The sequence below is a fragment of the Cherax quadricarinatus genome, chromosome 67 (assembly GCF_038502225.1).
Source record: "Cherax quadricarinatus isolate ZL_2023a chromosome 67, ASM3850222v1, whole genome shotgun sequence".
Lineage (NCBI taxonomy): Eukaryota > Metazoa > Arthropoda > Malacostraca > Decapoda > Parastacidae > Cherax > Cherax quadricarinatus.
Window position 1 is genome coordinate 12,379,820 of NC_091358.1, and position 144,179 is coordinate 12,523,998.

The following is a 144,179-nucleotide window of genomic DNA, read 5'->3' on the forward strand; positions in this document are numbered from 1 at the left end:
GTCACTGTTACTCTCCTCACTGTAGGTCACTGTTACTCTCCTCACTGTAGGTCACTTATTCTTCTTACTGTAGGTCACTAATTTTCACTGTAGGTCACTGTTATTCTCCTCAATGTAGGTCACTGTTACTCTCCTCACTGTAGGTCACTTATTCTCCTCAATGTAGGTCACTGTTACTCTCCTCACTGTAGGTCACTGTTACTCTCCTCACTATAGGTTGCTATGTTACTCTCCTCACTGTAAGTCACTGTTAGTCTCCTCACTGTAGGTCACTGTTACTCTCCTCACTGTAGGTCACTGTTACTCACTGTAGGTCACTGCTACTCTCACTGTAGGTTACTGTTATTCTCCTCACTGTAGGTCACTGTCACTCACCGTAGGTCCGTGTTACCTTCCTCACTGTAGGTCACTTATTCTCCTCACTGTAGGTCACTGTTATTCTCCTCACTGTAGGTCACTATGTTACTCTCCTCACTGTAGGTCACCGTTACTCTCCTCATTGTATTATTATTATAATCAAGGGGGAAGCGCTAAACCCGGAGGATTATACAGCCTCCTCATTGTAGGTCACTTATTCCACTCACTGTAGGTCACTGTTACTCTCCTCACTGTAGGTCACTGTTACTCTCCTCATTGTAGGTCACTTATTCTCCTCACTGTAGGTCACTGTTACTCTCCTCACTGTAGGTCGCTATGTTACTCTCCTCACTGTAGGTCACTGTTACTCTCCTCACTGTAGGTCACTGTTACTCTCCTCACTGTAAGTCACTGTTACTCTCCTCACTGTATGTCATTGTTACTCTCCTCACTGTAAGTCACTGTTACTCTCCTCACTGATAGTCACTGTTACTCTCACTGTAAGTCACTGTTACTCTCCTCACTGTAAGTCACTGTTACTCTCCTCACTGTAAGTCACTGTTACTCTCCTCACTGTATCACTGTTACTCTTCTCACTGTAAGTCACTGTTACTCTCCTCACTGTAAGTCACTGTTACTCTCCTCATTGTTACTCTCCTCACTGTAAGTCACTGTTACTCTCCTCACTGATAGTCACTGTTACTCTCCTCACTGATAGTCACTGTTACTCTCACTGTTACTCTCCTCATTGTAAGTCATTGTTACTCTCCTCACTGTAAGTCACTGTTACTCTCCTCATTGTAAGTCACTGTTACTCTCCTCATTGTAAGTCATTGTTACTCTAATCACTGTAAGTCACTGTTACTCTCCTCACTGTAAGTCACTGTTACTCTCCTCATTGTAAGTCATTGTTACTCTCCTCACTGTAAGTCACTTACTCTCACTGTAAATCACTGTTACTCTCCTCATTGTAAGTCATTGTTACTCTCCTCACTGTAGGTCGCAATGTTACTCTCTTCACTGTAGGTCACTGTTACTCTCCTCACTGTAAGTCGTTATGCTACTCTCCTCATTGTAGGTCACTGTTATTCTCACTGTAGGTCGCTGTTACTCTCCTCACTGTAGGTCACTGTTACTCTCCTCCCTGTAGGTCACTGTTACTCTCCTCATTGTAGGTCGCCATGGTGCTCTCCTCATTGTAAGTCACTGTTACTTTCCTCCTGTAGGTCACTGTTACTCTCCTCACTGTAGGTCATTGTTACTCTCCTCACTGTAAGTCGTTATGTTACTCTCCTCATTGTAGGTCGCCATGGTGCTCTCCTCACTGTAAGTTACTGTTACTCTCCTCACTGTAGGTCACTGTTACTCTCCTCACTGTAGGTCACCGTTATTCTCCTCACTGTAGGTCACTGTTACTCTCATTGTTACTCTCCTCACTGTAAGTCACTGTTACTCTCCTCACTGATAGTCACTGTTACTCTCACTGTAAGTCACTGTTACTCTCCTCACTGTAAGTCACTGTTACTCTCCTCACTGTAGGTCACTGTTACTCTCCTCACTGTAAGTCACTGTTACTTTCCTCACTGATAGTCACTGTTACTCTCACTAATTCACTGTTACTCTCCTCACTGTAAGTCACTGTTACTCTCCTCACTGTATCACTGTTACTCTTCTCACTGTAAGTCACTGTTACTCTCCTCACTGTAAGTCACTGTTACTCTCCTCACTGATAGTCACTGTTACTCTTTTCACTGTAAGTCACTGTTACTCTCCTCATTGTAAGTCATTGTTACTCTCCTCACTGTAAGTCACTTACTCTCACTGTAAGTCACTGTTACTCTCCTCATTGTAAGTCATTGTTACTCTCCTCACTGTAGGTCGCAATGTTACTCTCTTCACTGTAGGTCACTGTTACTCTCCTCACTGTAGGTCACTGTTACTCTCCTCATTGTAGGTCGCCATGGTGCTCTCCTCATTGTAAGTCACTGTTACTTTCCTCCTGTAGGTCACTGTTACTCTCCTCACTGTAGGTCACTGTTATTCTCCTCACTGTAGGTCACTGTTACTCTCCTCATTGTAAGTCGTTATGTTACTCTCCTCACTGAAGGTCACTGTTGCTCTCCTCACTGAAAGTTCCTGTTACTCTCCTCACTGTAGGTCACTGTTACTCTCCTCACTGAAAGTTCCTGTTACTCTCCTCACTGTAGGTCACTATTACTCTCCTCACTGTAGGTAACTATGTTACTCTCCTCACTGTAGGTCACTGTTACTCTCCTCACTGAAGGTCACTGTTACTCTGCCTCACTGAAAGTTCCTGTTACTCTCCTCACTGTAGGTCACTGTTACTCTCCTCACTGTAGGTCATTGTTACTCTCCTCACTGTAGGTCACTGTTACTCTCCTCACTGTAGGTAACTATGTTACTCTCCTCACTGTAGGTCACTGTTACTCTCCTCACAGTAGGTAACTATGTTACTCTCCTCACTGTAGGTCACTATTACTCTCCTCACTGTAGGTCAATGTTACTCTCCTCACTGTAGGTAACTATGTTACTCTCCTCACTGTAGGTCACTATTACTCTCCTCACTGTAGGTCACTATTACTCTCCTCACTGTAGGTCACTATTACTCTCCTCACTGTAGATCACTATTACTCTCCTCACTGTAGGTCACTATTACTCTCCTCACTGTAGGTCACTATTACTCTCCTCACTGTAGGTCACTGTTACTCTCCTCACTGTAGGTCACTATTACTCTCCTCACTGTAGGTCACTATTACTCTCCTCACTGTAGGTCACTGTTACTCTCCTCACTGTAGGTCACTATTACTCTCCTCACTGTAGGTCACTATTACTCTCCTCACTGTAGGTCACTATTACTCTCCTCACTGTAGGTCCCTGGATATATAATATCAAGCACGTCCTGTAGTACATTATATCAAGCACGTCCTGTAGTACATTATATCAAGCACGTCCTGTAGTACATTATATCAAGCACGTCCTGTAGTACATTATATCAAACACGTCCTGTAGTACATTATATCAAGCACGTCCTGTAGTACATTATATCAAGCACGTCCTGTAGTACATTATATCAAGCACGTCCTGTAGTACATTATATCAAGCACGTCCTGTAGTACATTATATCAAGCACGTCCTGTAGTACATTATATCAAGCACGTCCTGTAGTACATTATATCAAACACGTCCTGTAGTACACTATATCAAACACGTCCTGTAGTACATTATATCCAACACGTCCTGGGGTATATTATATCCAACACGTCCTGGGGTACATTATAGCACGTCCTCGGGTACATTATATCCAACACGTCCTGTAGTACATTATATCCAACACGTCCTGGGGTACATTATAGCACGTCCTCGGGTACATTATATCCAACACGTCCTGGGGTACATTATATCCAACACGTCCTGGGGTACATTATAACCAACACGTCCTGGATAAACTCTATGATGTTAGGTAATTTTTTTCATTGCTATGACCAATTTATTTTGTTGGTACTCACCTGCCCATTCATACATAAGTTACTAATCAATTTTCCTACCTTTACCAACAGTGGCTCGAACACTGGAAGACTTCCTGGTTTACTCCCTCCACTGCCTTGGAAGGTCAGAAAGTATTCTTATGGTAAATTCTGCCTCTGATGATGACACAGAAATGTCTCGAAAAGTTTAAATATATATATATATATATATATATATATATATATATATATATATATATATATATATATATATGTATATAAATATATATATATAAATATATATATATAATTATATATATATGATATATACTTATACAATATAATATATATATATCTTAACATTATATAAAATATCCATTATATATTATATCTATCAACATACCGGCTGTATATATATAGGAAAATATATATATATACTCATTTGTAATTATACATGTATATGATGATTTTTACTTACACAAAATAATCATACAATAAATTCTTAACATTCCCTTCCATAAAATATCCATTATATAGTATATATATATATATATATATATATATATATATATATATATATATATATATATATATATATATATATATATAATATATATATATATGTCGTGCCGAATAGGTAAAACTGGTCAATTAGCAAGAACTCATTTAAAATTAAGTTCTTTCTAAAATTTTCTCTTATACGTTTAAAGATATATTTTTTTCATTAGTGTTAATGTAAAAATTTTTAATTTTGCATCAAAAGAATCTTACAAAACTTACCTAACCTTATAATAACAAGAAAAATTTATTTTAGCCTAACCCAACTAAATATATTTTAGATTTGTTTACAGTAATTTAACACTAAACAAACAGTGAAATATTTTTTTTTTCATTAGGTTCAGAATAATTTTGGCGAAATTTTCGCATACACAAATTTTCGCTTGTCTTATATGGCAAGATGAGCGTTGCTATTTAAGCCAAGATCGCAAGTTCTGCCTATTCGGCACGACATATATATATATATATATATATATATATATATATATATATATATATATATATATATATATATATATATATATATATATATATATGTATATATGTTTATATATGTGCTTTATAAATCCACTATACGGAGAAACATTCAGAAAGACAAAATTGAATATTTCAGTCTGTAATGGAGGCTCTAGGACAGGAAGAGTGAAAAAAATAAGAGAGCTGCTTGTATCATGAGGCGATCATGTCACCTTGACACCTGTCAGATAGTGAGGTGACTGCCACTGTGTTACTGGTCAACGCAAAATAAAACTGCCTGTGTTATTCACTCTCTTGTAGTGTTGAAATCTGTAACACTATTTTAGGCAAGTAGATTCGATTATTCCTTTATTATGTATAGTTTTGAGGATAAATAATAATGGAAGTCTCCCGGAGAACTGATTGGTTATTTTCTGTGCATTTACGCAGTGCTTATCTGTGTATATATTTTGTAACGCTGGTTGCACAATTCTGATTATATTGTGACTAGAAATATCCGTCAAACTAGCAGTGTAAAACTCTACTATTTTGTTTTAGCTCGTCCTAACTAGCACTCTGTCAACCTTAAACGCTGCTCAATAAAAAATAAAAAGGCACAATACTGTGTTTGGAGCAATACACACATAATCCGTATATGAGAGAATATTAGTGCAACGTCTGGGTCTAACTTGAACCATCGACTACTTAGTGGTCCAAGTCAGACCGGTAAGTCATCACAACATTCTAAGTGCGGGTTATTTGTGTATATTCGATAAAGCCTTTAAAGCTTGAAGCATCAAGCAATAAAAATACTCTCGCCCTGATATGAATATTTTACATTCACATTACTATCCTAGTTTCGTCTTCCATATGTTAGGGAACCGCCAAGTTTATTCTAGAATTAAGTTCCTGGTTATAGGTGAATTTACCAGAAAAATTCTGCTTATAGCAGCATTTATGCACTTAGTACAAACAAACGCACAGAGAAAATCAAACAGAAGGCATGAGAGTATGTTTGGGCGTACAACTGAGGTCCTCATCAGTGGACAAGTCTGCTAAGAAACAGTCACAATGGTAGGGCAAAATATATCATGAACTTCACACCTGTTTCACTTTCTTTATGTTCGCTTTACTTAAAGCCAAAGTGAGGGACGAAAGAAGAAAAAATACAAATGTACTCCTGTACTGACAACATTTCGCCCACACAGTTAGCTTCATCATGGCACAAAGAGATAAACTCGGAGAGGGAGGTGATTATATATGGAGTGCAGAGACAGGTTAGATGCGAGACGAGTTCTGGGTGAGGACTGTCAAGTTTGGGTCGGCAGGTTTGTGACACTAACTCACAAAATCGTGATAACACGATTGCAAACAAATCATGAAACGTGTGGGGCTTGAACCCGCGCCGAGTCTTAAAACTCAGAGGCCAGGGCATTAACCAATCGACCTAGTGGTTAACACACTGGCCTGTGAGTTTTAGAACTCGGTATGGGTACGAGTCCCACCCGTTCCTTTATTTATTGTAGTGCTGCAATGAGCTGTTGCTACATGGCAAGACCATCAAGAAACTGCCTGACAAGAGGATCTGCTGTGTTGTATATATTGTTATTCTGGTTGAAATTGTTGTATATGCTGATGATGTTGAATGTGTGTGTGTGTGTGTGTGTGTGTGTGTGTGTGTGTGTGTGTGTGTGTGTGTGTGTGTGTGTGTGTGTGTGTGTGTGTGTGTGTGTGTGTGTGTCTTCCCTCTAATTAATCAAAGCGTTGTGTGGATTTTTTGTTAAGCTGTCAGTTCTACTGTTGCATTGTATTGAGAAGTGTTCATAAGAAGGTCTCTTGGATGTTTCACGCATATATATTTTGTCATAATCGTTGTACTGAAGATTAAGACACATGTACAACGGTTGGGTATCTTTGTTGTTGAAACGCTTCGCCTACACGGTAGGCTTCTTCAGTCAAATACAAAGGCAGCAATAGTAATGAAAATAGATGATATAATCAGTCCATCAACCTTGGAGAAATATTATTTGGGGTGGTCAGTCCCTCAGCCTTGGAGGAGAGTTCAGCTTCATGGGCTGGAACAGTATTGTTCCAGACCATGGGATTGAACTCTTCTCCAGGCTGAGGGACTGACCACCCTAAATAATATTTCTCCGTTGTTGATAGACTGCATCATCTTTACTTCGCTACTCAATCTGCTACCTTCACACTTGACTAAAGAAGCTTACTGTATAAGCAAAACGTTTCAACAACTGTTGCAGATGTTTTACTCATCAGCACCTCACTTGTTTCTGCACTTCACTGACCTTCCTTATATACACTCACTTCACCTCTCCATCTTTATTTGTGACTTAATAAAGGCCACACTGGCGAAACATCACAATAAAAAATTGTATTATATTGAATTTCTCTCTCTTTTAAAAGTGTCGGTGTTGTACACTACTCGATAACAACTTAAAAAAACCTACAGGTCAACGGTGTGGGTTCGAACCAATGAACTTGGACAAGAGAAACAAAGGTGACTGTACTCGGTCATATGGCCGGGTTATACACCATTTTCACTCCAGTGAGAAACCGACTGAGATATCCTGCCTTATTCAGTTAATTACTTGTATCATCAACACGTCTAACTACTGGTGACTACATACATGTCGCAGCTTTAACAATAGACCAGAAGCAACACTTGTCACTAACTCCATACATCTGATACAATACTGAAGGTAACGTGTCAGTGGTATACTGCGAACAATAGTGAAAAAACGCCATAATAAGAATTTAATGGGACATTCAAAGTTTTATTCAGAATAAAACTACAAAGTGAAACTCTGTCCCAATAAAACTTTTTCTAATGTTCCTTTTCTTCAGATGGTGATAAATTACCTGTTCGTTTTTTTTTTGTTTCCATAAACATACGTGATGTAAATGGCTTAGAAAACTCCTGATGTTGAAGACACACTCGTGCAATATTTAGCAATCTTCACTGTGGAAAGTTGTCGTTAATATAAGGTTTCCAAATATTGCACAAGTGTCTTATTCTATAAACATAATGTATGAGCTGATACATCTTAACTCTCAATACATCCAAAATTGGTAATTTATTTTCATCCTATTTTGCTATTAAATTCCTAATAGGGATTAAGGAGATGAAGTTGTCAGAAGTTGAAAGATGTGACCCCATGTAAGATCATCTTTTCATACAGGTGTGTAACAGACGCCTATTAAACCGACGTTTTACACTCTGACAGGTTTATTGTCTTGTCAACATGTAAGAGGTAGGTAAATCTTGCAATCTTCTACTTGCTTTCAGTATACAGATATCTATATTTTCTTCCATGTTTTCAAAGAATTATTCACGTAATATTTCCCTCCTACTATAGGAGGCATTTAATTAAATAATAATAATAATAATAATAATAATAATAATAATAATAATAATAATAATTTCGCATTTCGTAGTTCTTGAGTGTCTGTTCTTTCGAAAAATTCGAATACTGACACATCAAATCATAAATACAACTACAATAGTAAGAATAACATTTACATTCAAGAAGATACATAATATAAACATCACATTCTAATGTTGAATGTAGAGGAGGAGGATGAGCGTTACAAAAATAGAAACTAGAAAAAAAAAAAGTGCTGCCAATATTTTCCTTTTCTTACAGTAAACTTGGATATATTACGCGCATTTTTACCCATTTTCCATAATTTGTAACTTGAATGTAGCATCATGAGTAAGACATGTGCAAAAATTTTGTTTTTTTATTGTCAATAAAGACACCTAAATCCTGCAAGTGCGGCTTACTCATCAACTTGTCGTCGGTATTATATATCATTTGAATATAATCAAAATTCTTTTTCAAACTTATGACAGGTGGTTTACATAGTGTTTAGTCAGGTTAAATTCACATTCACATGTTCACAAGAAAATCCTTCATATCAACATTTATGGCCGATGTTTGGTGTTATTATCACTTTTTCAGAACAAGATCTCATTCTTTGTATCAAGATTTTTACAACACTTGGTTAATTTATTCTGATATCGTCTTCACCTACTAGAAATATGATTGATGATTCTCTCTTAATTTAAAGATAAATTAAACACTTAGTCAAGAGTATTAGGAAGTACATGTGAAAGACGGATAACAGGAATATCAAGACAAGCTAACTCTAACTCTAATTCTGCATAGATAGTTGAGATTATGGCTGTATAGCAGAAGGTGACATTACATTAATGATACACAATACTGACAAGTTGATAAACAAGATACATGTGCAACATCTGGCTATTTTTATTAATGAGACATTTTTCCAATAAGTGACTTTTCCAGTACAGTACACAGAATATATACTGGAGACAGTGGAAGTGCAGAGAATTTTGCGGTGTTCGGTTCCTCAGACTTGACAGAAAATGTAAATCTAAAGTAAATTCATGAGAATGGAGACTTACATACTGAGGCCAGAGGAAAGGTGCAGCAGTTGAAGACATCATTATAGGGGGGTGGGAATCACTAGTGGAACAGGTTATGTCAGAGTGTTGGATTAGAGGTTAGCAATAGATTTGTATAAGATATCCTGTATACCAGTATTCCTTGGTGTTGCTGTGTGAGATAAGTATCATTACATTAATAATATACAACACTGACTAGGTACCCAGGTGTTGCAAGTGTCTTATTCAATAACTTAACACTACTGTATATCATCAGTGTAACAGTACATGTCTGATGCTGCAACACCATAAAATACTGGTATCGAGATATTAACAACTCTGTTGCTAACCTCTGGTCCAACACTTGACCATGACTTCCTTCCATTAGCGAGTCTCGTGCACTTATCATACCTATTGTTGCGACATCATTTCTCTGGCTCCATGATACAAGACGTCCATCAAGGCTGCGGGATTGAACTCAAAACTCTCCACATTTTTGTACTGCCTCCAGTATATAATTTCTGCATTGCATAAAAAACTACCGATTAGCAAAATGTCTTTTATCAATTAAGACAGGCAGGTATTGCATATGTTTTTATTCGCCACAAGGTTATACTTCAAGGCCGTACTAGATATAGATCAAGATATTATTTTTGAATGTACTGACAAGAAAAAAAACCACATATTTTTGCCTCAATACCCACCTCCCATCAAGGCAGGTGACCCAAGAAAGGGAAGCTTATTCACCATCATTCGCTCAGTCTCCGTCTTGCCACAACTGTGCTGAGATCACAATTCACAGAAACAATTATACGTAAAAGTGAAACTCACACAGGTAATTTTATGTTATTTCAGTAACTCTTCTGATCAAATAAAGGTAATTATAGGGTCCAAGTGTCGTAATGCTAACAATAGAGTAGTAAAGACAAGCTGCAGGACAAGCTTTTATTGACAAAACTTTGTCCCAATAGAAATAATAATAATAAAATAAGTACATTTTTTTTTTCAAGAAATTCAGAAACACTCACACACCAAATTATATATTGTAACAATGATAAAAGCAATACTTAAGTTTACAATCAAGAGAGAGAGCATGATTGTGATGATCACATTCTCACTCTCGTATTTTCATCTGAAACTTTATTACAAGCTTAAACAAAAGCTTATTCTGCAGTGTGACTTCAAAACAAATGCTGCCTATGTTCTGTTTTTGAGGGTACATCATGTATATAATAAAACATAGCTAGATAATGATACTAATAGAAGGATTCCAATGGAAATAAGTCACCTTGACTTTTTTTGGGGTTATCCTGGGTATTTTACACTATGTATGATAATTGTATTTAAGTGTACCTGTGCCTAAATAAACTTAGAATGTATAATCAGGTAAACAAGGTAGGACAACCTAGCTGTTCCTCACTGTAGTCTTTAATATCAACAAAAGTAACATATCATGTAAACACCTTAAACAATAGATTAACTCTGAAATTAACTCAATACTTCCTCACAATGATGACTTTAATAAAGGTAGAATGATAAATAACACTAGGAAAACAAAGTTTTTTTGAATCACTCCATCAAAAATAAGTAAAATTTTCGGAAATGTTTAGCAAAGAAAAACTAGGAATATAATGGACGGGAGAGTATACTGCTTAGTGAGGTCTGAGAGGTAGTTTACACTAGACAGCCGGGAAGAACTTGTATACCACCAGTATACCACATGACAGATAGACAAAAAAAAATTTTATTTTGATATATGAAGGAAAAAAAGATCCTCAATTTAACTGGGAGAAATGTACATCATAAAATAAAAAAAAAATATTCGTTACAGAAGGAAGAGAGTCGAACCGAGTTATATAGATAATCTTGCAAAGTTGAACACCTTCCTAGGATAAATGATACCAGATGGAGTCATTGATTAGGTGGAGATTGATACCTCAAGTTTACCCAGAGGAGGTCACCTGACTGGGTATTTCTGACAGGTGACACCATGACGTCATCCTCTCACCATATAAGCAACCATCTTCTCTCCACTTCACTGAAGAAGGTCTAACATCAAGAACGAAATTATCATTTTTGTTTTTCTATTTATTTTACAAAATACTTTATATCACATTGACTAGTATACTATTGCACTTTTCACCATTATATATATATATATATATATATATATATATATATATATATATATATATATATATATATATATATAATCTACTTTATAAAATAATTTATTTTTTTTTGTAATTTTCTACGCTGTTATGCATGGAGTGCCTTGGCCTTACGTCAGCCTATTGTGTCCGTGTTACTGAAGTGATCAGTCAACTGTTACTGTAACTGAAGTGATCCGTCAACTGTTACTGAAGTGATCCGTCAACTGTTACTGTTACTGAACCACAACTAACTTCAGTAACGCTCATAATTATTCTCGTGTCTTTCGGTAAACATCATTTTCATCACAATATTTTGCTTCAAATTACTTGTGTTAAAGTTCGTTTTAGAAAGTAATGAAAGTACCTTTGTTATTTTTTATGTACTTACCTGAAATACACATGTATCATATGTAACTGTAATACGCAAGTGTATCATGTAAGTGTCAAATACGCTTTTACTGCGTAACTGCAGTAAACAGGTTGGGTAAGTTGCAGGCCAGTTAGGGCTGCCTGAGACATTGACCTCTAAGGGTCAGAGAGTGCCAGAAACATCACTAAATTAAAGGCTGAAGAAATTTTTTGTAGCAGGGCAAGAAATGTCTGAATTCGAGGAGGTATGACTATGTTATCATTGACTCTCAAGAGACTCAACATTAATGTCTATAACATCATTTTGGATAACATCACATCAGCTGTCCAGCCAAGAAAGACTGACAATCCTGGGGATTCCTATTTGATATTTAAAAGTTATAATGTTAATGGTCTTATATACTTTACCAGTATGTTAATCAGACACAATATATGCTCTGTATACTAAGGAACTTTTGTGCCTGCACACCTAAATATCACTCATCTCTGTACATTGTATCATGCTGAAATAATCTTTCCTATGCGATTTATGGTCTTTCAGTGACGAGACGCTTTATCCACTGTGGACTTTAATATTAAACTCTAATAATGTCCCTGGTGGACGAAATGTTTTCTCAACAAAATGCTACGAAAATCATAAAAAAAAAAAACTTAGATGTAAGCCTGACGGATGGAGATGAATCAGAGATGAGTAGAAGTGAAGTGTGACGAAACAGACTCCATCAAAGCTTCATTTCCAAATCATATAAATTCTACACTAAAGCTTTTGTAGTGCTTTAAGAGAAATGATCTTCAGAATACATTGTTTAACGTAAGAATATCGCTGAGAACATTAACGATACCAGTAACTACTGCTAGACGTGAGGATATACTGAGTAACTTCAAGACTGTTAAAACATCTGCAGTAAGGAGAGAACAAGCTAGACAGCAATGTTGGTCTTATATCTTGACCACCGTCTTGATATAATCAACAGACACCAATATCATCAACACGTGATTATCACCATTAAATGTCCCTTTAAACAAAACCATCAATGTTAACAAGCCATGTCAGCATTCAGTGCTGGTGTCCTCTCTCAACTAGTCTTTCATTATCAATAACAAGTCATTATCACCAACAAACATCTCCATCACCAACATATGCTGTATAAACATTATACATGACTGAAATCAACACATTATACTCTTAACAAACACATGTTGGCTATCAATAATTTAAAGTTATCAACGTATATTACTCGGACAAACACATGGTATTTTCACTATTACAAACACAACAATGACTGGCTGCTTAGCCATGCTTTACTGGGCCAATAGGAGAGCCCAGTTTCAATAAGAAATGCTGCTTGGATGTTTGAGCATAACTTAACCAATGAAAGAGCTAGGATTGCATGCAAGTGACTTGAGTGCATGACAATGACGGGCTCGTGGACAGGGTTTACTCAGCCAAGAGGATGCCTGAAAGCAGTAGCAAGTTAACTGATTGATTATTTTGGCCTTGAGGAATCGGCACTACTGTGATTAGCTGTTTAGGACTAGCCAATCACAGAGCTAGAGTGAAACTTTCCACCTTTTATAAAGCAATGAAAGGTGGCCAGACAACACATTCCTCGGCGAGCAGCAGATAAGATGACACAGGAGGATCTCCCAAGCTTCCCCAGTGCACGGACTGTGACCTAAAGCTGGGGTGTGGCTCTCATAGGGACCTGTAATTTTTGTGTTGGGCTGAGAATACCAACGCCCCTGGACGATCTGAGAGATTTCAGACACCAGAGCTCCACCATTAGGTGTACTTCAAATCCCGATGGGGTGGGTTAGCTGGGCGGTTCGCCTTTAGCCCAAATTCCAAGCCCAAGCACTGATTTTGACTGCCTGGACCCTGCCATAGAGCTCCCTACACCAGAACTTCAATGACACACTAACATTCCTGCAGACGTCCCTCCTTCCCGACTACGAGATGGCAGGGACCCCACCACAGTGCTGCCTCTGTCAGGGTTTCAATCAGCGCCCGAGAGTAGTACTGAAATTGTTCACCCCATTATTCCCTGCTACAGAGACGGGTCACAACATGGAAAAGACCTGTCTCAGGGGTACGCTCCTGGCGACTCCCTTACAGGACAGCCAGACAACAAGGAACAATTAACAACGGGCAGAAGGATAGCATATATAACAACCAATATGCATGTATTCACATATATCTTAGCCTCATCCTGTTACCTTAACGCTTATCAAATTAACTCCCTCTTAGCTTCATAGGCCCTAATATACCTGCTCTTAAAACTATGTATGGATCCTGCCTCCACTACTTCAAGATCATTCCACTTCTCGACCACTACAAGGATTAAAGCTGCATCAGTGATACTGTGACAATTAGTGATGGGAAGTTTGAAATTGTAACACTGGTAACTAGTATGTAGTGTGAAGTTGTGGCAGTGATGTGTCATGTGCGATTCTGACACTGATAACTGGAAATGTTCTTTGTGAATTAGCGTCACTGGCACCATACCGACGAGCAATGTGTCGTGTGGAAGTAAACAGTGGTAATTAGAGGTGTGTTGTACAAAGCTAACATACATACCCTGCCACTCAGTATTGTCCCATCTGGCACTGCTACAGTGGCAGTCACGACTTGTGATAGAGTTGTATAAAGTTGTACCATTTTATACAGTGATATTCAGTCGTACAATTGGGATACCAACTACAGAATGACAACTCCTATTTCTCAATTTTGTGTGATTAATTTCAAGACAGTGGTGTGTGCTCTTTTGCCCACCCAATAAATCATTGCCTCTTTTATTTGTGCGTTTGTTTCAATCTGTCAATCATTACACATACATAAACACACACGCGGGGCCAGGAGCCGAGTCTCGACCCATGCAACCAAAATAGGTAAGTATACCCTCTCAATTTCAGGATGTTTGCTGGAGCCTGCCATCTCTCATACACACATACACCTATTCGCAGGGTCTTCAAATCTGTAATCCCTAACACACACACCTCACTCCCAGGGTATGTTCAAACCTGCCATCCCTCACGCACACCTCACTCCCAGGGTAATGTTCAAGCCTGCCATCCCTCACGAACACTTCACTCCCAGGGTAATGTTCAAGCCTGCCATCCCACACCTCACTCCCAGGGTAATGTTCAAGCCTGCCATCCCTCACGAACACTTCACTCCCAGGGTAATGTTCAAGCCTGCCATCCTTCACATACACCTCGCTCCCAGGGTAATGTTCAAGCCTGCCGTGCCTCACGAACACCTCACTCCCAGGGTAATGTTCAAGCCTGCCATCCCTCACACCTCACTCCCAGAGTATTGTTCAAGCCTGACATCCCTCACACACACCTCACTCCCAGAGTAATGTTCAAGCCTGCCATCCCTCACACACACACCTCACTCCCAGGGTAATGTTCAAGCCTGCCATCCCTCACACACACCTCACTCCCAGAGTAATGTTCAAGCCTGCCATTCCTCACACACACCTCACTCCCAGAGTAATGTCCAAGCCTGCCATCCCTCACACCTCACTCCCAGAGTAATGTTCAAGCCTGCAATCCCTCACACACACCTTACTCCCAGAGTAATATTCAAGCCTGCCATCCCTCACACACACCTCACTCCCAGAGTAATGTCCAAGCCTGCCATCCCTCACACACACCTCACTCCCAGGGTAATGTTCAAGCCTGCCATACCTCACACACACCTCACTTCCAGAGTAATATTCAAGCCTGTCATCACTCACACACACCTCACTCCCAGGGTAATGTTCGAGCCTGCCATCCTTCACACACACCTCACTCCCAAAGTAATGTTCAAGCCTGCCATCCCTCACACACACCTCACTCCCAGAGTAATATTCAAGCCTGCCATCCCTCACACACACCTCACTCCCAGGGTAATGTTCAAGCCTGCCATCCTTCACACACACCTCACTCCCAGGGTAATGTTCAAGCCTGCCATCCCTCACACACACCTCACTCCCAGGGTAATGTTCAAGCCTGCCATCCTTCACACACACCTCACTCCCAAAGTAATGTTCAAGCCTGCCATCCCTCACACACACCTCACTCCCAGGGTAATGTTCAAGCCTGCCATCCCTCACACACCTCACTCCCAGGGTAATGTTCAAGCCTGCCATCCCTCACACACTCCTCACTCCCAAAGTAATCTTCAAGCCTGCCATCCCTCACACACCCCTCACTCCAAGGGTAATGTTCAAGCCTGCCATCCCTCACACACACCTCACTCCCAGGGTAATGTTCAAGCCTGCCATCCCTCACTCCCAGGGTAATGTTCAAGCCTGCCATCCCTCACACACCTCACTCCCAGGGTAATGTTCAAGCCTGCCATCCCTCACACACTCCTCACTCCCAGAGTAATCTTCAAGCCAGCCATCCCTCACACACACCTCACTCCCAGGGTAATGTTCAAGCCTGCCATCCCTCACACACACCTCACTCCCAGAGTAATGTTCAAGCCTGCCATCCCTCACACACACACCTCACTCCCAGGGTAATGTTCAAGCCTGCCATCCCTCACACACACCTCACTCCCAGAGTAATGTTCAAGCCTACCATCCCTCACACACACCTCACTCCCAGGGTAATGTTCAAGCCTGCCATACCTCACACACACCTCACTCCCAGAGTAATATTCAAGCCTGTCATCACTCACACACACCTCAGTCCCAGGGTAATGTTCGAGCCTGCCATCCTTCACACACACCTCACTCCCAAAGTAATGTTCAAGCCTGCCATCCCTCACCCACACCTCACTCCCAGGGTAATGTTCAAGCCTGCCATCCCTCACACACACCTCACTCCCAGGGTAATGTTCAAGCCTGCCATCCCTCACACACCCCTCACTCCAAGGGTAATGTTCAAGCCTGCCATCCCTCACACACACCTCACTCCCAGGGGAATGTTCAAGCCTGCCATCCCTCACTCCCAGGGTAATGTTCAAGCCTGCCATCCCTCACACACCTCACTCCCAGGGTAATGTTCAAGCCTGCCATCCCTCACACACTCCTCACTCCCAGAGTAATGTTCAAGCCTGCCATCCCTCACACACACCTCACTCCCAGGGTAATGTTCAAGCCTGCCATCCCTCACACACACCTCACTCCCAGAGTAATGTTCAAGCCTGCCATCCCTCACACACACACCTCACACCCAGGGTAATGTTCAAGCCTGCCATCTCTCACACACACCTCACTCCCAGGATAATGTTCAAGCCTGCCATCCCTCACACACACCTCACTCCCAGAGTAATGTTCAAGCCTGCCATCCCTCACACACACACCTCACACCCAGGGTAATGTTCAAGCCTGCCATCCCTCACACACACCTCACTCCCAGGGTAATGTTCAAGCCTGCCATCCCTCACACGCACCTCACTCCCAGGGTAATGTTCAAGCCTGCTATCCCTCACTCCCAGAGTAATGTTCAAGCCTGCCATCCATCACACACACCTCACTCCTAGAGTAATGTTCAAGCATGCCATCCCTTACACACACCTCACTCCCAGGGTAATGTTCAAGCCTGCCATCCCTCACACACACCTCACTCCCAGAGTAATGTTCAAGCCTGCCATCCCTCACACACACCTCACTCCAAGGGTAATGTTCAAGCCTGCCATCCCTCACACACACCTCACTCCCAGAGTAATGTTCATGCCTGCCATCCCTCACACCTCACTCCCAGAGTAACGTTCAAGCCTGCCATCCCTCACACACACACCTCACTCCCAGAGTAATGTTCAAGCCTGCCATCCCTCACACACACACCTCACTCCCAGGGTAATGTTCAAGCCTGCCATCCCTCACACACACCTCACTCCCAGAGTAATATTCAAGCCTGCCATCCCTCACACACACCTCACTCCCAGAGTAATGTTCAAGCCTGCCATCCCTCACACACACCTCACTACCAGAGTAATGTTCAAGCCTGCCATCCCTCACACACACCTTACTCCCAGAGTAATATTCAAGCCTGCCATCCCTCACACACACCTCACTCCCAGAGTATTGTTCAAGCCTGCCATCCCTCACACCTCACTCCCAGAGTAATGTTCAAGCCTGCCATCCCTCACACACTCACTCCCAGGGTAATGTTCAAGCCTGCCATCCCTCACACACACCTCACTCCCAGAGTAATGTTCAAGCCTGCCATCCCTCACACACACACCTCACTCCCAGAGTAATGTTCAAGCCTGCCATCCCTCACACACACCTCACTCCCAGAGTAATGTTCAAGCCTGCCATCCCTCACACACACCTCACTCCCAGGGTAATGTTCAAGCCTGCCATCCCTCACACACACCTCACTCCCAGAGTAATGTTCAAGCCTGCCATCCCTCACACACACCTCACTCCCAGAGTAATGTTCAAGCCTGCCATCCCTCACACACACCTCACTCCCAGAGTAATGTTCAAGCCTGCCATCCCTCACACACACCTCACTCCCAGAGTAATGTTCAAGCCTGCCATCCCTCACACACACCTCACTCCCAGAGTAATGTTCAAGCCTGCCATCCCTCACACACACCTCACTCCCAGGGTAATGTTCAAGCCTGCCATCCCTCACACACACCTCACTCCCAGAGTAATGTTCAAGCCTGCCATCCCTCACACACACCTCACTCCCAGAGTAATGTTCAAGCCTGCCATCCCTCACACACACCTCACTCCCAGAGTAATGTTCAAGCCTGCCATCCCTCACACACACCTCACTCCCAGGGTAATGTTCAAGCCTGCCATCCCTCACACACACCTCACTCCCAGAGTAATGTTCAAGCCTGCCATCCCTCACACACACCTCACTCCCAGAGTAATGTTCAAGCCTGCCATCCCTCACACACACCTCACTCCCAGGGTAATGTTCAAGCCTGCCATCCCTCACACACACCTCACTCCCAGAGTAATGTTCAAGCCTGCCATCCCTCACACACACCTCACTCCCAGAGTAATGTTCAAGCCTGCCATCCCTCACACACACCTCACTCCCAGGGTAATGTTCAAGCCTGCCATCCCTCACACACACCTCACTCCCAGAGTAATGTTCAAGCCTGCCATCCCTCACACACACCTCACTCCCAGAGTAATGTTCAAGCCTGCCATCCCTCACACACACCTCACTCCCAGGGTAATGTTCAAGCCTGCCATCCCTCACACACACCTCACTCCCAGGGTAATGTTCAAGCCTGCCATCCCTCACACACACCTCACTCCCAGAGTAATGTTCAAGCCTGCCATCCCTCACACACACCTCACTCCCAGAGTAATGTTCAAGCCTGCCATCCCTCACACACACCTCACTCCCAGAGTAATGTTCAAGCCTGCCATCCCTCACACACACCTCACTCCCAGAGTAATGTTCAAGCCTGCCATCCCTCACACACACCTCACTCCCAGAGTAATGTTCAAGCCTGCCATCCCTCACACACACCTCACTCCCAGAGTAATGTTCAAGCCTGCCATCCCTCACACACACCTCACTCCCAGGGTAATGTTCAAGCCTGCCATCCCTCACACACACCTCACTCCCAGAGTAATGTTCAAGCCTGCCATCCCTCACACACACCTCACTCCCAGAGTAATGTTCAAGCCTGCCATCCCTCACACACACCTCACTCCCAGAGTAATGTTCAAGCCTGCCATCCCTCACACACACCTCACTCCCAGAGTAATGTTCAAGCCTGCCATCCCTCACACACACCTCACTCCCAGGGTAATGTTCAAGCCTGCCATCCCTCACACACACCTCACTCCCAGAGTAATGTTCAAGCCTGCCATCCCTCACACACACCTCACTCCCAGAGTAATGTTCAAGCCTGCCATCCCTCACACACACCTCACTCCCAGAGTAATGTTCAAGCCTGCCATCCCTCACACACACCTCACTCCCAGAGTAATGTTCAAGCCTGCCATCCCTCACACACACCTCACTCCCAGGGTAATGTTCAAGCCTGCCATCCCTCACACACACCTCACTCCCAGAGTAATGTTCAAGCCTGCCATCCCTCACACACACCTCACTCCCAGAGTAATGTTCAAGCCTGCCATCCCTCACACACACCTCACTCCCAGAGTAATGTTCAAGCCTGCCATCCCTCACACACACCTCACTCCCAGAGTAATGTTCAAGCCTGCCATCCCTCACACACACCTCACTCCCAGAGTAATGTTCAAGCCTGCCATCCCTCACACACACCTCACTCCCAGGGTAATGTTCAAGCCTGCCATCCCTCACACACACCTCACTCCCAGAGTAATGTTCAAGCCTGCCATCCCTCACACACACCTCACTCCCAGAGTAATGTTCAAGCCTGCCATCCCTCACACGCACCTCACTCCCAGAGTAATGTTCAAGCCTGCCATCCCTCACACACACCTCACTCCCAGAGTAATGTTCAAGCCTGCCATCCCTCACACACACCTCACTCCCAGAGTAATGTTCAAGCCTGCCATCCCTCACACACACCTCACTCCCAGAGTAATGTTCAAGCCTGCCATCCCTCACACACACCTCACTCCCAGAGTAATGTTCAAGCCTGCCATCCCTCACACACACCTCACTCCCAGAGTAATGTTCAAGCCTGCCATCCCTCACACACACCACACTCCCAGGGTAATGTACAAGCCTGCCATCCCTCACACACACCACACTCCCAGAGTAATGTTCAAGCCTGCCATCCCTCACACACACCACACTCCCAGAGTAATGTTCAAGCCTGCCATCCCTCACACACACCACACTCCCAGGGTAATGTTCAAGCCTGCCATCCCTCACACACACCACACTCCCAGGGTAATGTTCAAGCCTGCCATCCCTCACACACACCTCACTCCCAGAGTAATGTTCAAGCCTGCCATCCCTCACACACACCTCACTCCCAGAGTAATGTTCAAGCCTGCCATCCCTCACACACACCTCACTCCCAGAGTAATGTTCAAGCCTGCCATCCCTCACACACACCTCACTCCCAGAGTAATGTTCAAGCCTGCCATCCCTCACACACACCTCACTCCCAGAGTAATGTTCAAGCCTGCCATCCCTCACACACACCTCACTCCCAGAGTAATGTTCAAGCCTGCCATCCCTCACACACACCTCACTCCCAGAGTAATGTTCAAGCCTGCCATCCCTCACACACACCTCACTCCCAGAGTAATGTTCAAGCCTGCCATCCCTCACACACACCTCACTCCCAGGGTAATGTTCAAGCCTGCCATCCCTCACACACACCTCACTCCCAGAGTAATGTTCAAGCCTGCCATCCCTCACACACACCTCACTCCCAGAGTAATGTTCAAGCCTGCCATCCCTCACACACACCTCACTCCCAGAGTAATGTTCAAGCCTGCCATCCCTCACACACACCTCACTCCCAGAGTAATGTTCAAGCCTGCCATCCCTCACACACACCTCACTCCCAGAGTAATGTTCAAGCCTGCCATCCCTCACACACACCTCACTCCCAGAGTAATGTTCAAGCCTGCCATCCCTCACACACACCTCACTCCCAGAGTAATGTTCAAGCCTGCCATCCCTCACACACACCTCACTCCCAGAGTAATGTTCAAGCCTGCCATCCCTCACACACACCTCACTCCCAGAGTAATGTTCAAGCCTGCCATCCCTCACACACACCTCACTCCCAGGGTAATGTTCAAGCCTGCCATCCCTCACACACACCTCACTCCCAGAGTAATGTTCAAGCCTGCCATCCCTCACCTCACACACCTCACTCCCAGAGTAATGTTCAAGCCTGCCATCCCTCACACACACCTCACTCCCAGGGTAATGTTCAAGCCTGCCATCCCTCACACACACCTCACTCCCAGGGTAATGTTCAAGCCTGCCATCCCTCACACACACCTCACTCCCAGAGTAATGTTCAAGCCTGCCATCCCTCACACACACCTCACTCCCAGAGTAATGTTTAAGCCTGCCATCCCTCACACACACCTCACTCCCAGAGTAATGTTCAAGCCTGCCATCCCTCACACACACCTCACTCCCAGGGTAATGTTCAAGCCTGCCGTCCCTCACACACACCTCACTCCCAGAGTAATGTTCAAGCCTGCCATCCCTCACACACACCTCACTCCCAGGGTAATGTTCAAGCCTGCCATCCCTCACACACACCTCACTCTCAGGGTAATGTTCAAGCCTGCCATCCCTCACACACACCTCACTCCCAGGGTAATGTTCAAGCCTGCCATCCCTCACACACACCTCACTCCCAGGGTAATGTTCAAGCCTGCCATCCCTCACACACACCTCACTCCCAGGGTAATGTTCAAGCCTGCCATCCCTCACACACACCACACTCCCAGAGTTATGTTCAAGCCTCCCATCCCTCACACACACCTCACTCCCAGAGTAATGTTCAAGCCTGCCATCCCTCACACACACCTCACTCCCAGAGTAATGTTCAAGCCTGCCATCTCTCACACACACCTCACTCCCAGAGTAATGTTCAAGCCTGCCATCCCTCACACACACCACACTCCCAGAGTTATGTTCAAGCCTGCCATCCCTCACACACACCTCACTCCCAGGGTAATGTTTTACAATAGCACATTACGCAATATAACTGTAGTATTTGGGCTGATTTTGACGTCTTTATCTGATTTAAGAGAGAAAACTGAAAAGAGTTTTTGTACGTATGGTGAGAAAAACACAACCGGCTCTTTACCTCCTCTCCTTCGAGGCCTTGCAGCATTACCTTACAACATTTTCCTTTAGCTCTTCCCTTTAATGCAAAGGGGTTTTTTTTTTACTCTTTTACCTTAAGGTCAGGTGATCTGCTCTTTTATCCCTTGAAGCAAGGCATTCCTCCCTTTATCCATCCCTTGAAGCAAGGCAGCCCTCCCTTTATCTATCCCTTTAAAGCAAGGCAGCCCTCCCTTAGTAAAGAATTTTACTAATTGAATGAATATTTGTATTTACAAGTATGCAAATGTACCATGAAAACAGTTAAAAAATGCGTTTTGGATAGCCTGACTTTAGTAAATGTGTACCTGGTGATTTAAAGTCAAATGTGTACCTGGTGATTTAAAGTCAAATGTGTACCTGGTGATTTAAAGTCAAATGTGTACCTGGTGATTTAAACGTCAATGAATCTAGAGCCGAGGACGATGATCTGTGGTTAAGTACATACTAGGTAGGGTAAATCACCCTGGAGCTGAGAACACTTTTCTGACAATTATGTAGCTACCTGCTGGTCAGAGCTAAGCATGTTGCTCTGACAGCTGACTTTCCAGAGTGAACCACCTTTGTGCAGTGACCATTGATCTGACAAGTGTAGTTAGACTGTAAAGTGTTGAGAGCAGTGAGAGAATTAAATCCCATGCTTGTTATTTTATTTATATTTGATCGTGTACATGTTGTGTGTCAATTGTTTTACGATCTGAGGGACTTCAGGAGAGTACACTGTTGTTAGTTTGTCTTTCATTACCCTCTACAACCATAACACTGACCCATCTTAGAGCTGACAACGCTGATCTGACAGTAACAGTGTACCTTCAGTATTTAATACTTTCATTCCGAATTTCTTTCTTAATATTTTTCAGACGATTCTGCTGATGTTGGTTCGGAAACCCTGACCTTCTGACAAAGATTATCCTCAATACCATGGCGGACGTCGGCAATTATGAAGACAAAGACACAAGATACAGAAAAAAACTTATTTGGTCAACGTTTCACTCTATGTAGATCTTTATCAAATAATATTAAAGCTCTACATAAATATAAATATTGTCCCTAGAAAAGCTAATCTGTAACTTAGCCTTTCAGCTTTTGTTTTGCCAGAAATCAACTCATTTGTTATGTTATAGTTACCCATTACAGAAAGTGAGGTTGTACATGGTATTCTCTAATAAACATTATTTCTTGTGTGATTTATGGTACTTGGAAACACGAAATATGATGAAGAATTCAAAATGAGCGTTACTGAAGTAGTACATAGAGTTGGGTGTTGTGACTACTGTTTTGGGCTTACCTCTGTGACCTAGTTTGTGTTTTGACTCGTCAGTGTGACCTCTGAACCCTTCACTGTAACGTGGACACAGTGACCGAGCTACTGCCACATGTCCAAGGAGACATGGCCCTTATGACATAGCTACAAGGACTTGACGACTGTGTCCTTACCACTTTGACCTTTGCACTGTGACCTGACCACCCTGACTTCTGTATAGTGATCTCAACACTGTGACCTAAACATTGTGGCCTGATCACTGTGACCTCTGCACTATGACCTGGCTACAGTGATCTCTACACTGAGCCTTACTCTGGCCAGTCCACTGAGAGGTGTCCATTATAACCTTGTTAGAGTAACCTGGCCACTATGGCTTGGTCACTGTGACATTGAGAGGAATGACCTTACAGCATACCACCCTTCTTGGCCGCCACTGGTAGCTTCTCACCCTTCAGGTAGGGATTAATGTTCTGAAAAAAGGAAGAAAAATATTAGATTCAATATTTTAGGATGAAAAGAAGAGAAAAGTATTGGATTCAATATTTAGGATGAAAGAAAAATATCTGATTCAATATTTAGGATGAAAAGAAGAGAAAAGTATTGGATTCAAGATTTAGCATGAAAGAAATATATCTGATTCAATATTTAGGATATTTGTGAAAAAGTTACAGATGTAAGACTTCAACATTGCACACGTGATACTCAAAGTAACATTTCACAAGTTATGCTTAAATATGTGGAAGGTTCTAGGCGTCACTACAAGGTTCTAGGTGGCTACGTTCTACATGGTCACTACAGGATTCTAGGTGGCCACTACAAGGTTCTAAGTGACCACAAGGTTTTAGGTTGCCATAAAGTTCTATATGGCCACTACAAGGTTCTAGGTGGACACTATAAGGTTTAAGGTGGCCACTACAAGGTTCTAGGTGGCCACTACAAGGTTCTACATGACCACTACAATCTTCTAGGTGGGCACTATAAAGTTTTAAATGGCCACTATAAGGTTCTAGGTGACTACTACCAGGAATGTTCTAGGTGAACACTGCCAGGAAGGTTCTATGTAGCCATTACTAAGAAGGTTCTGGGTGACCACTACTAGAAAGGTTCTAGGTGACCAATACTAGGAAGGTTCTAGGTGACCACTACTAGGAAGGTTCTAGGTGACCACTACTAGGAAGGTTCTAGGTGACTACTACTGGGAAGGTTCTAGGTGACCACTACTAGGAAGGTTCTAGGTGACCACTACTAGGAAGGTTCTAGGTGACTACTACTGGGAAGGTTCTAGGTGACCACTACTGGGAAGGTTCTAGGTGACCACTACTGGGAAGGTTCTAGATGACCACTACTAGGAAGGTTCTAGGTAACTATTACTAGGTGACCACTACTAGGAAGGTACTAGGTGATCACTACTAGGAAGGCTTTAGGTGACTTACTAGGGAGGTTCTAGGTGACCACTACTAGGGAGGTTCTAGGTGACCACTACTAGGAAGACTCAAGGTGACCACTACTAGGAAGGTTCTAGGTGACTACTACTAGGAAGGTTCTAGGTGACCACTACTAGGAAGGTTCTAGGTGACCAATACTAGGAACGTTCTAGGTGACCACTACTAGGAAGGTTCTAGGTGACCACTACTAGGAAGGTTCTAGGCGACCACTACTAGGGAGGTTTTAGGTGACCACTATTAAGAAGGTTCTAGGTGACCACTACTAGGAAGGTTCTAGGTTACCACTACTAGGAAGGTTCTAGGTTACCACTATTAGGAAAGTTCTAGGTTACCACTACTAGGAAGGTTCTAGGTTACCACTACTAGGAAGGTTCTAGGTGACCACTACTAGGAAGGTTCTAGGTGACCACTACTAGGAAGGTTCTAGGTGACCACTATTAGGAAGGTTCTAGGTGACCACTAGGAAGGTTCTAGGTGACCACTACTAGGAAGGTTCTAGGTGACCACTACTAGAAAGGTTCTAGGTGACCACTACTAGAAAGGTTCTAGGTGACCACTACTAGAAAGGTTCTAGGTGACCACTACTAGGAAGGTTCTAGGTGACCACTACTAGGAAGGTTCTAGGTGACCACTACTAGAAAGGTTCTAGGTGACCACTACTAGAAAGGTTCTAGGTGACCACTACTAGAAAGGTTCTAGGTGACCACTACTAGAAAGGTTCTAGGTGACCACTACTAGAAAGGTTCTAGGTGACCACTACTAGAAAGGTTCTAGGTGACCACTACTAGAAAGGTTCTAGGTGACCACTACTAGGAAGGTTCTAGGTTACCACTACTAGGAAGGTTCTAGGTGACCACTACTAGGAAGGTTCTAGGTGACCACTATTAGGAAGGTTCTAGGTGACCACTAGGAAGGTTCTAGGTGACCACTACTAGGAAGGTTCTAGGTGACCACTAGGAAGGTTCTAGGTGACCACTACTAGAAAGGTTCTAGGTGACCACTACTAGAAAGGTTCTAGGTGACCACTATTAGGAAGGTTCTAGGTGACCACTACTAGGAAGGTTCTAGGTGACCACTACTAGGAAGGTTCTAGGTGACCACTACTAGGAAGGTTCTAGGTGACCACTACTAGGAAGGTTCTAGGTGACCACTACTAGGAAGGTTCTAGGTGACCACTACTAGGAAGGTTCTAGGTGACCACTACTAGGAAGGTTCTAGGTGACCACTACTAGGAAGGTTCTAGGTGACCACTACTAGGAAGGTTCTAGGTGACCACTACTAGGAAGGTTCTAGGTAACCACTACTAGGAAGGTTCTAGGTGACCACTACTAGGAAGGTTCTAGGTGACCACTACTAGGAAGGTTCTAGGTGACCACTACTAGGAAGGTTCTAGGTGACCACTACTAGGAAGGTTCTAGGTGACCACTATTAGGAAGGTTCTAGGTGACCACTACTAGGAAGGTTCTAGGTGACCACTACTAGGAAGGTTCTAGGTGACCACTACTAGGAAGGTTCTAGGTGACCACTATTAGGAAGGTTCTAGGTGACCACTACTAGGAAGGTTCTAGGTGACCACTATGAAGGTTCTAGGTGACCACTATTAGGAAGGTTCTAGGTGTCCACTACTAGGAAGGTTCTAGGTGACTACTATTAGGAAGGTTCTAGGTGACCACTATGAAGGTGCTAGGTGACCACTATTAGGAAGGTTCTAGGTGTCCACTACTAGGAAGGTTCTAGGTGACTACTATTAGGAAGGTTCTAGGTGACCACTATGAAGGTGCTAGGTGACCACTATTAGGAAGGTTCTAGGTGTCCACTATTAGGAAGGTTCTAGGTGTCCACTATTAGGAAGGTTCTAGGTAACCAATACTAGGAAGGCTCTAGGTGACCACTATTAGGAAGGTTCTAGGTGTCCACTACCAGGAAGGTTCTAGGTAACCAATACTAGGAAGGCTCTAGGTGACCACTATTAGGAAGGTTCTAGGTGTCCACTACCAGGAAGGTTCTAGGTAACCAATACTAGGAAGGCTCTAGGTGACCACTATTAGGAAGGTTCTAGGTGTCCACTACCAGGAAGGTTCTAGGTGACCACTACTATGAAGGTTCTAGGTGATCACTACTAGGAAGGTTCTAGGTGACCACTACTAGGAAGGTTCTAGGTGACCACTACTAGGAAGGTTCTAGGTGACCACTACTAGGAAGGTTCTAGGTGACCACTACTAGGAAGGTTCTAGGTGACCACTACTAGGAAGGTTCTAGGTGACCACTACTAGGAAGGTTCTAGGTGACCACTACTAGGAAGGTTCTAGGTGACCACTACTAGGAAGGTTCTAGGTGACCACTACTAGGAAGGTTCTAGGTGAACACTACTAGGAAGGTTCTAGGTAACCAATACTAGGAAGGTTCTAGGTGACCACTACTAGGAAGGTTCTAGGTGACTACTATTAGAAAGGTTCTAGGTAACCAATACTAGGAAGGTTCTAGGTGACCACTATTAGGAAGGTTCTAGGTGAACACTACTAGGAAGGTTCTAGGTGAACACTACTATGAAGGCTCTAGGTGACCACTATGAAGGTTCTAGGTGATCACTACTAGGAAGGTTCTAGGTGACCACTACTAGGAAGGTTCTAGGTGACCATTACTAGGAAGGTTCTAGGTGACCATTACTAGGAAGGTTCTAGGTGACCACTACTAGGAAGGTTCTTGGTGACCACTAGGAAGGTTCTAGGTGACCACTACTAGGAAGGTTCTAGGTGACCACTACTAGGAAGGTTCTAGGTGACCACTACTAGGAAGGTTCTAGGTGACCACTACTAGGAAGGTTCTAGGTGACCACTACTAGGAAGGTTCTAGGTGACCATTACTAGGAAGGTTCTAGGTGACCACTAGGAAGTTCTAGGTGACCACTACTAGGAAGGTTCTAGGTGACCACTACTAGGAAGGTTCTAGGTGACCACTACTAGGAAGGTTCTAGGTGACCACTACTAGGAAGGTTCTAGGTGACCACTACTAGGAAGGTTCTAGGTGACCACTACTAGGAAGGTTCTAGGTGACCACTAGGAAGGTTCTAGGTGACCACTACTAGGAAGGTTCTAGGTGACCACTAGGAAGGTTCTAGGTGACCACTAGGAAGGTTCTAGGTGACCACTACTAGGAAGGTTCTAGGTGACCACTACTAGGAAGGTTCTAGGTGACCACTACTAGGAAGGTTCTAGGTGACCACTAGGAAGGTTCTAGGTGACCACTACTAGGAAGGTTCTAGGTGACCACTACTAGGAAGGTTCTAGGTGACCACTACTAGGAAGGTTCTAGGTGACCACTACTAGGAAGGTTCTAGGTGACCACTACTAGGAAGGTTCTAGGTGACCACTACTAGGAAGGTTCTAGGTGACTATGAATATATTAAACTGATTAACGAATATCAAAAAATTAATTATTAATGAATATAAAAAATTGTTAATATAAAAAAATGATAAATATCCAAAATTGATTAACGAACATCAAAAATTAATTAATATAAAAACTGACAGAAGAATGACAAAAACTGACTGACAAATATGAAAAAAAAAATTAACGATGAATGTCTAAAACTGAGATACCAATGTCCAAAATTGGCAGACTAATGCCTAAAATTGTTAAACCAATGTCTAAAATTGTTAGATCAATGCCTAAAATTGTTAGACCAATGTCTAAAATTGGCAGACCAATGTCTAAAATTATTAGACCAATGTCTAAAATTGTTAGACCAATGTCTAAAATTATTAGACCAATGTCTAAAATTGTTAGACCAATGTCTAAAATTGTTAGACCTATGTCTAAAATTGTTAGACCAATGTCTAAAATTGTTAGAACGTCTAAAATTGTTATACCAATGTCTAAAACTGTTAGACCAATGTCTAAAATTGTTAGACCAATGTCTAAAATTGTTAGACCAATGTCTAAAACTGTTAGACCAATGTCTAAAATTGTTAGACCAATGTCTAAAATTGTTAGACCAATGTCTAAAATTGTTAGACCAATGTCTAAAATTATTACACCAATGTCTAAAATTGTTAGACCAATGTCTAATATTGCTAGACCAATGTCTAAAATTGTTAGAACGTCTAAAATTTTTATACCAATGTCTAAAATTGTTATTGGTATAACAATTTTAGACATTGGTCTAACAATTTTAGACATTGGTATGTCTAAAATTGTTAGACCAATGTCTAAAATTGTTAGACCAATGTCTAAAATTGTTAGACCAATGTCTAAAATTGTTAGACCAATGTCTAAAATTGTTAGACCAATGTCTAAAATTGTTAGACCAATGTCTAAAATTGTTAGACCAATGTCTAAAACTGTTAAACCAATGTCCAAAATTGTTAACCAATGTCTAAAATTATTAGACCAATATCTAAAATTATTAGACCAATATCTAAAATTGTTATACCAATGCCTAAAATTGTTAGACCAGTGTCTAAAATTGTTAGACCAATGTGATTAATTTCCTTGGGAACATACCTTCTTGGCATGGAACTTTTTTGCAACCAGCTGGTGACCGCCCTCCTGCTGAAAAATAATATATATTGCAACAAGTATTTTCCACTTAAAAGATATTCGAAAAAGACAAATTTATACAATATTTTTAACAAGTAATTTTTTTTTTACAAAAATATTTTCAATTAAGATTTTTTTTTAATTTACAAATAATATTTACAAAGAACATTAAATAAGATATATACTGATAATAAAGAATATTAAATAAGACATATACTGATAATAAAGAATATTAATAAGACATATACTGATAATAAAGAATATTAATAAGACATATACTCATAATAAAGAATATTAATAAGACATATACTCATAATAAAGAATATTAATAAGACATATACTGATAATAAAGAATATTAAATAAGACATATACTGATAATAAAGAATATTTAATAAGACATATACTGATAATAAAGAATATTAAATAAGACATATACTGATAATAAAGAATATTAAATAAGACACATACTGATAATAAAGAATATTAAATAAGACATATACTGATAATAAAGAATATTAATAAGACATATACTGACAATAAAGAATATTAATAAGACATATACTGTTAAGAATCTAAAAGGTCAACCATTATAGTTATCCACTCTCACTGGAACCTGGTGAGGTATCCCCTGGTGGGATACCTGAGGTAGGTCTTACAGGATATCTGACACGATATCCCCTCATGGGGATATATTCTCCAGCAAGATACCTGATGAGGTATCACATTTTAGGATATCTGACGAAGTATCTTTTAAAGGATATCTGATGAAGTGTCTCTGATGAAGTATACCTGATGGGGTATCCCCTTGTGAGATGCTTGATTGCTTTTGTAGGACACCTGATGGGGTATCCCCCCATGGGATACCTGATGAGGTATCCTCTCCAGGTATACCTGACTAGGTATCCTCTCATGGGACACCTGACGAGGTATCCCCTTTTGGGATACCTGATTATTAAACAAATGTAAAATAGCCAAGAAATTTAATTTGTAAAAGGAAAAATAGGCAGAACCTTATAAACATTATTAACCTGCTAAAAAATTATCTTTTTAAAATAAGGACAAAAAAATGAGTAAGAGTGGAGAAAAATCTGCACTTAAAAGAAATTATTTATCAAACAACAATATGGCCGCTGGCCACAGGGAGCTATGACCCCTCCCCCCTCGATTCAATAAATTCCAAAGTTTGAATCTGCATGAGGCTACATTTCCATTCTATATAAGTCTTATGTGGCGAGAGAGATTTCCATAATTCTATAGAGAAATTTTCAATTTTTTTTCAGCACCATGCAATGCTGACATTTATTGATGCATGGAGAGCATTCCTGGCAAACTTAAGATTAATAAGGCCCGAATAAGTCCGGTTTTCTAACTCACCAGTCCACGCATGATCTTGTCGAGTGTGGAGTCTAGCACACCCTCGTTCTGGATGGATCGCGCCAGGGCGGTGATCTCAGAGTCCCTGGTGGAGTCTGAACACTCAAACATGTGTTCAGTGTCACACATACAGTCCTGCAGTGACTGGTAGTCACGTGAGAACCCTGCTGTGTTCTCGAAGTCTTCTAAACAACCGTCACTAGCTGTAATGATATGAGGGTGTTAACTCGGGTACTAGTAATGGTTACTAGTTAATAGTACTAATAGTGGTAGCAGTGGTGGTAGTGGTAGCTGTAGTAGTAGTGGTGGTAGTAACTAAGAAACACTTGATGTCTGAACAACATTTTACTACATTCCTCAATAAACATTTTAAGATATACCCTGAGAAACATTTAAAACATTCCCTGAGAAACAATTCATTATGAATGAGAAACATTTAAGACTCCGAGAAACATTCTATATCATCTCGGAAACATTTCAACACATTCTGTGAGAAACGTCACACTTTTACTGAGAAAGAAATGAGATGTATGCTGACCTGTATAACCCATGGGACAAGGGTTGGGTGGGTTGCAGTAAGCTGGAAGAACACCATCACTACTGCTGCTGCCGCCGCCGCTGCTACTGCCACCTTTCACACCACTGGTGTTAGGTTTGGGACGATGCTGTGACTTGTCCTCTGTCGAACATTACCATAGTTAGTGTGTTGAACAGGATGAACAAGGGGTGAGAGAGGGAGCTTGAGAGGGAAGAACAAGGGAGAGTGAAAGTGAAGAACACGGGAGAATGCTTGAGAGTGAAAAATAAGGGCGAGTGGGTGGCACCACACTATTGACGAATCTAATTTTACTAAATAAACAAACTTCAAGTTCCAGTAGAGTACCTGAGTGCTTGTTCTGAGTGTGACTCTTACCATAGTTGCCGAGGATAGTGCTGAGGAGGGAGGAGTGAGAGAGGTACTCCTGGTCCCTGAGGGAGGGACTCAGGGAGAGGTCATCGTAATCTAGGGGTAACTGTGGTCCTGATATGTCCTTCATGGCCCGGGGAGACATTCCTTCAGCCATTGGTGCCTCTAACCTGCGGTAATAACACTCTGTAAATTGCTAATTATGAGGATCAGTCAAAGCGAGATCCAGTGAAGGCTCGAGTACATTCACTACGTAAATTTATTTACGTACAGGTACACATAAGCACAATTATCACACCTAGTAAGGAGAATTACCAATAGACCCCTGGTTGTCTTCAAGAGGGAGTTGGACAGATACCTAGAGTCAGTGCCGGATCAGCCGGGCTGTGGTTCGTACGTTGAACTACGTGCGATCACCAGTAATAGCCTCGTTGATCAGGCCTTGATGCACCAGGCGGCCTGATCATGGACCGGGCCGCGGGGGCGTTGATCCCCGGAATACCCTCCAGGTAGACTCCACGTAGCTAGAACCCCCAAAAAGTCAGTGACTTATTTCTAATAGAGTCCTTGTAATATCTTATTATTCAAAGCCTGGGATAAATAGCATCATTTATTCGTCTTGTGACATATAACTGAGTTATCAAACGATTAAGAGGTTATCCTCCTAAAAAAATAATATAACAATAACTCGCAAAGAGGAATGATAACTGGGCGGAGTTTCAGTGCCAACTGAGAGAAGCCACACTGGCTTACTGGGTTACCCTGTCAACCATCCTCCAAACTAGATGGGAGTTTTTACGTGCATTACTTCTAGCAGATTTAAGCCCACCTGAAGCCTCTACAACACTTAAGTATTATTCTGATAAGCTAACTTAACGTGTATTAACGAATAGTAACAACATAACATCAATGGATGGCTTAGGTCTGGCAGCACTAGATATATGGCAGTTAACTAGAGCGTTGGTACTGTTACGCACTCTTAGATGGGTTGCATCCTGGGTAACACTCAAGGAACCAAAAAATATTCTACACCATTACAAAATTTAGAGTGGAACCAAAAATTGTCCAGAAAGGGAGGTGCATTGATGCTGGTGATGGGCTCTTGATCTAAGGAAATGGAGTTATCTTCTTCAGTGGATCGGATCAAGCCAGATTACCTGCCTTTCCCCAGACTCAGTATGCCCCTACAGATTTAGTGTTTTTCCAAGACGAAATGAAATATTGTTCAGTTTTTATTTCGAATTCACAGACAAGTTGTGAATTATGGCAGCCAGTGTTGACATTGTTACTGATGTTGCAGGTTAGGTAAGATTCGTCAGGAAACAGGACAAGTGTTTCCTGACGCAGGTCTTAGATGACGACCCTCCATTGGACCGTTTGGTCATCTGACCGAAGCCTTCCGCTGGCTTACCGGTCCACCATTTAAAGTTTTTGTTTTTAATTTTTCTATATTGATGTTGGAGTTAATTTTAATGTCTAAGTGGCAGGTATTGTACCTTAAGTTGATGTTAACTATATATTTGTATGAGTGAGATACAGACTGACCCTTGTGGTGATAGTGTGACACACAGCCTGACCCTTGTGGTGATAGTGTGACAAACAGCCTGACCCTTGTGGTGATAGTGTGACACACAGCCTGACCCTTGTGGTGATAGTGTGACACACAGCCTGACCCTTGTGGTGATAGTGTGACAAACAGCCTGACCCTTGTGGTGATAGTGTGACACACAGCCTGACCCTTGTGGTGATAGTGTGACACACAGCCTGACCCTTGTGGTGATAGTGTGACACACAGCCTGACCCTAGTGGTGATAGTGTGACACACAGCCTGACCCTTGTGGTGATAGTGTGACACACAGCCTGACCCTTGTGGTGATAGTGTGACACACAGCCTGACCCTTGTGGTGATAGTGTGACACACAGCCTGACCCTTGTGGTGATAGTGTGACACACAGCCTGACCCTTGTGGTGATAGTGTGACACACAGCCTGACCCTTGTGGTGATAGTGTGACACACAGCCTGACCCTTGTGGTGATAGTGTGACACACAGCCTGACCCTTGTGGTGATAGTGTGACACACAGCCTGACCCTTGTGGTGATAGTGTGACACACAGACTTAGCCTTGTGGTAAGTGTGACACACAGCCTGACCCTTGTGGTGATAGTGTGACACACAGCCTGACCCTTGTGGTGATAGTGTGACACACAGCCTGACCCTTGTGGTGATAGTGTGACACACAGACTTAGCCTTGTGGTAAGTGTGACACACAGCCTGACCCTTGTGGTGATAGTGTGACACAGCCTGACCCTTGTGGTGATAGTGTGACACACAGCCTGACCCTTGTGGTGATAGTGTGACACAGCCTGACCCTTGTGGTGATAGTGTGACACACAGCCTGATCCTTGTGGTGATAGTGTGACACACAGCCTGACCCTTGTGGTGGTAGTGTGACACACAGACTTAGCCTTGTGGTGGTAGTGTGACACACAGACTTAGCCTTGTGGTGGTAGTGTGACACAGACTTAGCCTTGTGGTAATAGTGTGACACACAGACTTAGCCTTGTGGTGGTAGTGTGACACACAGACTTAGCCTTGTGGTGGTAGTGTGACACACAGACTTAGCCTTGTGGTGGTAGTGTGACACACAGACTTAGTCTTGTGGTAATAGTGTGACACACAGACTTAGCCTTGCGGTGGTAGTGTGACACACAGACTTAGCCTTGCGGTGGTAGTGTGACACAGACTTAGCCTTGTGGTGGTAGTGTGACACAGACTTAGCCTTGTGGTGGTAGTGTGACACACAGACTTAGCCTTGTGGTGGTAGTGTGACACACAGACTTAGCCTTGTGGTGGTAGTGTGACACACAGACTTAGCCTTGTGGTGGTAGTGTGACACACAGACTTAGCCTTGTGGTGGTAGTGTGACACACATACTTAGCCTTGTGGTGGTAGTGTGACACACAGACTTAGCCTTGTGGTGGTAGTGTGACACACAGACTCAGCCTTTTGGTGGTAGTGTGACACACAGACTTAGCCTTGTGGTGGTAGTGTGACACACAGACTTAGCCTTGTGGTAATAGTGTGACACACAGACTTAGCCTTGTGGTGGTAGTGTGACACACAGACTTAGCCTTGTGGTGGTAGTGTGACACACAGACTTAGCCTTGTGGTGGTAGTGTGACACACAGACTTAGCCTTGTGGTGGCAGTGTGACACACATACTTAGCCTTGTGGTGGTAGTGTGACACACAGATTTAGCCTTGTGGTGGTAGTGTGACACACAGACTTAGCCTTGTGGTGGTAGTGTGACACACAGACTCAGCCTTGTGGTGGTAGTGTGACACACAGACTTAGCCTTGTGGTGGTAGTGTGACACACGTACTTACCCTTGTTGTTGTAGTGGTGGTAGTGTCAGACAAAGACTTACCCTTGTGATGGTAGATCGAGGTAGTCCCTGCCAGGGTCAGCCAGACCATTACCCATCCTGGCCACCATCTCTCTCAGGAAAACATCAGACAGACCCATAGAAGCTCCCTGAGAGACAAAACCTTCACTCAGTCTTCCAATAGAGGCAACATATAATTCTAGAAATTAAAAAGAAAACTGCAATATACAGATCATCTATATACCACGATTTTTTTTTTTGCAAATGCAATTAAAAAGTTTTTCCGGAATTGAATACCACATGGTATTAAGGCATTTAGTGTGATTTTGAGTGAGCCAATCACTAGAGAAATTAGAATTAATTTCTATAGACGTCTAGTGGAATTACAATTTAACCATAAGTTTAAAGTCTACTTTAAGTGCATATATTGAGTTATATTGACTCTCCTGCGCAAGTATTCTGCTTAGTTTCTCAAGTGTTAAGTATCAGGTATTACTACACTCACACCAAACATCACTTATATCCTTTTATTTAAGATGAAAGTAAACTGTGTATATACACTGGCATACACACCTTTCAGGGTATATACACTGATACACACCCTTTAAGTGTATATGATCTTATATACACACCTCTCAGTATATGTACACTGATACTCACACCTCTCAGTGTATAAGCATTGATACATACAGTTATGTCAATGTATATACATTGATATACATTTCTCACGGTGTATTTACACATGTACATCTCAAGTGTATATACACACTGATGCTCCTCGCAGTGTATATATACTAAGACCACTTTTATTGCACTCACTGATGCACACCTCTCATTGATACACCTCTCAGTGTACACGCAATCATACATACACATCTCGATGTATATACATTTCTCTCAGTATATACACTAATACGCACGTCTCAATGCAATCACTTGTTTCGTGATTTCATTGATATATATATATATATATATATATATATATATATATATATATATATATATATATATATATATATATATATATATATATATATATATATATATATATATATCGTGCCGAATAGGCAGAACTTGCGATCTTGGCTTAAATAGCAACGCTCATCTTGCCATATAGGACAAGTGAAAATTTGTGTATACAATAATTTCGCCAAAATCATTCTGAACCTAACGAAAAAAATATATTTCACTGTGTTAGTTTAGTATTAAATTACTGTAAACAAATCTAAAATATATTTAGTTGGGTTAGGCTAAAATAAATTGATCTTGTTATAATAAGGTTAGGTAAGTCTTCTAAGATTCTTTTGGTGCAAAATTATAAATTTTTACATTAACATTAATGAAAAAATATATCTTTAAACGTATAAGAGAAAATTTTAGAAAGGACTTAATTTTAAAGGAGTTCTTGCTAACTGACCAGTTTTACATATTCGGCACGACATTATATATATATATATATATATATATATATATATATATATATATATATATATATATATATATATATATATATATATATATATATATATATATATATATATATATAATGCATACATGCAAATACACGATATATATACATATATAGACTGTATAGGCACAAACACTATACACATATACTCTTAACAAAAACATATACCTCATACACAGGCACATTATATATACATAGACTATAACACGTATACAATGTTTACATACATACACACCCTTGTATCCACATACATGTTATGCTGTATACCCCCATACATACTCAATACTCTCGTATCTTCTACACATGTTCTTACATGTATATACATTACTGTATACAGAGAGAGACTTACCCCAGAGACAGGGAGATAGGATGCAGCACAGCAGGAGATCACAGCACCCACCACCACCACCAGCAGAGACACAGCAGACATCATCTGCAGGTAGACAACAAGCCAACGTTAATGGAGGCTTCAAGTCTATCAATTACACGAGGGTCATTTAGGCTACCTAAGAATACTTTAGTGTCTAACATAGCGATTAAATTAAACTCTCGAAGATAATATTAAACTATCTATTGTAATATGATGTTGTCATATATCAGGGAGGGAGAGAAGTAGGTCGCTTCCTAACCGGGTACTGAGGTGCGCTGGTGACTACATCTCACTTCCCATCACTACACACTACTGTCCACTTTAAACACCTTCGCTTTACTTATACCTTATTGTTTCCTTAAGTTAAGCGCTAAACCCATATGGGCCATTCAGTGTAAGACGTGGTGGAGGTTTGATCCTCCGTCTGCTAGCGCCAGACAAGACGCGCTTCCTATTTGGCAAGGGTGTTTTCTGCCGATTAAGCAGTTAAAATGTTTTTTTTGCCATAAATCTGCAAAAATCAATGTCAACGTAACGAAAAACATGTCTTTGATTTTAAGTAATATTAATTTTTACCTTATTAAGAATACCAAAATACATTATTCCACTCAGTTACAATTTATTAATATCTTTATAACAATGTACTTGGTCAGAGTGAAAGGTATGAGATAATAAGACAGCCGGGATGGTACAAGAATATTGAGACTGGGGAATACATTTAACGAACGAGATTGAATTTACACTTACCGAATACAGACCTTGGAACAGCTCACTCCTAGTACAGCCAACATCTAGCCACAGGTCCTAAGACGCCACACTGTCTTCAGCTGTTTCCTCGCCAGGCCACAGCTCTGCCCAAAGTCTTCCAGCAGAGCCTGCAGCTCTCACCCAGCAAGAGCTCTCTCTCTTTCCAAAGTCCCTTAACAGAGCCTCCAGCTCTGCCATCAAGAGCTCTGCCCAAAGTCCTCTGACAGAGCCTCCAGCTCTGCACCCAGCAAGAGCTCTGCCCAAAATCCCCCAACAGAGCTTCCAGCTCTGCACCCATCAAGAGCTCTCCCCGAAGTCCCCCAACAGAGCCTCCAGCTTCGCACCCGGCAAGAACTCTTCCCGAAGTCTTCTTAGCTGTTTCTCCGAGTTTAAACAGGCCTTCACACCTCCCTAACTTCTTCTACGAGGGTACTCCTGTGTGAGCATGCCACATGCGGCTTCCATAAAGGCTAGAATCCTCTAACAAGACTTGAGCTTATAGGATTACCAACCACCACTTTCTTCTCAAACAGAAAGATGTGAGAGACAGTGAGAGGAGTTCTCCCTTGGAATTACAAAGGCCTCCACTTCTGGCTAGGTCACCTCCCGTGCGCCTTCATCACCTGGCCTAATGAGGCAGATAAGCACTAACTACTGTGGTCCCAAGTAGAAACAGGGCACCTGGTATAACCTGATATTGGTAAGGCAGTCTGCAAATATCATAATACTCTCTCTTGCAAAATGCCCCTTCAGGGGAGCCAAGTTTATATATGTATAAATACACATAAGTACAGTGATTAGGTGATTACAATTATCATACATAGTAACATATTATGCAAAAGCTAACGAGCTATAAATCATGCAAAATAACCACAGGGGAGCTATCATTAAACTCCCCCTGCGGTTATTTTGCATACAACGTATGTGTAAATTGCCTAGGATAGCCCCCCCCCCCCAAAAAAAAAAGTCAAAGTGACGCATCTCCACTTGGGTCCTTAGAAGTGGTGAAGGACTCTTGATTAGAGGAATCAGACTTTTTGTTTACTTCCTCGAATAGAATCTGATTACCCCATTCCTCCCTTCTCCATACCTCTAGATCGAGGGGGAAAAGCGGTCGTTGCCCGTTTCATTCCGTTGAAACCCTCAGTGGTGTTGTTTACCGTGGGAAGTTGAGTATCTATGATATGCTGAACTGCCCTTCTGAGTTCTGGAGGGCTGCTTCGTGTTGTATCCTTGGGGGACACGAGTATCCCTGAAGGCTGCCTGCTGCTTCCCGGTATGAACACAGGTAGCCTTAGTATTCCTGACGATGCCCTCCTGATAGAACGAAAAATCCGTTGCCTCAGGGAAAAGGAAGGCCTCTCCTACGTTATGCCAGTGACTCAACTACGTTCGAGGAAGACTTCCACGGCTCTCCTACTCCAGAGTGGCTCGGCACCCTCAGGTCCGTCCTGTACACTCTTCCAGTCACTCCTGTGTTCAACCCTTATGCAGTCCTCACCTCTCACCTTCCCACCTATTCACCTTCACCCATTCTTCCTACTTCGTCTTCCTCCACCTTTCTTGTTTCTCCTCCAACATCCTTTCCCGGTTGAGCCTTTATCTCTTCCTCCGAAAACTTAAGGGCTCAAAACTCCTCCAGTCACCCAAACTCCCTAACACCCTCTTGCTCCTCCACGCTTACATTCCCTCCCTCTGTGTTTCCCTTACCTCCTACGTCTGTCACAGTCGTGAACATCCAGCCACCTTCATTTACGGCCCCTACTTTCCCCTCTTCTCTACCCAGATTCCTTCGTCACAGGGCACCCCTCATGTATGCCAATGTTTTAGATTATTATTATTATTATAATCAAAAAGAAGCGCTAAGCCACAAGGACTATACAGCGCTGCAGGGCAGGAAGGAAGCGAGGGCATCAGGTGGCAAAAGGGAGATGGATGAGTAATAGGTTACGGATAACAGCGGGGCAGTGGATGGTGAAAGGGTAAAGGGCAGCAAGAGACTGAACTAGAAAGGGCTGAGGGACCAACGTTTTAGAAGCACCAGATACCTAACAACACAGAAGTCACTTGATCACATTTGTGTACCTGTCCTCATCCCTATATAACAGTTTTTTCAGGTCACCATGCGCCTATACATACTGTCTCTAACCTCTAAATGTCAGAAGTGATCAAGGTCCCAGGACAGAAACGTTTTCTAATATGTCCTAGTGTTTGCTTAAGTGTCTTTTTAAAGATTTCTGATACAAGAGATCAACTTTGTCATCCTCCTTTGTACGCTTTCCAGCTTATTTATATCCAGAACTGTGCAGCATAATTTAACTGAGACCTAACCAACGATATTATATAGAGTTGAAGAATAACCTGAGGAGTCCTGTTATTTATACTTCTTGAATTCTACTCACTTTATTGCGAATTCTTAAGCACTGCTGTCTTGGTTTTAGATTACTGCTAACCAGAACTTCTAGATCTTTTTCACAATCATTGATATTAAGGTCTACATTATTTAGTTTATAAGTGTCATGGTTATATATCTTTCCAACACTAAAAACTTTGAATTTGTCTATATTAAACTTCATCTGGCAGTTCTCCGACCACTGCATCAGTTCATTCAGATCTTCTTGCAGCGCTCTCGTGTCCTCGTAGAATTAATTCAACGGTCTATTTTGGTGCCATCGGCAAACTTGCTTAATGTCACTATTTATTCCTTCATCAATGTCGTTAATGTAAATTGTGAACAATGTGTCCAACACTGACCCATGTGGAACACTCCTTGTGATGCTTTCTCACTCTGACTTCTCTCCATTTTGCCGACTCTCTCTTGTCTGTCAACCACGCCTCTATCCAGGGAAAAAAACCCTTCCTATTCCGTGCCTCTACTTTCCTCAATAACCTCTGATGTTGAAATCCATATACACTATCATATTCATTACTATGATGTGCCTCTTCAAATACCTTTTGTGAAAAAAGTAAATTCGTAAGGCAGGAACGCCCCTTTGTAAAATTGTTCTGAGATTCATAAATCAATTTGTTTCCCAAGGTGACTTCATATACCCTCGGCAATTTGATTCCATCAATTTTATCAGTGGAGGTTAGGCTTATTGGTCTATAGTTCGAAGCTAGGAACCCGTCTCCTACTTTGTAGATAGGTGTCACATTTCCCATTTTCCACTTGTCAGGCAATATGCCAGTTTGTAGTGATATGTTGAATAGACTATCCAAATTATTATAATCAAGGGGGAAGCGCTAAACCCGGAGGATTATACAGCGCCTGGGGGGGGATGTGGAAGGCATTCAGGCTTAATTCGGGGAACTGGAGCACAGATCCAATTCCCTAAATCAAGAGCCCCTCACCAACATCAAGGAACCTTCTTCGAGGGGTGACTATCCAAAGGTTTGCTAAGTTCCTTCTTACGTTCCTTTAGAACCGTTGCGGACAGCTCATTAGGCCCCGAGGATTTGTTAGGTTTTAATTTGTCTGAGAACCATGTCACTAGTGACTCTGATCCTTCATAACTTATTTTCGTCCTGTTCGACATAATCTATTATTTCTGGAATTTCACTAGTGTCTTCCTGTATAAAAACTGATGAGGAAATAAGTGTTAAAAATTCTGCACATTTCTTTATTAGTGTCAATGAGCTAACCCAAGTAGTTTCTGAGTGGGCAAGTCTTGTCTCTAATCTTACCTCTATATACTGAAAGAAACCTTTCGGGTTAATCTTCGATTCTCTTGCAACTTTAACTTCATAATCTCGTTTTGCTTTTCTCATTCCCTTTATTTACTATTTCTCAATTAATTAAATATATTGATTTCTTAACTGCCATCTGTCCTTTTTATTTGCCTGTAAATGCCTCTCTTCTGACGTATGAGATGATTTAATCTATTGTTCATCCATTTAGGGTCATTTTTGTTTGACCTAATTTCCTTATCTGGAACATAAGTAGTTTGGACAGCTAGAACTATGCTTTGAAAAATGTCATATCAGCAGCCATCGCTACCTACCTGACCCATATTCAGGTCATTCCAGCTCAACTCATCCAGGTAATTTATCATTCCTATGAAATCGGCCAAGAGGAAGTCAGGGACACTGACTTGATCGTATTAGGGTAATTCCAAGATATACTGAAATTGAGTGATTTTGTGATCGCTTTCCCCAAGCTCATCATTAACTTCAAGATTATTAATTAGTGATTCCTTGTTGGCATGAACCAAGTCAAGCAGGTTGTTTCGTCTAGTTGGTTCTGTCACAAACTGTTTTAAAAAGTAATCCTGGATCATATCAAGAAAGTTGCTAGACTCAATATCTCCTGTCAAATTGCTCCGGTCAATTTATCTTTAGTTGAAATATCCCATTAACACAACATTTTCTTATCTAGATGCCTTATGAGTTTAGTCCCATAGAAGTTTACTGTATTCCTTATCAAGGTTCGGGGCATGTAAATCGCACTCAAGATTAGTTTTTCACGACCCTCGAGAAACTGTAGCCAAACAGATTCAGTGTCTGATGCTTCTAATTTTATATCATGTCTAATGCAACAATTTAAATTATCTCTGACATATATCACCACTCTACCACCCTTCCTGTTGACCCTATCAGTGTGGAATAGTTTATAATCCTGTATGTTGCATTCAGAAGGCATTTCTCTATCTTTCAGGTTGAACCAGGTCTCTTATAGCAATAATATCTGTACTTCCTGCACATTCAATTAATCTTAGCTCATCTATCTTATTTCTAACGCTCCTACTATTGGTATAATAAATCTAATGGGAGCTAGTCTCTCACTGCCCTCTGCTGTCTCTATTTGTATGTTGACCAGTTCCAATATATTTATTTGTAAATTTATAATGACTTGTGCCTTTTAAACATATCCCTGAGGTATCCTGGTAATATCCACTGTTCTCATCCCTCATGCCACAACCTGTTTATTTCCCCCACACACCCATACCTCTATCTTCTGTGAGTTTAAAGTCATAGACAATTCAGCAACCCCGTTTCTTGAGTTGGCTAACGCTACCACTCCTGCCCCAGAAAGATGTACCCCATCCCTTGCATACATGTTTGCCATAGAACTTGTTCTAGTTATCAATGAATGGGATTGAAAGTCTAGCCAGCAATTTACACAATTGCCCTAGACATCCATTCATGCCCATTCCCCTACGTATCTTGCCTGACATATTATCTAAAATATTGACTGCGTCACCAATGCCGACTCCAGGTAAACACCTTGTCTCACCTTCCTATCTCTGTTACAGAAAGCTTGGTCCATATATCTTATCCTGTGAATCACCGACCACAAGGATATTTTACATTTATTGGCAGGGGAGTTGGTGGTACCTTGAACCTCAATGACCACTAAGTACATTCGTCCTGGAGAACAGAGAAGCGATTTCTTACCTTCAAAACTTCTCTTTTAACCTTCCTTATTTTGATGTTGCTTCCTTTACTGCTGCTCATTGCTGGTAACCTGTTTCTCTTCACTAACACATTAACAACTTCACATTCATTTCTATATTTAACCAGGTGAGCTTTTAACTTCCTATTTTCATCCTTAAGAAGAACCTCCTGCAGCACTTTGACCCCAGATTCTAAAACCCTACAGATGCAAGCCATGGTGCACTATAACACTCCACACTAATTCCCTAGACAGCATAGGTCAGAATGACCACTCGTGATCCCTGACCTCTTCCAGCTACTTGTCTTCAGAGGCTGTATTGGCTTCTATTGAGGAAACAAAGCCTGCGTTGGACAACGACTTACTTCCTTTATCGTCACACACACCTTCCACCACGATCTCCTACACCCGTTAATCAAGATATTTCTTTTATTATTATTATTATAATCAAAAAGAAGCGCTAAGCCACAAGGGCGGTATTTCTTTTAGAATTACCCACATGTCACCTATTTCTACCTTCCCAGTACCACGACACAATTACTTTATTTACCACTCCAGCCCATAGCCACAGCCTGCCTTCTATTGCCTGTAACCTGTTTCCCTTCACTAGTACACCTTATAATGTCTACATGGAAAAACGGGGGGAATGCGAAGTGTTGCTTTCCCAGATTGTATTTATCTATGAGACCGGAAATTACGTTCCACTGTTGGCCTTCCTATTCTATGTTTTATTGCAATCATATGATACTTTTAGGGATGAGACATATGATGATTATTATTATAATCAAGGGGAAGCGCTAAACCCGGAGGATTATATAGCGCCTAGGGGGGATGATGTGGAAGGCATTCAGGCTTAATTCGGGGAACTGAAGCACAGATCCAACTTCCTAAAGAGACATATAATTAATGCACGTTTCTTTTACACAGATATTGCTTACTCTTGTCTTTCCGTTCATACTTCGCTTCATTATACTGCGGCCTGTGTATATTTGGTTAGTGGTACACAGTCTGTTCTTTGCAACTTTCCCTTTCTCGTCCATTACCTATTCCCGATATCCGTTTTCAGATTTCTTCCTTACCTCCGCCACTTCTTTTATATGGTGACCAATGATCATCATTTCCTCTGAGGAAAGTCTCACTGACTTTCGCACGGACCAGTTAATAATAATAATAATAATAATATCTATTTACTACAAGTACATGTAAAGGTATATAGACCTAGCTGACATCAATGATATACTACTATACAGAAAGCCTCTTATGCTGAAAATTTCGGGCAAATCAGGTCAGTGTCCCAGGATGCGACCCGCACCAGTCGACTAACACCCAGGTAGCCATTTTACTGATGGTGAACATAGACAACAGGTGTAAATTATTATTATTATAATCAAAAAGAAGCGCTAAGCCACAAGGGCTATACAGCGCTGCAGGGTAGGGAAGGAAGCAAGGGAATTGGATGGCAGAAGGGAGGGGGGATGATCAGCAGGTTACAGAAAACAGCGGGGCAGGGGTTAGTACGGGGGTAGAGGGTAGCAAGAGATACAAGTAGAAAGGGCTGAAAGTATCAGAATTTGTGAAGTAAGTCAGTCGTTGTCAAAAAGTCAATGAGAGAGTCCGGATGAAAGGTGGGTCCATCAGCGAGAAGGGAAGGTAAAGAGAGAGCAGCGGGGCGAAGACGACGACAGAGGTAAATTCTGCGTGCTCGTTGATAAAGTGGGCAGTCCAACAGAATGTGGCTGACTGATAATGGAGCTTGGCAATTCTCACAGAGAGGAGCAAGACGCCTCTCCATGAGATATCCATGAGTAAGACGAGTATGGCCAATGCGAAGACGGGAGAGAGTAGTCTCCCAACCTCGACACTGGTGATAAGAAGACGGCCAGTAACCTATACTCGGTTTAATAGACTGAAGTTTGTTGCCGAGCATAGTAGACCAACGTTGTTGCCAACGGGTGTGAAGGTGGGAAGATATTACAGCAAAATAGTCCGTACATGGAATACCTCTATAAGAAACTGGTAGGTCATGTACTGCTGACCGCGCAGCAGTGTCTGCCTGTTCATTGCCCTGCACGTCAACATGACCAGGGACCCAACAAAAAACAATATCTTTATGCTTAGTAAAGATGCGGCGTAGCCAAAGTTGGATACGGAGGACTAAGGGGTGAGGTGTATCAAATTTTTGTATAGCCTGTAAAGCACTAAGGGAGTCTGAGACAACCACAAATGATGACACAGGTATAGATGCAATACGGATAAGTGCTGTAAGGATGGCATATAATTCAGCAGTAAAAATACTAGCTGAAGATAGTAAATGCCCTTGTACGACGCTGTCCGGAAACACTGCTGCGAATCCTACGCCGTCAGAAGACTTAGAGCCATCTGTGTACACAGCAATGGCATGAGAATGAGAGTGAAAGTGGTCAAGAAAAAGAGAGCGGGAAGCGACCGTAGACAGTTGGGCTTTCGAGCAAGGGAGGGAGAAAGAACAGACTCGAACAGCTGGAACTTCCCAGGGGGGTAGGGAAAAGTGAGATGCTACATGTACATAGAAAGGTGGTAGTTGAAGAGAAGACAAGAGCGAATGAAGGCGAAGAGAGAAGGGACGGAGTAAGCAGGGGCGGCGAACAAATAAAGAATGTCTACTAATATCAGTGACCATTCTATAAATGGAAGGATTGCGGAGATCATGAGAGCGTACATAGTAGCGCAGGCAATGGGCATCACGGCGATCGGATAAGGATGGAACGTTCGCTTCTGCATAGAGGCTTTCGACAGGGGAAGAGCGAAAAGCACCAAGGCATAAACGTAATCCTTGGTGATGAATGGGGTTAAGGCTAGAGAGAGTAGCAGGAGATGCCGCTGAATAGATCTGGTCACCATAATCAAGTTTCGATAAAATAAGGGTGGAATGTAGGTGAAGGAGGGTTCGACGATCAGCTCCCCACGAAAGATGAGCAAGGGTTTTAAGAAGGTTCAGCCGGCTGTGACAAGTTGCCTTCAGAGAGGTAATGTGAGGTTTCCAGGATAACCTACGATCAAAGAGGAGGCCCAGAAACTTGACTGTATCACGTTCAGGGATACGTGAGCCATAGAGGTACAAAGGATGATCAGAGATGACAGAGCGTCTAGTGAAAGTGATTTGGTGGGTTTTAGTGCTGGAAAATTTAAACCCATGTGTGGTGGCCCAATTGGAAACACGGTCGACTGCATGCTGGAGAGAAACTGTAAGGAGGTGACAGTCAGCGCCTGCACAGGCAATAGCGAAGTCATCAACATAGAGTGATGACCAAATATTTGATGGAAGACTAGAGGCCAAATCATTAATAGCAAGGAGAAAAAGTGTTGTGCTCAGAACACATCCCTGGGGGACACCTTCAGCTTGGACAAAGTCCGGGGAGAGCACATTATTAACCCGAACACGGAAATGCCTGTCAGTTAAAAAGTTCTTAAGGAAGGATGGTAGATTGCCTCGAAGGCCTAAGGAGTGGGCTTGGGCTAAAATATTATACCTCCAAGTTGTGTCATATGCCTTCTCAAGGTCAAAAAATATGGCAATAACTGAGTGGTTATTCGCAAAGGCATTACGAACATACGTATCCAAGCGCAGTAAGGGGTCTATGGTAGAACGTCCCTTACGAAAGCCATATTGACGAGTGGAGAGACTGTTGTGTGTCTCTAAATACCACACTAAACGTCTATTTACTAGACGTTCCATTACTTTGCAAACTGCACTGGTAAGAGCAATGGGACGATAGTGGGAGGTTTCATGTCCCGTAGTGCCTGGTTTGCGGAAAGGGAGAACAATGGCGGATTTCCACAGCTGTGGAAGAACTCCTTGTGACCAAATAAGATTGTAAAGGCGTAATAGGACTGCAAGGGCTGACTGATGTAAATGTTGTAGCATACGAATATGAATGTCGTCGGGCCCAGCTGCCGATGGTCGACAAGCTGAGAGTGTTGCCTCCAGTTCTTGAAGTGTAAAAGGCACATTATACTGTTCTTCTCTGAGAGAAGAAAAGTCCAAGGGTGCTAACTCTCTGGCAGACTTTGAGGAAAGAAATGAGGGGCATAGATGGAGTCCCTGAGAAATACGGACCAGATGATTGCCAATTTCATTGGCAACATCTAGTGGGTTTGCTATATCAACACCGGCAACCCGCAGAACAGGAGCCGGGTCAGGAGAATATTTACCACTCAGTTTTCGTACTTTTTTCCAGACTGCACTCATAGAGGAAGCAGAGGTGATGGTGGAGACATAATCTCGCCAGCAAGTGCGTTTAGCGTCACGGATGACACGGCGAGCGATCGCACGCTTCTGTTTAAAATCAAGGAGTCGCTCTGTGGTTCTATTGTACCGGTACCTGCCCCATGCAGCGCGCTTCAAACGTACTGCACGAGCACAAGCAGGAGACCACCAAGGCACGCATTTCTGAGAATGCCTGCCCGAAGTTTGGGGTATAGAATGAGAAGCTGCGGTGAAAACGGAGGACGAGAAGAGGTGTAAAAGCTCATCGATGGAGGACGAAGAAGGAACCTCTTTAAAAACAGTCAGGTGTGAGTAAAGGTTCCAATTTGCCCGATTAAATTGCCAGCGTGGGGTGCGAAGAGGTGGCGAATATGAAGGGGAAGTAAGAATGATTGGGAAATGATCACTGTCATGTAAGTCCGGGAGAACAGACCAAGTAAAGTCTAATGCGGCGGAGGAAGAGCAAACTGAGAGATCGATGCAAGAGAGAGTATGAGTCCGAGGATCAAAATGGGTGTGAGTACCTGTATTTAAAACATGGAGGGGGTGGGTGGCAAGAAAAGCCTCTAACTGAATTCCACGGGAATCACAGCGAGACCCTCCCCAGAGGAAATGGTGGGCATTAAAATCACCAAGTAACAGAATCGGTGGCGGTAATGACGAAACAAGGAAGGCAAAATCCGGAATAGATAATGCCCGAGAAGGAGAGAGATATAAAGAACAGAGTGTATACCACCTATGTAAGTGGATACGGGCTGCTGTGTAATGCAGCGAAGTATGAATAAATAGCTGATGGTACGGAATATCAGTGCGGAGAAGAAGGGCACTTTCATTAAAGGTCCCATCAGGAAAAGGATCTGAAGAATACAATAAATTATAGCCTGAGATGTGAGAAATAACAGCAGAGTGTAATTTTGGTTCCTGTAAGCAAACACCAACAGGGGCAAACTGGGAGAGTAACATCTGAAGCTCACCCTGATTACCCCTGAGGCCGCGTATATTCCACTGTAAAAAGGCCATGATTGGCAATGATAAAGATACTTGAAATCCGCAGGTAAGGGTTCCTACGGACTAGAAGGGTTAGAAAAGTCCACATGCGGAGGCAGTGGAAAATGTTCAAGCAGCGAAGGAACGGTGCGCTGTGAAGAAAGGAGTTGCGCAGATGGAGCAGAGGAGAGAGAAAGAGCGGAAGGTGGATCAGTGTCCATTGATGGTTTGGTCTCTGCAATATATTCAGAGATTGCTTCAAGTGTTTCGGAATTCAGAGATGTCGTATGGGAGACAATATTGGGAATGGTAGGGGGAGGATGAGTAAAGATTGGAACTGTATTGGACTGTACCAAGGTAGGGGGGGGCGAAAGGGTGGAGGGAACTGGAGAAGCGTGTCAGGGGACAGAAGAGACAGGAACCTGGGAGGTGGCAGAAGAGGAAGAAACTTGGGAGGGAACAGGGGAGGAAGGTACATTACGAGGAGGAGGGTGAACCTCTGCACTTGTAACTGAGCCAGTGAGAGGGGAAGAACTAGGGACAGAGACAGGGAGGGTAAAATGAGGAGGTGGAAGATGGGTAGGAGGTGTTACCGGACCTTTTTTTGACTTTTGAGAAGTAGAGGGACGATTGGGAAGAGGTGTCGTACGAGGTCTCGTCGATACTGAGGCTTGTAAGAGAGAACTCGAAGAAGCGAGATTAGACTGAGGCGTTGAAGTACTGACGTCTGAGCCGAGGACAGCAAAAGGATTAGATACAGGAGTGATTATGGGAGAGGTAACCACAGAGGTGGGTGTAGAAGATGGGATACCAGAAGTGGGGGGACGTTTTGAAACACGGGAATAAGAAACACGTGGGAGTCTCCCTTGGAGGCGGAGATGAGAAACTGCCATGGCATAAGGGAGACCTTCTGTCTCTTTGAGGTAACGGATTTCCCGCTCGTTTAAATAGACCTGACAACGGCGAGAGTACGAAGGGTGAGCCTCATGACAGTTAAGGCAAGAGGGAGATCGATTGCAAGACGTATTAGAATGGTCATCGGCACCACAGACTGGGCATTCGGCGATAGATCTGCAATATTTCGCTGGATGGCCAAATCGCCAGCAATTTCTACACTGTTGTGGTGTAGGGATCACCTTTCGAACTTGTAACCGATGTCCTGCTATATAAACGGAGGATGGGAGTTCTCGGCTGTCAAAAGTTAAACGAGCCACATTGCTAGGGTATCGTCTCCGCCCACGGGCAGGAAGAACGTAAGTGTCTACCTTGAGGATTGGGAGATCTTGGAGTTCCAGCTGTTCTAGAATGTCGGTGCCACATGTCTGGAAATTTTGTTGAACTATGGTATGGGGCAGAATAACGGTACCACTACAAGAATTGAGGGAATGATGTTTTTCAAGGGTGACAGGAACAGTATCTATATGGGAAAGACGAGAGAGCTCACGAGCCTGGGTAGCATTCTGTACGGTAATGATGCGCGTACCGCTCTTAAGAGCATGAAAAGAAATATCTTTACCAACATGGCGTAGGAGTGCCTTGCCAATACTATGGTCAGAAAGATAGGCAGTAGAGGAAGTTGGTCATAAAGTGAAGAATTTAGTCCACTGTTCAGTCTGAAACTGAGCGTGGAAAGGTAGTGAAGGACGTGTCGATCGTTTCTGAGAAGAACGAGAAGGTGAAGGTGGAGAAGTATCATCAGCAGGTAATTGTCGTTGACGTTTAGGTGTGGGACCAGAGTTGGTCCGACGTGGAACGGGTCGGCGATTTGAAAATTGCCGCACCGTAGAGGGAGAGGCCGGAAGCATAGTCAGAGGAGAGCGAAGGTCTGATAAATCGAAGGAGTCAGTCGAGGCCTCAGTACCTGAAGCGGGTGAGGAAACAGCACCGGCAATAGGTACAGAGGCATGAGGAATGTCTGAAGAGTGGTCCAAAGACGAGGCGGGGTCAGAACGGGGTGCGGTATCAAGAAGGGGCCCGGGGGTACCAGGTTCATGGACTAGGGCTGCCATGGTTAGGTTACTTCTTTCTTTTTGTTTTTAAGAAAAAAAAAGAAAGAAGAAAAGAAAATAAAAATAAAAAAAAGAAAAAAAAAGGGGGGACCGGGGAGGGATAGTTCCTAGGAGGAATGAAAGGGCCAGAAATCTCCCTCCGCGCCCAAGAGGACTCGACACCGCTAGTAGCGCAGATGCAGCATGGAACCCGTGCCATACCCTACCCTTCATGCCAGTAAACCAGCAATCTGGGATAGCAACCTCACATCTGCCGAGCTACCTCGGTGGACAAAAGAGAGGGCGGCCGGATATCCGCCACAAAGCATACCTCCTTCAGCCACCACCCCCGGAATCCGAAAGGTGGCTTCCAGAGATACACCCGTCGCCCAAAAGACACCCAAAGCTACTCCGGGATACCGGAGAGGGATCGGGACATCCCTAGGCAATCCAGATTCCACGGCAAACTACGCCACCGCCAAGAAACCTCAACGGAATGGGATGGACCCCGGTGTCCTTTCCCCTACCTAGGAACTAGCGCGCCTGTGGAAGAAATCACGAAGGCTAAAAAGAGGAAGGGCAAAAGGGAGGGGTGAGGAGGAGGAGGAGGAATGGAAAAAGGGGAGGATGGGGAGGATGGGATAGGGGAGGGGAGAATGGGGGGTAATTAGGTTCGGTCTGAGGAAGAAGACCGACAGGGCTAATTCCTCAGACCAAGAGCCTCTTCACCACGCCAAGGAGCCCCCCTTGAAGAGGCAACAGGTGTAAAGAAACACACCCAATGTTTCTACTCTGGCTGGGAATCGAACCCAGACCCTCGCCGTGTGAAGTGAGATTTTCTTTCTTCTCTGCCTCGTCGTGTTTAAATACTGACGTCCTTTTAGATTCTATTATTTATTATAATCAAGGGGGAAGCGCTAAACCCGTAGGATTAAACAGAGCCTGTGGGGGGATGGAAGGTATTCAGGGAATTGGAGCATGGAGCCAGTCTCCTAGATCAAGAGCCCCTCACCAGCATCAAGGAACCTTCCTTGAGGGGTTTTAGATTCTAGCCCCACCTTCTCTTTCTGTATAAAAATCTATACGTATATATACCCTTCTATAGCAATGGACTTAGGTCTATGATACCTGATCTTCATGACAGCAATCATTTCCCTCTTCTTCTCATTCTTCTGCCCGACCCCCCTTCTTTGCTTTGTCGGCAGTTTGAGAGGGCAGATCGGTTTTTTTTTTTGTCTCATGGCTTTCCGTTCTTTCCCAGTTGAGTCTCTCTAGGCAGAGGCAGTGCCTGACGCCCACCGTCTCCGTTATTTTGACTCTTCTCATGACCTTCACGAATCTTCCACGTACATGACTGTAATGATGTTATTAAGGCTTCTTTGTTTTATTGTTGACCTCATTAATAAAGCCCCTTTCCTCTTCGTATTTGCTCTCTCTCTCTCTTGGCTTCCGATAATATATCTTCCTTCAATGTTTTCTCTCTCTCCTTGGGAAGTCCTGACGATTCATGTTTCCTCTGCTCCACTTCCTTGTATGAAAGCTCATTAGTCTCCCAAAACTTCATGCTAATTCTTTCTTTATCACTTTTATACTCATTTTGATGCTATTGTAGTTCACTGATGGTTAAAGTCCCGTGATGGTTCTGGATATGCAGCAGTTTCTCTTCGCAACATCGTCCGATTTTATTTAGTAGACTCAGCCAGTGTTTTCACAGCAGTTACAAGCAATTCTGATGGTTATCATGCACATGGCGTCAATGTCTCCTTCGTCACTGTAGTGTCAGATCTTAAGAGTGCATTACAGGCTATCCAGAAATTTGACCCTACATCCTGCTATCCGTCACATGTTCCACTTTAGTTATACCGCATTTCTAATCAACACAAAGACTTCAGTTATTGCTGGGTCCCTAGATACATCAGGGTAACAAGCAGATTCAGCAGCTCGGTCAGTTGTTCATGACCTCCCAATTTCTCACAGGGGTATTCCTTACTCAGATTATTTTCGGTAATCTCTCGACAACTCTACAGCCGCTGGTAACAACAGTGGTCAGAGTTGGTCCACAACAAATTGTTTTCCCTCAAACCAAGTTTAGGTTTCTGCCCATCATCCCGCCACTGTCGTGTTCGGGAGACGGCACTCTCCCATCTACATATTGGCCGCACACGCCTCACTCAAGGATACCTCACTGAAAAACGGCCGGCAATGCTCTTGGAGAACTGTCGGGTTGCGCTATCAGTTCACTATATCTTATAGATTGTTCAGCCTATCAGCAGGCACACAGAATTCCTCTCAGTCATCTCCTTCACCCCACACGCTAACTCTCACTGACCTCCTCGCTGAGTTCCACCTCTGATGCAGACTGACATTTTAACAGAAACTAACTTGCCCTTCATTGCTCCATCACCCTTGCCCGTTCCTCCTCTCCCACACCCTTCCACAATGCTCTTTGACCCTCTCACGTTCAGTGTTTAAACTGAGTTATCTAATTTTAATATGCAACTATCTATTGTAACATGAAACTACAATAACAAACTATCTATTGCAACAGACTAGTGTAACATTAAGCGATCTATTGTAGTGATAAACTATCTATTGTTATGACACCACCTACAACAAGTGTTGTATACTGCATGACTATACACCACCTACAACATGGTGCTGTATACTGCATGATTATACACCACCTACAACATGGTGCTGTATACTGCATGACTATACACCACCTACAACATGGTGCTGTATACTGCATGACTATACACCACCTGCAACATGGTGCTGTATACTGCATGACTATACACCACCTACAACATGGTGCTGTATACTGCATGACTATACACCACCTACAACATGGTGCTGTATACTGCATGACTATACACCACCTACAACATGGTGCTGTATACTGCATGACTATACACCACCTACAACATGGTGCTGTATACTGCATGACTATACACCACCTACAACATGGTGCTGTATACTGCATGACTATACACCACCTACAACATGGTGCTGTATACTGCATGACTATACACCACCTACAACATGGTGCTGTATACTGCATGACTATACACCACCTACAACATGGTGCTGTATACTGCATGACTATACACCACCTGCAACATGGTGCTGTATACTGCATGACTATACACCACCTGCAACATGGTGCTGTATACTGCATGACTATACACCACCTACAACATGGTGCTGTATACTGCATGACTATACACCACCTGCAACATGGTGCTGTATACTGCATGACTATACACCACCTACAACATGGTGCTGTATACTGCATGACTATACACCACCTACAACATGGTGCTGTATACTGCATGACTATACACCTACAACATGGTGCTGTATACTGCATGACTATACACCACCTACAACATGGTGCTGTATACTGCATGACTATACACCACCTACAACATGGTGCTGTATACTGCATGACTATACACCACCTACAACATGGTGCTGTATACTGCATGACTATACACCACCTACAACATGGTGCTGTATACTGCATGACTATACACCACCTACAACATGGTGCTGTATACTGCATGACTATACACCACCTACAACAAGTGTTGTACACTGCATGACTATACACCACCTACAACAAGTGTTGTACACTGCATGACTATACACCACCTACAACATGGTGCTGTATACTGCATGACTATACACCACCTACAACATGGTTCTGTATACTGCATGACTATACACCACCTACAACATGGTGCTGTATACTGCATGACTATACACCACCTACAACATGGTGCTGTATACTGCATGACTATACACCACCTACAACAAGTGTTGTATACTGCATGACTATACACCACCTACAACATGGTGCTGTATACTGCATGACTATACACCACCTACAACATGGTGCTGTATACTGCATGACTATACACCACCTGCAGCATGGTGCTGTATACTGCATGACTATACACCACCTACAACATGGTGCTGTATACTGCATGACTATACACCACCTACAACAAGTGTTGTATACTGCATGACTATACACCACTTACAACAAGTGTTGTATACTGCATGACTATACACCACCTACAACATGGTGCTGTATACTGCATGACTATACACCACCTACAACTTGGTGCTGTATACATGACTATACACCACCTGCAGCATGGTGCTGTATACTGCATGACTATACACCACCTACAACATGGTGCTGTATACTGCATGACTATACACCACCTACAACATGGTGCTGCATACATGACTATACACCAACTACAACATGGTGCTGTATACTGCATGACTATACACCACCTACAACATGGTTCTGTATACTGCATGACTATACACCACTTACAACAAGTGTTGTATACTGCATGACTATACACCACCTACAACATGGTGCTGTATACTGCATGACTATACACCACCTACAACATGGTTCTGTATACTGCATGACTATACACCACTTACAACATGGTTCTGTATACTGCATGACTATACACCACCTACAACAAGTGTTGTATACTGCATGACTATATACCACCTACAACATGGTGCTGTATACTGCATGACTATACACCACCTACAACATGGTGCTGTATACATGACTATACACCACCTGCAGCATGGTGCTGTATACTGCATGACTATACACCACCTGCAACATGGTACTGTATACTGCATGACTATACACCACCTGCAACATAATGCTATATACTGCATGACTATACACCACCTGCAGCATGGTGCTGTATACTGCATGACTATACACCACCTGCAACATGGTGCTGTACACTGCATGACTATACACCACCTGCAGTGTGGCGTTGCATGACTGTAAACGGTTTAGAAAAACCGACATGTTGAAGAATTAGACACTGTTGCAACATTTGGGAATATATATTATTGTAACGTTTCGCCAACCAGCGGCTTCCTCAGTCTGGTACAGTGATGAATGGTGGAAAATTTTACAGCAGTACACGTCATAATTCAGCCAGGTGTTCCACGGTCAGATACAGGGAGCTCAAAGCAGGCGACTATGAAGTACCTTCTCTCTCAATAACAAATGCATACATACATACACTGTATGTATGTATGCATTTGTTTTGTATGCACTGTATACAAAACTCAAAAGAATCCTCAAATGGAAAGAAAGGAGCATATGAAAGACTCTGACTTTTTTGGGTTATCCCAGGTTCTCTACACATATGCTGCTATGTATGATAATTCTATGTAACTGTATTTGTGTATACCTGAATAAACTTACTTACTTACTTACTAGGAGTAATTGTGTCAGGTGACCTTACAAAGAACACAATAAGGCAAATACCACGACAGCCAAGAAGTTGACAGGGTGGATAATGAGAACTTTCAAAGCATGGGTAACAGTGCAAGTGGTTAAATTTTTCAAATTGCTTTTGCTTTGTCGTGAAGAATATTGTTTAGTGTTAACGGCCTCGTTTAGGACAGGAGAGATATCAGAGCTAGAACAAATACAGAGATCATTTACGGCGAACATACAGCTGATAAAGCATTTAAATTACTGGGTACGTCTTACTAAAGTCCTAAATATATACTCAATAGAGCAGAGATACATGATAATATACGAGTGGAAAATACTGGAGGGTCTTGTCCCAAATCTGCACACTGACATAACATACTGGAGTGAGAGATATGGGAGGAAGTGTAAAATAAACCCAATGAAAAGCAGGGGCGCCGTGGGCACAATTAGAGAATACTATCAATATCCGTTGGCCCAGACTAACATCTTACCAGAAGATACCAGAATCATTGCTGGGACAAGTGTATATGTATTCAAGAGGAAACTGGGCAAGTATCTCCCCCAGGTGCCAGATCAACCAGGCTGTGATGGATGTGAGCAAGCAGGAAACTAGCAGCATCGGTCTAGTTAACCAGGCAAGCACCGGATGAGCCTGGAACAAGGCCGGGCTCCGGGACTAGAAAAACTCGAGTCTCGTCAAAGGAATGCACACACAATAATCGTCATCTACTTTATTGTTCAGAAAGACTTTGTTGAGATTATTAACCCGGAGGGTTAATAATCCAGTGATACCTCAATACGGTAAGGATGTTATTAGTGTTTTATTTTCACTAAGGTCCTTTTCATCCTCTCTCCCAGATGCGACTAATACTAACCGCCTAACACCCGGTACCTACTTGCTGCTAAGTGATCAGGGGCAGCAGGGGTTAAGAAAGCTCCTCAACATTTCCGCTCGTCCGAGGATCGAACCCGGCCCCTCAAATGTGCGAGCTGAGGCACCTACCAAGTGAACCACAAACTCTGTGGCTCTTTAGTCACACACCCCTCATGGAAGGTTCCTTGATGTTGGTGAGGGGCTCTTTATTTAGAGAATTGGATCTGTGCTCCAGTTCCCCGAATTAAGCCTGAATGCCTTCCACATCCCCCCCCCCCGGGCGCTGTATAATCCTATGGGTTTAGCGCTTCCCCCTTGATTATAATAATAATAGTTTAGTCACACACTATCAAGTCCGTACACAGCTGTAGGCTAATTTACAAGTCATATAAATATAAGATTAAAAAAAGCACAATATCATGACTGGAACAATACACAAGTAGCCCGCACATAGGAGAGAGAAACTTACGACGACGTTTCGGTCCTTCTTGAACCATTAACTAGTCACAAAGAACAAAAAAGCACAGTACCGTGTAGTTAACTAGTCACATATAACTCTAGCACTGATCCCCTGTATTCCTTACCGATCACAATACAATCCACACCCCATGATGTTACAATAACTGTAACACCCCATGATGTTACAATAACAATGTAACACACCCCATGATGTTACAATAACTGTAACACACCATGATGTTACAATAACTGTAACACCCCATGATGTTACAATAACAATGTAACACCCCATGATGTTACAATAACAATGTAACACACCATGATGTTACAATAACAATGTAACACCCAATGATGTTACAATAACAATGTAACACCCCCATGTTACAATAACAATGTAACACCCAATGATGTTACAATAACAATGTAACACCCCCATGTTACAATAACAATGTAACACCCAATGATGTTACAATAACAATGTAACACCCCCATGTTACAATAACAATGTAACACCCCCATGATGTTACAATAACAATGTAACACCCCATGATGTTACAATAACAATGTAACACCCAATGATGTTACAATAACAATGTAACACCCCCATGATGTTACAATAACAATGTAACACACCATGATGTTACAATAACAATGTAACACCCCCCATGATGTTACAATAACAATGTAACACACCATGATGTTACAATAACAATGTAACACACCATGATGTTACAATAACAATGTAACACACCATGATGTTACAATAACAATGTAACACACACCATGATGTTACAATAACAATGTAACACCCCCCATGATGTTACAATAACAATGTAACACCCCATGATGTTACAATAACAATGTAACACCCCCCATGATGTTACAATAACAATGTAACACCCCCCATGATGGTACAATAACAATGTAACACACCCCATGATGTTACAATAACAATGTAACACACCCCATGATGTTACAATAACAATGTAACACCCCATGATGTTACAATAACAATGTAACACACCATGATGTTACAATAACAATGTAACACACCCCATGTTACAATAACAATGTAACACACCCCATGTTACAATAACAATGTAACACACCATGATGTTACAATAACAATGTAACACACCCCATGTTACAATAACAATGTAACACACCATGATGTTACAATAACAATGTAACACCCCCATGATGGTACAATAACAATGTAACACACCCCATGATGTTACAATAACAATGTAACACACCCCATGATGGTACAATAACAATGTAACACCCCATGATGTTACAATAACAATGTAACACCCCCCATGATGGTACAATAACAATGTAACACCCCCATGATGTTACAATAACAATGTAACACCCCATGATGTTACAATAACAATGTAACACCCCCATGATGTTACAATAACAATGTAACACCCCCATGATGTTACAATAACAATGTAACACACCATGATGTTACAATAACAATGTAACACCCCCCATGATGTTACAATAACAATGTAACACACCATGATGTTACAATAACAATGTAACACACCATGATGTTACAATAACAATGTAACACCCCATGATGTTACAATAACAATGTAACACACCATGATGTTACAATAACAATGTAACACACCATGATGTTACAATAACAATGTAACACACCATGATGTTACAATAACAATGTAACACCCCATGATGTTACAATAACAATGTAACACCCCATGATGTTACAATAACAATGTAACACACTATGATGTTACAATAACAATGTAACACCCCCCATGATGTTACAATAACAATGTAACACCCCATGATGTTACAATAACAATGTAACACACCCCATGATGTTACAATAACAATGTAACACACCCCATGATGTTACAATAACAATGTAACACACCCCATGATGTTACAATAACAATGTAACACACCCCATGATGTTACAATAACAATGTAACACACCCCATGTTACAATAACAATGTAACACCCCCCATGATGGTACAATAACAATGTAACACACCATGATGTTACAATAACAATGTAACACACACCATGATGTTACAATAACAATGTAACACACCATGATGTTACAATAACAATGTAACACCCCCATGATGTTACAATAACAATGTAACACCCCCATGATGTTACAATAACAATGTAACACCCCCATGATGTTACAATAACAATGTAACACCCCCATGATGTTACAATAACAATGTAACACCCCATGATGTTACAATAACAATGAAACACCCCATGATGTTACAATAACAATGTAACACAACATGATGTTACAATAACAATGTAACACCCCATGATGTTACAATAACAATGTAACACCCCATGATGTTACAATAACAATGTAACACCCCCATGATGTTACAATAACAATGTAACACACCATGATGTTACAATAACAATGTAACACCCCCATGATGTTACAATAACAATGTAACACCCCATGATGTTACAATAACAATGTAACACCCCCATGATGGTACAATAACAATGTAACACACCCCATGATGTTACAATAACAATGTAACACCCCCCATGATGGTACAATAACAATGTAACACCCCATGATGTTACAATAACAATGTAACACCCCCCATGATGGTACAATAACAATGTAACACCCCCATGATGTTACAATAACAATGTAACACCCCATGATGTTACAATAACAATGTAACACCCCCATGATGTTACAATAACAATGTAACACCCCCATGATGTTACAATAACAATGTAACACACCATGATGTTACAATAACAATGTAACACCCCCCATGATGTTACAATAACAATGTAACACACCATGATGTTACAATAACAATGTAACACACCATGATGTTACAATAACAATGTAACACCCCATGATGTTACAATAACAATGTAACACACCATGATGTTACAATAACAATGTAACACACCATGATGTTACAATAACAATGTAACACACCATGATGTTACAATAACAATGTAACACCCCATGATGTTACAATAACAATGTAACACCCCATGATGTTACAATAACAATGTAACACACCATGATGTTACAATAACAATGTAACCCCCCCCCATGATGTTACAATAACAATGTAACACCCCATGATGTTACAATAACAATGTAACACACCCCATGATGTTACAATAACAATGTAACACCCCCCATGATGTTACAATAACAATGTAACACCCCATGATGTTACAATAACAATGTAACACACCCCATGATGTTACAATAACAATGTAACACCCCCCATGTTACAATAACAATGTAACACCCCCATGATGTTACAATAACAATGTAACACCCCATGATGTTACAATAACAATGTAACACCCCCCATGATGTTACAATAACAATGTAACACACCATGATGTTACAATAACAATGTAACACCCCCATGATGTTACAATAACAATGTAACACCCCCATGATGTTACAATAACAATGTAACACCCCCATGATGTTACAATAACAATGTAACACCCCCATGATGTTACAATAACAATGTAACACCCCATGATGTTACAATAACAATGTAACACCCCATGATGTTACAATAACAATGTAACACAACATGATGTTACAATAACAATGTAACACCCCATGATGTTACAATAACAATGTAACACCCCATGATGTTACAATAACAATGTAACACCCCCATGATGTTACAATAACAATGTAACACACCATGATGTTACAATAACAATGTAACACCCCATGATGTTACAATAACAATGTAACACCCCCATGATGTTACAATAACAATGTAACACACCATGATGTTACAATAACAATGTAACACCCCATGATGTTACAATAACAATGTAACACCCCCATGATGTTACAATAACAATGTAACACCCCATGATGTTACAATAACAATGTAACACCCCATGATGTTACAATAACAATGTAACACCCCCATGTTACAATAACAATGTAACACACCATGATGTTACAATAACAATGTAACACCCCCCATGATGTTACAATAACAATGTAACACCCCCCATGATGTTACAATAACAATGTAACACCCCATGATGTTACAATAACAATGTAACACCCCATGATGTTACAATAACAATGTAACACACCATGATGTTACAATAACAATGTAACACACCATGATGTTACAATAACAATGTAACACCCCATGATGTTACAATAACAATGTAACACCCCCCATGATGTTACAATAACAATGTAACACCCCATGATGTTACAATAACAATGTAACACCCCATGATGTTACAATAACAATGTAACACACCATGTTACAATAACAATGTAACACCCCCATGTTACAATAACAATGTAACACCCCATGATGTTACAATAACAATGTAACACACCATGATGTTACAATAACAATGTAACACACCATGATGTTACAATAACAATGTAACACCCCATGATGTTACAATAACAATGTAACACCCCATGATGTTACAATAACAATGTAACACACCATGATGTTACCTTAACAATGTAACACACCATGATGTTACAATAACAATGTAACACACCATGATGTTACAATAACAATGTAACACACCATGATGTTACAATAACAATGTAACACCCCATGATATTACAATAACAATGTAACACCCCCCATGATGTTACAATAACAATGTAACACCCCATGATGTTACAATAACAATGTAACACCCCATGATGTTACAATAACAATGTAACACACCATGATGTTACAATAACAATGTAACACACCATGATGTTACAATAACAATGTAACACCCCATGATGTTACAATAACAATGTAACACCCCCCATGATGTTACAATAACAATGTAACACCCCATGATGTTACAATAACAATGTAACACCCCATGATGTTACAATAACAATGTAACACCCCCATGATGTTACAATAACAATGTAACACCCCCATGTTACAATAACAATGTAACACCCCATGTTACAATAACAATGTAACACACCATGATGTTACAATAACAATGTAACACCCCATGATGTTACAATAACAATGTAACACCCCATGATGTTACAATAACAATGTAACACCCCATGATGTTACAATAACAATGTAACACACCATGATGTTACAATAACAATGTAACACCCCATGATGTTACAATAACAATGTAACACCCCATGATGTTACAATAACAATGTAACACACCATGATGTTACAATAACAATGTAACACCCCCATGATGTTACAATAACAATGTAACACACCATGATGTTACAATAACAATGTAACACCCCCATGTTACAATAACAATGTAACACCCCATGATGTTACAATAACAATGTAACACCCCATGATGTTACAATAACAATGTAACACACCATGATGTTACAATAACAATGTAACACCCCATGATGTTACAATAACAATGTAACACCCCATGATGTTACAATAACAATGTAACACACCATGATGTTACAATAACAATGTAACACACCATGATGTTACAATAACAATGTAACACACCATGATGTTACAATAACAATGTAACACCCCATGATGTTACAATAACAATGTAACACACCATGATACAATAACAATGTAACACACCATGATACAATAACAATGTAACACACCATGATGTTACAATAACAATGTAACACACCATGATGTTACAATAACAATGTAACACACCATGATGTTACAATAACAATGTAATAATACAATACTATACAAAAATATTTCAAGTTCGTTAAAATATTAGTAGTATTCTATATGGTTTACAGATGTTCAGCGAAGGTGCAGCTGTAGTGTAGGAAGCAGCTGTAACACTCACCTGAATTATTATTATTATTATAATCAAAAAGAAGCGCTAAGCCACAAGGACTATACAGCAACACTCACCTGAAGATTTCAGAATGGGTTGGTGGACAGGAACTACCCAGGGAGCTACTATCTTTCTGTCATATGTGTGAAACATAACTAGTATTTGGTAGATAGAACTATCCAGGGAGGTGGAAATAAATGGTATAAAATACCGACACAATGGAAATATAAACACATATGCAGTATAATGTGATCCTGTATTGACAACGTTTCGCCTACATAGTGGGCTTTTTCAAATCACAAACAGATCTACCCCAGGTAGATCTGTTTGTGACTTGAAAAAGCCCACTGTATGGGCGAAACGTTGTCAATAAAGGATCACATTATACTGCATGTGTGTTTATATTTCTATCCAGGGAGGTACTAACCTTCAGTCATACGAGTGCGAAACACAGCTAGTAGATCAGTAGATACCTATTTAGGAATATACTATCTTGTTTAATGTGTGATAGATAGTAGTGGTAGAAAACTATCCATTTCCTCTATGAGTGTGAAACATTGGTAATAGACTGGTAGATAGCAACTATCCAAGAGATACTATCCTTCTGTCCTAGGAGTTAAGACCCCAACAAGCAGCAGGATGAAGACTCGTCTACCAGCGTCACTGTTCTCACATAAGTACCATTTCGAAAGTGATTAATTTACAATCTGACAAGTGTGGCTTATGGCTGAGTTCCTGACAACTCGTGTCTAACAAAGTTAGTCAACACTACCGTAGTTTAGTATTTTGGAAATACGTTTTGTTAAGTGTGTTTCTTAAATCAAGGATCTATCATAGTTCAACTCCTGCAGTGTGTACATGAATGGTATAGAATACCGACAAGATGAAGAATTAGACATGTGCAACATCTGGGTATCTTTAATCTGTAGACGAAACGTCATCTTGCAGTGTGTGTTGTTATTTGATCATCAGGATAAAAACCTTGATGTGGGTCTTTCTCATAAGACCTGTTCGTTTTTTGTTGTTTTTAAGGAAAACTGGATACATCAGCAGTGTGCTGCTACCCTAGTCTTTATGATAATTGCAGTGGCAAGAAAAGCTATTTCACTGTCATATTCAATCACACAAGGTGTTGAAGTGTGTCAGCCTGAGCTGGGAGACTTTACGATACCCTCATTGACCTACTAAAGTGTTCCAGTTAGTATTCATCAGTCCGGCTCAAGAGCGCCAGTACCTGAGCGAGGGCACAGCAAGACTGTATCTTAAGACACGTAAAGGTAGGGTAGCCGATGGCACTTTGGCTGACCACAGCAGCAATGGTTCCTGGCTTAATTTACCTTAATGTCCTATTGTAACCGACACCAGAACATTGTATCTCACTTCACAATCGTAGAATAACAATTATGTTTATGATATCGAACAATAAAATAACGTGTTTAAGTATTATTTCCATGTGAAATATACCGAAGTTATGTTCTGAATATTTTTACAGGTTGAATCACTGTGTTGTGGAACAAGCAACAGTAAATACGAAGCAAAGACAACTGAAACAGGAAAATGAACACAAAAGATAGGAATCAATAAGGAAAAGAATAGAAGCAGAGCGGGAATTACAGAATGACAGCATCGAGGGTCACACACAAAACTCGAGGAATACTAATACACAGCTACCAATCAAGGAAGGTAACTATAAAATGTCAAGTTTCCAGGATGAAGGAGGAGAGAGGAGCAATCACAGGCGACGACATGGAAATATGCAAGGAACTGAGCAGACAACTTAATGAGGAGCAAAAATGGTGCCAGAAAGCAGGACGAAAGGGTTAGCCAACAGAAACTGGACAACATCCACATATATAAAATTTTGGAGAAAGTAATGAAGCTTAAAAAAAAACTGGATAAAACAAAGTCAAGGGGCCTAACGCATTGATCTACGGTTAAGTGAGTCAGGATGTTAGGTAAGACATATATGCAACAGTTAGGTATCTTTATTTCGAAACGTTTCGCCTACACAGAAAAGTTGAGAGAAGCAGAAGAGACTTGAAGACGATGTAATCAGTCCATCACCCTTGAAGTTTTGAGGTGGTCAGTCCCTCAGTCTGGAGAAGAGTATTGTTCCATAGTCCGGAACAATATGGAGTTGAAGTGACTATGGAACAATACTCTTCTCCAAACTGAGGGATTGACCACCTCAAAACTTCAAGGGTGATGGACTGATTACATCGTCTTCAAGTCTCTTCTGCTTCTATCAACTTTTCTGTACTCGACTGAAGAAGCTTACTGTGTAGGCGAAACGTTTCGAAATAAAGATACCTAACTGTTGCATATGTGTCTTACCTAACAACCTGTCGGTATTTCATACCATTTTAATGTTTCAAGTGAGTCAGGATCTACGTTACAAGAAACGGGACAACTACCAGACAGCAAGAAACTGTAAATGACCTTCCAGACAAGTGACTCAAGTACAAGCCATCACTGGCTTCTTCTGGAAATATAATTTTTGGCCTAAGTTTTGGAAATATAACCAGCAAGTTTGACTCAGCACCTAGAAAGGGAACATAATTACAAAAACCAGCATGAAATTAAGGAAGGTAAATCCTGTCTGACAAAGCCACAAGAGATTTATGGTCGAACAACAGAGATGAAACAAGAAAGACAATAATTTGAGTCAATTGCACATTTGACATAATACTCCATTATATACTGATTCATAAATTTGAAAAGGAAGCAGAAGTACAAGGCAAAGATAAACGGTGGATGAAGGTATACTTAGTGAACACAAGACAGTTGTTGATGGCATGGTTGGAAGACTGAGGATGGGAAGACCAACAAGTGAGGTTACCCAAGGATCAGTACTAGGATTATTAATATTTTAAATGTAATCAAATAATCTGACAGAGAAAACCGAATGCAAAATATTGTTTATGATAACGTAAAGCTAATAAATGAAAAAAAAAACGAAAGATTAATTACACTTGGAGAAGCTGAGAGAGTGGTCAAAGAAGTGAGAATTGAAACTCATCCCCCCAAAAAATGTGAAAACATACATATAGGGAGAGAAGACCAGAAACAAAGTACAGTCTTGGAGATGAAACGCTACAATACAGCTTCAAGAGTAAGATTTTGGAGTAAACATCACAGATGTATACATAAACCACATAACATCTGCAACATATGCTAGGTTAGCAAGTATCATATTGCCCCCCCCCCCCACAACACAAGGTCTATTCTAAAGTATGTAGCACAACTAGGAAGCCCCATATGGTCAAATTTATTCCGAAACGCGAGAAGTTCCAGAGATTTACAACAAATTTTGTCATGGGGTTGAAAGAACTGAATTAAAAACAGAAACGGAACCTGACCAGAGGAGACAAGCTTATAACGTACAAGATACTCGAGATATAACAGCGGAGAATACTGTTTGAAATGCAAGACAGAAGACCAAGGATGTATAAACAGCAGCGAAGTACACAGACAAGCCATTAGGCAAACTCCACACAGTTTCAAGAGTAGGTATGATACGGGCCAAGGAGGCTAGGAGCCGATATTAATGCTGGGGATTGTGGTTTAAGAGACCGGGCCAGATGAAGAGACCCGACCCCCCCCCCTCCCGTCCCTACACAACTCAGTACACACAGGAACTGGAACAACCTAGAAATTCAAATGGTAGAGGCAGAGTCCATACACAGCTTTAAGAATAGATATGATGGGGCTCATGCAGCTAGGAGTGAAACCAATAGCAGCCAGCAGTGGCGGGTGCCAAGAGCTGAGACTCGACTCCTGCAACCAGTTAGGTTAGTACATACAAATACACACACATGTATACACATACACATCCAAGCAATAATATTATTACTATATTCACAGGGGAGAGATAAACTCGTAGGGGTCACACAGGGCCTGGCGAAATGGAAGGTAATCAGGTTCGATCCAAGAAACTGGAGGGCAGGTCCAATTTCTCGAATCAAGAGCCCCTCACCAGCATCAAGGAACCTCCCATGAGGGATCTAGCAACACTGGAGGTGAGGATCAGGCGGAAACATGATTACGACATACAAGATACTTCCAACATTTATATAGGAGATAGAGAGAGCGCGAAGGGCAACTGGTGACAAACACATAGATGACGTAAGGGATGTTAGGAACTACTTTTGCAGTATGAAAAACTAGAAGAGGTGTTATACCTTTGATGAGTTTCGAGACTTTTCCTACTTCCAAATCCCGTCCTGGACCAGGCTTGTCTGGTGCTTGCCTAGTCAACCAGGCTATTGCTGCCCACATATCCATCACACCCTGGTTGAATTGACACCTAGCAGAGATACTTGTCCAGTTTCCTCTAAGACATCTGCACTTTTTTCAGCAGTTTCCAATACCTTCTAGTGGAGACAAACACTATACACAGCTTTAAGAGCAGATATGGTAGACGAGTAGACGAGTTCTCAAGAGTAGGGATGGGATGATATCAAACTTTTTACCGATACTCAATTTTAGGTCGATACTGATACCATCAAAATTAATTGATACTCACTGATACCTATAGCATCAAAGGTCGACGCTGATACTGATAACTTTGACACATCCCTAGTTAAGAGGCAGGGCCAAGAGCTATGAACAGATGTGTACACACAAGGTAAGTACACACACGTGACCCCAACACTGCCATCTGGCAGACTTTCCACTCAGACTACTCAGCTGAAGGAAAAATACATGTTGGAGACAAGTTTAAAGTGCGACACTGCCATTGATGGAGCTTTATAAAGTCATCCATCGCGTTCTTATTAGCTTCAATAGCGCGAAACATTGTCCCAATACAAACTTTTTCTGCGACGTACCTTCAATATTGTGGAGTGTGTCTCGTTCAGATCCAGGTGCTCACTTGTTCAAATTATACAGCAATATTTACCGTTCCTCCCTTAAACTGCAGTGCTTAACAAATACACTGTTTGACATAGCAAATTACTGTGAGCTGAAAAGACCTGTCTGACCTTACTAAATGTACACCGAGGGATGTGTAGAAGAGAGCGTGATCCTTGACTGTGTTGGATACACTAGTGCTGGTACACCAATTGAAGTCTCAGTACACGGGTGTCAATCACAGACCAACACCCGCCTCAGCGAACATTATTACTGACGATCAAAGCAGCAGTTGTAATTTACAGGGTCGTCCACACCCTGGATGATCTTCACTCAAGATTCGTTCATTTAACTCCCTTTTTCGAAGCTTAGCATCACTACGTTTACGTACAGATACACTGAAGGACCTATTTTGTAAAGAAAAACTGCACGAGAGCAAAATGTGCCAAAATACTGCTAACTAACCTTGATATCAGCTGCGTGGCACTGGCTGGAACTGTCTCCTCTCTCTGGTAGTCAATAATGTGCCAACTCTACGGGCCGCTGGTACCAAGTATCAACTACACGTCACCTTGTCACGAAACAGTGCAGGTGAAAATCTACTTAATAAATAACATTGTAAAAAAACTTAATTTCCATTTTTTTCATGTAATATGAAAAATAAGTTTAGCGTTGAAGCTAAAAAAGTGTATTAGTGACGTTATGGTGCGCAGATATGAATGTGCGTGGGCAGGCTCAGCTGGGTTGCTATAGCAACAGTTGTATTGATCATGAGGGTGTGCCATCTACCCCTCCCCACAAGGGGTGGGGAATGTCTGGATATCACTGAAGGGCTCTTGATCCTAGGTGTTGCAGCTATCATCCTCTTCCATCAAATCTTAACACTATACCATTCCCCAGGGTAATGTAAGGTTTGTCAGGAAACGGGACAAGGGTTTCTTAACCCACCACTGGAGCTTTTGATCATCTGACCGAGACCTTGTGCTGGCTTACTGGTCCACCCCTTTAAAAATTATGCTTATGATTATAACCATTTTATAATTAATTCCCCAGGAACTATGACCCCTTGGGATTTAGCGCTTTCCCGAGAGTAGCGGTAATGGGGTCATCCTCTCTCCCTCCCACCTCTGGTCACTGGCTCTCAAATCTATCCACTACACGAGTCATTAAGAATGTATACCACCAGTCATGAATATTTTAATAGTTAAATAGAGATTAAAGTAAATTTTCATATATATATATATATATATATATATATATATATATATATATATATATATATATATATATATATATATATAATGGTAGTAGGTTGGTAGACAGCAACCACCCAGGGAGGTACTACCGTCCTGCCAAGTGAGTGTAAAACGAAATCCTGTAATTGTTTTACATGATGGTAGGATTGCTGGTGTCCTTTTTTTCTGTCTCATAAACATGCAAGATTTCAGGTACGTCTTGCTACTTCTACTTACACTTAGGTCACACTACACATACATGTACAAATATATATACACACCCCTCTGGGTTTTCTGCTGTTTTCTTTCTAGTTCTTGTTCTTGTTTACTTCCTCTTATCTCCATGGGGAAGTAGAACAGAATTCTTCCTCCGTAAGCTATGCGTGTTGTAAGAGGCGACTAAAATGCCGGGAGCAAGGGGCTAGTAACCCCTTCTGTATAAATTACTAAATTTAAAAAGAAACTTTTGTTTTTCTTTTTGGGCCACCCTGCCTCGGTGGGATACGGCTGGTTTGCTGAAAAAAAATATATATATGTATATATATAATACATACATACATATATATATACTCTGTATCACCGCCTGCCAGAGCGCAGGAAGAGAGTAAACACAAGGGGGCATTCCACGTACCAGCTGGTGCTCATACCACCACCTGGTGAGGTCTACACCAGCTGGTGATCATACAACTACCACCTGGCTAGGTCAGCACCAATTAGTGCTCAAAGCATTAGTACCTGGGGAGGTCTACACCAGCTGGTGCTCATACACTCATCACCTGGGTGTAGACAGTATACCTATCCCATATCTGTTTCCCATAACTACTGCTAGGGTAGCTGTCTCTATAGACCTGGGCTGCCACCTGGTGAGCGGCCATAGACCTACCTTCAGTTCACCCAGTAGACAGCCTGCAAGTGTAAACCTCGTCTTTCTCTCTGATGCTGTAATGGCCAGGCTTAGGTTGGTTACCAGTACTCTTGGCAGTTTGGCTGACACTCAGACGATGATCAAACCAAACTCAAAATATGTGGCCAGCCCTATGGTCACTATCTTGAACACTATGTGCTTAATTATCCACTTACTGAGGAATAAAAAGATAAGACAGTATTTTAACCTATGTGATATTTCAAAATATCTAATTAATTAAAATATCAGATATATTAAGCAAATTTCCTAAATTTCTTGTAACAGATAAGTGAACTGTGGATATATAAATCCAGATGTACTCCTGTTAACCTTTTTGTGGTCTAGTTCCTGGGCCTTTTGTGTATCCATATTCTCTCCTGCTACCCTCCACAGGATGGATATGGGGTGCACAATAAACTAGCCAGTTCAATGGCAAAAATTTAAAAATCTAATATATATCTAGGGCAGCCAAGTAAGGTTAGGTTATTGTAGACAGTTGACCGAGTGGTTCACTCACTGTCCTGGAAGTTTTGAAAAAAAACCCACCCGTTCCGGTTTTTTTTTTAAAACACACTGTTTGTATAAGAACCAAAATAAACCCAAGGCTTGTCTCCGAAGAGTATTAATCAACCCATTATTTCATTTTTCACTCATATTAACATTATCAGATAAAACTCAGCGCTGTACGATCATGGTGGTTTAACGTTTCGATATTATAATAATAATAATAATAATAATAATAATAATAATAATAAACTGACAATAAGTTTCCATATTTTTATCTATTAAAAATTTACATTACCTAATATTGATTGTGTTAATTAATGGGGTTTCAAGCCTATCGACTACACGATGCCATTAAGGCTGCACGTGACCTGTTCACCACCAGTTAAGAATACAGTAACACACAGATTAAAGCAACGTTTTAATGTATATACACCGAGAAGTATACACCTGTGTGTATGTTCTGGTATATCTGATGTTCAATGTTTCTTCTTACTTGATGTTCAATGTTCCTTCTTACCTGATGTTCAATGTTTCTTCTTATTAGTGCTCAAATAATTTATGCGCTAAATTCGTAGGGGTTAGGCGTAACTAAGTTTGGAAATTGAATTTTTATGAAATTCTTTTATTATAATCACTATTTCTAGCTTATATACACTTAGTATTATATTTCAAATTACTTTTTTGTGCCTATACAACCGCTGACCCTCAACTTAACCTCCTCCGCTGGTGGGTCAAGCACTGACCTTACCTCAGTTTTTAAAGGCGTGGACTGGTAAGCCAACGAAAAGTCTCAGTCACCTGTCTAAGACCCGCGTCAGGAAACAATTGTCCAGTTTCCCGATAAACATTACGTAATCTAACCTTTCCTGATTTTTGCTTCACTTCCTCGCTCACCCACAGGGATCTTACCAGAGTATAATCTAACAAGCAACAACATACTAACTAAACTAGGTACTATATACAAAAAAAAAAACCTGCACATAGACAAACTTATGACGATGTTTCGGTTCGACTGGAACCATTAACTAGCCACAGTGAAGCGAGAAAGAAGGGTGTTGAGCCCACCTAGGCAGTAGGCACTCGTGACAAAGTGGTCTTTACCTCTCCTTGCTCCTTCTCCTTTCCTATATTTTCTTCATTCTTCTGTGTGACTAGTTAATGGTCAAAGTCGGACCGAAACGTCGTCGTAAGTTTCAGTCTCCTGATATGCGGGTTATTTGTGTATTGTTCCAGTCACGGTATTGTGCATTTTTTGACTCACGAAATCGTAATGACAAGATTGCAAACAAACCATACCACGGGCGAGGACAGAACCCTCGATCAGAGTCTCAAAACTCCAGACCGTCGCGTTAGCCACTGGACCAGCTAGCCATAATAAGATTCGTCCAACTAGGTATATTTCTACACCATAGGAAGGTTAGCATAGGCACCACTGACCACAAATGCAAGTTTTTACAAACGAATCTCCAGCTAGCGTGGCCGTGACGAACTCTACCTCAAGTCCCCTCAAAGCCGTTAACATGACTTACGAAATCGTAATGACACGATTGCAAACAAACCATACCACGGGCGGGGATATAACCCTCGATCAGAGTCTCAAAACTCCAGACTGTCGCAGTGGCTAACGCGACGGTCTGGAGTTTTGAGACACTCTAATCGCGGGTTCTATCCCCACCCGTGGTATGGTTTGTGCATTTTTATTCTTTCTGTAAGTACTATACAGCAGACATTGCTTAAAGTGTCACTGGTAAAAATATATTTATTTTTAAGTAACGTCGATCCTCACGCTGGGTCTTATAAGCAAACAATAACTCTCAGGCCAGTGCGGTAACGCACTGGCCTGCGAGTTTTAGGACGCACTTGCCATCGGTTCAAACCCCACCCGTTCCCTGATTTGGTTTCAACCGTGTTATTTTGATATCAGGAGTGTAATAACTCTGGAGGAGGGGTGTTAATGTTGCAGTTCTATAACTGTAGTGTAAGCGCGCGCCTGGCAGGACAGTGATGGAGTGAATGATGATGAAAGCTTTTCTTTTTCTGGCCACCCCACCTTGGTGGGAGACGGCCAATGTGTTAATAAAAAAAATAACTCTGGCAGCATCGCCTGGTACCTACACTATGTCCCAGACTCGATACATGCAAGATATCTATCAACATTGTACATCTACGTTAGCTACACCAAGATATTTGTGTGAAGCCTCACTTGGGCTTCTCCATCGTTGGCACTCGGGGAAGCCTCTCCATGGTTGGCACTCGGGGAAGCCTCTCCATGGTTGGCACTCAGGGAAGCCTCTCCTTCCATACCTACACTCTCGAAATATCTTCTTCAATACTAATCAAACAAGTGTGTAAAATTAAATAGAAAATGTATCTCCAAAGTTTTAATTGAAAATATACAAATTTTGTAAAATATGAGAACAATAACTATATAACAATCTGTAATGGAATGACAGGAGAATCACAAATTAATAACAATAACTATATAACAATCTGTAATGGAATGACAGGAGAATCACAAATTAATAACAATAACTATATAACAATCTATAATGGAATTACAGGAGAATCACAAATTAATAACAATAACTATATAACAATCTATAATGGAATGACAGGAGAATCACAAATTAATAACAATAACTATATAACAATCTATAATGGAATGACAGGAGAATCACAAATTAATAACAATCTATAATGGAATGACAGGATAATCACACAGTAATAACAAGAACAGTACATGTATATATAAAAATTTCAAATAAGAGTAAATCTTACAATAGTTCTAATAATCACTGTAAATCTTTAAAGTTTTAATGATCACTGGACAAGTTTACATGTAATCTTTAAGACAATAGTGAAAATAATTATACAATACAGTACATGTAACGTTCGTTTCTCCAATGAATAAGTTTGTAAGTAGCGACCTCTGTTATATATGTCGTTGTACATGAATGGTATATAATACCGACAAGATGAAAATTAGACACATGTGCAACATCTGGGTATCTTTATTGTAGACGTTTCGCCATCCAGTGACTATCAATACAAAATCTAGGACATAATTGGAAGACAGAAGTATATACAAACGATGAGGTAAACAGTCCCTCAGTCTTGGAGTTGGTGTTAACAACACCGTAGAATCTTCGCCACTACAGTCTTCTTCACACCAACTCCAAGGCTGAGGGACTGGTTACCTCGTCTTTTGTATATACTTCTTCTGTCTTCTAATTTTTGTCCTTGAATTTGTATTGATAAAAGACACTGGTTGGCGAAACGTCTACAATAAAGATTTGTCTATTTTTTTATATGTCGTGCCGAATAAGTAAAGCCAGCCAATTAGCAAGAACTCATTTAAAATTAAGTCCTTTCTAAAATTTATCTTATACATTTAGATATATATTTTTTAATTTTGTTAATGTAAAAATTAATTCTGTACCAAAAGAACCTTAGAAAACTTACTTAATATTATAACAAGCGGAATTGAATTTCGCTTAATCCAATTAAATATATTTTTTGTTAGGTTCAGAATAATTTTTGCGAAATTGTATACACAAATTTTCGTTTGCCTTATTCGGCAAGAAGAGCGTTGCTATTTAAGCCAAAATAGCAAGCTTTACCTATTCGGAGCGACACATATACATTGAAAAACAATCTCAAACAGGCGATAGAAATCTTTACCTCAAGATCTTTCGCACTCTCGTGCGTCGTCAGCAGCTAAGCAATGTTGCTATACAACAGGTAGCTCTCTTGCAATATTGCACAGCTCCTGACGATGCGCGAGCGTGCGAAAGATCTTGACCTAAAGATTTCCATCCACATATGGCTTGTTCTGAATATATATATATATATATATATAATATATATAGTGACCACGAACAAGTGGCACTGATCAATAACAATACGACTAACCAAGGATTCGAACCCATGCTGCTTTGGCCCGCCTCATGGTGAGCGAAAACCGATGACGCTCTAACCCACAGGACCATGCAATCCTACAAGAACCAAGCACCTAATGTTGTTATTGATAAATACCACTTGTTCGTGGTCACAATAATTTGTGACCAGGTGTCTACAACAGTAAATCGCCTAAGTTTTAGCCAATAGCAACTCAACAAAAGGCTGCTGTTTGTATTTTCACTCAATAAGCTTCCAGACAACAAAACCCTCATTCTTCAACTTAATACACAAGACATCTGTTTCTAGTACTGTGTATACCAATGCACAGATCAACACAAATGTAAGCCAACTCAGAAGCTTTTTCTAGAAAGCTGCAGCAAAACTCATTGGCATAATACAAGAAATGAATATCTCTTTGATATCACCTAGTAAGAATTTACGCATGTAAACTGAGGTTTTCTTAATTGCAATGAAGGAGAGCATGGTAGTTGTGTTGTATACTGTTTATTTTTCCTAAATGACAGTTTATTTAACCTTACTTGTGGGTCAAACCTAGGTTTATCAATCACGGTACTGACACCACTGTTGGCTATTTCGTCTCGTATCCCTTCGGTCTTTTCCACTACTTTGGTGAAGTTGGCTGCTCTTTAAGAACTCGAAGAACCAGCAAGGGTTGGCCTTTCTGACACAATGCTCTTTTCTTTTATGTCAGAGATCCCAGCCAGAGTCAACTAGTCCTCTGATAGATCTACCTTTTTTCTACCTCTCACAGATGCTGTCGTGTCAAGTCAGACTTTATTCACAACATTCTCACATGTTTTCTAAGTCCTATTTTTATTTAGTTAGATGCCCGCCTTTCTCAATACATTGACAAACTCTTTAAGAGGAACGTAATTTCCCCAGTCTTCTAATAACATGTTCACTTTTCCACTATAATCTACCTTGTCAATATTTACTATCGCATTTGCTTTGTCTGTTTCCTAAGGTGATGTCCAGGATCTTTCCTTAATTCATGGTATAACTTAACAAATCTTTGAGGACAATTGTCCTCCAAGATTTGACATTAGCCCAGGACGAGCCGTAACACCGCCCTAGGTTTCCAATTCTAAGTGATAAGTGACTATGCTGCTATGTATGATAATCTATGCAACTATTTATGTATACCTGAATAAACTTAGATTTATTTCAGGACAGTGTCATCCATGATACACCTATAAGGTGGAACAGCACATTACACATTCTGAAAAGAACACTGGACATAAAGGAGTCACTGTGTGTATGCTGCTACCAACTCCAAAATAAAACAATTCAGTAACACTGAATGGTTAATAATGTCCAAATGTGTGGAATCTCTAAAACCTTATGAAGACATCACCAAAAGAATGAGTGACTCAACAGTCCAAGCTCCTGTGTGTGTGTGTGTGTGTGTGTGTGTGTGTGTGTGTGTGTGTGTGTGTGTGTGTGTGTGTGTGTGTGTGTGTGTGTGTGTGTGTGTGTGTGTCACAACAATCAATATTTGCACCAATAACTCATTACAGTTGTGACCGGGTGTGGAAGTGTGAATTGCTCATTACTCTATAATTTGTACATGATTGTAGCCATGTATAAACGTAAGTAACCATTCTTACAGGATTCATTACTTTTGTAACTTGAGTTCATTACCCTTGTACCTAGTTCAGCTATCAAAACTTTGGGGGCCCAGTCCCTGGACCCATTACGTACCTCTGTAATCTGTAAATACCTTTGTAACTTGTCATGATTGTGACCAGACTACCTGGAGTTCATTACCTTTGTAAATTGTAAGTTCATTACCTCTGTAACTTGCTCAGTTATCAAAACTTTGGAGTCCAGTCCCTGGACCAATTATGTACCTCTGTAATCTTTTGACTACCGCCCACAGGATGGAAATGGGGTGCATAATAAACTTATTAAACTAAACTGAACTCAACATCAATAGCTCAAGTAATACCTCTTGTAGTATCCTTAAAATACACTCTTCAGTAACACAGTGAACACACGTTTCTCATTCTGAAGAAATTCACACCTCAGCTTAAAGTTCAGAAATTGAACCAAACATTGAATTATTGGCTGAGTCAAATAATGCGAGCTGAAGTTGAATAAAGATTTTCCTTGGTTGAAGGTGAAGATTTGTACAGAACTGCAACATCTTGACCCAAGATACAAGAGTAAATTCTTTTCCTCAGCTCACATCACTTATGTGAAATCATCAGTTGTCAGACTGAGTGAAGAGATAAATGAAGATAAACGCAAACACTCAAAGGACGATCAAGAACCAGTAAAGAAACGAAGAAGAGAAGACTCAGAGCAATCAACTACAGTCGTTGCAACATTAGATGCACCAATGACGTCCACTGTTGCTTCCAGCAGTGATGATAATGATGAGGGGACCTCTGCAGAGTCTGCAGCAAGGAAAACCATTCAAGATATTATCGAGAGGTATCATAAGGAAAAAAGAATTAGTGGAACAAGTAAAGACAGCATGCAGTGGTGGAAGAGAATGAAGGGAGAGTAACCCTGATTTAGCGAAGATTGCTTGTCAATATCTCTGCTGCCCACCAAGCAGTGTCCATAGTGAGCAGTTGTTCAGTGGTGCTGGCCTGATTTACGACAACAAACGAAAACGATTTCTGGCAAGAGAATGCGGAGGAACTACTATTCTTGAAGAAAAACCTTCCAATCATAATCTTTAAGCATTAAGCAAATGCCAAGTGATAAGTAACACATGTAATAGCAGTAATCATTGCTCGCATCGCTCTCGGGTCGTGTGGACCTGCTGCGCAGACGCTCCTGTCTAGACTGGCTCTCTGCGCAGTTTTCCCTGTTTTGAATATTCAAAATGGCGGATAAACATGGTCGCCGTGTAAATACGGTGTGTGTCGAATTGGTTTGTGGAACGCTAACAAGTTCAGCGATGCAGGTGCTCCTGCCTACGATCATCGGCGAAGTATATGGCATACCGAATGACGAATTGTATGGAGTAGCCATAAATGGAATTACAAGGATCTTCATAAAGTTTAAGGAGGAGGGCTTCTACTCTAGCATCGTTAACAAATATTAAGAGAGAAGACTGGCCGTGAACACTGCAGTGGAGGTATGCCTCCATGATGTGTCGAGTTACATGACGTGGGTAAAAGTAAGGAATGTACCATTTGAGGCAACAGAGCATGATGTGATAGCAGTTTTCTGTAACTATGGAAAAATCCACTTAGCTGAGTTGGGAGTGTGGAAAAATGGACCTTATGAGGGGTTGCCTGAGGGATCATTTACACTGAAAATAACCTTACAGCAGCCAATTCCATCGTATGTGCTACTGGACGTCTTCAGGACTCAGGTCTACGTGTATTACTTAGGACAGAGGAAGACATGCAGATTGTGTGGATCTTATGACCATATGGCAGCCCAATGCCATAAGAAAGCAGGAAGGAGGGATCAGATACCACTGACTATAAGTCGGCAGCAAAGTATAGAGGCGTCGGAGACTGGGGTCCTCCCCAAAACGACACCTTGTCGTTGGAGTGAGGAAGCTGATACGGCAGAGGAGGCAATGAACGAATGTGTAACGTTACCGGTTGACACAGACTGCAACAGCGACGACGAGAACGAGTGATGACGTGTGAAGGACCACAGGCTTTTGATAGAGTTCCGCACCAAAGACTGTTAAAGAAAGTGGCAGCTCATGGCATTGGGGGAAAAGTGCTCTCGTGGATCGAGTCATGGCTCACAGACAGGAAGCAGAGAGTGTCCATAAATGGGGTTAAATCTGAGTGGGGATCTGTAACAAGTGGCGTTCCACATGGATCAGTCTTGGGCCCGTTGTTGTTTATAATATATATCGATAAATTAGACACATGTGCAACTCTTGGGTATCTTTATCGATAAAGATACCCAAGAGTTGCACATGTGTCTAATTTATTAACATGTCGGTTCTCTGAACCATTCATCTACATAATATATATCAATGATCTTGATGAGGGAATTACTAGTGATATGAGCAAATTCGCCGATGACACAAAGATAGGTAGGATAATTGATTCAAACGTAGATGTTAGGGAACTTCAGGAGGATTTAAACAAACTCTAGTCTTGGTCAGAAAAGTGGCAGATGCAGTTCAATGTAGATAAATGCAAGGTTCTGAAGCTCGGGAGTGTCCATAACCCTAGCACTTATAAGTTAAATGATATAGAACTTAGCCATACAGATTGTGGAACAGTCTACCTAGTTGGGTTATTGAGGCTAGGACAGCTCAGTTCTGGTCTCCATATTACAGAATGGACATAAATTCGTTAGAAAACATTCAGCGTAGGATGACTAAATTAATACATAGCATTAGAAATCTTCCTTATGAAGAAAGATTGAAGACTCTTAAGTTACATTCACTTGTTAGACGAAGAATGAGGGGAGGCCTGATCGAAGTGTATAAGTGGAAGATAGGTATTAATAAAGGGGATGTTAATAAGGTCTTGAGGATATCTCTCCAAGAGAGAACCCGCAGTAATGGATTTAAATTAGATAAGTTTAGATTTAGAAAGGACATAGGAAAGTATTGGTTTGGAAATAGGGTAGTTGATGAGTGGAACAGTCTACCTAGTTGGGTAGGACCTTGGGTAGTTTCAAATTTAGGTTGGATAAGTACATGAGTGGGAGGGGTTGGATTTGAGTGGGACTTGCACATCAGAGCTTATTTCTTGGGTAGCATTGAAAATTGGGTTGGGCAAATGTTTTGTTAGTGGGATGAATTGTAAAGGACCTGCCTAGTATGGGCCAACAGGCCTCCTGCAGTGTTCCTCCTTTCTCATGTTCTTATTACTGGAGGAGGTTATAAACTCCTTTCTAAGTGAAGTTGAGGGTGGTCTGGAGGAAGCAAGAAGTACACACATGTCGGTGACATCACACAATGATTTGGTGGTTGGGGAAAATTTGAGGTGGTCAAAACTTTAAGGGTGATGGACTGATTACATCGTCTTCAAGTATCTTCTGCTTCTATCAACTTTTCTGTACTCGACTGAAGAAGCCTACTGTGTAGGCAAAACGTTTCAAAATAAAGATACCTAACTGTTGCATATGTGTCTTACCTAACAATTCAAGGTAGTAACAATTAATGTAAATGGATTGAGGAATGAAGTGAAAAGAGTCTGGATGGAATGGTTCCTCAGGAGGTATAATATTAGTAGATGTGTTTTATACAAGAACATAATTATAAGCTCGGCTGTACATTATTACTGAAAGGTTATAAGTTATATGTGAGTGGGTCTATGAGGTTAAAAAGAGGAGTGGCTGTGGCTGTGAAGGAAAACAGTCCCTTACGTATAATAAAGTGGGAGAAGGGGGGAGGGTGGTGAGTGGGGTTAAACGAGAGTATGTTTTATAGGGGTTTACATGCCAGCGGAGAGCACAGAGTAAAAGAGGATTTTGTGAGAGACATTTTGTTGTATCATTTATGGGGTTTGCCTTTAGTCACTATAATTGGAGGAGATTGGAACTGTGTCATAAGGGAGGGGGACGTTTAGCCGAGGGGGGCGGGGTGTGTGTTAGGGGCGTTCCGCAATGTTTTGCGGGATGCGGGGGTTAGGGATGTGGGGGGGAGGGGGGCCTGGAGAATAGAGTTTACCTTTGTCAGAAGAGGTTATTCAGCGCGTTTAAGATAGAATCTATACATCGGAGTCAGTGTGAGGGAAGTAAGAACAGTGGACGTGGGGTTTTCTGACCATAGGGCAGTTTTGGCTGAGTTGGATTGGGGGGATGTGGTTAAGATACAATCAGGATTTTGGAAGTTAAATGCGAGACTAGTGAGGAGTGAGGTGGTGAGTGTGGAGTTTGGTGAATGGTGGCAAAATTTGTGGGGTGCCAGGGAGGGGGAGACGAGTATCTTGGAATGGTGGGAAAATAAAGCTAAACCAGGTATAGCGGGTTTTTATAAACGTAAGGGATGGGAGGAGGCGAGGTGGAGGTATGGATTACAAAATTATTTGGAGCAACAGCTCAATGAGCGTTATGAGGAAGGGGAGGGAAGGCAGTACGAAAAGCTATTGCTGCTCAGAGATAGATTGAAGGAAATACATAATGAAAGATTTGATGAGATAAGGGTAAGGGCGGGGATGGAAGCAGTACTGTGGGGAGATAAGTCTTCGGGAAGTGTTTTGAGAAGTTTTAAAATCAGGCAAAAGGAATCAACTATTTTAAACTTAGAGGTTAGTGAAGATTTGGGAGGATATTATAAGGGGCAAATGCTAGCGACAACTGAAGGAATGAGTAATTATGCTGATTATTGGTTTCAAAAGAAGTGGGCGAGGGGAAAAGTTGGGATAGTTTGTGAGGAAGGGGAAGGGGTGCAAGCCTTGGGGACGTGTGGGGAGGAGATAGTTGGAATGGATGGTGTAATTAGTGTGGATGAAGTGAAAGAGGCAGTGCTCAATTTAAGTATGGGAAAAGCGCCAGGAATAGATGGGATTTCGAATGATTTTTAGAGAGTTCAATGGGACCATATAAAGTATTGTCTGGTACAGGTAATGAATTGTATGCTGAGGGAAGGTAAGTTAGGAATGACACAGCGGACGGGTGTGGTCGTGTTAGTAAGGAAGAAGCAGGAGGAAAGAACACTGAGCACGTACAGGGCCATATTTTTAATGTGTACAGACTAAGATTTTTGCGAAGATACTAGGGAATAGAATGAAGAGGGTGATAGGAGGTATACTACATAAGGGACAGTTGGGGATTCCGGGACGTAGCATGAGAGATGGGCATAGCCGGATTAGGGAATTTTTGAAGGGTTGCAATTTTAGGTATTGATTGGGAGAATGCATATGACGGTGTGAATAGGGAGTTTCTGGGGGCCAGTTTGAGACGTCTGGGGTTTGGTGAGGGAGTTGTAAAGTGGGTTGAGATACTGTATTCTGGGGCGGTGATACAGGTGCAAATTAATGGTAGGTTGGGCAGGATTTTGCAAATGTTGAGGGATCTGAGACAGGGGTGTCCTATGTCTCAGATTTTGTTCGCATGCATACAGCACCCGTTTTATGAAATGGTTGAGGAAAAGGGGATTTTACATGGGGAGGGGGTGGGGTTTAATGTGGTAGTAGGATATGTGGACGATACAACTGTACTGATCACTGGTGTAGAAGGATTGAGAACGATAGGGAGGGTCTTGAAGGTTTTTGGGAGGGCGTCAGGAATGAGCGTCAACAGAGCTAAATCAAAATTATTAGAGATAGGTGCTTGGGTGGGGGGGTGGAATGGGGTTGAAGTTTGGATGGGAAATGGCGGAACGGTTGAAAATTTGTGGAGTTCTATATATGGCTGATGAGCAGGAGGCTCGTCGAGTGAACTCGGAGTTGGTAGGAGAGAAGGTAGTGAAAAGGATACGGAGCCTAAGAGCGGGGGATGTTACTTTATTGCAAAGGGCGATTATAATAAATTCATTGGTGTATAGTAAAGTGTGGAATGTTGCTGTGGTGTATCCTTTACGGGTGCAGGAGATACACGAGATACAGAGGAGGGCGCTCCGTTATGTGTGGAGTTTTGGAAGGGCATGGCTCAGTAAAGAGGTGGTCATGTCAAATGTATGAAGAGGAGGAGTAGGACTTTTGGCACTGGGGCCGAGAGTAAAGGACATGTATGTAAAACAGAGGTTTGTGCGGGAGGGGGGGGGGTGAGAGGGGTAAGAGTTGGGAAAGTGATGGAGGATGTGCGACGGTGGTGGGGAGGAAAGGAATTAATTGAATGCGAGACTATGCTCACGTTATTGTTAGTCGTCGGAGAGGCAGCAAAACTTAAGGATGGAAGGTTGGTGGAGATAAGTAGGAAACCGGAAACCATGCAAGGGGTATCGGTTTACCCCTTGTATGATTGGGGTAAGATTTGGTATGATTTCCGGAAGCTTAGATTAATGCTGAGGGTGAGGGAGTTAGTTTATAGATTTGTAATGTGAATTTTAGCTTCAAAGTCTGCCTTGTGTGTAATGGGTTTGGTGAGGGAAGCGACATGCGAAAAGTGTGAGGAACCGAAACAGCTTTTCATGCAGTTTATTTCTGTAAAGAGTTGGGGGAGGTACGGTTGTGGTTGGCAAGAGTTTTCAGGTTGATGGGCGGGGGTAATGTAGAGATTCTGAGAGCCCTAACATTCGAAGTAAGAAGAGTCTCTGAAGACGTGAGAAGAGCTATTATGTACATAGTGGCAGATTTCTTGTATTTTTCTTGGGGATTGAGGGACAAAGGTGGGGGATTAGAATTAGGGCGATTGCGGCAGGAATATATCGTACGGTATGTAGAAATAAACTCATTTATGAGGAACAGTGGAGAACGCGTTTTCCGGACTCATACAGAAATATTACAGTAAAGGGACTCGTTTATGTGGCACACTAAGTATAGATTAAAGGACAGTTTTTCTTTTTAGCGGAGATATACAAGTACTGGAGGGAGAGTGCATGAGGTAAGGTTATCTGGAGAGTTTGTATGGTTTGGAAGGCTATGTCAGACGTGGTGTTGTTTTTGAGAGGTATGTTGCAACTGTAGTGCAACACTACAGTGTTGTGCTTAAAGAATTATTAAGGTAAAGTGTCCTGTGCAGTAGCACGACTAAAGATGGGATAATCAACGTATTATGAGCGTTTGGCTACACCAACTACTTTGAGCTCATCTAGGTTTTACATACTGTTCATATATTTTGTGTATTTTACAGTATATACAAGGACAAAAAACATGGTTCCAAAAAATTTTCAATTATTGTGTTAAGCATGATAAAAGGTGTGTGTGTGTGTGTATGTATATGTATTTGTGTATGTGTGTGTATGTATATGTATTTGTGTATGTGTGTGTATGTATATGTATTTGTGTATGTGTGTGTATGTATATGTATTTGTGTATGTGTGTGTGTGTGTGTGTGTGTGTGTGTGTGTGTGTATGTATATATATATATATATATATATATATATATATATATATATATATATATATATATATAATATATATATATATGCATAAATATGTTTGTGTATATATGTATATTAACTTATTAAGACAGCCACAGTGTCATGTGACACAATTATCATATATCTATGTTGGTTTTTGTTAGATCCTGTGACCTTACTGACATTATTTAGTAATGTGTAACATTAGCCGTAAGTGGTATTATTTAAAGTAAGGCAATTTGGTGTGGTAGCGAGTTTGGGAATGGACAACGGTGGGTTTTCAAAGGGGGAATTTGTTTTTGATAATAAAGGTGATGTACGGGAGTTGGGTTGAATGGTTTTTTATAGGAACATGTGTAGTATAAATCTGCAAGGTTTTTTACATAAAGGAAAAGTATTAACTCAGGTGTGGGTAGCCATGTAGGATGATAATTATACTCTGAGTTTTATTTTCCGGTATGTAATCTTGTCATTTTTTATATATTGTAAAATATGTATTTAAACATATATGATCTAAGGAAGGACATCAGATTCGATGGTATTTATCATGGTATTGTAAGGTAATTATACTCTTATGAGTATACTTATCGGGCATGTTATTTTTTATTTGTTTTTATGTATAGTAAAATATGTACTTACACATATGGTATGGGGAAGGTCATCAGATTATATTGCAATTGTCATGAAGAGTAAAAAGGGGTTATAAGATTTATAAAATCAGGTCGGTAGACTTTCTTTTTGTGGTAGGAGAATTTTTTTTAGGCCGCGACGAGATTATCGTATTTCTTTATTTCAGTATATTGTAATCAGGCATGGATCGCTTAAGGGTAATTTGCAACAGTTGGAATGTAAACCTTTCTACAGGATGACCTGTGTGTTATGTTTTATAGTAAGGAGACCCTTTTGTTCAGACTTGATGTCTCTGTATTAATTTTTATATTGTAATATTTGTTTTAATAAAATATGAAAAAAAAAACAGGAGTAATCCACTTTTCAAACACTGTGTGGCTCAAACTCCTCATAAAAGCTAAAAAAAAGTAACAGGCAGTATTATGTAATAAAAGTATCTGTTATATGATAAAAAAAATCTGGTGTTTTACAACTATCCTGCAAAATCCGCATCCGCGAGAATGTAAAGATGTGACATCCGCATTCACATTTTACTCTAAACAGATATCCGCATCCGCGAAATAAGTAAGACATCCTCATACACATCCGCGGATATCTAAATTTTCACATCCGATACATCTCTAGTTCTAGACACTGATGTTTCCTCTGTAGATACGTGTTTGTCTGACCTTGAACTTGATAACTTGCCAGTGACTGAGCCTGCGCCCATGCCTTCTACATCAGGACTGTCAAGGCATGACATTGCTCGTGTGCCTTTCACCGACACAGACAGTGAAGAAGACAACGAAGTGACAAAAGCAACAACTGCCAGTGAAACACCTGTGAGCAGTGCCAAAAAACGTGTGTCATATTATCAAAGTCCAGTAATCGAAGTTGGCGATGACGAATATGTGATAATGAACAAGAAATCTTTAGAAAAGGCTATAGTAAAGAATTGTCCCGATTGAGTTATCAAGTGAAAGTGGAGTTTACAAAAGGTCACCTTGAAACATTTGTGACAGTAGTGTCAAATCGTGAACTAAACAGTTTTAATATTTGAGTGTTTACAGTGAAATGTTTCGTGGTAGTGGTTACAGTTCCTTCTCGAGAGCTTATGCAATCAACAGATTTCCGGCACTGACCTCTCGCATGTACAGACGATATGTAGATGAAATTATGAAGCTGCCAGTAGAAAAATGTTAAAGAAGCTCGTAATATTATGTGATAAATATAGACAATTTTTTTTTTTTTAAATTTCAGACAGAATTTTTTTTTATTTAAAACATAAATAACAAGGTTACATAAAGACAGTAAAAGAATACAACATTACAAGGATATGAACAAGAGTCCAAAAAGCACATCGAGTACTGGAAATTACAAAGACTATACAAAAAATTGACAAAAACGAACACACAAACTACACACACACGCATTCACATCACGTATTATACAACATGGTACTACAGCTGGCATGGCTTCCGCCTGCCAACACACGTATCTAGGACTTATATCTAAGACCTCAGGTACCTAAAAGAGCACAACACTGAAACATTAATTTAGGCAACTAACACGAGATCTTATCATTGACTAAGAACAGGTATTTACACTTCAAAGGTGGAACAGGATAACACTAAGTCACAAACATCCAAAATAGCTAACTAAACTACAATGTGAAATTTGTCATCTCATAAAAACGAAAGAACAAGACATGCAAGCAGCTACATGTGGGAACGTATACACTTACGAGTGATAAACATCTTTAATACTGCTACCACATATAGCTCAAGCTCTATCACAGCTTACAAAAAAAAATGCATACACATATATAGTGCTATTGAAAAACACACTAACACGGCATAAAGTAAAATCAGAAACTAAGAAACAATCATCTGTGCTAGGAAGCACACAATAATACAAATATACACCAATGACTTGTATCGAGGCATAAACGACGGCGATACATTCCTAAAAGCTGTATACACAAAGCCTTAACAGACATAGCGACGTCAGCATCACATATGAGATGCACATAATTCACGAGATCACACAATATACACTCACTTGACATACACAATTAGACACTACTGACCAGCCCGTTAGATTACCCCTTAACCTCACAACAATCTCAAATCACGTAACTCCAAGGCTTTATACAGTGACGGGAAGTCTCTCTCCCATCTCCCCTCATATACCAACTTATTTCGACATTTTGTCCTATAAATCGTCCCCGCTAAAACCCGAACCCTTCGACCTGCCTCATAGCCCATGACACGTAAATATAATCGGCCACAATGTACGACACCGCACGTTGTACGCGCACATCAACCCCACCTATATCAAAACTCAACGCCCGGAGCGCTGACAACCCTCCCCCCCCACCAAGCGCAAAACCCTACTGAACCACTCATGTACCACACCTAAAGTCTCACAGAAATACACAACGTGAAAAGCAAGACTCATCCACCCCGCACGCCGGACAACTCCGGTCCTTTCACAAACGCCTGTTATACAACACTACCCTGGACGGCAGGAATATAGACAATTTGGACAAATGCCAAATGAGGTTGGCATTCTACCTGTTCTACCTGCGGATGTGACATACGATGACATGGCATACCCGAGGCCATCATTCAAATCTCGTTTTAGGAATTGCCAATGACGCTGAAACCAAACTTGTTTTTGACTATTTTGTGTTACCTAAATATTTGTTCTCGTTGTAGTATAATGAAATCACTCGTAGAAAAAAAGAAAATAACTTAAAGTACGATACTGATATGGAAGCAAACAGGCTCAAATGTGCGAAAAATTCCAGTGGCACATCTTCCAATATGGAAGTGGAGGCCGCAAAGATACTGTGGCCACGATCACCTGATTACAATATGCAGTTTGACGTGATGGCGACTAACGGTGCCACTGCCCCTTTCACACATCTTCAAAATATGAACAATGGGGAAGGACCTTACCCGGATGTTGAAGTTAGATAAGAAGAATGCATAAATCATTACTCAAAAAGACTGAAACATCGTTTGCAATAACTTTTAAAAAATGTTTATATGTGAGAAAGTGCTAGAGTGAGAAAAATAGGAAATAATTTTCATTGAGAGGCAAGGACAGGCTAACGGATGCAACAACGATAATCCTGCATCTTACTTTGGTAATAATATCAGGACACGTGAATACTGATGTAGAAACAATGATAAATGGTGTACTAGCAAGCTTGTATCACTGCAGTTCTACCGACAAGAAACCACAGCATCACTTATGTCCTGCAGGAGCTGAAATGTAATGCCTCAATCAGAGCAATCACAAAGAACGAGACATCACCATCACATAATACAATCAAAGTCAGACTTCGTCTAGAACCGGAGAACGAAGCTGCTGTCAAGGAAATATATGACGAGCTAACCAGTGAAGAAATGATGAAGCGGTGTCCGAAAGGACGCTCCAGAATCAGAGTGGAAGCTTGCACCAACACATCTGGACTTAATATCCTAAGACAAAATACAAAGTGAAATGTGATTTAGACTTTGATACTGCAGTTGCTGTTCGTGAATATAATGCTGGTTATGAGAATACGTGCCTAGACACCTCACTGAGCCTACAACGCTCTCAACGCAACGGAAACTGCGAGAATTGGACGCTAAAATGCAAATGACTCAACTACCAGAGCCAAGGAAAAGTTATGTGAGGGACACTTCATATGTGCCTGGTGGTTATTAGCCACATTATACGTTTCATCACCTTTGAAAAAATTATGTAATTATTTTTTAATGTGCATGAAAAATATTTATATTTATATTTTTCATGATTCCATGATCTGGGATAATCTAACGAGCTCTTGAAACCAGACCTGTTCCCCAAACAACTACAAACAGTCGCACTGAGATGGCTCAGTAGTGGAGAATATAGCCTTAACAATAGTGTGTGTCAGGGAAGGATACAGCCCGCCTCCTGAGAGTGAGAGCTCCTCATGCAGGGGACTTTCTGTAATGAGTCCTTACTTGTCTAGAGGAAAAGTGGGAATGAACTAATCAGAACTGAAGAAATTACTCTTCGAGATACCGGCAATTATCTCACCCTGTTGAGAGATGATGTACTTCTTGTTTCCAACAATACACCAAATGGATGTCTTACTAGAGGCCTATGGAATGGCTGTGATAAAAGTACCTCTTCATAAAGTATATAGAAACGGACTATTACACTGGTTACACTTCAGTGGGGATTTCTAGTAGTGCATTCCCTATAAAGTCGGTGGATCTGCTGATAGGGAATGACGTTCTACAAGCTGGTATATGTAAGGAACCACTTGTCATTGACACCACTGATTACTATGCCAATGAAGCTTGTAAGGAAAACCCCACTTTATTTCCTCTCTGTGTTATAACTAGACACAGCAAAGATGAGGGTGTCATCATCAAGAAAGATAACATACGGATCAAAATTATTGGAACCTCAAGAAATGCTGCAAATATTGTAATACTTTAATACTAGCTGCGAGGCCTGGTCTCAGACCGGACTACGGGGGTACTGACCCCCGAAACCCTCTCCAGGTATGTAAAAGATACAGCAACCATCGTTGTCACCAAATGAGTTAGTTGATGATAATGACTTGGGTCTGAATTACATATTTTTTTATCTGTTTTCTGGGAAACATCATAGAACTTCCAGTACAAATTCGTCAGGGGCTTTCTAACACTTTGTAAAACTTTCAGTAAAATCGGAGAAAAAATACGCAACATCATACTTGTACCACATATACTACACCTTTATATAATAATCCTAGGCCAGATCTAGGAATGGCTGGAGAAGGTACCCGTCCTAAAGAACGTCCAAACAGATTTGTTAATTTCCTTACTCCTCCGTTGTCTTATTGTCCTATCTCAGACGATCAGTTTGAGAGGATGGAACGCCTAATTAAGTTGCAGATTGCACAAATAGAGGCCCAGGGGGAATTAACGAAGAATAATTCCGGAGATACCACAAAGTTCTAATCATACTTGTAACACAATTCAGGACAAATTTAACGTACAGACAACAGTCTCAATGGTTCCTAAGTTCTTTGAAAGTGATCTAGCCATTTTGAGAACCAAGTACGTGTTATGAATTGGCCAAGTAAACACTGGGCTGCCTTACTGCACACGGCTTTAACAGGCAGAACTCAAACCTGTACAGCTGCTTTGCCCTCTGTCAAGTATATAAATTACGATACTGTCAAAGAAACTGTGGAAAATAATGTATTTTCCGGAAAAAATACAGTGTATTTTTTGTGTAAATTAGTGTAATACATTGTATTTAATAAAATTTATGTCATAAAAAATGGGAAATTTCAGCGCCTGCACAGGAGACTCGCCATTGTTGTTTGAATGAGCCAAGAAAAAGTTAGTGAAATTGGGAAGAATTTTTCGTGCTCTAGAGGTAAAATTGGGCTGACACCTCTCAAATAGGAGGCGAACTTGTTGGATATGCATTCCTGCATAACTCGAGATATCAGGCGAAAGGACAAGACTCTAATTAGACGGAAACAGGATATTACTCCAGCTAAGTGTCTTATTTTATGTTAGATTCTGGCCAGTTTCTTCATAAATTTTAGACAGGAGTTAGACATGATACACCTTGATCTCCAGTCAAATTGGCGAGTAATTTTAAGATATTCTCCTTCTGTTATATAAATGTGTATCTATAATCATTTTTTAATTTTAATATACAGTCCACAAACTTATATATTTACCAGAATTCTTGTTGATGCATCTTTCATTTATAATTAATAGGTCTAGAGCAACTTGTGGATAAGACAGTTGTAGGTGTCGAAGGGGGACATTTTTGTGACCTAGGTGTCCCAAATTCCTACTCGTCTATGTAACTGATAAACAATAATTATCTTTGCTATCATTTACTGTTATGTACATAATGAGTTACATTCAGATAAATATAATTTTCCACAAACTATATTGGAGGCTTACAACTTATTTACCTGAGAGTTATTAATGTACATTTCGTACGTTGCAGAGAAGACCAGGTCAAACCTGCGTCGAATTTCCACGTGAGGAAAAGATTGCTTTCGAAAGGTGCAGAGCCTCAAATTGCAGCACCTTCGACAGCCTTGTTCAACTGATACTGCACGAAGATTTCTACAACTGTATGTCTGTCGACATACAAGAGTATCTCATAGACCATCTGTAACAGATGTTCTAGAAACTGCTGCTTTAGCAAACAATTATGAGATATCTCACAAGCTTCTGTGTGCTAAAACTCAAAGGAATAAAGGTAACAGGAAAATCTCACTCAGCTGACAAGTGCCGGCCTCATTCACCTGTTGTAAATTCTCGTACCTACACTAATGAAACTCCTGATCCTAAATCTGTGTCTGTTGTAAGAAAGAAATCTAGTACTGAGAAAAAGAAAGTCAAATATACTTACTGTAAGAAGACAGGACATTCAAGGGAGTATTGTTATGCGTTGCAAAGGGGATATGAGAAAAAAATATGAAAGTTAAGACACATGTGCAACATGTGAAAAAAATAGTGTGGTTCGCGCCCCTACACACGTCATCTTCCTACTCGATGCAACAAGAACACCAAGCACTAAACAACTCGCCAAACTCTGTAGATCAGGAGAATATTACTCAGCCTATATGACTTGGGTCAGAAAGTATATCTGACAATAAGATTTGTTCTGTAATGAGTCCTTACTTGTCTAGAGGAAAAGTGGGAATGAACTAATCAGAATTAACTGAAGTAATTACCTTTCGAGATACCGGCAATTATCTCAATGTTGAGAGATGTACTTCTCGTTTCCAACGATACACCAATATGGATGCCTTACTAGATGCCTATGGAATGGCTGTGATAAAAGTACCTCTTCATAAAGTATGTATAGAAACGGACTATTACACTGGTTACACTTCAGTGGGGATTTCTAGTAGTGCATTCCCTATAAAGTCGGTGGATCTGCTGATAGGGAATGACGTTCAACAAGCTGGTATATGTAAGGGACCACTTGTCATTGACACCACTGATAACTACTATGCCACTGAAGCTTGTAAGGAAAACCCCATTTTATTTCCTCTCTCTCTTATAACTAGACACACCAAAGATGAGGGTGTCATAATCAAGAAAGATGGTAATATACGGATCAGAATTATTGGAACCTCAAGAAATGCTGCAAATACTGCAATACTAACTGCGAGGCCTGGTCTCAGACCGGACTACGGGGGTATTGACCCCCGAAACCCTCTCCAGGTATGTCAAAGATACAGCAACCATCGTTGTCACCAGCTGAGTTAGTTGATGATAATGACTTAGGTCTGAATATGTTGATAAATTAGACACATGTGCAACTCTTGGGTATCTTTGTTGAGGAAACGTTTCGCCACACAGTGGCTTCATCAGTCCATGCAAAGGAGAATCTTGAAGAACAGAGGAGAATGAGGTAATCAGTCCCTCAACCTTGAGTCGATGTGGTCAGTCCATCAATCTTGAATAGAATACGGCATACGTGCGGAGGAGCTTATAAACCGTTGGTAGGAGAGGTGCAGCAGTCATAGGTGGTGTCACATTTTTCAATGTGGAAGTAGGTCGTGCCCAAGAATTAGGCAAGCGAAGAATTCCCATGTATTAAGATCCCAAGAAGTTGCAGTGTCTGACAGGTTTGTAGATGAATGGTTCAGAGAACCGACATGTTGATAAATTAGACACATGTGCAACTCTTGGGTATCTTTGTTGAGGAAACGTTTCGCCACACAGTGGCTTCATCAGTGCGATAACTGCACTCTGAAGGTCTGGAGGTGAAGTGAAACAAATCTCGATGGGAATCGTAGCAGGTACGATTCTACAGAACATCACGAGCGACGAGCATAAAAGCTTTCTGTACAAGAGGGCTCGGTCACTCGGGCTGTCTGATAGCTGTCAAACACACTGGTCACAAGGGTGACTTAACACTGTGGTGTTACTCAGGTCTGGCTGGCTCAGACCTCACTGGACACACGGGAACTTTACAAACACACCGCTGTACATACGGTACAACATGGCTTAACTAGCAAATGATGCTTTTCTGCGCATAAAACTGACTAAGACATACTAAAATGTGAGAACACTGACTGAGAGGAATTAATTAACACACGACATATATCTTCTCTCAATCTTCTCGACAATACTGAAATAATTACTAGAACACTCGATGTGACATCATGTGATGTCAGGCGTGATGTCGCAAGGTGACGTCAGCAGCAGTGACGTCAGGCAGACATCGTGAGGTGACGTCAGCAGACATCGTGACGTCATGAAGTCGGGCAGCATCGTGGGTGGCGTCGATGTGATGCGGGCAGCAGACCACAGCATGAGGCCTGGGACATCTGGTAACTCACGTGGCTTTGTAGGTCTACGTGACATCGCCCACACCCACGTGACGTCGTGATCCACGTAGCTTCGAGTGGCCTCGGGCACTCGGATACACAGCACTGGCAATGAATTCATACGAAAAACAGCAGAAAACACAGCAGAGGGAGTGAGCAGTGGTGAGTGGTGTATGGTAGACGGGTGAGCGTGAGTAGGGCGAGCATGGGCAAGGTGAGGAACAGCCACTTCCTCTCCTCTCCTCCCCCACCCACAAATACGTAGAGAACTCACACTGGACGCAGAAATCACCACAAAACTCACCTCTGGCTTGCTGAAACAGCTGTGCTGAGCTGAACAACAACAGCAGCAACATACAAGTGACGCTGAACACGTGACTTGAAAAACAGCGTAGGGTCACTGGGACGCCATTACAATTCTCGGAGAATTTCGGCAAATTTCGGCTGGATCCTGCTTGTACCTGTGTCTGGGTGCTCAAACATGCAGACACGACATCAGGATAACTTGAGAGACGGATGCTTCTTGTGTAGGGTGATGAAGTGAAGATGACTTCATACCTCTTCCTCCCTCTCTCCAGGCAAACACAACTGCTGCTGAGCACCGCTGTCACCATTTATAACGATGTTGTTTGGTAGGCTGTAAGCGGGGTGTGAATGATACGTCTTCTTCCTTCTTCGGAGGCTTCTTTGTTTATTGTTAAGTCGTTGTGGGTTACACAGGCTTGTGTGTTTGTGCCCATGGCCCGGGAGGGCCATGCCCACGAGAGAGAGCTGGGAGGCCTTGCAATTCTCGGAGAATTTCGGCAAATTTCGGCTGGATCCTGCTTGTACCTGTGTCTGGGTGCTCAAACGTGCAGACACGACATCAGGATAACTTGTTGAGAGACGGATGCTTCTTGTGTAGTCAACGGCATTGTGAGCCTCTTCAGGGTGGAGGGGTCAACACCATCGGTCGACGCCAGTCAACATCATCCGTCGTCATCCAACGCACCTGCTGGCCTAAAGAGTTATCTGTTACTCCCAGCGTCTTGACGGGACCTGAGATAGATCTTCGTCCTAAATTTTTCCCACAAAATCTGGACATAGGCGTCACGGCGTCATCTCCAGCCTTAGCAGTCACGTGTTCACCTCATCACCCTCTCTACAGCCCTTCAACACTCTCCAGCACCATTCTCCTGCCTCCTACAGCGTCCCTACGCCCTTCTCAGCTACAAGAAGTAGAGGTGAGGTCGTTTAGTGTGTTGGCTTCGTGTGGCTCCACGCGTGACCACGAGGCAGCTCTGGGGTTGGTTTATACCCTAATCAGCGTGTAAACACACCAGCCTCCTCTACAGCCTTCTCTGCTACGCAACGACGTCCTTCTCGCCGTCCATGTGTGTTGTGTTCTTCCCAGTTTCCTCCAAGAAGTTCTACCTTGCTTAACCACGTGGGAACCCAGTTGGCTTAGCCCCTAGGCCAGCTCAGTTCAGCATCTACAGCAGCTCGTGACTCATCATAGTGTCTACAACTACTCAGCGTCTACGTATCTCCAGCCAGTGCAGTTTTTTTTTTTGTGTTGCCCAGTTTAAATTTTTTTTTCCTTTCCCTTGCTGTTATATTCCCAGTTCATCACCAGTTCTGTTTTCCCCAGTGATTTGTTACAGTAAAACTTACTCGTCCCAGTTCAAAGTTTCACTTAAGCTTGTTTTTAGCACGTTCGAGTAGTGCAGTAAATGTTTTGTTCTCCGTGTGCTGAAGCCGCAGTCAGTCAGCGCGCCCAGACACGCTTGCCAGTGTAAACAACCCACACACAGCTGTGGTCCACGCCGGGTATCCACGTTCTTCTAATATCTTATACCTCCACAGAGTTACCCCGGTCTTTCCTGTTTTCCCAAGTCCATTCTGATCATTTTTCCTATGACATTGAAGCCCCATAGCAGTATACAAATGCTACGAGGCGTGTAGTGTCACTAGAGCATCACTGAAAGTTCCAGGACCTGCAGCACCCGTACCTTCGTCCATCTCCTGCATTTAAAGTTAAGTAAACAGTGACTTACCTAGCATTTCCTAATATTTTGTGACATTATTTAACTGTCCTGCACCAATACAGTTACAGTTACTGAAGCCATACTTCAGTAAATTGTTCAGTGTCATCAGTGCACATTTTGCCACTTACCTACAGCTTCTTAAATTTTGTAAATTTATTTTTGCACTCCTACATTTTAAATTCCAGTATTTTATTCTGCTTCTTGCACCTCAGTTATTGATTTAAATTGTTCAGTGTTAACCATTTTACATCATAAAGAGAATACTACTGGTTTAGCTAAGTTAGCGCAAAATAAAGACCTTTGAAAATATGGCAGATGCAGTACCTGAAACCCCCGCTGAGCATCCCGCAGGTAAAACTCGCGGTCGAGGTCGCGGACGAGGAACAGGCCGTAGTCGTGGAGCAGGTAAACGCGGAAGCAGAGCCGGAGCTGCTGCAGCTCCTGCACATCCCAAGCAGATACCCGACCCACCAAAGAAGACTCTCAGTGAACTTCTGGCACCTAGAGCACTAGGAGGCACACCTGCAGAAGCTAAGAATGACCCCATGATGGACTCAGACATGGTCATCCAAGGAGTCAGTGGATTTGTGGAGAGAAAGAAGAGTTCGGAGTTCGCTTTGGACTACTCTCAATACTTGACTGTCGTCGAACAGTCATACATAGCACAGACCACATGTGACAGAGATCTTGCCAAATTTGTCCCACAGAGTGCCTACACTTACTACATGATTATAGCGCTCTGGAGGAGACTGTACCAAATAACCTCACGAAGGTGGGGAATCAGCACATACGAAGAGTTAGAAGCCGCCATCGGTGAGATGTTCATGCCGAAGGAGGTACGCATATACCTTGACGGAATAGGCAACATTACAGACCACGAATTGAAGACGTGGCACCTGCGTTTCAAGGAAACCATCTTCACTGACCAACGCCATTTTGGAGCCTATGGCTCATTTGGCCAAGTGGACAGGCACACTCACATCTACTATGAGAGTATGCCAGCCCCAATTGTAGCTCTACTCACCATCGTAGCTGACATGAGACACACTGATCCAACCATCAACGGCCCAAGAAAGTGGCTGCTACCAGATGACATAACTCCAGTCAATGAAGGAGCTTATGCGCCAGGTTTTCCTACAGCAAATTTACTTGGCTATAGGTATGCAAAGAAGTTGACACTAGATCAATTAACCGTGTTGACTGACAACGGATTTAGTGTGAATGTTAACATCGACGAAACACAACTAGGAGTTAGAAATATAGATAAAATTCCTATAAATCAAAGTCTGTTAGCTTTCTTAACTGGACAATTCAAGAATTCAAAATGTCCAATGAACTTATACAACACAGTCTCACTTAGTGGATCGCTTTCTCAAGTGCCTTTCACCACTCGCGTAGACACCGACTGTAACCCAACAGTTAGAGCAGTTGCGAAGTTAGGCACAACTTCAAGTCATCGCCAGACAACATCTCACGTAGCAGTAGGAGCAGTTGTTTTTAGATACAGATTCAAAAGAGCAATTGACGCAAATACTAAAGACTGCTATTGCTACTTCTTCCCTGATGATAACGATAGACCACATGTACCACAGGATTGGTACGACAATGAAAACAGCAGAAAACACAGCAGAGGGAGTGAGCAGTGGTGAGTGGTGTATGGTAGACGGGTGAGCGTGAGTAGGGCGAGCATGGGCAAGGTGAGGAACAGCCACTTCCTCTCCTCTCCTCCCCCACCCACAAATACGTAGAGAACTCACACTGGACGCAGAAATCACCACAAAACTCACCTCTGGCTTGCTGAAACAGCTGTGCTGAGCTGAACAACAACAGCAACATACAAGTGACGCTGAACACGTGACTTGAGAAACAGCGTAGGGTCACTGGGACGCCATTACAATTCTCGGAGAATTTCGTGTTAAGGACCTGCCTAATATGGGCCAACAGGCCTGCTGCAGTGCTCCTCCTTTCTTATGTTCTTATGGTTGGCAAAATCCTTTTGCCTGGTGTGCATCTGTCCTTGTTTGGTGCCGGAAGATTCCTCTTTTCTAGAGGATTGTTCTAGGTACTGGGGTATAAGTGTAACGTTCTGGTGGAGGTGTGACATGAATGTACATGACTTTGTAATAGCTCTGCACTTATGGCTGTTCATTGCATTGCGTGTAAAACTAATTGTCACAGTTTCGATTATGGCGTGTCACTAGTCCTGGGGTATGAAGGTAGGCAGGTTCTATTAGGTTTGTTTTGTAGGCCGGTAGGCCTACAAAACGTGAGGACGTGGTATCATGATTGGCATATTTGATACTCTGTTTATAATGCATGTTAATTTGTGTAGAAGTATGTTGCCCTTGATACCCGTGTGTTACATGCAATATTTTGGTTGTATCTGCGGAAGAAAGGTGAACCAATGTATAAAGGTTCCAGGGTATGTAGACCTTATGACTTTTTTAAAACCACACTGTTACAATTTGTATGCGAGTGTTTTTCTTTTATCGTTCCAAGAACCTTTTTGTATTGGGGGTTATATTCATATGTAGAGGATATGCTTTATATATTTGTTTCTGGTGACAACTTTATCCAGTCATACGTTTTTTAAAGTATAATTAACGGGGTACATTGTGAACTCTGTACTAGCATATATAAGTTATTTATGAGGTTTTACATATACCTTTATATTTGTCTGGTAGGTCATATTATATACTGAATGTTAACCGTCAACATCAACCTTGTGTGTTTGATTATTATTATAAAGGGGGAAGCGCTAAACCCGTAGGATTATACAGTGCCCGTGGTGAGGGATGTGGAAAGGTATTCAGGCTTAATTCGGGGAACTAGAGCACTAATCCAATTACCTAGATCAAGAGCCCCTCACCAACACGTTTGATAAGTGGTTGGGAATGTAGTAGTGGTCATGGATATGGCCTTGTATGGCTGCCTTTTTTATTTTTTTGTGTGCAGATGTGTATGTGGGAACCAGTGTCTTAGGTATAGTTCTATTAGTGGATGTAATACATATTTTATGTTATTTGGTGTCTAGTGAATTTGGGCATTATTTCATGTATAATTCAGTCTTTTCTGTACGCACGCATGTGCACACACATGTATGCGTGTAATATATATATATATATATATATATATATATATATATATATATATATATATATATATATATATATATATATATTAAAAGGGAAACTACATACAAAATTTGAAATCATACAAAAGAGAACTCCACACCATAACCATTATACATGTCCTCCTGCGGACGGTTATGCCTTCAAACATTGTCTAAAAACCCTAAAGGTATTCCCTCCATCTTACAACATACAGTACGACCTAAGAATATTACATCATTTCATGTATCAACTAAAGTTTTCTACCTTCAATTAAAATTAAAATTCAAACTCATCTAATTGACGAAAGTTATAATTGTTATCAATGACCTAGATCCTCTCATGCATATGACATTTCGTATTTCTCTTAATATATTTATTTTTATTTATTTATTATAAATTTGTGCACACATACAGAGGTACAAAAAAATACAGATAAGAGCAGTATGCCAAAGCCACTTATACTATGCATAGCATTACGGGCTGGCTTAAAATTAACTTAAGATTAACTAAGCAATGATGAAGTCAGTGATAAAACATTAATGTAAACAGATTACTATAAAGCACAAGTGAGTATTACAAAGACAGGTCATATGAAGGATTCTGTTAGGTAGTGTATTTAAAAAATAATAAAGTTAGATTGGGTTTTAGGTTTAACATTTATGTGATATAATTGTGAGAAACATTTAAGATATACAATTTATAAGGTTCAGTTATTCAGTATTTATTTGGTTTTGGGTGAGTAAGTGATCTTTGAGTAGAGACTTGAATTTATAAACAGGTAGTGTTTCTTTTATATTTACAGGTAATGAATTCCAGATTTTAGGGCCTTTTATGTGCATTGAGTTTTTGCATAGTGTGAGATGAACACGAGGAACATCAAAGAGTGATCTGTGCCTTGTGTTATGGTCATGTGTTCTGTTGAGGTTGGCAAGGAGATGTTTGAGGGGAGGGTTAATATCAGAGTTAAGTGTTCTATGTATGTAATAGGTGCAGTAATAAGTATGGATGTTTTGTATGGTGAGTAGGTTTAGTGTATTGAATATTGGTGGAGTGTGCTGCCTGTAGTGAGAATTTGTTATCATTCTAACTGCAGCCTTTTGTTGGGTAATTAGTGGTCTGAGATGGTTAACTGTTGTTGAGCCCCATGCACAAATTCCATAGGTGAGATAGGGGTAAATAAGAGAGTGATATAGGGCCAGGAGGGCTGACTGTGGAACATAGTACCGTATCTTCGATAGTATGCCTACAGTCTTGGAAATTTTCTTAGAAATTTGTTGTATATGTGTATGAAATTTGAGTCTATTATCAAGGTGGATTCCTAAGAATTTTCCCTCTGTTAGCTTTGTGATAGGTGATCCGTTTATCATTATGTTAAGAGGGACATCTGTAGCTCTGTTACCAAACTGAATGAAGTAGGTTTTGTCAATGTTTAGTGTAAGTTTGTTAGTCCTCATCCAGGTAGATATTTTCTGTAATTCGGTATTTACAGTATTGGCTAGTGTGACTGGGCTCGGGTGAGAGAAGACGTATGTAGTGTCATCTGCAAATAGTGTGGGTTTGAGTAATTGCGAAGCATTTGGAAGGTCATTTATGTATAGGAGAAAGAGAAGAGGGCCAAGGACACTTCCCTGTGGGACACCAACTGTAATTGGTTGCGCAGAAGAGTTTGCCCCATTTGCGTACACATATTGGCTTCTGTTGCTGAGGTATGACTTGAGGTAATTGAGGGAGTGCCCTCTTATACCATAGTGTGACAATTTTACGTGGAGCAAGTCATGGTCAACTGTATCAAAAGCTTTACGTAAGTCAATGAAGATCCCCAGTGGGACTTCTTTTTTCTCTATTGCAGTGTATATATGTTCTAGCATGTGTATAATAGCATCATTAGTATTTTTATTAGGCCTGAATCCAAATTGGCAGGGGTTGAGTATGTTTTGGGAGATAAGGTAGGAGTAGATTCGTTTATGAATTAGTTTTTCAAAGATTTTTGAGAGAGGGTGTAAGTTGGATATTGGCCTATAGTTATTCAACTCTGTTTGGTCTCCTCCTTTGTGGATCGGGGTGACCCTTGCTATTTTGAGTACTGTAGGGAAGGTGGAGGATTCAATGGATTTGTTAAAGAGTGTTGCAATGATTGGAGATAGCACTTGTGACACTTTTTTATATATAAAGGGTGGTAAGGTACTTAAATCTCCTGCCTTGTTTTTTAGTGCATTGATAATAAGGGAGACTTCGTATGGGTTAGTCGGAGCTAGGAACAGTGTGTTCGGGTAGTTGCCGGTGAGGTAGTTATTTGGTGGGGTATCTGAGCTTGGGATTTTATGGGCAAGGTTTTGTCCTATAGTGGAGAAGAAATCATTGAGTCTGTTTGCTGTTTCTGTTGGTGGGAGTTGGGGTTCATCTGATTTTGCTAATTTTATTTCGCTATTTCGTGATATCTTTTTTGTTCCCAGAATTTCAGATAGTGTTTTCCAGGTCTTTTTTATATCACCTCGTAAGTTGGATAATCTGTTCTCATAATACAATTTTTTTGCCCTTCTTATCAGGCTGGTTAGGATTGACGAGTAACGTTTTGTTTGGTCTCTGGTTATGTGACCCATTCTGTACTGTTTTTCATATTGGTGTTTTGTATTTATGGATTTGAGAATGCTGGGTGTTAGCCAGGGACTGTTCAGTCTCTTTGCTGTCATCTGTTTAGTTTTTTTAGGGCAGTGCTTGTTATAGAGGTATTGGGTCTTTTTTAGAAAATTATTAATACATTCGTCAATATCTGTATAGATTTCTAGCTCAGTGTGCCAATCAATGTTTGCTAATGCTGTTGCGAAGTTATTAATGGCTGCCTCATTGTGAAGTCTGAAGGTGACTTTAGTAGTGTCTTGGGGTAGTTTACCAAGAGTTGTTATGAGGAAAGTAGGGTAGTGGTCTGTGGTATTATCTGTAATTATGCCTGATTTTAAAGGGGATATGGTGTTGGTCCAGATGTGGTCAAGTAGGGAAACACTAGTCTCTGTAACTCTTGTAGGTTTTGTTACTGTTGGTAGTAACATACAGTTACTCATTGTGTTTGTGAATTCAGTAACGTGTGGGTCCTGGTCTTGCAGGAGATTTATATTGAAGTCACCTGAGAGTAGTAAGTGATCTTTGTTCATGCGTGCATCAGTTATCATACTTCCTAGATTTTGACTAAATTGGCTAATGTTTGACTGTGGAACTCTGTAGATGTTTATCAATGTGAGAGGTTTTTGTAGGTATTTGGATTTGAATTTAGCTATTATAAAATATTCCTTAATAGTTGCTTCATCCCGTATATATATTCCTACTATACCATGGAAAAAGCCCTCTGATGAGATGACCACTTCCCATATCATATATCTTCTGACACTTAACAATATGTATGAAATGAACAACCATGGTTAACCATATGAACTTAAAAAACTTCAGTTATAATTACCCCCCATAAACCTTTCTCTTCCTAACAACATACAATCTCCCTCTTTAACCCCCGCCCCCCCCATGTTAGGTTCTAAATTCACGGTGTATGTTACATATTACTAACTAAAACCAGTGAGTTCCTTATATCTCACAAGAACATTATATGCACATGGTAAAAAAGTCGCCTTACACAGAAGACAGCCTTTTAAAAATTGGTAACATACATACCTATACTCTTACATATATATACATTTGCGTATATACTCGATCACACATACCCACACCGACTCATACACACCCATTAACACAACAATAGATAAGACTTTTACAACCTTATATGTTAATCCTTTATTAGGAAAAAAAGCAAGGCAATTGAATAATTTTGAGAAAAACACGATTACTCTATCCTTTATACCTGTTAACAAGGCGTTGATTGTTCCCTCTTGTGGTTGCCTCACTTACAAAGATCATTTACCTTATAAAACTATGATCATCAATGATCTATTGTCTTACAACACATGGCTAAACTAAAACATTCACACAAAAGAAAACTCTCCAATTACACCACATCTGACATATCCCCTCCCATACAACTCTCATGACAATCCTACCACATTTACATATCCTTCATTATGGTCATATTCGCTCTCGAAAAGGAAAATGGTCCCTTAGTACTTAAGTGGCCAAATTACCGAGTCCCTTTACCGTTATATGTCTATATGCCTCCGGGAACGCAGTTGCCCATCTTTTACCATAAATGAGTTTATTTCTACACACTGTGCGATAAATTCCTGCTGCAATTGCCCTTACCCTAATCCCCCCACCTTTTTCCTTCAAGCCCCAGGAATAAAACAAGAAATCTGTCACAATGTACAGAATGGCTCTCTTTACAACCTCAGACACCCCCCTCACCTCTAAAGTTAGGGCACGCAGGAGTCCTACATTGCCCCCACCCATTAACTTGAAGACTCTAGCCAGCCACACCCGTACCTGCCCCAACTCCCTACAAAAATATACGGCATGAAAGGCTGTTTCCGATTCCTCACAATGTTCGCATAGTTGAGTGGAGAGGACATGTGCTGCTGCTGCCCCCTGGAGTTGTCTGGTGGCAGTATTATTTTCACCAACATGGCGCAGGCTCGCCGGCGCAGGGTAAATACAGTCTGCATTGTATTAACCAGTGGAGCTGTAACGGGGCCATCAATGGAGTTGCTTTTGCCTGCAATCATCAGAGATACCTACGGAATAGCCAAAGAGGAGATTTGTGGACTTGCATTGAACGGTACGAAGAGGATTTTTGTAAAATTTAGTTCGGCGACTGTGTATGAGGCAGTTGTGAATAAGTTTCAAGAGGTGGCCATACCAGTTAATCATGCTGTGACGGTGAGGCTGCATGATGTGTCCAGCTATTACACATGGGTTAAGATCAGGAATGTGCCGTTCGAGGTGGATGCATCTGACATCCGGTTCATTATGTGTAAATACGGGACAATACATACGATCACTGCAGGAAGGTGGTCAGTTGGCCAGTATATGGGGATACCTGAGGGTGCATTCTCTGTCAAGATGACACTCAGACATCCAATTCCATCGTACGTGGTGATGGAAGATTTCAGGACTCAGGTTTTTGTAACATACGCTGGGCAGCGAAGCACTTGCCGTTTGTGCGGGTCGTATGATCACCTGGCTGTGCAATGTGAAAGAAGACGTGGTGATAAGGACCAGCAGCAACGACGAGATGTGGAGGAAAGGAGAGAGGATCAAGATCAACTGTTTTCGACTCTGCCTCAGCAGAGTTTGACATGAAGTGAGGAGGTTGAGAGGGCCGAAGAAAAGGAGATGGCAGGGGCTACGCGGGGGGGACGACATCACTTCCCTGGACGTTGTACAAGTGCTTGATGAGGTCATCGCGGAAGCGAATGGTAGCGATGCGGAAACTACGATAGTGTCGACGTTTGAGAACATTTTGGGTAATGAGAGTCCTTGTCCGGATGTTGGTACAGACCTGGATCATGGGTCTGGACTGAAGTGTGTCGTAAGGATGCACAGTTGGTGAGAACTGTGGAGGTGGAGGTTCATCATGGCACTGAGCTGGATGACTTGATGCAGGTCGAGGGTACGACGCGAAAGCGCGCAGCAGTGCTTTCGGATTCCGACGACGTGCTTATGCCCGCACAAAGACCTGGGAAGAAAACATGGGCGGAAGCCATGCGGAGAGGTTCAAGTGGTGCCCAGGGGCAGGGGTTGGGTAAGGGTGGACAGAAAGGGGGGGGGAGGGAAAAGGGTGCAATGAAACGATCAGGTGATAAATCGGTAGTGTCAAGAGGGAAACCCCCTTTGTCGGTTTTAAGTGCCTGACATTGAACATTAATGGCTTGAGGTCTCAGAGAAAGTGTGAGTGGTTTAAGGAATATTTGGTGCATCATGACGTTGACATTGTGTTCTTGCAGGAACACAATTATAGACCGGGTTATGAGTTGAAGGTGGATGGGTATAATGTGTATGTTGAGCATGCGGTCAGATTGAAAGGAGGTGTGGCCATTTTGGTGAAAGAAACTAGCCCGTTGGTTGTCAGGCATAGTGAGGGGGGAGAGGGGAGGGTGATTCGTGTGGATGGGTTATGGGGTCAGGTACAGATGATGTTGGTTTGTGTGTATGGCCCAGCAGAGGGAGATGTGAGGATAAAGAATAAATTCGTAAGGGACGTTCTGGTATATTATTTGCGTGGATTGCCGGGGGTTGCTGTGATAGGAGGTGACTGGAACTGTGTGATAAGGAATAAGGATGTTGAACCGAGGGGGGCAGGGCATTGTTTGAGGATATTGGGAGAATTGTTATCCGGGATAGGATTGAAAGATGTTGAGGGAGGTGAGGTGGTGGAGCACACATTTATTAAGCGTGGGTATGCGGCTAGGCTCGATCGATTATACGTTCCCAGGACAGTTGTAATACATAGTGTGAGGGTAATGGACGTAGTATTTTCTGATCACAGGGGTGTTTTGGTGGATATAGGTTGGGAGGGGTTGCCGAGAAGGTGTAAGGGGTTTTGGAAGTTGAATGTAAAGTTGATGCAGCAAGAAGAGTATCAACAGTCATTTGTTCAATTGTGGGAGTTGGTGGCGGAGGCGCCTGGGAATAGTGAATTGGTTAGTTGGTGGGACTCTGTGGCGAAATCTCGTATTAAGGAATTTTATATTCGTAGTGGGAGGGAATATAACAGGTTGAAGTATGGGTACCAATCTTATCTTGAGGGACAGTTGAGAGCTTGCTACGAGCGTGGGAGTGCTAGTCATCCGGTGGACGATATTGAGGGATTAAAGGAGCGTATCAGGGATTTGCAAAATGAAAGATTTGATGGCGCGTGAGTTTTGGGTGGGCTGGAAGAGGTGTTATAGGGTGACAGGCCTTCGGCATGCGTGTTGAGGAGACAGCGTAAGAGAAGAGTGGCGACGGAGATGATGGGATTAACTGTTCATGTGGGGATGGGAGGGTATAGAGAGGGGCAGGTATAGTGACGACAGAGGGTATGAGTGGTTATCTAGATGCATGGTTTAGGTCATATGCACAAAACGGAGGTATTCGAGATGAGGCTTTAAAGGAAATGGGAGGTTTCGTGCAATGTGAGATTAATGGTATGGATAGGGTAACATTAGAAGGTCCGATCACGGAAAGTGAGATTTCGCACGCTTTGTCTGGTGCAAGTTTCGGTAAGGCGCCAGGTGTAGATGGGTTGCCTAATGATTTTTACGTTAGGAATTGGGAAGTATTGAGAGGATTTTTAGTTAGGTTATTCAATGTAATGAAGGATGATGGGGAAATGGGGGAGCAGCAAAGGACTGCTGTCGTGGTATTAGTTCCGAAAGGTGGACAGACTACGGTAGAGGATTACCGAGCAATATCGCTTATGTGTGGCGATTATAAGTTATTTGCACGAATATTAGGGAATAGAATAAAAAAGGTGATAGGTAACGTAATTGACAGAGGACAATATGGGGTACCGGGTAGGACAATGTATGAAGGGCATGGAGTTCTTAGGAGTTTTATAGAAAAGAGGGGGGAGTTGGGGGTGGGGGTGTGTTGGCATTGGATTGGCGAGCTGCTTACGATAGTGTGGAGAGGGATGCGTTATGGAGGTTCATGCGTTGGCAGGGATTCGGGAAGGAAATTATATCTTGGGCGAAAACATTGTATCAGGGAGCATCTATGAGAGTACAGGTTAATGGAAGGCTAGGTGTTAACATTCAGATGGGAAGGGGTTTGCGACAGGGTTGCCCTCTATCGCAAATATTGTTTGCGTGCCTCCAGGATCCCTTTTATAGGGCAGTTAGGTGGAGTATCGCAAGTGGAGGGGTTAGTAATGAACGAGAGGGTTGGCCGGGTATTGTGGGTTATGTGGATAATACAACTGTATTGGTGAGGGATGAGAAGGATTTACACAAGGTTGGAAAGGTGGTAGATGTGTTTGGAGAGGCTACTGGGATGGAAATTAATGTGGCAAAGTCTAAGTATATGGACCTAGGCAATAACGTAAATAGAGATGGGACTGTAGGGCGCGGGTGGAGTGTGGTGGATCAGCTATTGATTTGTGGGATAGTGTACGCTAAGAATGATAGGGTCGCACCAGAGGTAAATTCGATGCGCACCGTGGATGGGGTATTGAAAAGATTGGGTGGTTTGAGGACGGCGCAGCTAACGTTGCATCAGAGGGTCATTGTGACGAACGTACTGTTGTATAGTAAGATATGGCACGTGGTGGCAGTATACCCGCTGAGGCGGCGAGAGGTGCAACGGTTGCAGCATGGGATTTTCCGATTTATATGGGGATCGGGTTGTGACTGGCTAAGTAGAGGGGTGGTGACGCTTCCCGTTAGCCACGGGGGGCTGGGGCTTATACATTTAGAAAAGCGTATGATGAGTGTGTATCTAAAACGTGGGTATTTGGGGGAGGTGGGGGCGAGGAAAGGGGGGCTAGAAAAACTGCCTATGGATATGCAACGATGGTGGGGGGGGTAAGGATTTAATGATTGGTGAGGCCATGTTGAGGGTTTTAATGACGGTGAGGGATCCGAAGCGCCTTAAATTGAGGATTCTAGAGAGGGTGGGGGGTGGGTCTGTGGTGGCGGCAGTTGAGGGGGCATACCCCATGTATGCGTGGGGGAATATCTGGAAATGTTTACGGCAATTGCGTATTAAACCAGGTGTAAGGGAGGTAATGTTTAGGTTTCTACATGGAATCTTGCCGTCTGGTGTTGTGTTATTTAATAGGAGACTAAGGGAGGGTGGGGAGTGCAAAGCGTGTGGATGTTCCGAGACTATTTTTCATGCGGTGTATTTTTGTAATTGTCTAGAAGCTGTGAGGGTATGGTTAGGTAGGGTAGTTAGGTTAGTGGGTGGGGAAGGGTTACAGGTGTTAAGGGTGTTAAGTTTAGATATAGGTGGGATGAGTCAGATGGTGGTGAATGCGGTTGCGTATGTGGTTACTGATTTTATTTATACGTCTTGGGCTATGAGGGAGGTGGGTGTGGATGAAAGAATAAAGATGTTAGCGGCCACCATTTATAGAACTAAGTGTCGCAATAGGGATCTTTATGGGGGAAGGTGGGAGACAGTGTTTACTGAGAGATACCGGAGTTTTAAGTTAAAGGATTTACGGGATTTAAGTGTAAATGGGTAGCGATGGGCTAGTTTCTTGAGCGGAGATGTGTGGATGGCTTTTAAAGTGTGTGACTGGATTTGCACTGATACATTTATGCTTATCCTGAGTAGTGAGTGTGGTTTGGGTGGTGTTTTTACACATGTGTTCCCTTTATGTCGTGAAGATTTTGGATAGTATATGTACGTAATGTATTGGAGCACTACATCATTGTGTGTATACAAGGTGAAAGAAAAGGTAGAATCTTAAAGTTTTTATGTGTGTGAGAATGACTGTTCGTTATTGTGAGAGTGCCTTCAAAGATGTTATAGAAAGCACATACTAAATGGTGTTACTAAGGTATGCCATATGACTGTGCTGTCCTGGGAGACAGTAATGGTGAAGCTGGAGGTGCTGTCCTGGGAGACAGTAATGGTGAAGCTGGAGGTGCTGTCCTGGGAGACAGTAATGGTGAAGCTGGAGGTGCTGTCCTGGGAGACAGTAATGGCGCCCTATAAACACAAACATTAAAAATCAGGAACGTGACGGTAAGCTGTCCAATATACAAAAAGAGTTAGAAACAGAAATACAAATAGCTAGAGCTTCATTTAAGGTTATTAATAGAATTTTCAAGAGGTTGCTAGTAGAATTGCAGTAAATCAACCATTCAAATCATTATGAAGCCCTGTGTAGTCTGTGGTCAGTCAAACAAACGGGCTTCCACATGGATAAATTGTCATTTTTGTGGAAATTGGTGTCACGCCCCTTGTGCAGATATCCCAGAACTAGCTACAAGCAGTATTAAAACAGAGAAGTGTTTTTGGGTATGCTCAAATGAGGAAAAACTGTGGACTAAAATCACAAGGGTATTAAAAGAGGACAACATCAAAGCTGCTTTCATAGAAAACCTGGAAGCTTTCTACAACAGATGGGAACATAAAATGTCTGGGCTGAATGGTACTGCCCTTGATACTGGCCATGTAGTCATAAACTGTAAGGCTGGAGGTGATGTCCTGGTAGTCAGTAAATGTGGGGCTGATAGTGCTGTCCTGGGAGACAGTAATGGTGAAGCTGGAGGTGCTGTCCTGGGAGACAGTAATGGTGAAGCTGGAGGTGCTGTCCTGGGAGACAGTAATGGTGAAGCTGGAGGTGCTGTCCTGGGAGACAGTAATGGTGAAGCTGGAGGTGCTGTCCTGGGAGACAGAAATGGTGAAGCTGGAGATACTGTCCTGGGAGACAGAAATGGTGAAGCTGGAGGTGCTGTCCTGGGAGACAGAAATGGTGAAGCTGGAGATACTGTCCTGGGAGACAGTAATGGTGAAGCTGGAGGTGCTGTCCTGGGAGACAGAAATGGTGAAGCTGGAGATACTGTCCTGGGAGACAGAAATGGTGAAGCTGGAGATATTGTCCAGGGAGTCGGGAATTATACGCAGGAAGGAATACATATAAATGACCTCATAGGGGACAGGAGCCATAGTAGGGAAACAAGTGTAGTCAAAGATAAGATAAAACCAATATTGCAAACTAGAAATACCGCAGGAAATAGCAAACAAGAGGACTCCAATAGCAATAGTGAGGATAAATTACCAAAAACAACTGGTGGGAGCTCCATTGTTGGTGCTAGGGAGGATAGAAGTAAGACAGGGAAACATGCACCAACAGGGAATACAGTCACAGAAACCCAAGGCAAGCGGAAACCAAGACTGTGCACATACTATGCACTTGGTATCTGCTGGCATGGGAAATCTGGAAAAACAGATGGGACATGCAACTATGACCACCCTAGAAAATGCCATGCCCATATGAAAACAGGAAAATGCAAACTCCCTTCCTGTAAGCTTTTTCACCCTGAAATGTGTACCTCTTCAGTACAGGAAAGACTGTGCTATAACTTAAATTGCCAGGCATACCATCTAAAGGGGACAAAAAGATACAAAACATCCAGGCCAGGGGAAAACCTGGGTAGCCACAGCCACTCAAGAGGGAGAGGTTTTTTAGTGCCAGGAAGGAAAAAAAACTGGCAGGAAATGGCAGAAATCGTACACCAAATCCAGTCATTCCTGGAGTGGAACCACAGTCGATGGCCTCCACTCCAAACCAACAGATACAGATACTAATGCCGGAAAAAAAATCCCCCCCCAGTACCAACAATACCACCAGTCCGATAACATTCTTCTTTGCAAATATACAGGGTCTAAAGCCAGCTACAAACAACAAAATACCTTTCATCCGTGGACTGCTTGCAGAGGCAAAGGCAATGTTCGCGGCTTTCACTGAGACCCACATAAAGGATCACTTGGACAACGAAGTATGGATCCCAGGTTACAACCTATACAGATGTGACAGAGTGAACAGGCAAAAGGGGGGGGTTGGCCTGTACATTGCAGAGTCACTTGTTTGCACAGAACTGCTTAATGCCTCAAATGACGTAGTGGAAGTTTTAGCAGTAAAGGTCGAGAACCAAAACCTAGTCATTGTGGTAGTCTACAAGCCTCCGGATGCAACATCCCAGCAATTCCAGGAACAGCTGTTAAAAATTGACCACTGTCTGGAAAATCTTCCAGCTCCTGCACCCAACATCTTGCTCCTGGGGGATTTCAACTTAAGGCACCTAAAATGGAGGAATATAGCAAATAATATTGTTGCAGAAATAACACCAGGAGGCAGCTCTGATGAAAACTCACACTCACACGAGCTTTTAAATCTCTGCACAAAATTCAATTTAAACCAGCAAATAATAGAGCCTACAAGACTGGAGAATACACTAGACCTCATCTTCACTAACAATGATGATCTGATAAGAAATGTCACCATATCAAAAACAATATACTCAGATCACAACATAATTGAGGTTCAGACATGTATGCATGGAGCCCCAGACCGACAAAATGAGACTAGTCATGAGGGAGCATTCACCAAATTCAACTTCAATAACAAAAACATAAAGTGGGACCAAGTAAACCAAGTCCTAACCGATATAAGCTGGGAAGATATACTAAGCAACACAGACCCAAACTTATGCCTAGAACAGATTAACTCGGTGGCACTCGATGTATGCACAAGGCTTATTCCTCTAAGAAAAAGGAGGAGTAGATGTAAAATAGAAAGAGACAGGCGCTCCCTTTACAGGCGACGGAAAAGAATAACTGAGCGGCTAAAAGAGGTCAATATATCTGAAATGCGCAGGGAGACACTGGTCAGAGAAATAGCAAGCATCGAACTTAAGCTAAAAGAATCCTTTAGGAGTCAGGAATCGCGGGAAGAACTAAAAGCCATAAATGAAATCGAAAGAAACCCAAAGTATTTCTTCTCCTATGCCAAATCAAAATCGAGAACAACGTCCAGTATTGGGCCCCTACTTAAACAAGATGGGTCCTACACAGATGACAGCAAGGAAATGAGTGAGCTACTCAAGTCCCAATATGACTCAGTTTTTAGCAAGCCGCTAACCAGACTGAGAGTCGAAGACCAAAATGAATTTTTTATGAGAGAGCCACAAAATTTGACTAACACAAGCCTATCCGATGTTATCCTGACGCCAAATGACTTCGAACAGGCGATAAATGACATGCCCATGCACTCTGCCCCAGGGCCAGACTCATGGAACTCTGTGTTCATCAAGAACTGCAAGAAGCCCCTATCACGAGCCTTTTCCATCCTATGGAGAGGGAGCATGGACACGGGGGTCGTCCCTCAGTTACTAAAAACAACAGACATAGCCCCACTCCACAAAGGGGGCAGTAAAGCAACAGCAAAGAACTACAGACCAATAGCACTAACATCCCATATCATAAAAATCTTTGAAAGGGTCCTAAGAAGCAAGATCACCACCCATCTAGAAACCCATCAGTTACACAACCCAGGGCAACATGGGTTTAGAACAGGTCGCTCCTGTCTGTCTCAACTACTGGATCACTACGACAAGGTCCTAAATGCACTAGAAGACAAAAAGAATGCAGATGTAATATATACAGACTTTGCAAAAGCCTTCGACAAGTGTGACCATGGCGTAATAGCGCACAAAATGCGCGCTAAAGGAATAACAGGAAAAGTCGGTCGATGGATCTATAATTTCCTCACTAACAGAACACAGAGAGTAGTCGTCAACAGAGTAAAGTCCGAGGCAGCTACGGTGAAAAGCTCTGTCCCACAAGGCACAGTACTAGCTCCCATCTTGTTCCTCATCCTCATATCCGACATAGACAAGGATGTCAGCCACAGCACCGTGTCTTCCTTTGCAGATGACACCCGAATCTGCATGACAGTGTCTTCCATTGCAGACACTGCAAGGCTCCAGGCGGACATCAACCAAATCTTTCAGTGGGCTGCAGAAAACAATATGAAGTTCAACGATGAGAAATTTCAATTACTCAGATATGGTAAACATGAGGAAATTAAATCTTCATCAGAGTACAAAACAAATTCTGGCCACAAAATAGAGCGAAACACCAACGTCAAAGACCTAGGAGTGATTATGTCGGAGGATCTCACCTTCAAGGACCATAACATTGTATCAATCGCATCTGCTAGAAAAATGACAGGATGGATAATGAGAACCTTCAAAACTAGGGAGGCCAAGCCCATGATGACACTCTTCAGGTCACTTGTTCTATCTAGGCTGGAATATTGCTGCACTCTAACAGCACCTTTCAAGGCAGGTGAAATTGCCGACCTAGAAAATGTACAGAGAACTTTCACGGCGCGCATAACGGAGATAAAACACCTCAATTACTGGGAGCGCTTGAGGTTTCTAAACCTGTATTCCCTGGAACGCAGGAGGGAGAGATACATGATTATATACACCTGGAAAATCCTAGAGGGACTAGTACCAAACTTGCACACGAAAATCACTCACTACGAAAGCAAAAGACTTGGCAGACGATGCACCATCCCCCCAATGAAAAGCAGGGGTGTCACTAGCACGTTAAGAGACCATACAATAAGTGTCAGGGGCCCGAGACTGTTCAACTGCCTCCCAGCACACATAAGGGGGATTACCAACAGACCCCTGGCAGTCTTCAAGCTGGCACTGGACAAGCACCTAAAGACAGTTCCTGATCAGCCGGGCTGTGGCTCGTACGTTGGTTTGCGTGCAGCCAGCAGCAACAGCCTGGTTGATCAGGCGCTGATCCACCAGGAGGCCTGGTCACAGACCGGGCCGCGGGGGCGTTGACCCCCGAAACTCTCTCCAGGTAAACTCCAGGTATCGAATATGCTGTGATACAAAGTCCGGGGTTTCCCTTCTTGTTGAATGCATTCTGTAAGACAATTTCTGTATATCAGAAGGTTCGAAGTTTACATAGCTGTAATGAGTAACGTGGTACAGTTTTATATTATGCGAGATTGTATTTTGGTACATAAGGCCTAACATATAATGTTTCAGCGGCCTGGTTAAGATTATATAGTACATGTCGTGTGACACTGTATGTGTAGGGTAGTGTTAAATATTTTAAGTACACGCTGTTGTTTTCCCTTTGCTATTTTATTGTTTAAAGTCACATATAAGAGTATATGTAAGGTAATATAAAAATGTATATTGATTTTGTGTAAATACGCAATTTCAGATGACTTTGTTGGATCAGGTGTGCATATGAGTTCAAGTAGCGGTGTATATTATGTATTAATACTGCTATAGGGTATATAGTGTATGAAGAAGTCTTGGGTGGATATTATCCTTGTATGCTAGGCAAAGTTTTCATAATTGTTACTTAGAGTAAGTAGTATCCTACGCTCTTATAGTATGTCAATGTTTTGTAGGTATTTGATGGGGGGGGTACCTTTTACTTTTCAAATTCAAATTCAAAGTTTATTCTCTATAAGGATTACAATGCTGAGTTTACAGAAATTTGGTTGTTTGGTTTACATGTAGTAAATTCCAGAGCACATATGTACGACTTTATAAATGTACCTTTGGTGGGGGGTGGATGTATAGGTTTTAATGGTATGTGGTGAGGTTTTTACCTTTAAGAATTGTTTTGTATATAAAACATGGCATAAGATGTTTAAGTGTGCTGAAGTAGATTCTCTGGATATGTTGTTGGTACACCTGTGCGAAGTTTCTTTTTCTTTTTTGATGGTGTATACGTATGTTGTACTTTAATTTTGTTCTTACATGTTGATTGGTTTCGTAACATGTTTGCTTACGCGTATAATGTATACTGTATTTTAAATAAATAAAAAAAATAAAATAAAAAAAAAATAAAAAAAAAATGTATAGGGGATGAGGGACAGTTTGTGTCAGCACAAAGTTAAATGTTTATGTGTATTTTGACAATGTAATTTATAATTTTGGGTAAGAACTGATACTATGTTCTTTTATTTATTTAATGTATTGTATTGTTTTAAATAAAAATATAAAAAAAAATGTTCGCATTTCGCCTCCTTTACCAAACCCATCACACACAAAGCCTGCTTTGACGCTAAAATTCCCATTACAAACATATAAACTAACTCCCTTACCCTCCGCATTAATCTAAGTTTCTGGACATCATGCCAAATCATACCCCAATCATACAAAGGGTATACCGCCACCCCTTGCATGACTTACGGTTTCCTACTCATCTCTACCAACCTTCCCACCTTGAGCTTGTTTACCTCACCTATGACTAACATGACCCTTAGCATATTTTCACATTCCATTAAGTCTTTTCCTCCCCACCATCGTCGTACATCCCCCATCACCCTCCCAACCCTTACCCCTTTTACCCCCCCCTCCCTTACGTACCTCTGTTTAACATACATGGCCTTTACCCTCGGCCCTAGCATCAAAAGCCTTACTCCCCCTCTGCGCACATTCGTCATAACCACCTCTTTACTTAGCCATGCTCGTCCAAAACTCCATATATAACGAAGCACCCTTCTCTGTATCTCCTTTATCTCCTGTTCCCGTAAAGGATACACCACTGCCACGTTCCACACTTTACTATAAACCAATGAATTTATTATTATTGCCCTTTGCATTAAAGTAACATCCTTCACTCTTAGGTTCCTAATCCATTGTACAACGTTCTCTCCCACCAATTCCGAATTCCTCAGTCTAGCCACTTGCTCATCTGCCATATAGATAATCCCACAAATTTTCAGCTGTTCAGTCACATCCCATCCAAACTCCACCCCCATTCTACCCCCACCCAATCTCCTATCTCTAATAATTTCGATTTAGCTCTGTTGACACGCATGCCTGACACCTCTCCAAAAAAACTTCATTACTCTCTCCACCTTTCGCAAACCTTCGACATCATTGATCAGTATTGTTGTGTCATCCACATAACCAACTACCTCAGTGAACCCCGACACCTCCTCCTGTAATGTTGTTGCTTCCTCAACCATTCCATAAAACGGGTGTTGCATACATGCAAACAGAATTTGAGACATAGGACACCCTTGTCTCAAACCTTTCTCCATTTTCAACACGCTACCCAACCTACTATTAATTTGCACCTGAATCGTGGCTTCGGCATACAAGGTCTTCACCCATTTTACTATTCCCTCCCCAAAACCCATAAGCCTTAAAGTGTCAACCATGTACTCCCTATTCGCACCGTCATAAGCATTCTCCCAATCAATGCCCAAAATTCCACCACCCTTACAACCCTGCACAAATTCCCTAATACGACTATGTCCATCCCTCATACTACGACCCGGAATTCCCAACTGACCCTTGTGCACAATACCACCTATCACCCTCTTCATCCTGTTCCCTAGAATCTTCGCAAAAATCTTATAATCCGTACACATTAAAGATATGGCCCTGTATGTGCTCAGTGTTCTTCCCTCCTTTATCTTTACAAGCACGACCACACCCGTCCTTTGTGACATTCCCAATTTCCCTTCCTTCATCCAAACCCCCCCTGTCCTCCCCACCTTTCCCCAAGGCCTTCACCCCTCCTCTTTCTTTATTAACTATCCCCACGTTACCCTTTTCCCATTTCCTTTTAAACCAATAGTCCGCATAATTACTTATCCCCCCAGTTGTCACCAACATTTGCCCCTTAGTATAACCTTCCAAATCGCCACTAACCTCTAAAAGTATTATAGTGGACTCCTGTTGTCTAATGCAAAAACTTCTTAACACACTACCCGACAGTTTATCTCCCCATAGCACAGCATCCATACCTGCCTTTACCCTTAATTCATCAAATCTTTCATTATGTATTTCCCTTAGTCTCTCTCTTAGCCCTGATATTTCTTCAAAAGACTTCCCCTCCTCTCACATTAACACTCATTGAGCTGCTGTTCCAAATAATTCTGTAAACCATACCTCCACCTCGCCTCCTCCCTTCCTTTATATTTATAAAACCCCGCGATACCAGGTTTAGCCCTATTTTCCCACCAATCCAAAATACTCCCTACCCCATCCCGAGCCCTCCACAATTGTCTCCACCAGTCTCTAAACTCTGCATTCACCACCTCACTCCTCACCAACCTCGCATTAACTTCCAGAAACTTGAATATACCTTTACCACTCCCTCCCAATCCAGCTCTACCAAAACTGCCCTATAATCCGAAACCCCTACATCCACTGTTTTTACCCCTCCTACACTAACTGCCCCCGTTATATAAATCCTATCTAACCTCACTGAATAATCTCTCCTAACAAAAATAAAATCCACTCTCCAAGCCCCACTCCCCTCCACATCCCTCACCCCTGCATCCTGTAAAACATTGCGTAACGACCTTGGCTCCACGTCCCCCCCCTTATAACAGTTTCAGTCCCCCCCAATTACAGTTACTAGAGGTAAACCCCTTAAAAAATACACCAAAACGTCTCTCACAAAATCCTCTTTTACTTTGATTATATTCTCCGCTGGCATATAAACCCCAATGAAACATACTCGAGATGCTCCCCACTCACCATCCACCCTCACTACCCTCCCCCCCTTCTTCCCACTTTATAATACGTAAGGGACTATTTTCCTTCACAGCCACTACCACTCCCCCTTTTAACCTAACAGACCCACTTACATACAATTTATAACCCTTTAATGCCAAAGTACAGCGTATCTTATAATTATGTTCTTTTATAACGCATACATCCACATTATATCTCCTCAAAAACCATTCCATCCATACTCGTTTCACTTCATTCCTCAATCCATTTACGTTTACAGTTACTACCGTGAATTATTTTAAAAGTGGTGGTTTACCCTTTCTTCTTGGCACACCCTCCTATACCGTCCTGCTGCATTGCGTCTTTCTTGGCAACTTGCTTACTCACCCCCCCCCTATCCCTTCGTTATCCCTAGAACCATTAAACCCTTCATTACCCCTCCCCTCTTTCCCCTTATGACATACACCCTTTCTCCAAGATTTTACTCCTGTTCTTTGTCCTGGAGTAAGAACATCGTCCATCTCATACGTTCCTGCAGTTCTCTTACAAGAACTCCCCTCCCCACACACCTCGTCACCTGTTTTTTCTGCCCTATGGACCTCTGCCACAACATTGTGCACATTAACATTAGTGCACACAGGATTCCCAACCTCCTGATTTTGCTGCACTGTCGCCTGCATCAGGTTACACCCTTCATCCTCCTGTCCCTCCTCAACGTCATGCAAAAAGGAACTTAGTACTTCCTCCAGCAAGCCATCCTGTTGGCCTGTACCCTCCTCATCAGACGTCGATGTCGTCTGTCCCTTATCAACTGTTAGTGTTGCACATTCCTCCATGGCCGCCTCAGCCCTATCCACTTCTTCAGTCCATCCGGAAGGATTCTTGTTTGGCGTTACTCCTTCCTCCAACGCCCCCATAGCATTCCTCTGATGTAAGATCACTGGTACCTGTTCCCTCCGTCCAGCTTTTTTATAGCACTGAGCCGCCATATGTTCAAACGAACCACAATCTGCAAGTCTGGAATTGGCTGCCTCAACGTCATTTTCAGTGTAAATGATCCTTCAGGTAGCCCCTCATGAGGTCCATTTTGCCACACCCCCATCTCAGCTGAGTGGATTTTTCCATAACAGCTAAACACAGCCATCACATCATGCTCTGTCGCCTCAAAAGGCACGTTTCGTACTTTCACCCACGTCACATAGCTGGACACATCATGTAAGCATAGTGTTCACTGCCAGCCTCTTCTCTTGATATTTGTTGACTATGCTTGTGTAGAATCCTGCGTCTTTAAACTTGATGAAAATTCTCGACACACCATTTACTGCTACTCCATATAATTCTTCGGTCGGTATTCCATATACCTCACTGATGATGGCAGGCAGTAACACCTTCATTGTTGCTCCTGTAAGCTTGCCACGCACCAATTCCACACAAACAGTGCTCACCCGGCGTCCAATGCGGTCCGCCATGTTATATGCACAAAACAGGAAAACTGCGCAGTAAACCAGTTGTATCAGGAGCCACTGCACAGCCTGTCCGCACGGCCCAAGAGCGATGAGGACAATGTGTAAAGTTCTATTAGTGGATGTAATACATATTTTGTTATTTGGTGTCAAGTGAATTTGCGCATTATTTCATGTATAATTCAGTCTTTTCTGTACACACGCATGTGCACGTATGTATGCGTGTGTATATATATTTACATATATATGATTATAGGACTTACTCCTACATGTTTTATAATGACTGGGAGTCAGGATGTTTTCTCCATAAACTGGTTGTGGTTATTCAGAAGTATTTCATAATATCAATGTGTAAAATTGTTTTTTTATTTTTGAGTGTGTACTGACAATGTCTACCACGGTCTTTTGCTATGTTAATTTGTCGGCTTGTGTTTTTTTTTTTTTTTATGTATTGTGTATTTTTTTTTAATAAAATATAAAAAAAAAATCCTTCATTATTCTTTCCACTTCACTGTTCATGTCTCTCCCTGTACTTCATTCAGTGCTTCAAGTATCTTAGTTTTGTGTACTTGAAGGAATTTTGCACTAATACCCAGGTCTGTTGAAAGTACACTTCTGATCAGGTGTGAGCAAAATGCACTAATTATCCTTCATTTTCTCTGCTCGTCTGTTGGTGTGAGCAGACGTACGCCTGCTGCCCTCTCTCGGCGATTGGAAGACTTCCTGTTTTTTTTCCAATATGGCACTGAGTGTAAGGAGGAGGGTAAATACTGTGGGCATCCAGCTGGTTCACGGGGCAATTTCACCGCAAGCTGCTCCTGTGCTGTTGCCATTAATCATCCGGGATATGTATGGTATTCAGGATGAAGAATTGTATGGTGTAGCACTTAATGGTGCATACAGACAGAGTATAGGCTAGGTGGCCAAAGACTGCAAACCTCACTCAAGGAGAAAGATCTTGGGGTGAGTATAACACCGAGCATGTCTCCGGAAGCACACATCAATCAGATAACTGCTGCAGCATATGGGCGCCTGGCAAACCTGAGAACAGCATTCCGATACCTTAGTAAGGAATCATTCAAGACACTGTACACCGTGTATGTCAGGCCCATACTGGAGTATGCAGCACCTGTTTGGAACCCGCACTTGATAAAGCACGTCAAGAAACTAGAGAAAGTACAAAGGTTTGCGACAAGGTTAGTTCCAGAGCTAAGGGGAATGTCCTATGAGGAAAGATTAAGGGAAATCGGCCTGACCACACTGGAGGATAGGAGGGTCAGGGGAGACATGATAACGACATATAGAATACTGCGTGGAATAGACAAGGTGGACAAAGACAGGATGTTCCAGGGAGGGGACACAGAAACAAGAGGCCACAATTGGAAGTTGAAGACACAAATGAGTCAGATAGTAGGAAGTATTTCTTCAGTCATAGAGTTGTAAGGCAGTGGAATAGCCTAGAAAATGACGTAGTGGAGGCAGGAACCATACACAGTTTTAAGACGAGGTTTGATAAAGCTCATGGAGCGGGGAGAGAGAGGGCCAGGAGCTAGGACTCGACCCCTGCAACCACAAATAGGTGAGTACAAATAGGTGAGTACAGGGTGTTTGTTAAGTTGTTGAACACCGGCGTCTACGAGCGGCTGGTAGAGAAATACCAGGATGTTCGAGTGGACGTCAATTCTATGGTGTGTCCGCCTTCATGACGTCTCCAGGCACTATACATGGGATAGTGTGCGAAATGTACCGTTTGAGGCTGATGAAACGGACATACGCAATGTTTTTAAGGAGTACGGGACCGTTCACCTGGCACAGTCCGGCAAGTGGGTGGAAGGTGCATACGTGGGATACACAGAGGGCACGTTTTCACTGAAAATGACGATACGGCACCCCATACCGTCATATGTTATATTGGAGGCCTTCAGGACTCAGCTCATGGTGTCCTATGCTGGGCAACGCAGGATATGCAGGCGTTGTGGTGGTTATGATCACATTGCTGCATATTGTGAACAACAGACTCGACTCCATGGTGTTGAATGTACTGCCGCAGGGGAACCTGGGCAAGTTGGACGTGCTCTAGAGATACAGGAAGGACGTGGGCCTGGTCGTCTGTGGAGTGAGGAGGTGGAGGAGGCAGAGGCAGTGGCGGGTGCGGACCTGACGGCCCCTGTGGGACCCACTTTGCCTGATGGTGGGGAACGGCATGGTTCGGCGGAGGAAGCCATTGACGAGGTCCTGGAGAATGTGCTTACCTCGCTGTTTCCCCAGTCCAATGGGGAGGGCGAGTTGGTGTCGAGGGCTGATGCGATGCATGCTGCAGACCTGTGTGGACAGCAAACTGAGCCCATCGACTTGGTGGTGTCTCACGGGGCACTGTGCCCAGAGGGTGGGAAGGTCAGACATGTGGTGGTGGAGGTGGAGGTTCACCGTGAGGTGTCACAGGAGGCGAGGATGGGAACAGGTGGAGTCGCGCGCAAGCGTGAGGCTGTGACATCAGATTCAGATGATATCCTGACTCCAGCACAGAGGACTGGCAAGGTGGTGGTGGTGGTCCCTCGGGGACTTTGGACCCGGAGCTGGACCGGGGAGGGGTTAGGGCTGCCAGTTGGGACATGCGTAAAGGAGGTCCGAAAGGACATGGTGGCGTTGTGAGGAAGGTGTCAAAGCACAGGGGGAAGAAACCACCGCTGGCCTAAGGTGTATGACAGTCAACATTAATGGTTTGTGCCAGGATGTGAAGCATGCATGGTTTGCAAGTTTCTTGTGCCGGTATAGAGTGGATGTTGTATTTGTGCAAGAGCACAATATCAAGGTGGGGAGTGTATTGGAGGCGAATGGTTATAGGGCTTTTGTGATGCAGACGGGACGCTTGAAGGGAAGGGTGGGAGTCCTACTCCGGGAGGCGAGCCCATTTGTGGTTAGCAGAAGTGAAGGGGGGGGGGAGGGGCGTATTATCAGAGTGGATGGATGGTGGATGGGCGAGCGAGCAGCGTTAGTGTGTGTGTACGCACCCGCAGAGAGTGATGCACGTCTGAAAGAGGATTTTGTGAGGAATGAGCTTGTTTATTTTTTCCGTTCTTTACCACCTGTTGCTATTGTGTGAGGGGATTGGAATTGTGTTATTCGCAGGGCAGACGTCGAGCCGCGTGGGGCAGGGCATTTTTCCACTGTCCTAGGTGATCTTCTGAGAGGTGTGTCTATGTGACGTATTTGGGGGTGGGGCTTGGGAGGTGGAGCACACTTTTGTTAGACCAGGATATGTGGCGAGGCTAGATCGGGTGTACATCACAAAGCGGGTTAGAGTGGAGTCCTTGTGTACGGTGGAGGTGGAATATTCAGATCACAGGGCGGTCGTGGTAGACCTGGGCTGGGATGGGCTGGCCAGGAGGTGGAACAGTTATTGGAAACTAAACACGAGGATCCTGAGTGATGAGGAGGGGCAGGGAGGATTTGCAACGTTGCGGGCAAAGCTCAGTGAGGAACGGCGGGGCATAGAGGATTTACTGGGGTGGTGGGACAGGGTGGCTAAGGCACGAATACGTAAGTTTTATGTAAGGGAGGGGAAACGCATGATGCAACAATCGTATGGGCTCCTTCAGTACCTAGAGGGTAGGTTGAGGGATTGCTATGGGAGAGGTGGACACGGGGGAGTATATCCTGTAGAGGAGATAGAAATGTTGAAGGGAAGGATTCATGAGCTGCAAAATGAACGGTTTAATGCGGTGCGTGTGCAGGGGGGGGGTCTGAGGTGTTATGGGGCGATCGACCATCGGCATGTGTTTTACGAGGTCAGCAGCGACGTCGGACAGCCACAGAGGTTGGTAGGTTTATCCTCCACTCTGAAATGGGGGATTATCGTGAGGGGGCAAGTGTTGAGGACAACTGAGGGAATGAGAGGTTATGCAGATGCATGGTATGAGCAGTATTTGGGACAGTGCAGTGGGAGGTGCAACATTGCATAGTGTCTGAGCTAGTGCCATGTTCATTGGGGCGTAGTGATCGAGTAGCGCTAGGTGGGAAGATAGATGAGGGCGAGGTTTGGCGGGCATTAGTGAGTATGCGTACGGGAAAGGCTCCGGGGATTGATGGATTACCCTGTGAATTTTACCTGCAGAATTGGAAGTTAATGTGTGGATTCCTGGTGGAGTTGATGAATATCATGAAGGAGAAGGGGGTGTTGGGGGAGTTGCAAGCCACAACATTGGTTGTTCTGGTCCCAAATGGAGGTCCAGAATACCCTCAAGGATTATCGGGCAATATCTTTACTTTGTGTGGATTACAAATTGTTCGCGAAAATACTGGGAAATCGCCTGAAATGTGTCGTGGGACGTGTCGTATCTGGAGGGCAATATGGGTTGCCTGGCAGATCTATGGTTGAGGGTCACGGACGTCTTAAGGGGTTTGTAGAGGGTTTGGGGAGCAAAGGAGGGGGCTTACTTGCTTTGGATTGGCAGGGAGCTTATGACAGTGTGGAATGGGAGGCGTTGCGGCAGATCCTTCTAAAGCAGGGATTTGGGGAAGAGGTTGTGGAATGGGTGGAGACACTGTATCGAGGGGCGCTGGTGCGTGTGCAAATTAATGGTCGCATAGGGGTAGCAGTGTGTATGGGGTGGGGTCTCAGGCAAGGATGTCCACTATCTCAAATCCTGTTTGCCTGTGTTCAAGACCCTTTTTACAGACTTATTGAGGCACGTATCTGTGGGGGGGTGGGGACAGGGGAGGTGGGGTGTGGGCCGGGGATTGTAGGATACGTCGATGACACGACGGTACTTGTGCGGGAGGGAAATAGTTTGAGAGAGGCGGATGAGGGGATGAGGGTTAATGTGGGGAAATCTTGCTTCTTAAAGTTGGGAAATTGGAACTGGCAGGGGGATTGGGATGCTGGTGTGGAGTGGAGGGTGGTGGATAGCTTAAAGATATGTGGAATAGTGTTTATGGAGAATCAAGTGCGGTCTAGAGAGGTGAACTCAGAGCGTATTGTGGAACGGGTGCAGCATAGATTGGGGAGTTTGCGCCCGTATCATTTGACATTGTTGCAGAGGGCCATTGTGGTAAACACGTTACTATACAGTAAGGTTTGGCATGTGGCGGCAGTTTACCCCTTAACGGGGCAAGGAATTACGAGAATTTTAAAGCAGGTGTTTAGGTTTATATGGGGTTCTGGGTGTGATTGGCTGAGGAGGGAGGTGGTAATGCTGCTGGTACGTCAGAGGGGGGTTAGGGTTATTGGATCTACGGCGTTGGGTAAAATGTGTTTTCTTACGAAGGGAATATGTACGGGTTGGGTGTGGGGGGGGTTAAAGCTTCTGTATGAGGGAGTGCAGAGGTGGTATGTGGGTGCAGAGTTGAGGGAATGTGAGGTGCTGCGTACCCTCATGGCGAGAGTAATTGGGAGCCGGGTGGTGGTGCCGGTGGATGGAATATACCCCATGTATGGATGGGGAGATATTTGGTGTCGTTTTCGTAAGTTGAAGCTCAGACCTCGGGTGCGGGAGGTTATGTTCCGTTTCCTGCATGGCATTTTGCCATCAGGAGCGGTCCTGCGGGCGAGGCGAATAGTAGAGGAGAGTGGGTGTGGAGTGTATGGTGGCCAGGATACGGCATATCATGCTGTGTATTTTTGCGAATGTTTGGGGAATGTTGGGGATTGGACGAGTAGGATTGTGAGGCTAGTGGGAGGGGGGACATACCGGTGTTGAGAGCGCTCGTTTTGGATGTGGGAGGGGTGCCAGAGAGTACACAACGTGCATTGGCATATTTAATGGTAGATTTCGTGTACGTGTCGTGGGGTATGCGTGGGAATGGGGATTGGGTGGCGAGGAAACGGGTACTGGCAGCTACTTTTTATAGGACCGTTTGCAGGAACAGGGAAATATATGGATCGCGGTGGGAGGGAGCCTTCCCCGTAGGTTATCGTAGTTTAAATGTTGGGATCTTACTCGCTTTGTAGTGGGGGGGGGGTTGTCATGGCTGGGGCAAGGATTGGGAATGTCATCCGGGGTGTCACTGGGCGCGCTGTCGGGAGTGAGTGTGAGTGTGAGTGTGAGTGTGAGTGTGTGTGTCTGTGTGTGTCTGTGTGTGTCTGTGTGTGTCTGTGTGTGGCTTAGATGGAAACGAGGGAAGGTTCAGTGTGGTTAGTAGGTGTTAGGAGGTACGTGTGATGCTAGCTGGATTAAGTGTGAGATCCAGTTTGATAGTGGAGAATTTAGGTTAATATCTTTGCATGCGTGTCCCATGGGATGACTGTATTACCCTCTGTGTATATAACGCCTTGCTATGCTTGGTCACTTACCAATGCACCTATGTCAGAGGGTTGAGGTATATATTATTGCTTAGAGGTATTGTATGCATGTATGCAGTAAGAATGCTTGGGTGTGGTTTGTTGTGATTGAGATACTGTTGCGATGTGACAGGCTTATATGCTCATGTACAGCTGGGAGACAGTGGTGGTTGCCTAAATGAGGGAGAAGAGGGGGGGTGTAACAGAATGTTTTGTTATAGGAGACAGCATTGAACGTTGCCCTATTAAGGGCTCATCTCTGATTGGAGGTTAATGAGATAGAATTATATACACTTATACGGATTACGGGGTTATTTTTCAGACTGTTCATACTGTGTACTTTGTGTGTGGTGAGAGGAGGCATATATAAACTTATTGTTTAATGTCACTTTGTTTTATGTAAAAATTTATATATGTTTGGTTTTGGTACATTTAAAGTGTATATTAATTTAGGTCACAACCCTGGTACTGTTTTTGTTAAGTGCTATGTTCTTGATGCAAGTTTTTCTTGTATGGTTTACAGTTACATATACAGAGTTTATACATGTAAGTTTTGTAGCATTTTTTGTCACGTATATTCAGGTGTGGGTAGTAAATCGTTTAGTTACAAGGATGGTGTATTTCTTATTATAGCTTCATGTAATGATTACATGTATATTGTATACCTGTGCTCTAAATAAAACATACAAAATTAGGGGATGAATAGCTATGGAATGTTTAGGTACATAAAATACTAATATTACAATGTACAGTAAGAGGCCAAAGCATTAGTTTATATATAAAAACTTGTGTATATACAGTTTTCATACAAGATATGAATACAAATGTCAGTTTTGGCTAGTGGCAATTTTATTATGTATGTTCAGGGGTAGGTTGTCATACGTTAGTTATAAGGATGCTTTCTTATAAATGGTTATCATGTATTGTGATTATGTCAGTGTGTGATATGCATGTAAACTGTATATTTTAAATAAAAAATTAAAAAAAAATTATCCTATTCCTCGCCTAGCTGCTGGTGAGGGTGGACGTTTGTTACCCCTCTCTGACAGGCGCAAGTGTTAGCCAGGCTGTCACAATGGTGGTTGGGGTGCGCCGCAGAATTAACACTGTTGGCATAGAATTACTGAGAGGTACAATTAATCAAGATTCGGCGTTGACGTTGTTGCCTCTGATTATTCGAGACATATATGGGATTGAGGATTGCGACCTTGACGGAGTAGCCTTAAATGGAAACTACCGAATATTCGTGAAACTGCTGTCATCACAGGTGTACGAGGATCTACTCGATCATTATCAGGATGTTGCTATCGAGGTTAATGAGGACATCCTGGTAAAGATGGTCGATGTTTCGAGGCGAATGAAGCTGACCTACGTAGTGTGTTTGGGAAGTTTGGAACTGTACACGTAGCTCAACAAGGCAAGTGGACGGCAGGGGCTTATGAGGGTTATCCGGAAGGTAGTTTTAGCCTAAAGATGACTCTGAGGCAACCAATACCGTCGTATGTGGTCTTAGAGGAATTCAGGACACAAATACTTGTAACTTACGCTGGACAACGTAGAACTTGTAGACTGTGTGATGGTTATGATCACATAGCAGCTGAATGTGTGAGGCGAAGGACGGACCAGGGAATACCAAGGATTGACATTTTGAGGCGAGGATCTACAGTGACTGATCAGACCCGCCAGGATGGACGTAGGCGTGGTCGGTTGTGGAGTGAGGAAGTGGAGGAAGGGCAACGTGAGGTGGAGCATGAGGGTGCTGTGAAGCAATTGAGTGCGTCTGCAGAGGATGTGACGCCCGAGGCGGACAAGGGCGTAACGAATGATGTAGAAATTGATGTAGTGCTTGAGACGGTTTTGTAGATGTTCCCTAACTCGGAGGAAACCTTGACAGAGGTAAAGACGGGAGAACAGGTACCGGGACAAGGGGAAGCATGCGGGTCTGGAGGAAGGCATGAAATGTCGGTTTTGCCAAGTAGTGAGAAGGGGCATGAGGTGATAGAGGTGGAGGTGCACAATGAGGAAGGTTAGGAGACAAGCATGGTGGAAGAGAGTGTCGAGGAAGCGGGCAGCAGCCACGTCTGACTCGGATGACGTCCTCACTCCTGCACAAAGACCAGGGAAAAAAGGCGGGGATTGAAGGTGTGTGTAGAGGCAAAAAGAAAAAGAAACGCCAGCAAGGGGTTAGGAGTGGAGGGGGTGGGGTGAGTGCCAAGGACGGTGTGTATGAGGCTACAGGACAGTGGAATAATGAGGTGGGGAAACGTGGGTGGAAAACGTAAGCAGGCCTAAGGTGTATGACAATTAATGTTAATGGTTTATGTAAGAGTGGTAAGTGTGTATGGTTGAGAGGACTGCTGTATCGTTACAAGGTAGATGTTGCTTTTATACAAGAGCATAACTTGAAAGCGGGAAAACTGCTGGAGGTGAATGGATATAGGGCTTTTGTAATGCCAACGACACGTTTAAAAGGCGGAGTAGGTGTTCTGTAACGCGTTCAATAAAAAAAACGGGGGGGTACCAAACGGGCTTGCCAAACGAAAGATGTTGGTTTGGCATGCATGTGTGTGGGTGAGTGTTAGGTGCACGTGAGGAGGATTGTGTGTAATTGGGATGTGCATGGGAGTACTGAGTTCAGGTGTTCTTTGTGTTAATTAATACTTGTTAATTAATGCCTTCTGAAGAAAACCTTTGTAGTAGCATATAATAGTAAAAGTCTGAGAACGCTGCATCTGACAGCAAAAAAGATAGGATTTGACTCCCATTGTAAACTAATTCAGGTATGATAGCATGGTACTTAAGGTTATGTTAATATTATTATGGAAAGTCAAACATCTTGTGATCCTGACTAATGCAACAATGTGGGGATGGCCAGAGGGGTGGGTACAGCAGGGAGGGAGTAACATGATTGAGATCATGTTGAGAGGGGAAAAATTAAGTAATATGCAAGGTGAGGGACAGACACACGACGACACAGAGGAAGCAGCCCAGCCGCCGTGGAGAGAAGACGTCGCCGTTCCTCCTCTTCAGCTGAGCAACTCTGAACACTGTTGCTCGAGATTTTTCTTGGGTTATCCTGAGTAGTTCTTCACCAGAGCTGAGAGGAAGCTTGCTTACAGTCACTTCGAGCCCCATCCCATCAAGAGGGTTAGGCGGTGACATGCTTGCTTGTTCTCCCCTCTCTTCCCCATCCCCCCATCCTTCCCTCACCCAAACATCAACACTGGCCCACACACTACATACATTGCTATCCTTCTGACTTTCCTATCTTCTTTTTTTTCGGCAACTTCGCTTTGGCGAAGTAACACAAGGCATTTTGACCATCCGGTAGCCCGTGTGGTTTTTTAAAATCCGGCCGATTTTTGCCTTGGGCCCTTTCCCCCTCACCACTCGAGGGTAGACTATCTTAGGGGCTGACCTTCACAAGTCAGCTGAAATAGGATGCTAGAGTAACACTAAGGAAAGATCCCTTTTTGTTACGAAACGCCTCTGCCAGATGTTCCTTCCTAGACATCATGGCGAGGATACGAGTAAGATTACGTGTTGATGGAAACCAAAAGTAGATGAAAGAAATTCTAGCACGTATTTGCTCGAACTCAACTGTTGCTCCAGTGGATGTTTTTCAAACCCACGCTGGAGCAGTACTTCTCTCTTCGGAAGACGAGTTACTTCAACTGCTGAAGCATGATGTTCTTGAAAAACTGAAGACTTCTGGTGTTACCCCAGTTGCACCTGAGAGCTATCAAGCTCAGAGGACTGTTTGTTGTCAGAATTAACAGTTTCATGAGACATAGCACAGCGAATGAAATTGTTGAGGACTTTAATACAGAGAATTCTGAATTTAGGGCTGTCGAAGCACATAAATTCTCTAAACCTAACAACAACAAGGTAACCTTAAAGTTAATACTTGAGACACCTGAGGAGGCCAAACTTGTGTGTCAAAATAGCTTCAAATGTTTTGGCACCAGATGTGCACCTGACCAAATCTCTCTTGAACGATTTGTCAGTGTGACACAATGTTTTAAATGTTATGCCTTTGGTCATAACACCAACAAATGCAGTACTCAAGCGCAGATTTGTAGCATTTGCTCTGGCCAACATTCTTATCGAGATTGTAATAATAAAAATACACCCAAATGTGTCCTCTGCAACGAAAAACATCATGCTGTTTCTGCTATTTGTCCTGAAAGGAAAAAGGAAATGCAGAAAATTATTGAAGCCACGAAACTGTCCACTGCTAAGAAGACCACTCCCCAGGCACCGCCAACGATGTCCCAAACTTCCTTCCCAGCTCTGCCTGGATCAAGTGGGACTCCTCAGGTCTCTACCAATGGTTCCAATGTTTGGAATTCTGCCCCTCTTGGAGCGCCCCAATCTAACCCTCACCTACAACATACACAAACGCAACAAGGTTCAGTCTCATCTCCTATGTCTCAGGTATCCACAGCCGGGGATATGACGAGAGCACAACTAATGTATATGATGGCCAAAGACATAGCAGGAGGTGACATTCAACTCTGCTCTCAGGTTTTAAATGATCTGTTAATGGCTAATGGGATCACTCCCATCACTATCCCAGAAAATGTGAAGGCTCTTATGACCCAGCCTTCTCATAACAAGAAGTATGTACCCTACTCTACATCTAAAAATAAGCCTACCTCGCATACCCAGGTTGTCAACTCCCCTCAACCCGATAAGTCAACACCTGAACATAATGCCCCAGAAATTGGTGCCTACTCTTCCGCTATTGAAGCTGATCCTGTTGAACAGGAACTTTCCCAGGGTAACTCACCTTGCCTACCTAATTTTCCCTTGGAGCCTCCACAGTCTCCCATTAACTCTCACGAGCCTCTGCTTCCTGTAATTGGGAATATCATACCTCAGTTTTCTGATGATGACTAACGATTCTAATGAGTCTGTTAACATTACCACCTCTAGTGAAGATGATGGCATTTTTAATACACAAGCAACTACGCAGAAGTTCCCTCCTCCCCTTGACGAGTCCAGCAGGGATAGTGTGGATACTGAACATGACATTACTTGCAGGCGTTCAGACCGCAGTACACGAGCGAAGTGCAAGAAATAATGGGAATTACAATTTTCCAACTTAATGTTCAACATTTCTTTAATAACCGTTACCTCCTTGAGGTTGAATTACATAATTACAATCCCGATGTTATACTCTTGAACGAGACAGCTGCAAGAGTTGATCAACATATTAAATTACGTGGTTACTGTGGAGAAATCGAGAGGACCCTTTAGTGGTGTAGCCATCTTAGTTAAATTAGGCTATACATTTAAAAATATTCATGTTGATGAAGATAACATTCTTGCAATAGAAATGACAACGTCACATGGACAACTAGTGATAGGAACTGGATATTTCCCCCGAGACAACAATATATAGAGTCAATTTCTCTACATAGGATATTAAGCAGAAATATTCCAACAATTCTAGCGGGAGATTTTAATGCTCATCACCATGCCCTCTTCAACTGTGGAGCTGGTATTCGACTGGGTGACTTAAAATGAAAACAACTATTTAATATCATGACAGCTAGAAACTTGTCATTTCAAGGCCCATTCTTTAAATCGTACATTGGACCTCATCCAGGGACACCAGATATAGTACTGACAAACAGACTGACATCTTTCACTGTCGTATATCTCCTGGTGGAAACGTAGGATCTGACCATATCCCTGTTATAATACAACTACAAACTTCTCCATTTAGAATACCTGTACCTCCTAAACCCAATCTTAACACCCTAGGATTTGACCCCTTCAGGGCATTTCTGGGTGAGGATGAAATTGTGTCATTGGAAAATCTACCTTCCACTGCAATTGATGATGCAATCAGGTCCCTGCATAATCGAATAATTGAAGCTACTAATGCAACTTGTCAATTAGCTTCCACAAAGATATACCAACAATATAAACCTACTAGGGAAATTAGAGACAATTTAAGAAATTATCAAGCAGAATGTCGAAGGCATCTTCAAACACGACAACCACCAGTAGCTACACTGCACCGATTAAGGCAAGAATTAATTAACATGATTAGTCATCACAAACGGGACTTATGGAAATTGCTAGTTCAAGCTAATCAGTATAAACGTGAACCAGCAAAATTTTGGAGCAAGATCCGACAACTTTTAGGGGCAAAGCACAAGGCTCCAAACTACCTAGTTCATACCTTCACTGATGAGGATGAAGATGTTGAAATTAAACTTGACGATCCACAGGACCAGGCTAATTTGATGGGTGATATATGGGAGAAAATTCTCTCCCACAATAACAGTCGTCGATTTAACAATAATCATTATCAGTTGGTAAATGAATGGAGAGATGAGAACTTGGATGATCTACAACCACTACCTTCCATCGATACTTCAACTCTTGAAGATACCCATCCGCTTACTAGACCTATTACATTACTAGAGTCAGGTTATTGGAAGAATGCGAAATAGAGCCCCTGGCCTCTCTGGAATAACAATGAAACAAATAAAGTTCCTACCCAGAAATTGTAAACAGTCTTTGGTGAACATTAAAATGGTATAAAATACCGACAGGTTGTTAGGTAAGACACATATGCAACAGTTAGGTATCTTTATTATGAAACGTTTCGCCTACACAGTAGGCTTCTTCAGTCAAGTACAGAAAAGTTGACAGAAGCAGAAGATACTTGAAGACGATGTAATCAGTCCATCACCATCAACACAAGGGTATCTTGGTACAGACCTGCAATCAACTTCGACAACTTCCACTAGTGAGAGGGGCTGGATTTGAGAGGGACCTGAACTCTCAACATCTGAGTTCTTACCTCTCCTAGTGGCCTACGTCTCACCTCTTGGCGCTATAAAAAGCTCCATCCTGTCACTTTTTCTCCATATTGTTTCATACTATGGAACAATGCTCTTCTCCAGACTGAGGGACTGACCACCTCAAAACTTTAAGGGTGATGGACTGATTACATCGTCTTCAAGTATCTTCTGCTTCTATCAACTTTTCTGTACTTGACTGAAGAAGCCTACTGTGTAGGCGAAACGTTTCATAATAAAGATACCTAACTGTTGCATATGTGTCTTACCTAACAACAGTCTTTGGTAAATATCTTTTATGCCATCTTGGCCTCAGGACATTTTCCAGTGGTTTTTAAGACTGCTAGGATGATCTTTCTTGCTAAGCCCAATAAAGACATCCACCAACCTGGGAACTATAGACCTATATCTTTACTTGAAGTCACTGGAAAAGTTCTTGAGAAGGTCATTACCAACAGATTGAACTACTATATTTAAGTTTAATCACTTTTTTACTGAAAAACAATTTGGCTTTAGAACACAGAGGTACCCATCATGCAATAAATGTTATTTTCGATACTGTAGCAAGTCTAAAACATCAGGGTAATCTTGCCCTAATTGCCACCAGAGATGTTCATAAAGCTTTTGATAGCTTATGGCATGATGGTCTTATATACAAACTCATTGACCTACCAGACCATAACTGGACTTTTCTCAGATTAATAGTATATAATTTCTTAACTCAAAGAAAAATCATTCCCACCTTTCACGGCAGGTCGACAGAGCCTTTTATACCGACAGCTGGTGTCCCACAAGGTTCTTGTCTCAGTCCAATTCTGTTCAACATTAATGTGAATGACCTTCCTCAACCAGAGTTTAATGATACAATTGTGATACAGTTTGCAGATGATGTTATTCATGTCGTCTCATTAACTCCGGTAACAGGAAAATACAAGTATGAGAGAGTCATAGAAAAAATGAATATTGAACTTTGTAGAACATCTAATTGGGAAAAGAAATGGAGAATTACGACTAATCCTGACAAAGTCCTTGTTAGCACGATAGAATGTTTTGCATCAACAATTGAAGATAAAGGGGGTATCTCCATCAGAGGTACACCTATAGCCATTAGAAACCCTAACAAGATCTTGGGATATGAAATAGACAGGCTGCTCCACTCAACATCTCATGTAACTAAAAAGATCAACATAGCCAAAGCCGGTCTTAGCAGTCTCTTTCGATTCAATCAAGCCCCTCAACATGTCAAAAACATCTGTATAAAATGATAATAAGACCTATACTCGAATACCCTTGTGTCCCAATGTCATTAACAACAAAGACCAACATGCTACGGTTACAAAGGGTCCAGAATAGAGCTCTTCGCTTCATTACCGATACCAGGAGGAGACAGTTAAAATGGCAGATTTACACATACAACAAGATATTACTGCCATAAATGTACGCCTTGACACCCTAAAAAAGAAACAACTCTATACAATGCAAGAACAATACATGCCAGATAGAGAACATCCTATACAAGTGGTAAATACCACGGATTATATCATCAATACTCCTCCTCACAGGACTCAAAGAATGACTCTCCCACAGAGGGTCCGTCGTTTTATGCATAAAGATGATTACCATCGACCCATGATATTGAGCAACCTCCCTGATTGTTGCAACCCCTGAATGAGTTGCAATGATTATTATGTAATATATAATTATCTTTTCATATAATTTTATATTGCTTGTATTTGCGATAATAGCTAAATCGTAAATGTATTGCTTTATACTGTTATTTGACTTGTTAGGTAGGATGTAACATATTATGTGCTCAGTTCAAGTCTTGATTGTCTAACTACTGTAATTATCGCTCTTTGCTCGTTATTCTGCCGGCTTCTGTTTGTCGCTGGGCAGCGACCCACGGAGCTATCACGTGATCGAGGGGGGGGTGTCCTCACCTCGCCTGAAGTAGTCTGGTCTAGACTCTCTTGGTGGTCGGACAGATTGTCTGTCTCATTATTCTTGTTAGTTCTGTAGAACTCTGTTCACAGAACATTGTATAGACTTAGTGATTTTCGACGTTGTACTGAGGTTGCGTGTCACAGACACTCGAAACATCTCAGGTCCTGAGCTGTAGCTTACCTAATTTGTACTGGTATCTGTGTATTATCACAGTCGGGGATTTTCTTATGCTGAACTTAGATTCAGTAGTATGGGAGTTTTGTGACTTTTGTGGAGGATCTGCAGATGGTCCCTACTTAGTGTCGTTATATTATCTCCTTGTTCCTGATTCTGTGTCGCAGTTGCTTGTTATATTGCTATTAGGCTTAGCTTTCTTTTTATTGTTCAAGCAGACTGCTCTGGTTGCCAGTCGGTCAAGAAGTTAGTTTATTTGAGGACTTTCAGTCACTTGTTTAAGTCTAGTCGAGTCTTGAGACTTAGCGAACTACTTAGAGCACTTACACACATACACACTTGTATATATTTGTAATATCTTATTAAATGTTAATGTACCAGACGGTACTTAAGAATTATAAATGTGATATGTGCTTTCAGCACAATAATACTGTACTCGAGAGAAGTGATATTATTTTGATTACTGTGATTAATTTAATTTAATTTAATAATATACCTCTAGACTTAATAAATTTATTAAATTTTAATTTCTCTAGTTAGTAGCCTACCAGTTGTAATCCTGAAGCACTATTGAATCATACTGAATTCTAATGGATAATTGGACAAGGATACTGACTACTTGTTACGAAACCCCAGTAACAGGCTGGATGCTAGAAGGGCAGTCCTTTCTAGTATTCACTGGAGATCTCTAAGCTTTTAGAATCGCGTTTATAACAAATGGGGGCCCGTCCGGGATGCTCTTGATCCAAGGTGTTGGAGAAATTGTCCAGTTTGACATTCTAGTAACTATGGTCAAACGCTTTGAGTACTTTCCTAATCTGAAGACTTTGAGTTTAGTCTTGTACAACATACCAGATGGATGTATGTACCTGACTGAGTCTCTTGATCCAAGGAGATGGAAATACTGTTTATGAGTTGTAGCTCTAAGACAACCAACACTAAAATTCCTATCAGGATTATAGTTTCCAATAATCACTCTCTCGTAGTACAATTATTTTCGTGATGTATGCCAAAGTGAAAGAGTTAATTGATACTCTGACTTTGTCTGAGTTAAGTACATTAAAACTGCAGACGTGTTGGCGAGTAGCCAAATATCTCGGTGTGACGTATAACAGGAATCACACCGCAGAAACTGTCAGAGCGTTAATTAAAGATATATTGTTTCCTGCTCATACAGAGATGTCTGATTATGATTCAGAGTCAGAAAGCCTAGTGTCACAATTAGGAAGTATGACTACTTGATGACGTAGAAGAAAGAGCAACTAAGGCAGAAGTGAGCCTAGTGTCTGAACCTAGTGTAGCTCAGTTCTCGGTCACGCCTTCCCTCCTAACTGTTAGCTTGACGCAGCCTAATACTAGTACAGTGTATGCTACACCTGTATCTACTTATCCTAGACCAGATCTAGACTCTCTAGAGACGCCTGGTCAAGGTGCCCGTCCTAAGGATCGCCCAAACCACATTAGATTCCTTACTCCTCCATTACCCACTGGTCCTATCTCTCAGGAACAGTTTGAGAGGTTTGAACGCCTCATTATGTTGCAGACTGCACAAATAGAGGCACAGAGGAAATTGAACGAAGAAGATTTCCAGAGAGAAAATGTTCGTCTGGGAAGACAACAGACTGATAGATCACAGGACACATTTAATGAGCAGAAAGCTGCATCCATGGTTCCTAAGTTTTTTGAAAGTGACTTAAGACACCTATTTTGATGTGTTTGAGAACCAGGCTCGTGCTATGAACTGGCCACGTAAGCACTGGGCTACAGTGTTGCATACAGCTTTGACAGGAAGAGCTCAAACTTGTACTGCTGCTTTACCATTTAAAAAGTACATTAGTTATGACGCTGTCAAGCAAACTACTCTAGAGACATTTAACTTGTTGCCTGTAAGTTATCAAAGTGCATTTCGTACATTACAACGACGACAAGATCAAACTTGTGTAGAGTTTGCTCGTGAGAAAAAAGTTGCATTTGAGAGGTGGTGTAGGTCTGCCAAGTTTAAAACTACGACAGCCTTGTTCAGTTGTTACTACATGAAGAGTTTAACAACTGTATGTCTGCTGACATACAAGAATATCTGATCGATCATACTGCCTCGGATATTTTGGAAACTACAGCATTAGCAGACAATTACGAGATTTCTCAAAAACTTGTACGTACTAAAACACAAGAGAAACAAGGTAACTAAAAATTGTCCTAGAAGTTGGCAACCTAAATCAGCTGCTCATTGCCGGTTTGATGTACCTGCTACTGTAACTTCTCGTACCTTTACCAGGAAAACTCACAACCCTGAATCTGTCTCTGTGGCTAGACAGAAGTCTGATATCGAGAAGAAGAAAGTTAAATGTACCTATTGTAACAGAAAAGGACATGCTAGAGAGTATTGCTATAAGTTGGAAAGAGATACGAGAAGCAGTCGTGCGGCTGGCGCCCCCACTCAAGTCTGGCGCCCCCACTCAAGTCGTATCCTCTTCCGAGCAACACAGGCACCAAAATCCTAGTAATACCTCTGATCCTACTGTTTTAGATAATATTACTCAGAACAGATGACTAGCGTCAGAAAGTGTATCTGACGAAAAGATTCGTTCAGCGATGAGTCCTTACTTTTCAAGAGGTAGAATAGGATTTGACGAATCACATCTGAGATAATTACTTTCAGAGACACTGGCAGTTATCTCACGTTATTAAGAGAAGATGTACTGCCCATAACTGATGATACCTATTGCAAGATAGATGTATTGTTAGAAGCCTATGGAGGGGCTGTTATAAAAGTGCCTCTGCACAAAGTTTATATTCAAACAAGCTATTATACTGGTTATATTTCAGTGGGTATATCCAGTGGTGTATTTCCCATCAGGTCAGTGGACTTGTTGATAGGGAACGATATCCTTCATGCTGGTATACGTAAAGAACCACTTGTGATTAATAATAACACTGATGATAATTATGCCACTGAAGCTTGTAAAGAGAAACCTATTTTATTTCCTCTCAGCGCAATTACTAGAGCTATGTCAAAGATTCAACAACCATCCTTGTCTCCTGTTGAGTTAGTGGATGACAATGATTTGGGCTTGAATATGTTGTTTAGTGACGGTCTGCGCCCAGGGTCATTAACACCAACTCCCCCTGGTCATCAACCTAGTCAGGACACAACTGACGTTAAATTTCTAACTCATGATAATTTAATCAAGGATCAGTTTGTTGATCAGACACTGGAAAGACAGATATAGCAGTTACTAAGAGTGAAGCAAAGGATCTCGATAATTGTTACTACTATAGCAACGGTGTACTGATGGAGAAAAATACATGTAAGTTGTCAGCTGATAGTGTTTCCACCACAGTCAAGCATCTCGTAGTGTTACCAGTTACATTTCGTGAACAAGCCATTGATTTTGCTCACAATAGTCCCTTAGGAGGACATTTGGGTGTCAAGAAGACACTCGGTAAACTGGCAAAACATTTTACTTGGCCAAAGATGAAGGAAACAGTCGCTGATCATGTGCGACGTTGCCACGTGTGTCAAGTGACAGGCAAGCCAGCGCACTCACCTCCACCTACACCTCTCACTATGTTCTCTAGTAGCAAAGTTCAGTTCACCTGGACTAGAGATTGTTCAGACTCGTTCAAAGGGGTGAAGCATCTGCTTTCCTCTGCTCCAGCGTTGAGTCCAAATTTCAATCTTCCCTTCTTTTTACATATAGATGCGAGTTGTTATGCAGTGGGTGTTGTGCTGCTCCAACAGTCAACATCCACTGACATTCTCCATCCTATATGTTACTATTCATCTAAGCTCAAACAACACCAGAAAAATTATGCTCTAGCTCTTGTGGTGTCCTTTGAACATTTTGACGAGTACAGTGGACCCCCGCATACCATTGGCATCACATAATGTTTAATCCATCACATAACGTTTAATCCGCATACCGCTCAAAAACCCGCTCACCGCTGTTCGTCCGAGACGCATCCAATGTGCGCCCATAGCCAGCCTCACATGTGCCGCTGGTGGCATTGTTTACCAGCCAGCCTCCGCGGTAACATCCAAGCATACAATCGGAACATTTCGTATTATTACAGTGTTTTTGGTGATTTTATCTGCAAAATAAGTGACCATGGGCCCCAAGAAAGCTTCTAGTGCCAACCCTACAGCAATAAGGGTGAGAATTACTATAGAGATGAAGAAAGAGATCATTGATAAGTATGATAGTGGAGCGCGTGTCGCCGACCTGGCCAGGTTGTACAAGAAACCCAAATCAACCATCGCTACTATTGTGGGCAACAGAAAGGCAATCAAGGAATCTGTTCTTGCCAAAGGTTTAACTGTGTTTTCGAAACAGAGATCGCAAGTGATGGAAGATGTTGACTCTTATTGGTGTGGATAAATGAAAAACAGCTAGCAGGAGATAGCGTCTCTCAAGCGATCATAAGCGAAAAGGCTAGGAAGTTGCATGAGGATTTAATTAAAAAAATGCCTGCAACTAGTGATGATGTGAGTGAATTTAAGGCCAGCAAAGGTTGGTTTGAGAGATTTAAGAAGCATAGTGGCATACATAGTGTGATAAGGCATGGTGAAGCTGCCAGTTCGGACCACAAAGCAGCTGAAAAATATGTGCAGGAATTCAAGGAGTACATAGACAGTGAAGGACAAACCTGAACAAGTGTTTAATTGTGATGAAACAGGCCTGTTTTGGAAGAAAATGCCAAGCAGGACCTACATTACTCAGGAGGAAAAGGCACTCCCAGGACATAAGCCTATGAAAGACAGGTTTACTTTGTTGATGTGTTCCAATGCTACTGGTGATTGCAAAGTGAAGCCTTTATTAGTGTATCACTCTGAAACTCCCAGAGCGTTCAGGCAAAAGAATGTCCTCAAGGAGAATTTGTGTGTGCTGTGGAGGGCAAACAGTAAGGCATGGGTCACTAGGGACTTTTTCTATGACTGGTTACACCATGCATTTGCCCCCAATGTGAAAGATTACCTAACTGAATTATTATTATTATTATAATCAAAAAGAAGCGCTAAGCCACAAGGACTATACAGCGCTGCAGGGCAGGAAGGAAGTGAGGGCATCAGGTGGCAAAAGGGAGATGGACGAGCAACAGGTTACGGATAACAGCGGGGCAGTGGATGGTGAAAGGGTAAAGGGCAGCAAGAGACTGAACCAGAAAGGGCTGAGGGGAGTGCGAAAAGTATCATCAGAGTTTGTGGAGTAAATCGGTCGTTGTCAAGAAGTCAATGAGAGAGTCAGGATTAAAGGAGGGTCCATCAGCAAGAAGGGAAGGTAAAGAGAGAGTAGTAGAACGAAGACGACGTTGGAGGTAAATTCTGCGTGCTCGTTGATAGAGAGGGCAGTCTAACAGAATGTGGCTAATCGATACTGGAACTTGACACTGCTCACAGAGAGGAACAGGGTGCCTCTCCATGAGATACCCATGAGTAAGACGAGTGTGGCCAATGCGAAGGCGGGAGAGAGTGGTCTCCCAACTTCGGCACTGATGACAAGAAGACGGCCAGTAACCTATGCTCGGTTTAATAGAATGAAGTTTGTTACCGAGCAGAGTTGACCAACGTTGTTGCCAACGGGTGCGAAGGTGGGTAGCTATTGCAGCAAAATAGTCCAGAAATGGAACACCTCGATAGGAAATTGGTAGGTCATATACTGCTGACCGCGCAGCAGTGTCTGCCTGTTCATTGCCCTGTACGTCGACATGACCAGGGACCCAACAAAAAACAATATCTTTATGTTTGGTAGAGATACGGCGTAGCCAAAGTTGGATACGGAGAATTAGGGGATGAGATGTATCAAATTTTCGTATAGCCTGTAGAGCACTAAGGGAGTCTGAGACTACTACAAATGATGACACAGGCATAGATGCGATACGAATAAGTGCTGCAAGAATGGCATACAGTTCAGCAGTAAAAATGCTAGCTGAAGATAGTAAATGCCCTCGTACGACGCTGTCCGGAAACACTGCTGCGAATCCGACGCCGTCTGAAGACTTAGAGCCATCTGTGTACACAGCGGTGGCATGAGAATGAGAGTGGAAGTGATCAAGAAAAAGAGAGCGGGAAGCCACCGTAGGCAGTTGAGCTTTCGAGCAAGGGAGTGAGAAAGAACAGACCCGAACAGCTGGAACTTCCCAGGGGGGTAGGGAAAAGTGAGATGCTACATGAACATATAAAGGTGGTAACTGAAGGGAAGACAAGAGTGAAAGTAGGCGAAGAGAAAAGGGACGGAGCAAACAGGGGCGGCGAACGAATAAAGAATGTCTACTAATATCGGTGACCATTCTATAAATGGAAGGATTGTGTAGATCGTGAGAGCGTACATAGTAACGAAGGCAATGGGCATCACGGCGATCAGACAAGGATGGAACATTTGCTTCTGTATAGAGGCTCTCAACAGGGGAAGAGCGAAAAGCACCAAGGCACAAACGTAAGCCTTGGTGATGGATAGAGTTAAGGCTAGAGAGAGTAGCAGGAGAGGCCGCGGAATAAATCTGGTCACCATAATCGAGTTTCGATAAAACGAGGGCTGAATGTAGGCGAAGCAGAGTTCGACGATCAGCTCCCCAGGAAAGATGAGCAAGGGTTTTAAGAAGGTTTAGCCGGCTGTGACAAGTTGCCTTCAGAGAGGTAATGTGAGGTTTCCAGGTTAACCGACGGTCAAAGAGAAGGCCTAGAAACCTGACTGTATCACGTTCGGGGATACGGGAGCCATAGAGATACAAAGGATGATCGGAGATAACAGAGCGTCTAGTGAAAGTAATTTGGTGAGTTTTGGTACTTGAAAATTTAAACCCATGTGTGGTGGCCCAAGTGGAAACACGGTCGACCGCATGCTGGAGAGAAACTGCAATAAGGTGACAGTCAGCGCCTGCACAAGCAATAGCGAAGTCATCAACATAGAGTGATGACCAAATATTGGGTGGAAGAACAGAGGCCAAATCATTTATAGCAAGGAGAAAAAGTGTTGTGCTTAGAACACATCCCTGAGGGACACCTTCAGCTTGGACGAAGTCCGGGGAAAGAACATTATTGACTCGAACACGGAAATGTCTGTCAGTTAAAAAGTTCTTAAGGAAGGATGGTAGATTGCCTCGGAGGCCTAAGGAATGGGCCTGGGCCAAAATATTATACCTCCAAGTTGTGTCATATGCCTTCTCAAGGTCAAAAAATATGGCAATAACTGAGTGATTATTCGCAAAGGCATTACGAACATACGTATCCAAGCGTAGTAAGGGGTCTATGGTAGAACGACCCTTACGAAAGCCATATTGACTAGCGGAGAGACTGTTGTGAGTCTCTAAATACCACATTAAACGTCGATTTACGAGGCGTTCCATCACTTTGCAAACTGCACTTGTAAGAGCGATGGGGCGATAGTGGGAGGCATCATGTCCTGTAGTACCCGGTTTGCGGAAAGGGAGAACAATGGCAGATTTCCACAGCTGGGGAAGAACTCCTTGTGCCCAAATAAGATTGAAGAGGTGTAAGAGGACTACAAGGGCTGACCGATGTAAATGTTGTAACATACGAATATGAATGTCATCAGGCCCAGCTGCCGATGATCGGCAAGCTGAGAGCGTTGCCTCCAGTTCTTGAAGTGTAAAAGGCACATTATACTGTTCTTCTCCGAGAGAAGAAAAGTCCAAGGGTACTAACTCTCTGGCAGACTTTGAGGAAAGAAACGAGGGGGATAGATGGAGCCCTCGGGAAATACGGACCAGATGTGTGCCAAGTTTAATGGCAACGTCGAGAGGGTTTGCTATATCAACACCAGTGACCCGTAGAACAGGAGCCGGGTCAGGAGAGTATTTACCACTCAATTTCCTCACTTTTTTCCAGACTGCACTCATAGAAGAAGCAGAGGTGATGGTGGAAACATAGTCTCGCCAACAAGTGCGTTTAGCTTCACGGATGACACGGCGAGCGATCGCACGCTTCTGCTTAAAATCAACAAGTCTCTCAGCGGTTCTATTGTACCGGTACCTGCCCCATGCAGCACGTTTCAAACGTACTGCACGAGCACAAGCAGGAGACCACCAAGGCACGCACTTCTGAGAATGCCTGCCTGAGGTTTGGGGTATAGAATGAGAAGCTGCGGTATAAACTGATGTCGAGAAGATGTGTAGGAGCTCATCAATGGAGGATGAAGAAGGAACCTCACTAAAAGCAGTGAGGTGTGAGTAAAGATCCCAATTTGCCCGATCAAATTGCCAGCGAGGGCTACGGGAAGGTGGTGAATAGGAAGGAGAAGTAAGAATGATCGGAAAATGATCGCTGTCATGTAAGTCTGGTAGAACAGACCAGGTGAAGTCTAGTGCAGTGGAGGAAGAGCAGACTGATAGATCGATGCAAGAGAGAGTATGAGTACGAGGATCAAAATGGGTGGGAGTACCCGTATTTAAAACATGGAGGGGGTGAGAGGCAAGAAAAGCCTCCAACTGAATGCCACGTGAGTCACAATGAGACCCCCCCCAGAGGAAATGGTGGGCATTAAAATCACCAAGTAACAGAAGTGGTGGTGGTAAGGATGAAACAAGAAAGGCAAAGTCTGGGATAGAAAATGCTCGAGAAGGAGAGAGATATAAAGAACATATTGTAAACCACTTATTCAAGTGGATACGGGCTGCAGTGTAATGCAGCGAGGTATGGACAAATAGTTGACAGTACGGAATATCATTGCGTAGAAGAAGGGCACTTTCATTAAAGGTCCCATCTGAGAAAGGATCCGAAGAATACAATAAATTATAGCCTGAGATAGGTTGGAAAACAGCCGAGTGTAATTTTGGTTCTTGTAAGCAAGCACCAACAGGGGAAAACCTGGAAAGCAACATCTGAAGCTCACCCCGATTACCCCTGAGGCCGCGGATATTCCACTGTAAATAGGCCATGATTGGCGATGAAGAAAATATCAGGAATCTGTAGGTAAAGGCACCTACGGACTAGAGGGGTTAGAAAAGTCAACGTGTGGTGGCATTGGAAGATGTTCAAGTAGCGAAGGAACGGAGCGTTGCGAAGAATGGGGTTGTGAAGATGGAGGAGAGGGAAGAGAAGGAACAGGAAGTGAATCAGTGTCCATTGAAGGTTTAGTCTCTGCAATATATTCTGAAATGGCTTCAAGTGTTTCTGAATTCAAAGATGTATGGGAAACCATATTGGAGATAGGAGGAGGAGGGTGAGTAAAGATTGGGACAGTAATGGACTGTACCAAAGTAGAGGGGGAGGGAAAAGTGTAAGGGACTGGAGATGAAGTGTGGGGGGGGACAGAAGAGGTAGAAACCTGGGAGGTGACAGAAGAGGGAGAAACTTGGGAGGGGACGGGGGTGGAAGGCATAGTACGAGGAGGAGGGTGAATCTCCACACTTGTAATAGAGCCAGAGAGAGGGGAAGAACTAGGTACAGAGACTGGAAAGGTAACGTGTGGAGGTGGAAGAAGGGAAGGAAGGGGCAAAGAAGATTTGAGCAATGTGGATTTTTTGGACTTCTGAGTAGAGGGGCGATTGGTATTAGGTGTCGTACGAGGTCTTGTCGATACTGGGGCTTGTGAGGAAGGACGCGAAGATGTGAGAACAGACTGAGTTGTAGTCGGGACGTCAGAGCCAAGGACAGCAAAAGGATTAGATGCCGTAATGGCTATGGGAGGGGTAACAACAGAGGAGGCTGCAGAAGATGGGACCCCAGAAGTGGGGGGATGTTTGGAAACACGAGAATAAGAAACACAGGGTAGTCTCCCTTGGAGGCGGAGATGAGTAACTGCCATAGCATAAGGGAGACCTTCTGCCTCTTTGAGGCAACGGATTTCACGTTCATTTAAGTAGACCTGGCAACGGCGGGAGTACGAAGGGTGAGCTTCATTACAATTAAGGCAAGATGGAGGTTGACTGCAAGATGTATTAGAATGGTTGTCGGCACCACAGACTGGGCATTCGGCCATAGATCTGCAATATTTCGCTGGGTGACCAAAACGCCAGCAATTTCTACATTGTTGCGGTGTAGGTATCACCTTTCGAACTTGTAACCGATGTCCCGCGACATATACAGAGGACGGGAGTTCTCGGCTGTCAAAAGTTAAACGAGCCACATTGCAAGGGTAACGTCTCCGCCCCCGGGCAGGAAGGACATAAGTGTCTACTTTGAGGATTGGAAGATCCTGGAGTTCCAGCTGTTCAAAAATGTCATTGCCACATGACTGGAAATTCTGTTGGACTATGGTATGGGGCAGAATGACAGTACCACTACAAGAATTGAGAGAAAGATGTTTTTCAATAGTGATAGGAGTAGTATCGATATTCGAAAGGAGAGAAAGATCATGAGCTTGGGTAGCATTCTGGACAGTGACGATGCGCGTACCGCTCTTGAGAGCGTGAAATGAAATATCTCTGCCAACATGACGCAGGAGCGCTTTGGCAATACTATGGTCAGAAAGGTAGGCAGAAGAAGAAGTTGGTCTTAAAGTAAAGAATTTAGTCCATTGTGTGGTCCGAAACTGAGCGTGGAGAGGGAGTGCTTGACGTGTCGGTCGTTTCCGAGTAGAATGGGAAGGTAACGACGGAGCATCATCAGGAGATTGACGTTGGCGTTTAGGAGTAGGACCGGAGTTGGTCCGGCATGAAATGGGTGGGCGATTCGAAAATTGCCGTACCGTAGAGGGAGAAGCCGGAAGCATAGTCAAAGGAGAGCGGAGTTCAGACAAATCGAAGGAGTCAGTCGAAGCCCCGGTACCTGAAGCGGGTGAGGAAACAGCACCAGCAAGAGGTACAGGGGCATCAGGAGTGTCCGAAGAGTGGTCTAAACACAAGGCAGGGTCAGAATGGGGTGCGGTATCAAGAAGGGGCCCGGGGGTAGTGGTTTCATGGACTAGGGCTGCCATGGTTAGGTTACTCCTTTGCTTTTTGTTTTTAAGAAAAAAAAAGAAAGAAGAAAAGAAAATAAAAACAAAAAAAAGAATAAAAAAAGGGGGGAGCGGGGAGGAATAGTTCCCAGGAGGAATGAAAGGGCCGGAAATCTCCCTCCGCGCCCAAGAGGACTCGACACCGCTAGTAGCGCAGATGCAGCATGGAACCCGTGCCATACCCTACCCTTCATGCCAGTAAACCAGCAATCCGGGATAGCAACCTCACATCTGCCGAGCTACCTCGGTGGACAAAAGAGAGGGCGGCCGGATATCCGCCACAAAGCATACCTCCTTCAGCCACCACCCCCGGAATCCGAAAGGTGGCTTCCAGAGATACACCCGTCGCCCAAAAGACACCCAAAGCTACTCCGGGATACCGGAGAGGGATCGGGACATCCCTAGGCAATCCAGATTCCACGGCAAACTACGCCACCGCCAAGAAACCTCAACGGAATGGGATCGACCCCGGTGTCCTTTCCCCTACCTAGGAACTAGCGCGCCTGTGGGAGAAATCACGAAGGCTAAAAAGAGGAAGGGCAAAAGGGAGGGGTGAAGAGGAGGAGGAGGAATGGAAAAAGGGGAGGATGGGGAGGATGGGATAGGGGAGGGGAGAATGGGGGGTAATTAGGTTCGGTCTGAGGAAGAAGACCGACAGGGCTAATTCCTCAGACCAAGAGCCTCTTCACCACGCCAAGGAGCCCCCCTTGAAGAGGTACCTAACTGAAAAGAAATTAGAACTTAAGTGCCTCCTGGTGTTAGACAATGCCCCTGGTCATCCTACAGACGTGGCAGAGCGACTTTATGGGGACATGAAATTCATTAAGGTGAAGTTTTTGCCTCCTAATACCACTCCTCTCCTACAGCCCATGGACCAGCTGGTTATTGCAAACTTCAAAAAACTGTACACAAAAGCTCTGTTTGAAAGGTGCTTTGTAGTGACCTCAGAAACTCAACTGACTAAGAGAGTTTTGGAGAGAGCACTTTAATATCCTCAATTGTGTAAATCTTATAGGTAAGGCTTGGGAGGGAGTGACTAAGAAGACCTTGAACTCTTGCTTGGAAGAAACTGTGGCCAGAATGTGTAGACAAAAGGGATTTTGAAGGGTTTGAGGCTAACCCTGAGAGGATTATGCCAGTTGAGGAATCCATTGTGGCATTGGGAAAGTCCTTGGGGTTGGAGGTTAGTGGGGAGGATGTGGAAGAGTTGGTGGAGGAGG

The 144,179-nt window shown here is 42.4% G+C and overlaps 1 protein-coding gene across 2 annotated transcripts; it reads right to left on the reverse strand.

Moving 5' to 3' along the window:
- Positions 1 to 21,547: 21,547 nt before the first annotated feature.
- On the reverse strand, positions 21,548 to 68,473 carry 7B2 (Secretogranin_V domain-containing protein 7B2). 2 transcript variants are annotated; one of them, XM_070099399.1, is made up of 8 exons: positions 68,386 to 68,473; positions 37,260 to 37,343; positions 35,485 to 35,591; positions 32,063 to 32,226; positions 31,688 to 31,828; positions 31,150 to 31,352; positions 29,739 to 29,783; positions 21,548 to 24,260 (listed from the first exon to the last, which is right to left on the reverse strand). In XM_070099399.1, the coding sequence occupies exons 2-8, from the start codon at positions 37,341 to 37,343 to the stop codon at positions 24,195 to 24,197; spliced, it is 810 nt and encodes a 269-aa protein (XP_069955500.1). In that variant the 5' UTR covers positions 68,386 to 68,473; the 3' UTR covers positions 21,548 to 24,194. The 2 variants fall into 2 exon arrangements, with proteins under 2 accessions (XP_069955500.1, XP_069955499.1); XM_070099398.1 differs by having other exon boundaries at positions 29,739 to 29,786; positions 68,386 to 68,472.
- Between the last annotated feature and the right edge of the window lie 75,706 nt (positions 68,474 to 144,179).

Bases quoted from the DNA above. Each gene is read 5' to 3' on its own strand.
- 7B2 (XM_070099398.1), bottom strand. From the start codon at position 37,343: ATGATGTCTGCTGTGTCTCTGCTGGTGGTGGTGGTGGGTGCTGTGATC. The intron at 31,353-31,687 runs GTCAGCATACAT...ATATCATTACAG, and splicing joins TTGTCCCATGGGTTATACAG to CTAGTGACGGTTGTTTAGAA. The intron at 24,261-29,738 runs GTATGTTCCCAA...TCCTTTTTTCAG, and splicing joins AAAAGTTCCATGCCAAGAAG to AACATTAATCCCTACCTGAA.